The 125,494-nt window shown below is 43.8% G+C and overlaps 2 protein-coding genes across 3 annotated transcripts; both read left to right on the top strand.

Moving 5' to 3' along the window:
* The first annotated feature begins 14,898 nt into the window (after positions 1–14,898).
* Positions 14,899–30,738, top strand: fam83c (family with sequence similarity 83 member C). Of its 2 annotated transcripts, none has more exons than XM_070847447.1 (5): positions 14,899–15,455; positions 18,774–18,941; positions 21,187–21,311; positions 29,315–29,551; positions 29,902–30,738. In XM_070847447.1, the coding sequence occupies exons 1-5, from the start codon at positions 14,946–14,948 to the stop codon at positions 30,716–30,718; spliced, it is 1,857 nt and encodes a 618-aa protein (XP_070703548.1). In that variant the 5' UTR covers positions 14,899–14,945; the 3' UTR covers positions 30,719–30,738. The 2 variants fall into 2 exon arrangements, with proteins under 2 accessions (XP_070703548.1, XP_070703544.1); XM_070847443.1 differs by having other exon boundaries at positions 29,899–30,738.
* A 22,278-nt stretch (positions 30,739–53,016) lies between these two features.
* Positions 53,017–124,701, top strand: mmp24 (matrix metallopeptidase 24). The gene is given in 11 exon segments (XM_070842104.1): positions 53,017–53,168; positions 53,170–53,371; positions 79,235–79,383; positions 80,894–81,010; positions 89,120–89,219; positions 90,079–90,283; positions 100,928–101,089; positions 103,725–103,939; positions 119,641–119,779; positions 122,174–122,440; positions 124,337–124,701. Coding segments are annotated over 11 exon segments (2,073 nt in total).
* The last annotated feature ends 793 nt before the right edge of the window (positions 124,702–125,494 follow it).

The following is a 125,494-nucleotide window of genomic DNA, read 5'->3' as shown; positions in this document are numbered from 1 at the left end:
CAGCGAGGAAACGTTGGCATGTAGCACGTCCAGTCTTCATCTCCCAGCTGTGTTCGTATCAAATAACAATGTAGTGCTTTAAAGAAATCACTAAAGAAATCTGTCAGTCAATCTGCTAATTTGCATCCAGTGCGTCAATTTACATTTAGTTTTATTCTAGAAATGTGATAATACAACTCGGTGGGATCTGAGAGTCTTTAATTCACTGCTGCCGGGACACGTCTGAGCAGCCTGAGCGACCGCATGCTTACGTCGTTCAGAAATCAGTCGGTTTTGCTGCTCCAGCTGACAGATTAGTAGAAACGCTCCACACCCAAAATACACACACACACACACACACACACACACACACACACCACATGCACAAAGGAGTCAGTCTTTCGTAAAGTGGAGAAACGTTGGTCCTTTTCAGTGGATCATGTGGGAAGACTTTTATTCAGACTGAACCTGCAGCAACAAGAATCCTGCAGGTGACATAACACGTCCGTCCGTCTGTCCTTCTCCTATCGTTATCCCTTCTCCTCACGGCTTCCTCTTCTCCTTTTCGTTGTGGCCAGTATTCGTGGTCTCTTAGCTCCAGACCTTTGTTAAACACCACAGGAGAAAGAAAAAGGTTACTGTTAGCAGTAAACATCTCCACAACCACCGGACCGATTGTTATTCAGATTCAGATTCCTTTATTGTCATTGTGAATAAATACGACGAAATTTAAAGCACAAAAGTGAAACGGGACCCATAAAAAGTATAAAAGATATAAAAAAGATAAATTATATTCCATTCATACTCCACACCCACACTACATGCATGCATGTCCCTGAAAATATGCAGTGATCATAAAATAAGTCATTTCTACATAAAATAGTCCCAAATTATTGCACAGGCCTTATGAACTGTGGTTCAGATATTCAAGGTCCTCAGAAGATGAATCCTGCTGTTGCTTTGTCCAATACTTTGGTCTGGTTATAATAAATACCCGCATAGCAGATGTAATTCTTACTTCAGGGGTATGTCGTGGACAAAGAGGCAAAAGGAAACACAGGTTTAAATTATAAAACTGTGTTTATACACCCCCCCCACCACCAAAAAGAATTAAAAAACACATAGAGGACAAATGAAGTTGAGTTACAGACCCTCTAAAGTCTAACAAAATAAGATGTTAACTCAACTAACAGGCCGAACAGACGGAGACATCAGGGCAACATTTATTCTGAAGGATCAAACCAATAAAACACACAGACGGAGAAAATAACTAAAGCTCAGAACAAAGAGCACAGCAGGTAAAATCCTCAGCAGTCACACATTCATATGAGCAGTATAACAAATTGCTAACACACTAAACTAAGATGGTGGCAGATACTGTATATACTGTATGTAAGAATGGGACATCACCCATTGGTTGGTGGACGGCCATTTTGAAGCCTTGACTTTGGCTTTAGGGGCCATCTTGGTTTTTTTTTTTAGAGCCAGAAGTGACGTTCATTCCCTCCTCTGATTATCTGGTTACAAGCTAGTCCCTCCCTAAAGCCCCGAAGACGTTTACTTAGCATTTACGTCTGATCACCTCTGTGTGACTAACAGACGCTTTATACAGGTTTAGGAGGCATAACCTCTTAAGACCTGAGCTCTTGTTTGATATGCATTTTTTATTTCTCCTTGCTATTTGGGCTTATTGGACCCTGATAAGTATAAAACCTAAGCATCATCTTTTTACATGGTGTAGTTTTAGAGAAACATTATGTCCACATATGTGGACAATCGGTGTGCAAAACTCTTTATTTCCACCCTGAACATAGCAGGTTTTTTTTCCTGACTGCTTTTGCATGTATTTATAACACATACAAAACATATTTTGAACATGTTTTGAAAATCACGGTGCAAAAAACAATATGAAATATCAACAATTTTGCCCACATACATGTCCATACGGCCCCAGCTAAGCAGAATGAACTACTATGGTAATATAACCCAAGATGTGATGTCCACGCATGTGTACGCCAGCTCTTTAGAGGATAAGATCGATAAGAATCGATGTTGTCCACACAGCTGTGGTCACTATAGGGTGGCAACAGACCTGTGTCCCAAACGCAGCTCAGAGATCCATATGCAAGAAGTAATTATGTGAACTAAACAGGCGATCGAGCGTCTGCCAAACGCAGCTGTAAAATATTCTACGTCTGTTAAAGATACAGGTTTTTATTTGACGTGACAGCTGTTGGAGCAGCAGTGCTTACAGTCCAATAACTGCTTCGTGTTTTCACACCGCTGGGACAGTTTTTAGCACTTTTCAGAAAGCAGCTCATGACTCAGTCAGAGCAACATCATTTTTTCCACAGAGATCAGATCTGGTGTTCTCTGGTTTTATCCACAGTAAAAAAGTGAGAGAACGATCTTTAGTTCTTCACTTTGCTTCCATTCGTTTGTCTTGGTAGGTCTGATCTAGTTCTTAAAGGCTTTGTTTGATAGGTGTGGTTTGTCTTTGCTCTCTTATTACTTAACACACACACGTTCATGTGGACCAATCCGGTGCCAACGTTCAGAGCCACTGCATGAATTAATGTCTTTTATGTAGTGAGGTGGAGAGGAAGGGTGTGGATGGATTGTGCCTGAATGTCAAGCTGGAGACTTTAAGGGTGAAAATGTTGCTCCACTTCAGTCCAGACTGAAAGATCTGTTGATATATAGTATATAATATAATAATATATATTTTATTCAGAAATATGAATTGAATCCTCACACACCTTGGCGAGAGCAAAAACTAAGGGACTGAGCTAGTTGACCCCTTATCCCTGCGTTCATCACACACTCACACACACACATCTCAGCAGCACCATGATGTAGCACTGGCAATGTATGTATATTTATTTATTTATTATTTTTCTCATTTAATTAGATTTACGTCCTTAGGGTTTTTTTTTTTTTTCTTTCTTGTATGTCTGTCTTCGTCTGTGCAGAGCCTGTTCACTTTGTTCTTCTCTGTTTTGTTCAAAACTGAAAAAAATGAAAATAAAATATTGAAAAAAAAAAAAGAAATATGAATTTAAACAGCCAAACTTCAACAACTTTTCCTCAACAGAACAAATAAATGTAATTACTTTTTTAGTTTTTGTACTGATCCTCCTGTTTTGTCTCATAGTGCCGTCTTTACCTCCGACATCGACGAACAGGTAAAACTCTGCAGAGACAGTCTTCACTTAAGCGTCGCTCTAAAGGCGCTGACGATGCATTGATCCGTGGGATTTGTAGTATGAGAGGTGGGAGTGCTGTTTATGGACGGGCCGTTCTTAATAGTCACATGAAGTTTGACATGTCTGACCTACAGGATGAAGACTTGCTGACCTTCACTGTAGCGCCACCAGCAGGACGTCTCTGTGCAGACATCGATGGTTCCCAGGGGATGTATCTTCGGGGGATCCTCTTGACTTCTCTGACTCTGGCTGAAGTGATTTTTAAGTGTTCATTCGTTGTTTCAGAGTCGTTTCGTTTCCACACGTCAGTTCCCACGAATTCATGAATACAAACTACGCTCAGAGAGTTGGTGCTGTCTCCGTTTGATTCAGCTCCACCTCCGTGTCTGCGTGTCCCAACAACAGATCTTCTGTGAGGTTTATTTTAATTTCAACCTTTTCATTAGTCAGAGAGAACAAATTGTCTTTTGACAATGCTGGAGTGTCGCTCTGTGGCCCGAGCTGTAACCTTTTAGCTGCTGACCAGCGTCGCTTCATCAATGCTGTTCTGTCAGAGTGTCGGAGCTGTGGGTGGAGAGCGGCTGTGAAAGTCTGTTCGTCTGAAGTATTTCAGTATCACAGTACTGAGAGTTAAATGAGATGATTGTCTGTACTGTTGATATGAAGCTACAGCAGGTTAGCTTAGCTTAGTCTGGTCCAAAGATGGAGAACTATCCACCTCTCAGCACCACTAACAAATGAATCTTATTTAATCCACACAGAAAAGAAGTGGAGTCTCCACTGAGAGTCGACCTCACAGAGACGAGAAGACGAGAGAAAGTAGTAAACCTCCCAGCCTCTGTAGTGAAATATCTCAACATACTTGTGTGCAAAAGCGCGTACGTGTGCGAGTGCATGAACATGCGGCACCTGAGGGTCCCAGTTTGGGGGGTTTTGTGCATCCTACGTCGTGCACACGCTCCAAACGCAGCACAGACTTCGTCGTGTCCCTCTTTTGTGGCTGTGGATGGATTTGGATCCTGTTGTTGGGATAAAGCGCCACATGTCGCTCACACTGTGGGTGTTAATAGCTGCTCCCATGTGTGAGAGTGCTTGTGCAAGCCTCCCTTCTGCCCCTGCTGCAGCACTGCCATGCAATTACTGTCAATAGGAGGACTTCCTCATGCAACTTTCCCCAATAAATGAGGGATAAATAATGTTAATTACCGCCTACTGAACCTCCAGAACCTGGAGACCTGCAGGGTCTGAGCTGTTTGTTATTTACAGGTGAAAAATCGAATGTTTGTCCTCGGGGTTTCGCTTCTGCGTCCACCGAATGTTTCTCATGGAAACATTCGAAATGTGGCAGAAAGATTTTGAAAATCTCCCTTCACAGCCGTTTGAGCCGACAAAGAGCCGAGATGAGTGTTTCCTTTATGAAATGCAGCCATTCACAGCGCAGCCGGCGCTCTCATGTTCACACTGAGACACTGAGTCCAACACTGATTATGTAACGGGCTCCATTGACTTTATGGTGACGTATTTGTGCTTCTAGTTGCGCTAAGGTGTGCACAGACCTACATACCTCCTACCAAACACACACACACACACACACACACACACACACACACACACACACACTTTTCCAAAATGCCTGTTTTCTTTTCATGAACACAAACACAATGTGCCCATTTAGCAGCAGAATAGAGTTACACTGAGACAGAGAACGAACAGGAGGCAGAGAGAGTGTGAGAAGAGAGGCTTTGTGTGTGTGTGTGTGTGTGTGTGTGTGTGTGTGTGTGTGGCAGGTTTAACCTGATCTGTCAGTTAGAAGAGGAGGATGCTACAGTATGTCACACAAAGGTGCACATTTGCATCGCTGTACTCTCTTTAACCCTTTAAAACCCACTCGTTCAGAACAATAACTGAATGTGTGCTTTTTTTTTCTCCCACATTCGAGTTCTTTCCCTCAAATTAACACAGTTTCTTTTTTTTTTTTTTTGATTTTCACACAAAACTCTAATTTTACATTGAGGTGATTAAGTAAATAAAATCGAAGCACGAGCAGCTCTTCACAAGACTCAGATCCACTTTGAAACACAAGGACGTCCCGCTAGACTGGATTTAAATGACAGGAGGTAACACCAGCTGTTATTATTGTTGTTGTGGGGGTGAAAAATGACTCACAGTCTGTGGTAATGTTAAGTCAGCCCACCTCCCATCCTCTGAGTGGGCCTTTTGTCTCCATGAATTTTTACAGATGGCTGTATTGTTTCATTATCAGTTGCCATTCTCCGGCTCTTTTGGTGCATCCTGTGCCGTGATTTTGACCCCAGACCAGAGGCAAAGCAGCGCAAAGCAGCGCGTCAGAGAACTCGTCGATGCCTCAGAGGCGCCTGGAAGACATCGAGCAAACTAAAAACCCGGTCGTGCAACACAATGACAAGAACTGCAACATGTTGGATCCACCTGTGTGCTTTAGTCTGAAGATCAGACAGACTGGTGAAGGATCGTGGGACGTGTGACCCCCACTGACCCCGATCGGTCGTGCAGTGGTGTGAACAGCACGGCGGTCCGACGACTTTGAGAGTCAAGTTTTTAGGATGAGCTGCTTTGTTTTCTTAGATTTAAACTCTGCTGTCATTAGGGTTAGGGTTAGGGTTAGGGTTAGGGTTAGGGTTTCACTTCGTCGCACAGGCTGCAGCTGCATCAGCAACTGGAGCTAAACAAGTAAATATGGTGGGATTTCTAGGATTTAAAGAACTTTCTTAGTCAAGAAGATTGATGTTTCCAGTGTTTATGCTAAGCTAAGCTAACCGTCCAGTGGCTGTAGCTTCATAATTATATGAACATGACTGTCTCACACACACACACACACACACTCAGGGAGGATTAGCATCTCTGGCTGGTTTGCCTGCAGCTGCTTGTACTTTGCACACAGAGAAAACATGCTGACGCTGCAGCTTCTGAACTGATTTGAACGCGACGGGACGTGTGCATCCAGTGGAAGAAAAAAACTTGAGCTTCACAAAAAATATCTGAGAATCTCTGCAGCGGGTCCACGTGCACGCTCACAGGAGTCGTGCACCAGGTACTTCAGATTTAGATTCTAATAAACACGGTTCATGTCTGACTGGAAATAACATTTACTAGTCTCAGTTTCCTTTAGCTCCAGGTTTAGATCAGAACAATCACCATTTCTTTGTAACGCTGAAGGGAAAACATGAGTAGCGGCTAACGCAGTCAGACTTTTGGTGACGCAGGGACAGAAAGAGAGAGACACCGAGGTGATGACAGCTCGCAGAGTCTGTTTTCATAGTTTGGCGTGAAGATCGACGGTCGGTATTTTAAGCATTTGACTGATTGCCAAAAGTGGGCGCCGCCTCGCCTGTTACCAGGTTACGTGGTTACATGGACCCAACGAGAGGAGAAGCTCGTGGTTTATGATCATTCGATCTGTGGGTGTCGTCTCTGCAGATATGCAAACACTTTGCTTGTGTTTGCATATTTGTACAAATGTATGAAAGAGTAATGACAAGGAAGGCTTTTGATAAACACTGTTAGTATAAAAGACATAAAGACATAAAAGAACCACCAGGTATGTGCAGCATCACGTCATTTCCTGCACACACCTGGTGAAAACACACACAGACGCTTGCATAAGACGTCCATCAGCGAGCTTGTCTGACTGATCCGCTCCTGCCTGCTGCTGCTGCTGCTGCTAATGCTGTTCTTTGTGTTCTTGTTCATCGGCTCTGTTCGCAGGGTTTTAAGGCTGGAATGACGTTTCCACACAACTGGAAATTCTTCTCTCAGAATGATTTAGAAAACAATGCTGTAACACCGGTCCGCTGCCAGACCGCTGAGCGATGAAGGCCCTTGACTCATCCTCGGAGCATCTACTTGATTTATAGCTGGAACCATTACAGAGCATTTCAACAACAACTAACGATTCCTCTTACTCAGATCCTGCAGATAGAAAAAGCCTGTTCCACTCATTTATCAGGATTTTATCTGCCACTGATGCAGACGATGAAGTATCAGGAAGAAGTGATTGTTTTTTGTTATTGTATTGACTCCTTATCTGCTCATTTGATTAGACAGGAAACAGTTTAAACAGAGTTTTCTTTGTCCAGAATGTTCTCAGGCTGATCTTCGTGGTTTTGGGCTGAAGGCCTCTCACTTTAAATCAAGGGAAAGCTGATTTGTTACAGTTTACGATGATATTTTAGTGTTTAGTGCTTCCGTCCAACACCTTCGGCATCAATCCAGACAAAACAGTCGGAGATTCTCACTTATCAAAACGACACTTTCTCACACCGCCGTCGACTAAACAATAATAAATATTCAACATCTTAGACTTAGACTTTTCTTTATTGAGCCCCCATAGGGGGAAATTCAACATGTTACAGCAGCAACAAGTGATAGAAAAAAAGAATAATAAAAAATAAGCAATAGTAAATAAATATATGTTGTAATGATAAATAAATATTTACACTATGGACTATGAGTGAAATCAGGGCCAATCTCCTGGTTTAAGAGATGATGGTTTGGGTTCAGATGAATGCGTCAGCTACAGGAGTGAAATACGTGATGTAATATTTGACATTAGTTACCTAAAATAACTGAACTTGACTTTTGGTTTCAGACGGGACACAAACCTCAGCGACTGGCCGGTTGACGGTCAGAAGTGAGAAAGTAAGATTGGGTTTGAGTTTCTCTCTCAGGCACCATTTCTGTCTCATTTTATTTTTCCTGTTTGAAAACGTGCCCCATTACTCCCACAATAATAAATCCGCTCCTCTCGGTTCTGAATCAGGTATGAAGGGATGTTTGGACGTCCATGCACTTACAGCAGATAAAATACAGATGATATTTAAAGCTGCATTAACCAATAACACCACAATGAATCATCTCCAGTGTGAAAGGAGATAAACCCAGAAATAAAGGAAACCAGTCCGTCCACTCCTGCTGCTGCTGCCTGTGTTACTGCCTGCAGCATAAACCTGCTCCCACTTGCTTCCTTTTCACTCATTCGTCACTTGGACTCAAGTATTTTGGATTTTTCTTTTTCCCTGCCCCTCTTCCACCAGCGCTCACTGTCGGGTTATTTCAGCCCTGCAGCTCTTACTGTTACACTTCTAGTCCACGTTCGTCCTGCCGACAAAACTAAAACTGTAAACTTCAGAATAACAGCTGCGTTTCTGTTCCCATTGGTGGGGAGGAGGTCCTGCAGCTCGGGTCCCGTTTGGATCCACATTCTTCACATATGTTTTATAATCCACATGAACCAGAACTATTTAAAGCCTCCTGAGGACAATGGTGATTTGTGACACATACTTAGAAAACACACTGTTCCAGGTGAAGCAAACGACTCCCAGACTTTCTGACGTGAGACCTCGTTGCGTCTCGTAAGTTTAGTTTGTGCGTTACTTCCTGTTTTCATCTTCTCCCTCTCGTTTCAGGCCCCTTGTGTGTTTCCCGCTCCTGTGATTGTCGGCCCCGCCCTGACTGTTTAACACCTGTGCCCCCCCCTCCCTGGTGTATATATCGTCTGTGTTTTCCTCCCCATGTGCCAGATCCAGTGTTTCAGGTCGGTAAAGTGTAGGAGCTCCTCTGAACTTCTCCTCTGAATCACTGTTTGTTCATTATACTAATAGGAGACTTCTTGGTTCTCCTACCTTTAGAAAAATGCTCCACAGCAGTGACTCACTGGTTTCAGTCAGCCATTCATTATGTATATGAACCTGGAAGGTGTTTCTGTCATGACAGACGCTGACGATGACTCAAACAGGGCGACTTCCTCGCAGCACAACGTCAGCTGACTCACCTCAAACATGTGACCACGAAAATGTGATTCTTACTCCTGCAAACAGGAAGTGCTGCTGCCTGATTAGGTCGCCTATTTGTCTTTTCGTTAACTTTGGAGCAATAATTGTAAATGTCCCTGTGGTGGAAGTAATAAAAGAATATCTTATTATCTTATCTGATCTTGGTATATACAGTGGATAGTGCAGCCAAAGTTTTTTCCATTGTTAAACTGGTTTCTAAAAGTAAGCGGCTGGTCGGTGTCCTGTTAATCTTTCCTCCAAGAAAAGCACACAGTAGCACGTAAGCTTTGATTGACAGGTGATCTTTAGTCTAGTGTGCAGAACACACACACACACACACACACACGACGTTAACCGTCTGTTTGTCGAGACAATATTAACAACAAGAGCCGCCGGTTTGAGTCTCTCACCAACTTTACACTGAAAGAAAACATTTGAAGAGTTTGGGGCAACGATAAAACAGCTGAAATGATTAAATAAATACTATTTATGGGAAGTGTTTAACCAGAACATACTTCTTCTGTTTCACTTCCATCTAGCTGTGGCCTACATCTACACCAGGGGTGCCCAATACGTCGATCGCGAAGGCAGTGTGGGTAGATCACGTGAGATTAAAAAATAGATTTCAGTCCATCATCTTCATCCCTAACTAGGACTAAGGGGGTTAGAAAATGAATGAAGGAACGTACAGTACAGGCCAAAAGTTTGGACACACCTTCTCATTCAATGCGTTTTCTTTATTCTAACACATGTGGAATTATGTACTTAACAAAAAAGGTGTGAAATAACTGAAAACATGTCTTATATTCTAGTTTCTTCAAAGTAGCCACCCTTTGCTCTGATTTCTGCTCTGCACACTCTTTCATTCTCTTGATGAGCTTCAAGAGGTCGTCACCTGAAATGGTTTTCACTTCACAGCTGTGCCTTGTCAGGGTTACTTAGTGGAATTTCTTGCCTTATTAATGGGGTCGGGACCATCAGAAGTCAGGTTGATACACAGCCGACAGCCCTATTGGACAACTGTTAGAATTCATATTATGGCAAGAACCAATCAGCTAAGTAAAGAGAAACCAGTGGCCATCATTAATTGTAAAAACTCTGAATGTGTCCCCAAGTGCAGTCGCAAAAACCATCAAGCGCTACAACGAAGGGTGGCTACTGTGAAGAAACTAGAATATAAGTTATTTCACACTTTCACACGTTTTGATGCCTTCAGTGAGAATCTACAATGTAAATAGTCGTGAAAATAAAGAAAACTGTGGCCTGTTTATGGCGTTTGTGACTTGATTGACGTACGGGGCTCCAGTCTGAGTCATGAGCGGTCAAACACGCTAGCTACTGCAAAACTCCAGCTTTAGCCTTCCAGTTTATATCTAGTGAAGAAGGGATACTCTGGGATGGGGAACAGGATTCAGTGCAGGTCTTCAGAGGAAGGTAGAGACCATAAATGTATTCAATGTTCCAGTTACTCTTGTTTGCAGTATTATAATATATTATAATATATTGTGTGCATCACTGTTTGTCACCTATGTGCATTACTGCTGTTCATTTCTATGTGTAATACCAAGGGTTACATTAGCTGCAGTTCTGCAGTGTACGCCAACATATATTGTTTATCAAGTATAACATATCAATAAATATATGTTTAGTATTTTTAATGACCTGGTCAAAAGTGTGGGCACCCCTGATCTACAGCGTGCAGGCTCATGTAGGCTCAATAACCGTTATCATACTGTGGATAATGGCTCAGTCAACCTGCCGCTCCACTGTGACTCTGTTTTTCCACCCACAGTAAGTATCAGCCATTGCTCCTGTGCAAAGCAGCCTATTAGCTTATTCAAATACTGCCCCGCAGGGTGATGATGTCAAACAGGAGCTGTGCCGTCGCTCAGGTGTTTGGTCAGAGCTCCTGCACCTCACCCCGCTGGGTAAATACCAAGTCACAAGTCAACACGAGCTCCTCGCGGATGTTTACGGGCTCCGAGAACGGTGAAGTCACACTCACAGAGAACACGTTCTCCTGTCTTTTCTCATCAGGAGTGCTTCCTTAATTGGAAAGCTGTGTGTGTCGAGTATAGTATATTGTGGCTGTTTGACCCCAGTGCTCCCATTTACCACAGAAAAACCATTTAGGACAAGACAAGATCAGACACGTTTCTCTGTTCATCTGTTAAATTTGTCCCGTGGCCCAGGGGAGCAGAGGCACAGATGATGAATCCTTCTGTCTCCTTCAAACGCTCTCCGTTCCTCTGACATCGATACAGGAGACACATTGTACAGTCACACTTTATTAAACGGGTCCCAAACTTTCCCTTGAAGCCCGCTTGAATGGAAACCGACAGTGTTCAACTCTCACGGCACATAATGCAGCTCACGAAGGAAACGGTGGCAGATTTATCATCGAAAATTGTTGTATTTTTCAAAATAAAGGCCCTTTGATTTCAGAATACTTGAAACGACAACTGTAGTTCTCACCCTCACGCTGCAAACATGCTAACAGACTGCACCGTCTTTTAGCTGCGGCCTGTTGACCTGAGTGTGGCTAAAGCTAAAGCTAACAGCACTCAGGTAAAATCAGTCAGAGAGGACGTAGAAATGAAGTCCAAGCATTAAAAGTATGATGAGGAGAAATGTAAGAAATATGTGTGGAAATAACTCCAAGTACACTGTTTGTGTTTCCTCTATAAAAAGTGTAGTTATGGCCTGAAATCTTACAGGAACATACAGGATTGTTTCAGAACCAGACTTGTAGTATGAAGTGTATATGATAACTATACTCTGTCGCACCCTTTCAGTCGTTGTCGTGCATCCTGCTGCCTCTGATCCCATCCCACAGTGGGACCAGGAAGTTAGCTGTCGGTCCGTTTGTTCTGAAACACCTCGACAGCTGCAGGATGTTTCAGCACATCAACTCACAGATGAAACTGTGAACGACCTCAGCGGCCTCCGTGCTTACGCCTGGTGAAGGTGGTTAATCGCACGGCTTTGCACTAAATGATTTCCGCTATCACACCTGCATCCACAGCAGTGGTCTTTTACACAGAAATAACAGACCGTCAGTCAACAAAAAAACAAAAAAACTGGATGTGAGAAATAAATCGTTAGGAAATTGTTAAGACTAATTGTGAAAAGTCGCCATGTTTGATCCCTACAGTACATTTCAGATGAGGATGTGTGTGTGTGTGTGTTTTCTTTTTTGATTTCCAGATTGCACATTATAATGAAATAAAAAGCTTTTACCAGAGCAAACACAGCTGCTTTTATCAGATTCTTCTGGTTCCCAGGCAAAAGAAAAGCTCCCTTCCACACTTTTGATTGGGTCTCATTAATAAAACTGTCATCAACAACTAAAGGCTGCAACTTAACCACCTAACTGAACTTGTGGTTCACTTATTGTTATCTTTAGTGCACGATAAGTGTTAATGATTTACAAAATAAAAGGGCAGTTGTATAAGAAAATATACATGTAAATTCTTCTGCTGTGTCGCAACAGTGTTGGAAAGTAAAGTTATTTCAATCCTTTAGATCGAGTTATGAAGCTGTGATGTGTTTATGGAGATATTTATGGAGAAAATGCTCAGGTGTGGAGCGTCTCTGTAGCTGGATAACATGAACTAATGAGCCCACTGGGGGAGTTTGAGTCTGTTATTGAGCCACAGAACAACTATAATCCAAGTGTAGAGGCAGTAATGTGGCTGTGCCTGGTGGTTACTGGGTCCTTACAGGTGGAGGTGTGTGTGTGTGTGTGTGTGTTTTAGCTGCTGTGACCTCTCACCATCCTCAACATGGTTCTGTGTGATCTTTATAATGGATGAGATGAGGCAGGAGGGAACCGTGCGGGGCTTCGGCGAGCTTTTAGGCGAATTGGGGTTGTAGCCTACATGTAACACGGTACCACAGAGCCGGAGCGTCTCGGGGGAGGACACGGAGGGTTCTCCATTTCACACATCATTTGAGCACGGAGAGCAAGAGAGAGATTGAAAGATACAAACATTTCCTCATCAGAGGTGTGTGTGTGTGTGTGTGTGTGTGTGTGTGTTTCCTGATGTTTTGCCACTGAAAGAGTGTTTTTTTTTTTTAAAAGCAAAGATGTCTGATCATATCTGCAATTAGGAGGAGCTTGTTGTTTTCAGCGTTAAAAGTCCACTGAGGTGTAAATCTTACGTTTCATTCTTGATATTGATATCTGTGATCTTTGGTGATGCACCTCGTGTTGCCGTAGTTTCTGTTTGTTACGAAAAGAATTCCCCGTTGGCCATTTTTCTTCCCTGGTTCATATTACCTTCGATAAAAGTGACTAAATATTAGAGTAAAACAGAATAAAAGTGATGACTGGATGTTTTAGAGGGAGAAAGAAAACACAGTGACAGTGTCAGGAAGGCAAAGCAGTACAGCCTTCAAAATAAAAGCACATAAAAACAGCAGGTGGACCAGCTAAAATGCATTCACCTATTTTATTTATTTATTAGTTCAGGGATGCTGAGTATTAATGAATTTTGCTGCAAAGATGCTGGAATTAACCTCCCTATGAATAAAAGAACAATATCAAAAAGATAAGGCTCATGCAGCAGCTTGTAACAGTACTGTGATAAAATTGGTATGTTAGATTAGCAAATGTTGACGCGGAAATGAGATGAAAATGTTGAATTATTACACAGAACGTGGACAGAGAATATATTCTAATGTTAAAGTGCTTTTTATGGTAAATTAAGTGACAAATGCTGCTTCTGTTTCTGGAGGTTTTTGAAATTTGGATGACCGATAACGTAGCTGAGGTTTTAAGATGTTAGTAGAGACCCCTGATATATCTACTGTTTGTGATTTCACCCTTGAACCTTTTCAGATTTTTAGATTTCCCCTCTGTCTGTACCACTAGACTCGATTCAACAACATCAACAACTATCTAATAATAAAACTATCAATTAACTGAAAGTAGCGCTTTTATTTTGTAGGGCTCAAAAAATTATATATATATACATACATATTAAATACATAAATCACATACTTCATCCCTACATACACATATAAACATCTACTCACATACAACATACATATATATACACATACATAAACACATATTAAGTAAATAAGTGTCACAAATATACATTAAATACACAGGTGTCACAGTTCTTATGTTTCATAGAGTTAATACAGCTGCAGCACCACACAGACCTTTACTGTGTGTGGGGGGGGTCTTTTGGGGGTTGTTGTGAGGCCCTCAGACACAAGAGGAGCAGCTTCACCTCCCAGTTTCTCCTCTGGGGCCAAATGTCTCTCCTGACCTCTTCTCATGGGACTTTTATTTTGAAAAATTCTAACCACACGTATCGTATCTGTTGGGAGCTGGTTGCCCCGGCAACGGAGGAGGAGGAGGGAGGAGGGAGGAGGAGGAGGAGGAGGGAGGAGCCTGTCCACCTTGGAGACCAATGACGGGACAGGTAGCAACAGGTGAGCGGGGAACACACACCTCACACACACACACACACACACACACACACACTCAGAGACACTCCGGGTGTCCGCTGAGCTGCAAAGCCTCCTGGGAGTTCAGATCCTGTGTGACACGAAGGGGAACCAGAGAAGTCAGGACCATTTCAGCGCCTCGGAGGGGAAACTGGATTATAACCTGCAAAACAGCTGAAACATCCCAAAATAAGGACACAGGAGAGTGTGTGTGTGTGTGTGAGAGAGAGAGTGTGTGTGTGTGGCTTCACAGCTGGGAAATATTGATTTTAAAGCGGGGGGGGTGACCTGGTTGCAGATTATTGATCCTCTGTGGACTCTAAACTTCTTCTCTGCAACAATGTTTCTGCAGAACCCTCAGAGCAGGAACTAGTTGGGGCTCCTCAGGGTCCTCTACGGGGCTGCTGCCGGGTTGTGTTCGGTGGGGGGGTTTATAATCCCGGGGATTTGGCTCGTTAATCCCGGGGCTGCTGACTGCACAGGCACCATGATCAGCTCGGAGGGCCTGCGGCCGGCCGCGTCCGGCAGGAAGCCCTTGGGTAAGCTCGCCTCCCGGCTGGAGGAGGTGAAGAACCCGTGGCGGCAGGTCTCCACGCTGGAGCTGAGCCACAACGAGGCGGCCCGGCTGGCCACGGACGCCCTGCTGGAGCTCGGGGAGAAGGAGTACCGCAGGGTCCTGGCCGAGGAGCGGGAGCTCAACTTTCTGTCCCCGCTGGAGGTGCGCTACATCACCCAGCATGCGGCCAAGGCGGGCGGCTCCGACAGCAACGGCACCGGCCCCAACGACCGGGACTTCGGGGACGGGGACGCCGTGTCCGAGCTCACCTCCGGGACTTACTTCCCCATGATGTCCGACGAGGAGCCGCCGATGCTGGAGCTCGGCTGGCCGGACTCCCCGGGGAGATACGGACCGTCGGAGACGCAGATCTACTTCCAGAGGGACAAGTCTCATAACGTGAAGGACCTCATCAGGTCCCTGATCAATAAAGCCAAAAAGGTAAGAATGCACAGAAACATGAAGCATCATAGAGTGTAAAGTTATTGGGGGAAATGGTTTTAATGTTTTATCAGTTTAAAGGAGGAAATGATCCCTGAAATGTGACATATTTGACATTAAATGAACTTATTTAGCAGCCTAATTGTCTTACATAACACACCTAAAAGCTCCTATTGACTGGGCACACTGTGGCCCCTGAATCATCACTGATCAATCAGCTAATTAATGGTAGATAACAGGTCAAGCAGAGGGATGGATGTTTTGTGGTTAACCTGGTTTTCACACTCAGGAAAGAGAAAGAAAACAGGTAGTTGGAGTCACTCAGCAGATATCAGACCAGTCACATGATGCATGAAGATGAGCCCACTCTCCTCTCAGTCACTTTAGGGGATTAAAACTGCTTATTTCCAACATGTTTTTACATTATATATATATTATATTTATATATTTTAGTCCAAATGTAGTAGAATGGCACCGCTGAGCAGAAACAGACGGACCACAGTCTCCCTGCATGATGCTCAGTTTTACTTTATTATGATGTTTGAGACGTGAAAGAGGAAAGTTTCACCTTAAATCTCAGTTTCACGTGTTTGTACGAGGTGATTCTGCCACTTTGAGCTGGAGATTGGATCCTGATTGGCTCCAGACAAATGTGGCGTGGAAGCAGGAAATCAATGGATCACTGACAAGCTGATAATAGCAAATAGAAACAGTGATACAAGAAAAAACAGTTGTGTGGTTTATGTGTCTTTGTGCACGTGAGGATCTTAAACAAGAGCCTTTAGCCTCTGATTATCGATGCTGTAGAGGAGCAGGACATCCAGACCGGTCGAAACACAAAACATGGCCGCGCTGTTTGTTGTCGTTTTGTGTCTCTCTGTGGTAGTTTTGTGTCTTTGTGGTCGTTTCCCACCTTATTATAGCAAAATGAATCTTATAATAGATTTTATTTGGTCTTTGTCTCTGTCTTTGTTTTGTCTCTTTGTTGTTTGTTTTGCATCTTTTTTGTGGTAGTTTTTTGTGTCTTTGTGGTCATTTTGCGTCTCTTTGTAGTTGTTTTGTGTCTCTTTGTGACTGCTTTGTTTCTTTGTAGTTGTTTGGCAACTCTTTGTAGTTGTCTTGTGTCTTTTTGTGGTAGTTCTGTGTCTCTTTGTGACTGTTTAATGTCTCTTTGTGACTGCTGTGTCTCCTTGTAGTTGTTTTGTGTCTCTTTGTGGTAGTTTTGTGTCTCTTTGTGGTAGTTTTTTGTCCTTTTGTGCTCATTTTGCGGCTCTTTGTAGTTGTTTTGCAACTCTTTGTAGTTGTCTTGTGTCTTTTTGTGGTAGTTCTGTGTCTCTTTGTGGTAGTTTTTTTGTCTTTTTGTGCTCATTTTGCGTCTCTTTGTAGTTGTTTTACATGTCTGTAGTTGTTTTGTGTCTCTTTGTGACTGCTTTGTCTCTTTGTAGTTGTTTGGCATCTCTTTGTAGTTGTCTTGTGTCTTTTTGTGGTAGTTCTGTGTCTCTTTGTGACTGCTTTGTGTCTGTTTGTGGTTGTTTTGCATCTCTTTTTCTGGATGTTCTGTGTCCTGACCCCTGACCCTTTGGGCCCCTGAGCCGGTCCCCATTTGGCCCACCCACTAATCCATCCATGGGCGCGACGGCCACGTTGGAAGCTGTAAAAAATCAAACGAAAGCGTCTCAGTTATAACCGCGTTAGTTCATGACTTGTGACTTTAGATTATCGTTTTGTAAATGAATGTTGCCAAGTTGTCTCATGATCCCTCAAATCACCACATAACAGCTAAATAAGAGCACAGTTGGCTCATTGGCAGACAGTCCGGCACACATGAGTCACCCCTCCACAGACACTTCCTTCTTCTCTGAGTGTAAAGAGGCTTGTTTTATATTGCTAATAAAAATAAAAACCGTTGTTAGACCTACAGTGAGAGAAACTTAAAGCTGCAGGAAATATTCTCCAACGTGCAGAAATGCAACAAAGGTGGAGACGCCGCTTTCTCTCTCGACTTCTCAGTGACATTGACCTCTTTCTCACACGTTTGTGCCGAGTCAGCAGGTCCAAGATCAAATGACGCTCTGAGTGCAGCCAAACAGCCAAACGCACATTCGTTCATCTCACAAGATTAGAATATAATCGCTGGTGGTTGAACTGGCTTCATCTAGTTTGTTGTGGATAAACCGAAGCTTGCAGCTCTCACATTATGCTCCACTCATCTTAGTAACTTGATTCATTAAATGTGTATTCTATGTATCAAACAAATTGCTCAGAGAAGAAGATTTCTTTCTGCACACACCAGCTGATCTGCAGCAGCTGGACGGTGCTGTGATACGTATCTGTTTGTGTTACTTGTTCACTGTGTCTGAGGTGCTTTCTAACATTTGAAGTATGTAAGTATTATTTGTTTGCAGGCTGTAGGCACATACCTGTGTGTGTGTGTGTGTGTGCAGTCAAACACATTCGTGCTGTGTGTGTTTTGAATGTTTCATTTGTTTTCAGTGCGTGTAAAGAGTTTATTTATAAAGTTTCCAATTAAATGCCTGTGCAAAACTGTGTTGGAAATGTTCTCCCTGACAGTAAAACATCACCTCTGTTATATAACCTTATAAAGAAGCCTGAACTTTAGCTGTGTTAGTTTACACTCTGCTCACATGATGCAGATAAACCACAAACTATCTGGCACACACAGAAAGCCAGGTGGTACTCCAGTTACAGGAGCGCTGGCTGTGTGTTCTGTGCTGAATATAATGAAGATGCCATCTATGGTGCGCTGCACTAGACGACAACAGGAAATGATCACCACGTGAACCCAGAACAGGTTAATCAGCCGTGGTGTGTTTTAGAGCTATAGTTATCTGACTCTATTAAATTAGAGGCTAATAAATCATTGGTCACATAAATGTTACTCCCAAAAGCCCAGAGGAAATGTTCCCTTTCCAGGACACATTTATGTCCCCATAATCTGGTTTTACTGGACAGAATATTATTGATTAACCAGTTGTTAATATTCTTTTATCAACTGTTTAGTCTTTTAAAATGCCTGTCACAGTTTCCCCAGGTTGACGTCTTCCCCAAACCCCCAAATGTTCAATCAGCGTTGATACTAAACAAAGAAAAAGCAGCAAAACTTCACATTTCTGAGGCTTTAAAAGAAACGTGTTTGACAGCTTTGGTTAAATGTAAAAAAGGTTTGCTTCAGTTTCCACAGGAGCCCACGAAGATTTATGAGCAGTACGACGGCAAAAGTTTTGCTGAAAAGTTTCTGTTAATCAAACCCCGACTGAGTGGAAGCTCACGTCTGTCGTGTCTCACCTGCCGCTCCAGGTGATCGCGCTGGTGATGGACGTGTTTACTGACGTGGACCTGCTGTGTGATCTTATGGAGGCGTCCAACAAGCGCCGGGTCCCCGTCTACATCCTGCTGGACGAGAAAAACCTCAACTACTTCACAGAAATGTGCTCGGCGCTCGATATTCAGAACTCACACCTGAGCGTAAGTACTGAGCACCTTTTTACGCACACACACGTCGGCATGTGGTGAATTTTCTGCCTTGAGGATGATGCTGTGAAGCTTGTGCAGCCAGTTGTCATCCTACTAACCCTCACTGTAGCTGTGCAGCTGACCGTCGCAGAGGCTGAATGTCACCGTCATGAATAATACAGTTTAGCCGTGCTACCGTAGCAGCAAGGCTGCGGGGGTGACGAGGTAACTCGGCACAAGAGTGTGTGTGTGTGTGTGTGTTGCATTAAAAAAAACCATTCTGTGGCCTCAGCAGTGCATCTCAACCTCCACACTCAACGTCTAGAAGTCACACGGGAGTGTTGGAGAGGAAGAATTCAGAGGTTGTAGCGTAACCTGGAGCAGAACAGTAACAGTGTCGGACATGCAGTCGCCTCTTGTTTCCCTGCTCCATCGTTTAGGGGAGAACGGGCTCACTCATCTCACGGGGTTGGTTGTCTCTGTTTTTTTTCATTCATCACGTTGGTATCAAACATTTGCTGTGACCTCAGGCTCATTTCTATCAGGATGTTTTGTGTAAGACTCACAAAACACTGAGGTGAGAAGAAATTCTGTATTTTTTTTTAGTTTCTGTAATAAAGATATTTCATACTCAAGTATTTATTAAAAAAGAGGACATTGTACTTTTCGGTTGCTACCTACAGACAGACAGCTGGAACCTTTGTCAGGAGGTCAGGTGGGGCTGCTTGTCTCACCTGTGACGTCCTGTAGATGTTACGGCCATAAGAGAATAATTCAAACAAGTAATCATGATTCACATTCATGATTTAAACAATCAGACAGATGCAGTGAGTATTATGGAGGTTTATTAATCCTAAAGCTTATTTGGTGTCTCTAGTCTAATCACATTTCTTTAGATTGAAAATGTGTCACAGTTTGTCTCTGATGGTTAATAACTGCTGTTAAGACAAATGATATCAAAGAAAGGGAAACACAGCAGCTTCCCTCCAACGTAGGAACGACTCCTGTGTGACGTGTTGACGAGTCACTCGACAAACTGTGGTGAGCGTCGCCTCGACCTTTGGTGGGTTTTGGTTTTCGTCCTGAGATACAGCGAAACACAAAGCCGACGGTTCGGCTGCTCCGCTGAAGCGGCAAACTGAGTCTGAAGATTCCTTATCGTCGTTTATTATCCTCGTGTTCGGCGACTGAATGACTGAATGACTCCGCTGCTGTTGCCAAGAAATGTATTCTCCCCGTTTGTCTGTGAGGGAGAGAGATCTGAGCTCGTACAGCGTCCTTGAACTCACCGCAAACAGGAGTTTTAATAACATGTCAGGTGATGAATCCTGTCACAGGTGAGTTTGAAGTCTGTTGGTTTTGATAAACATGAACGAAACAGCAGCACAATTTAAAAAAACAAACAAACTTCAAAACTGTCGGCGTGAAAGTGGAAAACAGAATCGCCACCTGTTGTTCTGACCTTCACACGCTCACTTCGCTTTCTTCACACTGCTTCTCCTCTACAAAAATAATCCGTCCACGTCGGATAATTATAAAACTTGTTATGCATGGAGCTCATTTATACATTTATATTTAAATACCATTCAGCAATTCATCTCTCAGCTCTGTGAGGATTAAAGCTTCTAGATGCACATTTACCTGTTTTGCAAGCTGGTGATTTTTACCAGTGATGAGTCAGCCTCCTAATTAGTTTATTCATTAAATCATAAAATGGTAAAAATGCACATGGTGACTTCCCTAAAGCCCAAAATATTCAATTAAATTTGAAATACTTTATTCGTCCCTCAGGTGGCGAACAGTTAACACACAAACAGTTAACACACACGTTAACAACAGGACACACAAGACGCACACGTCAGACAGGAAACATGTAGAAAGTAAAAGTTCTTCTGTTTCATGGCGTAGAAGTAAAAAAGGAAACTAGCAAATATTCATATTTGGAGGCTTTTTGGCTCCTTTACTGTGTTATTTCAGGAGGACGTCCATGTTTCAGTTACTGACGCTGTGAAATGTTTTTATCTGATGGCGTCAGTAGTTTTCTTTGTTTGCTTTGATGTTTTCTCAACAGTGTCCAGAGGAAACATGTTTCTCTACTGTACATCCGACAGCAAACACTTTGAAGGACGCTGTCAATTTGTTCTTATCAGAATCAGGCCTTTTATCTATTTTCAGATTTTCTCATTTCTTTATTATCTTGTGACCTAACTGTGTGTTTCTGACAGTTAAACGTGTGTTTCGTGTGTTTTGTGTGCAGAACATGCGTGTCCGCAGCGTGTGCGGGGACACGTACTGCACCAAGAGCGGCAAGAAATTCACAGGCCAGGTCCTGGAGAAGTTCATGATCATTGACTGTGAAGAGGTCATCGCCGGGTCGTACAGGTTAGCAACACACACACACACACACACACACACGCTAACAATCTCCAAGCATGTACCGAGTTCTCCTCTCCTTTAACAGTAATGTGGACTTTAGTGGATAAAATTAAAAAATTAGAGAGTAGAGCTGGGCTGTTACTGGAGGAACTTTAATAATAATATACAAACACTGCTGGGGAGGTCTAATGAAGCTTGCCATGGCATTGCATTCTGGGAAATGTAGGATCCAGTGTTTTTTGTGTTCTTTTGTTCTAATCAGTGTCGTAACCTTCACATTTTGCTCATTTTTAGGTTCATACCTGTATTTCTGGGTCCTACTTTAATATTTTTACATGCTATAATGTTCAGAAAACACAGACTGCAGGCTGCTCTGCTCTCTTTAAGCCCCCCCCCTCCCATAAACGCCATTCTGCAGAAACAAACTGCAGACCAAAGTGAAACACGGCAAAACTCACAGCTTCAGTCAGAAGTCGAGTCACAGACTTTATCAGACGGTAGAAGGACGCGATGCTGCGCTTTTGCTGCTTTGCTCATAACCATCAACATCTTATTAGTAGAGCCAGCATTTAGCACCAGAGCAGCGGCGGGCAGCGAGGTGTGTTCAGGTTTTCACAAGGCGGGACCGTCAGCCCGCCGAAGAGCCGAAGGAGGTCACGTGATCAACAGATCCCCGTGTGTGACGTCAGAAGTCTAAACCGAGCGTTTTCACACATTTACTGAACGATGGAGCAGGAGATGGTCTCTTCTCAAAGCCTCAGGGGCCTGAAAACACACCAGGAAGACACATTTATGCTTAAGAAGTGTATTTTGCACAACACGTCTCATTTAACTTGCACCACATCTTAAATGGAAGAGCAACACTAAACTGCTGGAGGCACACGGCCACATGGAAGCGGTGTGTGTCAGTGCAGCTGTTCTAATTTGCATAATGTTGCAGTAATTTGAGACAGCCTGGACTTACAAAAAAATAAAAAATAAAGGCGTGTAGGTGGACTCCCACAAATAACGAGACAAAGAGACGCTCAGACTTCTCAGTCGATCCGACAGGCTCAGTATGAGCAGGAAAGTAGGTGTCAGACGGCTCCAGAGCCTGCGGACGGCTCACCATCAGCGGGCTGACATTTACTTTGCTGATAAGCAGGACGACTACAGGAGGAAGCCGGCGGAGCTCAGAGGCCTGTTCAGTGTGTGTGTGTGTGTGTGTGTGTGTGTGTGTGTGTGTGTGTGTGTGTGTGTGTGTGTAGATAAGCTGTGTAACAAAGCTCGTGTTGTGCAACGGTGTGACTGCGCTGCTGCTGGCGAGGAGCTGCTGATGGTATTTGAAACTGTTATGAGAATACCTGAGTAATACCTGCAATTACAGGCTCACAGGAGTGAAAGGGAGCGAACAGCAGAGGAATGTTCAGCGTGTGCAGCTTTTTTTATTTTTATAGATGACAGAACCAAATTATTTCTACTTTTTCTGCACATTGTGCGTCTGATCTCAGCGTCAGGTGTCGTCCAACTAGTGATTCAGTTCACTTTCAGATTATATTTCTTAATGAATCATTCCAGCAGTAAAATGTCCGAATAGTACAAACTGCTTTAATTTGACTTATTGAAGGTTAGTTAGATAGTTTCACACAGAGGTTCGGTCTTTTTATCCAAACAACCCAAAGAGATTCGAACGCAGCTGTTATATCTCTTATTATAAGTATTATCAGCCAATTATTTTCTCCATTAATCAATTGCTCATTTGGTCCCATCTCCAAATGTCCTGTTTTGTTCGATCAACAGTCCAAAACCCCATAAAATATTCCGTTAATTTAACGATATAAAACAGAGAAAAGCAGCCAGGAACGTTTCTGCTGAACCCACAAGAACCTTTTTCTCCTTTAAGTTAAAACAGACTAAAGACTTTTGAGACACTATGGTCACCGGGTCACATGACTGCAGCAGGAAGTTCAGCAGCCGTCACTGAGGGACTTCTGGAGTTCAAGTCAAGGATAAAAGCTGTTAAAGGGACATTTCCACAATGTTTAAAAGCTCCGTAGCACCTATGTCACATAATTATAACTCCGTCCTCACTGAGCAAAACTTACTCCTCATCGTTCCGTCCTAACTTTATGAAAGCAGCTCACACACCAAGTTTATTATTTGACCTTTTAAGGCGCTGGAACCTGTTGCTGTCTGGCTACGTGTGACTGCTAACTGCTTATTAGCATTAAGACTTCATAGATCTGGGAAAACGTTATAGAAATTAGAAAGATATCAGAGGCTGTTTCACTCGGGGTGTTAAATCCCAAAACTGAATTTGTCTTAAACTGTGAATTTAATGAACCTGTACAAGAGATTATACTGTTAGTCTGAGGTCACCTGTTAGTCTGAGGTCACCTGTTAGTCTGAGGTTATTCCCAGTTTCACGTGCACCCACCAATGACATGAGTAGTGGCGTTCTTTGATTCATCAGCCGTGAGCAGAGAGGCTGGTTTACGGGAGGTGATGTTTTAATTTTCTGAACAGTAAAAGAGTGAAAAAGCAGAATGGGAGGATGGACGTCACAGAGAGGAGGGACAGTTTAGATCACCGCAGTCTGAAGACAGCCGGAGAAATCAGGAAACCCTGTTTAGCAGCTCAACAATCACATTTCTTCATCGTATATTTTGAAAGTGTGTGTGTGTGTGTGTGTGTGTGTGTGTGTGTGTGTGTGTGTGGTCGTATTTGAGACACGCTCTGTCAAACGTTCACAGGTGGAAACAAACTGTAGATTTGTGGTTGAAGCGTCTTTGTGTCACAGTTGGACTTTGGATGAAATGATCTCAGACGCTTGGATGCAGCTCTGCGTGAACCGATGTGTGTGTGTGTGTGTATCGTTCAGTCGGTCGACAGATGAAACAGCTGTGACCAGAAATTAAAGACGTTGTGGATGAACTTTGGTGAGAGTTTGTCTAATAATGAGGCTGCAGGAGAGTTTTTCCTTTCTGAGATTGGAGCTTAAAGCCACCGAGCAGCAGTCCGTAGGCTCCTCAGGCGACGCTGGCGTCTCTCTAATCACTAAACCAGCCCACATCTTGATGGCATTTAAGTTCATATTATCACATGCTTTCACCTTTTTGTACCACCAGTCACATGATCCAGGTGCACCTCTTCCCTTTCTCTGCCCTCAGCCACATCCTTTTCTCTTCTCACACTATTTTCTCCCGATCGGCGGTGACCCGGCGGCTGCGGTGGATTGTTTTTGCTCACAGATTGAGTTTGGTGTCAGGTGTGTGGCGAATGACCGGGTCGTGTCAAAAGCATCAAACCGCGCTGCTGACAAAGGAATGAAGGGCGAGGTCCGGACAGGTGCCAAGTGCCTGGAGGCAAATGTTGTCTTATCAGCTCAGCACGCCTCTCCCTCACCTCCCTCCCTCTCTCCCTCCCTCCCACGCTCTCTTCAAACGTAACGCTGATACTAAAACCCATGAAATGCTGCTTCACCTTTGATGCGAGGGCCGGGCCCACTGCTGTATATTTAAAACTGATTAGATTATTAGATTATCAAATAACCAACGCTGATTCACTGACATTCAGTCGACAGTGCCAGCTTTTATCTGCTGATCCCAAAGAAAGAGGCACGACCCCTCACATGCACGGCAGGTGTGCTCTTAGCGTTTAGAAGCTAATGTTGTTGCAAAGAAGATAACTATTACTACTATTACTACTTCCTGAGGGCACGCAGACGTTGAGGATAATGATGATAATAATAATAATGATAATGCAGTTTTGTTTGTGTAACATACACTACTCACTAAAGTTAGGGATACTCGACTTTCAGGTGAAATATATGGAAAATATAAAAAGTGAATGCTACAGTGATATTATATCATGAAAGTAGGACATTTAAGTAGAAGCATGCACTGGTGATTTCTTCATTTTAAACAATTTATTTGAAGAAAATCTAACAACAGTGGTAGGTATACCACAACAAAACATTTTCAGTGTCTCAATAAATTGGGACGTGGCCAAAGGACGTCCACTCCTCTCCTTTCTGTGACTCTTCCAGTCTCTGTATCACTGTTCCAACCTCCTGATGACACTCTGTGACCCTCTAAGCTCAGTGAACACCTCCGTCTGAGGACTTCCTGTTTGAAGCCTCCAGTGTTGAGGTGCTGCTGATCAACTGTTAGGTGTCGTCTTGGTCTCATGATGTCAGAATGTGAACAGCAGGATGAGGAGGACTGTTTAAATACCAATTCTAACTGAAGCAGGAAATGTATTGGTGGATTCATGGATCAAACCTGTTGTGAATGTTGCTGTTAAGCTTCTTGTTAGAGAACAGCAGCTGGTGCAGAAAGTACTGAGACACTGAACAGTTGGACATGTGCATTCAAAGGTTTAGAGAAGGTCACATTAAGTTCACCTGGAAAGGTTAGAATGTATTTTAGGTTCATCCTGAAGTTTCACCTGAAAGCTGAATATCCATAACTTTTAGTGAGGAGTGTATTTCAATAACATGTCAAAATACAATACATGAAACATTAAACTGTGACGAGGTGCAAAAGAAGCCGTCTCTCTAATTTATAATGATAATCAATTAATTTCAACTAGTTTAAAAAGGACAAAATATAAAATCATTGATATGATAAAAGAAAAAGAAAACTAAGTCCAAGTTATGCAAAATGAAAGAAATAAAATATTGTTAAACAACCGCCGGTTACTGTTAAATAAGTAAGTTAAATTCTAGTTATATGGACAATAAGGTGCCGCATAACAGTGAAGCAGCGACGCTGAAAACATTAAAAACAACAGTTAGAGGCTGTAAAAATCAATATAGTGTGCAAGAAAACCTGAACATGATGACACTTGAAAAGCGGCCCAGGGGGGACGCTGGTCCAACCCCCAGGGGGACGCTGGTCCGACCCCCAGGGGGGCGCTGGTCTGACCGCCATCGACACCAACGGTCTGGTCTTTATTGATATCCGATCTGCAGCTGTATCCAAACACCACATCTGTCTGGATATTTTCCCCAAACTCTTAAGAATTATGTCACCAAAATGTTTCTTCGTTGCACCGACCTTCGCCTCACCGCAGTGCGATGATTTGGTCAAGACGTAAGGGTTCATGTACAGCCAGCTCTTTACATACTCCTACTAAAGAACAAAACATTTTATCTCCTCAGCTATCAGAGCGTCGTCCATGTCAATGATCATAACAGACCATCACTGACCAATCAGAGCCGAGTACTCAACAAAAACGATTCCTTCACGGGTTTCCTCACATTATTATGTTAAATCATTCTAAAGTGCTCGTTAATGCTAAATAGACTAGTTCCTTCCTCGTTGCTGTATCTTTATAACGTTTTTAATCGGTGCTGAACGCAGCTTGTTTTAACTACCTACTAACTACGAACTACTTTATCAGGTCATTTAGCGACAGTCCAAGGTCGAAGACATTAACAGCTACTGGGAGCAGCAGGTGACAGTAAACCGGTCGTATCCTGGTAATGTGACCCTGGTATCATTTTATGTCTATATATCTGTGGTTAATGGATCCGAGTATCAAACACAGCCGCTGAAAGACGGCTCTTCTCCTCCTCATGTTGAAAACAAACTTTATGGTTTGCCTGGCCTCTTACCAGGAAAGTAACTGCAGGAGAATCGAGCCCAACATATCTGAGCAGCGACTGATTTACGATCGCAGAAAGCTGCCGTGTGGGTTTTTTTTTTGTTTTTTTTGGCAGCCTCAGAGCGTCTCTACAGCTTCAGCTGTACTTTGTAACTTTGCCTGATTGTGTGTTGGGCAGCGCGTCGTAGCATCAGTGCTGAAATAACTTCATAATCAGGTTGTTTGAAACACTCGGAGGATCAGACATTTGTTTTTTTGACGAATGAAAGTGTGTTGGTTAAACTGGGGACGTCGACCGAAGAAGAAGAAGAAGAAGAAAGCTTCTGAGTGGAGACTCTCTGTCCAGAATCACTCAGTACGGTCGCCATTTTGTTGTAAGAATTATTCTTATCCCTCATCTAGTGGACTCAAAGTGTCCCACAATGCATTTTTAAAAAAGTAGTGCACAACCGACGGCCACCAGCCGAACACTATGTAGAGAAATGGCACAGAGGTGCAGAGAAAACGACCCCAGCAGTGTTTTTTAAATGTATTTTGTGGGTCAGATAACTGCACAGGCGCTCCTACAGGGAACCTCTGAATGATGTTTAACACCAAACTGGCCTGAGATGAAGCTTTTATATGACAAGAGCCAAATCAAGACAACAAAACTATCATCATAACCACCATTTTCAAGCCTAAATAACTCTAATAGTAATGATAATAAGCTTATTATTATTATAGTTATTGATATTTTCCAGTGCTTTTAAATTCCTTCAGTAATGTTTCTAGTCACTGCAGTAAAAACCTTTTCATTGAGATTTGTTGAGACCGAATCAGATTCCCAGTGTGTTTTAATCACACAGCTGAGATCATATTAGCGTTTAGAGGAAGAGGATCTTTCCTGAATATTACAAACTGTGCAGAGCTTCGGCTGAAACTGGACTTCCTGGATTTAAGCCGTTAAAAGTCCAGAAAGCTCAAAGACTATAACCTCCAGACATAATTACTACAGATCAGTTTTCTAAATATGAGTTATTTTACTTCCATCATTATGGGTAATGTGTTGTGTTCACACAAGAGCATTATCCGGCAGATAAGCTGCCGAGTCCCCGCAGTGACTCACCATCACCGAGGCTGATCTGTAGGTTTATCAGCCGGAGGTGGAGGGAAATAATTCACACAAAGACAGCTGATAGTCTGTGTTTCATAATCCTACCTAGTAATCAGTATTATCATTTACAGGTGGGTGTGTCATTTCCTGTTTCCCATCTTGTTGCCTGTTTCCTGCTCAGTTGTTCCTGATGAACATATTTTAGAGAATCCACCAACATTATAAGCACATCAGCTGTTTGCATTAGAAGAACTAATGTATTTTTAAACCTATTTTTACGTATTCTGGGTACGAATTGACTGGTAGGTAGAAAAATCTTTGAATTGAATAGAACAAGCTACAATGGCAGTAATGGAAACCTTCAGGGCAACTGCACCTGATCACAGTAGGTCCACTAAAAGAGCTTGTTTGATCCACTGACAGGCTCAGAGTGTTATTCTAAGTGTGTGACAGCATCATGGAAAGGATCCCTACAGAGAGAGACCTGGAAGATCCTTTTGGTTTAACCACAAACAGCCGTTATGTCGCTCAGTTCAAAGCCACCAGACTCCATTGACAAAAACAGTCATTTTACACAGTAGTAGCTGGTCTACAGCTGTCTCGATTAGTTAGTTTGCTTATGTAAATGTGTGACTTTGGTGTTTTTAATGGCTACACAATAGTTGTGTAACACACAATAGCACAAACAAACTAATCGGTATTTCTAGCAGTAGAGCAGCCACTCCTGTGTTCTGTGAGTTAAAATAACTGTTTTTGGCAATGGAGTTTGGTAGGTTTGAAAAACGCAGTTTGTGGTTAAACCAAAAGGATCTTCCAGGTCTCTCTCTGTAGGGATCCTTTCCATGATGCTGTCACACACTTAGAATAACACTCTGAGCCTGTCAGTGGATCAAACAAGCTCTTTTAGTGGACATTGTTTAATGGCTGGCTGCCTGTGCCCCCAAAATATGTACAAATCGGGAGTGAGGGAGGGACTTTTCCTTTAATGCCCTTTGTAGTAGTTTAATTGTTGTCATAACCTGATTTTGTATTAATTTTTGCACTAATTGTAAGTATCACAGTATGAACTACATACATTATATATGTAAAAGTTACTGTATATTACACATTTAAACTACTTTTTAACCCCTAACCCACTTTCTTTTTCATTTTGAAATAACGAAACAGAACATGACAGGAGAGCAGTGTACAAACAGAAACACTATTGCTGCTCACTCAGGGGCCTCACAGCACTGTTTAGCTGCTTAAATCCAGATCATCCACTGTACAGCACACTGGTTTCACTCTGTTTGTCCTCCTCCTCTTCCTCCTCCCGTCTCCTCTCCAGTTTCACCTGGCTGTCGGCTCAGGTGCACAGCAACATGGTGATGCATTTCTCAGGCCGCATCACCGACAGCTTCGACAGGGAGTTCCGCTGTTTGTACGCCGACTCCCAGATCATCGACTGCTTCTTCAACCCCGAGGAGGAGGGGATGCCTTACTACCCATCGTACCAAGGCATGATGGTCCCCGGCGTGGGCATGGGGCTCGGCCCGGTCATGGGGCTGGATTTACTGTCCGACAGGTACGAAGCTGGAGTCTAATTACTTATAAAGGTTTATTTCTGCTGATATTATGACGATGCACGTTCACTCCTGGTACATGTTTCAGTCAAGAAATGGCTTTTTTACCGATTAACTGATTAATAATTTTCAGGAATTTGTGAAAAATCCCCTTCTGTCTTTTAACAGTCTCACATTTAACAAGCTCTGTTATGTTTATTTACTTATTTCAGTAATTAATCAAATATCAGAACTGGTGCTTAGCGATTTTATGTTGATTGACTAATTAATTCACTAACCTCTCAGTTATCATGTTGTTGTGCCATCGTTAGTGTGATGTTGTGCTAATCTTTGCGTCCCCGTCCTCCAGCAGGCAGAGGGACCGAGTGTGCTCCGAAAACTCCAGCAGCCAATCAAGTAACAGCGTGTCCAGCGTGAAGGCGGCGCCCGGGATGTCCTCCAACCCCGTCTACAAGGTCACTCAAGCTCACGACAAGAAGGAGCCCAACAACAACTCCCACCTCAGCCCCGAGAGGAGGGGTGGAGACCGAGCAGGAGGACAAACCCCGACGCCCCAAGGCCACGTCACCCCGGGATCGCGGGCCTCTGCTAACGGAGGAACCAATCACAGCCCAGCTATGGAGCGCCCGCCGCCGCCCTACGGTCAGGCCGTGGGCATCGAGTGGAAACACAGCCCGGCGGACATCCTGCGGTCAAATATGAGCGGCACCACCTCCAAGTTCCAGGCGCTGGGGTTGTACGACCACAAACCGAGCATGTTCCACAGCTCCGGGCTCGTCCCCGGGACCCCCAACGCAAACCTGAACCCCAAGACCCAGACACCCTCCCCGGTCAACGACGGCAAACTCACCCCCAAGCAGCAGAGGACTTCCTCCAACCAGTTCCTCAACAAACTCACAGACCTCTTCCTGCCCCCCAAAGATACCTACAACTTCCGGAGGTCGCCGTCCCCTCTCGGCACCACGCCCTGGGGGGGGCCGGACCTCTCTCAAACCGAACCGGAGAGCCAGCAGAGCCCGCCGCCCCCGCCCTCTCCGGTCGGTTTGATGAGCCGGCAGGACCAGAAACGAATGACGCTGGGCCACAGCAAGCTGGACCTGGTGAACCACTACAACAAGATGAAATCCAAGCAGGTGTACAGCCGCTTTGAGCTCAAGACCTCCAATTAACGCGGGACTTCAGACTGTTTCAGTCCGACTAAATTCACGTTCTTTCTTTTTTACGTTATTATAGTCCATGAAGACAAAGTCTGCAGGGTTTTTCTAAAAGGGGGGGGTCAGTCCGTCGTCTTCTTCAGTTCTCTGGCTCCGAGGCCGAGTTTTCCTTGTGGTTCTTGAAAAAGACGTTGCCTCTTTTAACATGTAACATGTGGTTGTGACTCTTTTTGGGGTCGTAGTTTACAAAACGCATAGAAAAAAAATCACACATTTTCATTTAATCTGTGAAACTTGCTAACTGAGTCACCACAACAGGCTAAAGTAAGACTTCTGCTTGGCCTTGATGAAAAGTGAAGACTAGCAGTTTAATTCTTTGTCCTCACTGGAGCCTCCCTCTGCCTTTTCTTTCGTACACCAGGAACTTAAATAAGGATTTTTTTTCCGACTCAATTTTATACTTAAAGACAATATGACATCAGAGCTGCATTTTATTTTGAAATTCTGAAATTCTGAAAATGAAAAAATGTAATTCTCCTTTCTATGTAAGGAGATATTGAATACAATGATACTGCAGCTATTGCCTAATTTTCCATGTTTTAAGGGGAAAACTGTCTAAGCTCGAGGCCTCTGGGTGGGTTAAATGGCGTTTTAAGACATCTGTCCCTTTTTATATGTTCAACATTTGCGAGGATGTTCTCAGGTTTGGTTCCCTCAGACAGTGAACCGGCGTTAGCTTGCTAACATTAGCAGTGACTCATGAGACGTTACTGCTGCTTTGGTTCTGCTGGTTTAGCTCGTGAGCTCAATACGACTAAAATAAGAAAGTATTAACTCACCATCGACAGAATAAATTCACTTCAGTGGCAACAACATGCCATAAGATGAGAGTCATAAAGAGACAGAAACAAGATAGAATGAACACATGCAAACGTTCATACCGACTCTTACGGTGACCACGGTAAACACCACCCCATTAGAAAGCACCAATACTTCCTGTTCGCTGCTAGTTTCTCCCAGTGGCCACAAGTGGTACAGAAAAGCAGCAGACAAATCCCCTCAGACGATATATGAAAGTGAATGGGCGCCATCTTTGTAGTCCAGTTTCCTGTAATACATCCATGGCTCAGATGTCCCGTAAGGAGTGTTTAATCAGACAGAAAAATGAATAAAACTTGTAAAAAGTAATTATAATTTTGGCCAAATGTGGTCAACAAGTCAGACTTTAATGTCAAAATCAGCTTTTCTTGTCAGATTTTCACTTTTTTTACGTCATTTTATACAAACGCACAAAAACAAAAAAGTAAAATAAATGTTTTTTCCTCATTTTAACAGCCCAGGAATCTGAAAATATTATTATTATTATTATAATATAAGACAGTGATGTAATGCAGCCCTGAATAGAAAAAGAACCCTCTTCATCCATCGTTTCCATCTTTTCTTTTAGATTGAAACAGTTCTGTTCCCGTAACACTCCTGTATTATAGTGTAAATAATACGTGCCTTGATCATCCTGCCTTAAGGTTTACATTCACATTTTAAACTCGCCGTCGGTGAATTAAGATAAGTGTTAAATGAAACGAGGCCCGTGTGACAACTCGTGGTAAATGGAAGCAGAAGCAGTGCGACAATATGATGATTCTGGATAATTAGGTTGTAAATGTAATGAAGCTCTTTGAGGTGGAACAAAAAAAAAAATGTTCAGCAAGCGAGAGAAGATGCTGTTTAAAGAATCAGCGTTTGTATTTTACAGCGGTGTCAAACCCTTAAAGTGAGTTTCTTTATTAAATTAAGATAATTACAGACGGTTCTTTCCTCATATTGTACTTTTTTTTTTTTACAGTAACCTGTAGATTTGTATATAAATCCTGTTAGTTAACACAAACTGGGTGAAGTTAGTACTAGCTGTGTTGTTTAGGAGATGTTTTGTGCTCGTGTCGGCACCACAGAGCTTTCCAAATAATTCCAGCCGTGCAGCAGATGTGGAAAACCAACTTTTGCTGTTGTCACCAAAGCAATAACGATCAGTGGTGATCAGCGACTTCGATGTATGTGTTTTCATTGTATGTGTGTGTGTCTTTTTTGTCCGGTCCAGTTTGTGCCGTCGTCCGTCTCTGACTAGTGTACATTATGTGTGTGTGTATATAATACATGAACTGACTGTCAGGAGTTTGGGTTATTGCTAAAGACACACTTCTTAAACTGATTTGTTATTTTATTTTTACAATGTTATTTACTGCAGAATGTGAACTTTCTGTTTACGTCGGTCTGAAATTTGTAAGATGAAAACTTGAGGATTTAATAAAAACAAAAAGTGGATGTTGTGTGTAGATGTTTTGTCACAGCAGAGATCATTGTCGTCTGTAAGTGTGGAACATTGGCTGATGTTAAAGGGCTTTTTTCTCACGGTGTCTCTGCGGACGGACGGTCTGTAGAAAACTGAAATATCTCAACACCTGCAGAGATTCATGGTGCCCAGAGGATGATTCAAATCATCATCAAGCACCGACATCTAACGCAGTCTGCTCATTTTCAGGTTCATACTTGTATTTGGGGGTCCGACCAGAATATGTTTACATGCTGTAATGTTCAAAAAGTGCTTTTTTAAGACTCTTTCTAAATGCTCCATCTTAGTTCTTGCCTCTTTAAGACCCCTTAAATTCCAGTCCGCCGTCTCCGAAGGCGGCGAACACATTAGCCGAGCGAACACGCTCGATGCTGAACGCAGTCAGAGGTTTAAAAGATCCCTGTGTGTGTGTGTGTGGGGCCAAAACATATTTATTGACTGATGGAGCAGGAGAAAGAGGGAGAGGATGTTCTTTTCACATCGTCTGAGAGTCTGTAGCTACACAGGGAGCACATATTTATGTTGAAAAGACATTAAACAGTGCATTTTGCTTAATATGTCCAGACTATATACCTGCAAAACTAATAGCATTCACGTCAGCCTCAGCTGTAGTTTGTGTTTACTGCCAATTAGCACATGTTAGCATGCTAACAGGCTAAAATAAGATGGTAGGCGTGACACACGTTCTACCTGCTGAACGTCACCTCGGCATCAACGTGTCCTCATACTGAAACCAGCTATAAGCAGGCAAATAAGTTATTATGTCATTAACGCTGTGAAACGGGCACAGCTTGATTAGCTTTAGGCACCAAAACTACCGGATAAGGTTTAGGAAGAGTGTTTGGGTTCACGTTAGTACGTTAGATGTGCTTTTTAAAAACCTTTATTTAAGCCATACAAAATCAAAAGCCAGATACATGACACACAAATAGAAAATAAACAATAAAACAGAGTGACACCTATTGAAGGATAGTGGTCTCTCAAGAAAAACAGTGACATTCCTCCTTCACTGCATTCTTCATGATACTCTTAAACTCATTGATGGATATATTCACAGAAGACGAGCCGCCGGCCGGCGTGCTGACATCGTCGGTTTGCCTTCTTTGCTTCAGCTCAGCCTCACACAGCCGCTCACAAACTTGTAGACTTGTAGTTTTCTGTCAATGTTCCCACTCAGAGTTTTCATGGAGTGTGTGGATATTATTGCACTTCAGTTTATGGTGTTTGGAATTTGCCCTATAATGAAAGATGCTGACGTCTCCCACGGCGGCTCCGAATGGAAACTATCAACATCCTGATTAGATAGAGCTGAAGCAGTTACTCGTCTTATTAAATATGAATAAATGAGCGATGCCAGCTCCATGTTGTGGTTTCTAGTGGGTCAGTGAAGCGAGGATGTTTGCTCTTTAACATCAGGGATCACCTCTCCCCATGGAGCTACAGTATGGCTTCCTGTCAGGAAGTCCTGCCCAGAGGCTCGGTCACAGGCCACAGCACGAACAATGTGACAGAATAAAAACTCCAAGGACAGAAATATGAACAATGGAGCCTCTAAGAGACGTCCCAGAGCTGGACTGGACAATAAAGTCACATCATTCATCCACACGGATCCTGAGACAGAAAGTGAACAAACACAAAATGGAGGTTTTTAAACTGGTAACTCTTATTAGAAACTCATCCATGCACTTCTTCTGTGGTGAAAAACATCAGGGACCCTCTAGTCCAGTGTTTCCCAAACCTGCTCCCGGCCTTCACCCGGCTTCAGCACACCTGCTTCAAATGAAACTCTGCTTTGGCCCCGCTGCCGCTCAGCTCCCAGAGCAGGTGAGTTATCAGGGGCCACCGTGGATCCCTGATGCTGGGACCAAAATCCCCATCCATTGTTTTCACAGTAGCAGCTTAGATCTTTAGTGAGTAACGAGATCTTCACCCAGCTCGTCTAGAGAGGAATCTCCCAAAGCAACGACACCCTAAACCACAGAGCTAAACATGTGGATAACCTGGTTTCGCCAGACGTGCGTGTCGTTTGACATGTTGCCCTGGTTACGGGATGCCTGGTTGGTTTTGTTGGGTAGTCATGGTTACTGGTTGTTTGTGGGGCAGAAGCAGCCCAGACGTTGTTTTGTCCAAACCTGACTCATGTCTTTGCTCCTAAACTCTGTAGCACTAAATAGATCCAGACTGGCAATGCTGAAGGGTTGATTCTGACTCCCGTTAGTGTTACTGGGCTTTCTAGTGGGTTTCAGCTCATTTATTTATTTATGTTTTAATCTGTCCGACCCACAACTTCACTGCTTTGGTTCACTGTAATAGCAAACAAGCTGTGAAAGCCTACAGTACACTTCCTGTTCAGCAGCAAACAGCCAACAGGCATAGTTGGAGACCAGCTGGTGAACATAGTGGAGCAGCTTAAGTTTTCTCGGGAGTTGGTGGAGACCAAAAATGAGCAAAAAGAGACTTGGTTTTCATCAGGTGGACACGTACGGCTCCAAAATGAATGATCATCTTGCTACATAACTGCTGCATGTGGGACTAAGCAACTGTTTGTTCACCATTTGAATATTGTGTTCCCAACAGGCCAAAAAAATATTTTAGAAAATCAGTTATTGCAGGTTTAACTTGCCCAAAAAAAAGAGAATCTTTAAATGCTAGCTGAACTAAACTCAGTTTTTAAATGTAGCCCCTCTAACTGATGGTCTGAGACAGTGATTCTCAACTGGCAGGTCGCGACCCAAAAGTGGGCCTTTGCCTGGGGGGGAAAAAAAACAATGTTAAGAAAAAAAGTCCTGTGCTTTTATTCTGAAGGGGATTTTTAATGCAGCCCAGTGCCGCCTGTTCACACTCCTCAACAGTAGGAGGCTATAAAGGCCTGTGATGCTAATTGACACCCTCCATTTCACAGGATAGAAGAAGACCTGCAAAGTTTGTTTTCATGCTAATTGAGAAAAACACAAGTAAAACACATGAGATCTGGATTTTCTTCCATTGAGGACAAAGGAGGACAAAAACCTCAGCTTTGTGCAGCCAGGTGTTTCACCTGAGGGTGAAGTGAGTGCTGCTTAACTTTCTACTGAGAAGGTAATCAGAGGGAAAGTTCAGTTTGTGTACTTGAATCCTTTTAAATTGCACTTTTCATTTAATTTATTTAGTTTGTGGATAAAAACTCCTTCTGAACAAACTGAATGTTTCCCACAGTGCCGTGTTGCATCATTCGAGTCTTCTTCAAAACACTATTTTTATTTCCTGTTTGTGCATGAAAGCACTGCTGAGCGTGTTAAAACAGGCCGAAGTGACTGAAGAGTTCTGTATGTAGTAACAGCCTCCGGATCAACGGCTCATGAAGTGCTACTGATTGGATATTATTAATCCAGGGCTGCTCAGTGTGGATCCACTGATGCAGCTTATCACAACCACATTAATATTCTTGAAACCTTGTGTCTCGGCCCACTTGTTGGTTGTGATTAAAAAGCAGCTGACTGAGTGTCTCTCTAGCAGCCACCTGCTGCTCGTTTTGGTTTGGATCATTGAACTTGTTTAGTTGTGTTGGCATCCTGTGATGTTCTGTCTCAGGTTCAGACCGCACCATCTTTTCATTAAATACATCTGAGAAGTTGAAAATGCTCCTCGCTTGTCATGAAGGGACGACGGTGGGTCCTGCACCTCTGGTCTAAGACAGTTAATTGATACACTTGACACACAGAGCACCGCAAACCCCATCTGTGTGTGTCTGTAGGTGGTTTGTAGGGCAGACGAGGTAACACAAGCTCACCTGGTCACGTTTCAGACTTTGACCGCTGCTGCTGGAGTTCCTGATCGGCTGGAGAGGAACTCCACACTGCCCGCCGTCCTCCTCATCAATGTGGCTTAAAAACAGGTAATCCAACACGAACTCTACATGTTTTATCTAAAACACTAATGACTCTTCGCTCACTAGCGGTGAGGAGGATGATGTCAGACCCAGTTCAGTGCTGGTGGTGAATTGTTAATGTTGTCACAGAGGCCGCTGTTTGGTTCACCTCTGAAATCTAAGGCAGATGCTATTCGCTCCTGGGTGTAAATAGCCAATGTGACTATTTTCTAAGTAGTTTTGGTGCCTAAACTTAACCGAACTGACTGAAAAGTGGTGATAATAAAAGAGAAATGAGATGCTTAAGTACATTATAATAGTTTTCCTGTAGGTCTCTCACTTGATTTGAACCCCATTTTCTGGGGTGAAAGTCCAGACGCGCCCAAATCTCTCTGAATAGGAATTTTTATTGTTGAAACCGTGTGACTGGGTGACTCTACTGGGTGTAAACGGCCAAATCGCCGCCGTCTGGCAGTTTTCACAATCTGATATAAACCAATAAAGAGCTCTTTTTATGGCGCCTATAAAGTTAATGTCTTTTCTCCAGATGTGATGTTAACGGCCTCCATCATAGTGTTTGATTACATGTTCCACATTCGATCTCTTCCCCATTTACAGAATATTAGATACGTCTTATTGCTATTTGATTGCAATAGATTGTACAGGTGTACCTTCTAAAGTGGCTGCTGTTCACCGTGTGTGGACATTAGTGTTCATACAACAGTTGCTGTATATACATTTTGGACCGTGCATCAGGTGGAATATGTTCTGTGTGCTTTTATTCTGTCAATCTTTCTTTCTTCGCTGCCTCCTGGACTTATTGGGTTAAAGTCACAGCTAAGTGGCCTGGGAACGTTGAACATGTGTTAAAAAAGGTCACCAAAGGCAGTAAACCTACTGTGTAAAATGATCTTGGCCTGTTCAGCAGGACTTGAGGCCCCGTCACCTTTTGGCGTAACAGATTCTTTGGTCATGAGATTGACACGGGAAAGTTACTAACCAGGTGTGTTTGTGTGTTGATGGACAACTGAGACCTGGAAACTTTCATGTTTATTTCTGTGTCTGTGTTTTATTGGCATTCTTCCCTCTTGTGTGTTTGCAAGACACTGACGAGGGTATAAATTCAAAGAACTGCAGCATAACGCACAGTTTTCACCAGATCAGTAGCGCTGATGTAATTCCTGGCAGTCAAACGTAGATTTATACGACCGAGCCGGCTGCACCGAGCGTCGTCCTCGGATGAAGCAGCAGCAGCATTTCCTGTAGCAACACACTGAGAATCGGACCGTTGTGCATCTTGACGTTATCTTCAGGATGCAGCGATCTTCCTGCCTCCTGGAGCTATTTTCTGCTGACTGGGTGTGTGTTCAAACAGTAGAAGACCCTTGAGTGTGTTTTGTGCTTCTTCTTGGTGCACATGCTTGTGTGCATCTACACTGAATGTCCTTAACAGTCTGTGTTTTGAGTTGAATCCTTGTACATGCTTGTGTGTGCAGCAGGAAGCCTGGTGTATTGTCCCCTCCCAGCAGCCTGGGACACGTTTTATCTCATCTGGATTTAGCTCCAGGCGCTCAGTCGTTTCCGCTTTCCAGTGAATTCAGAAACACAGTTTTTGGACCAATTGTCCACTTTAACAAATTTAACTGGTGCACAGTTGTTTAATCCCTGAAGTGAATTCCCCTGCTGTGGGACTAATGCAGTGCTTCCGCTGACCAGTAAAATTACCACAGGATCATCGTTTTTAATCTTAAATGATTTATCAAATAATATTTTGCATTTCAAGTGCACCACTTCTGTGTTTTTGTCTGTTTATATAATAGCTGAGATGTTGTTTTAATCGGTTTCAAGTTTAAATCAACAGGAAAAAAATATGAAAATTGGGATGGAAGGAGTCGACCATTTCCATCCCCTCTTATCGTTCTATTTTCTTTATTGATGACTTCATGTTACATTTGACTCCCTCTGTATATAGTGAGTAGCTCACCTGGTCAGGCAGCCCTCCAGGTTATAAAACTCTTCTGTCCTTCACCCCGTAAATCTTTTATTTGATCAGCAAATTACAAAAGTTGTTCAGTCTTGTGTTTTCTTTTTTTTTTTTTTTTTATCAGTTGAGGAGCGCTGCAAAAATCAGATCATTTCTTTTCCAGCCGACTTCTAAGAAGGTCATCCATGTTTCAGTTCTCTCTCGGTTTGATTACTAGAACTTGTTATTTTCAGGTTTAAGCTAAAAATCAATGTGAGACCTTCAGCTGGTACCAAATGCAGCAGCTCGGCTTTTAACAAATACAAGAAGATCATATTAGTCCTGTTTTAGCCTGTCTTCACTCTACTGATTACCTGTACATCAGTGACATCTTTTAAATCACTTCTTGTTTTTATTATTGCAACTCTTTCTTATCTCCATTATTGTGTATCTTGCAAAATTATATTCCAAAGTTAGTCCATTTTACAACTATTGGCTTCAGTTTGTTTTACATTTGGTTCAAATATTCACGCTGGAAAGTACAAAATTGCAAACACCTCAGGTTATATATGCATGATTGACAATGAAAACCTTCAGGTGATCATCTGCTCAGGGGTAAACTGTAAATCCCAATTATCATTCAAGCTTGAACAACAACACTTTGGATTTGAACTTGTCAAGATGCTCTGCAGATTATGACAGCAGACATGTTTCTCGTTCTCACAGAAGCTGCAATCTGTCGCAAATATCAAGTTTTTCCCGTTCAACCAGCTGCCAAACGTCACATTTCTAATGATTTTGAAACCCTTTCTTAACCTCTAACAATCTCTCTCCTCCTGTTTTCAGTCTTTGTCACTCTGTTGATTTCACAACAGTCTAAACCGAGGGTTTAACACTGGTATGTCACCTGGGGCAGATCTGTTTCAAACAAACAAAGCCCTTCTGTCTATATTTACTCCCTAAACCTGACCTTGACCCTTAGCGATTACCTGCCAAACCTTAACCTCTAGCCTTTAAAGGAATAGTTCAATATTTGGGAAAACAACTTGACTCACTCATGTCAGCACGTTAAATATGCAGCTATCGCCAGCAGCCAGCTAATGTAGCGTAGCATAAGGACTGGAAACTGGGGGGAGCAGCTCCAACAGTACTCTGCCTGTCCACACCCCCACAGCTCACCGATTAATACACTACTGCTAATTTAATGCATACGAAATGTATGGATCATGTGCAAGACTATATGTTGTCGGACTGGTAACTTCCTCAAGCATGCCCTTCAGCCTTTTTACTGGAATGTGTGATTATCTCAGTCCTTTCAGCACAAGTCATTCTTGCTCTGTGCATTATAACAGGGAGTCGGTAGCTACTGCCAGCAAAGTAGAAGAAGTCATCAGTGGCTGTGATGTTGGTGTGAGACATGAAAGATGTTAAATCTGGTTCTGGATGTTGTTTTTATTGAATCTCAAAGAAGAAAACATATCACAGGTTAGGATACTGGTTTTTACGTTGATCTAAGTCAGATTTTCACCTACACAGCTCTCATCCTAAAGCCTTTTTCTAGTTTGACAACTACAAATACAAGAGAGCTGAATGTCATAAGCGATGCTCCACTGGGCGCGTTCGACCTGGCAGGCTGTGGTTTGGCTTTTTAGTCGCAGTGGAATGTGTTGGAGCTTATTGCAAGTGATCAAAAGCTAAGTAGCGTCTGTCCGAGGCTTTAGTAGCACAACAGGTTCTAAGCAAACAGACTATTAGGGGAAGGCAGCAACAGCAGCACTGACGGGTATATACATTCTTACTTTATTCGTATGCGTCTTTGTGGTGGAAAACAATAAAGCATGTTGTTGTGTTTGTGCCTTTTCATGGATACAACTGTGCGATTTTTGACCGATGACATAGTTCTGTTTCCTCGTGACCTTCAGCGTGAGCCGGATCATTTGAAGCCAGGCGTGAAACTCTTTTGAGGCAAATCTTGCTTCATGGTCTCGTTCACAAGTCCAGAAGTGGTGCATTGCAGTGATTTCTGCTTCCCAAAGACTTCGCTGTAGAACACGCTCTTTAAAATTGTTTTTGTTTTGAGCCCAACTTCACCAGATACCAAGCCGAGGATGTGGAGCCTAGAGATACCTCTGTAGCTGAAGAGAAGCTAGTTTGGGCTATGAGTCAGAAATGTTTGAGGCAACAGTGTTGCTGTGACACAGGTTGTCCAGCAGAGTACATTTAAGCACAGTTAATCTGAACGGTAAAAGGCATTAGGGTGAAGGTTATTAAGGTATTAAAGCTTACAGCCTCGACCTGCATGTGCCAGCAAAGAGATGCACACAAATATGCAGTTTGGTGGCCGTGGAGTGTTTGTTTCTTTCATTTGGTATCGTGCATATTACACACATGACTCATATCAGAGTATGTCACAACATTTAATTTTCCACAGCTGTGAATAACAATGACCCATGAAGGCTGCGTCTGTTGTTTGTCTTCACTGTGCTGTCATGCATGTGTCTCTCTGTCTGCGCCCGTCACGTGTTTCTTCTTTTCCTCTCGTGGCTGCTTTTCATCAATCTGTCGATTTTTATCTGTGTTTTGGTTCGGTGACGCAGATGGTGTCTGAGTATATAATGACATTTAATAACTTGAATTATTCTTGTAGTCTCATCTTTTTGTATGAAATATTTTCACATTTTCTGTAAATCATTTTGTTATTTCTATCCACCTTGTCAGCGGTGGAGGAAATATTCAGATCTGTTACTTAAAAGTAGTGAAAAAATACTTGTTTCTTAAAAGCAAAATGGAAACTTTTACAGTTATTTTTTTATCAAATGTTAGAAATTTAAGTAAAAGTAGTTTCTTGATGTGGAGCTCATATTGAACTCTTTAATCTCCTCTTTAATCTCCTAACTATTTAAGATCATTGAAAGGTGAAGCAGCAAATCCTCACATTTGAGAAACTGCAACTATGGACTGTTTTTGCTTTAAATCACTAAATTATCTAATCACTTTAGCGCTGCGCTGCCAGGTTTTGTGTGCAAAATGTTTGTCAAGTAACTGGAAACTAAAGCTGTCAAATTAAATGTAGGAAAGTTTAAAAGTACAATGTTTCCCCTTTGAATTGTAATGGAGTAGTTTTTTCAGATTGCTTTGTCATTGCCTCATTGTTTTCTGTTTAAAGATGACGGGTGTACTTAAATTACAGGCAATGAGGTGGAGCTGGGAAAAAAAGTGTCCGTCTCCAACTACGGTATTTGGAAAAAGCACAAACAGAATATTTGTAAGAAATAAACAAACATTCCTAAAAACCCACTAAGTATTATTTGCACACAGGTCTCTGGGGTTCAAACCCTCCTTTCAGTGGTTTCCTGAAAAATACTTTAATGTGCTCCAACTAGAAGTGAAGTAAAAACAGCACTATTACACTAACCTCCACTATTTTAATACAAGAAATACAGACACAAAAACAAATCTCGCTGAACATCTCTTCTCTCTACATCTGGACAATAAAGAGCCTTCTTGTAAAAGTAGGTCTTGAGCAGTGATTTTAAAAGAAGGTACTGAGTTTTGTAAAGTGTTCAAAATGCTCTGATATACAGGGAGAGGCTTTATATGGTGTAATTTGTCTTTTGTTGAGGAAAATATTTGCTTTTAGCTCTAAACTCCTGGACCTTGGACCCACTGGGACAGAGGATCAACCAACAGGCTTAACTTTTCTGATGATATCTAACTTTGTGGGACAAAATAAAAAGGTGCAAACAGGAGACCACTGCACGGGAAGCATTTATGGCAACCCCGGTTAAAGTGACTCAGATTTAAAGTATAAAAACACTTTATTACTTTATATGAAATTACACCCATGTGTTGTTCCTCCTTCAGAACAGTTCGCTCCATCTGTCGGTCTCTGAATAAGTCGACCTCCACAGAAGAGAATGAAGATTAAACAAATAATATGATTATTTTCATGTCATGCACACACTGTGTCCAACCTTCATGGGTTTACAAGAAAAAAGTTCCCTTCCTAAGACATAACGTGTGTCTTCATAAGCCGGACAGGCGAACAAAACAAAGAAGAAGTGAATATTAACATAAATTAGGAAAGTAATCCAGTCCATATTATTAATAATTAGTATAATAATCATATGTTGCTTCTCCCCACGGAGGAAAGCGACACAGTTATTTTCTTCTCTGAGCTGCAGTTTATTGACACTGTTGCCCGTCGACGTTTATCGAACTTCAGACGTAGTTAGTTTCTCCCTTTTGTCAGGCACAAAGTCGCAGAACGAGGCCTGGAAGTGGCTGCCAAGGTAGCAGGACATTCAGCTATGTTTGACAGCCTGGAGAGAGTCGAGCCGCCAGCTGGCACGACAGCTTAGCGCTACTGATATATGCTGACATCCGACTTGGAGAAGAGAGAGTTCACCAGATTGCAGCTCCCACAGTTCACTGTCATGGTGCTTTATTTTTCTCCTCTGACCAGAAGGACGGTTCTGCTTCATCAGAGTTGTTAACATTGAAGCTCACCTTGACACAAGGTGGCAGCAGGGCCCTAAAACAAGTTGCACAGAGGGGGTGCAGGGCCGCGACACAAGTGAAGTCCGTCTCAGCGGGTGCCATCAGCGCCCCAATCAGCTGCCACCACCTGTAACGCTGCACGCTGGGAAAAGACACGGGGCAGAGCAAACAGCACCACCTTCAGGTAGGGAGGAAACACGGCAGAAACACAGCTGCATCCAAATACATTTTATGACCTGGGTCGTAACTGTTCTAGATTTCTTTTCTGGATCTGCATCAATTACATGGGTCACGTTTCCAGGTCTTCCCTGATCCTTCTGACCCATCTGACCCTAGAGTTGGCTTGTGGGTATAGTTATGGATAGAAGTATTTTACAGCATCTTAAATCATACAGAATGGTGAAAAAGAGTGGGTGTTCGTTCTTTTTTTAGCCTTGAGTTCATCCCTTTTACATTTCTGGACCTTGGATCCTCCTCGCCTGCCTTTCCAGAGGTCTGTTTGGTTAGCAGCGGGGTGGACCTGGACATGTATGCCAGAGCTGACTGGACTTCACTCCACTCTCATACAGTCTGAGTTGAGGTACATTTGCACTTGATCCTCACAGCTCGAGCGGTGAAACATGGGCTCTGAACTCTCACAAGAGGCCCTTGAGAAGTCCTCTCTTGATTTACTTGAAACTGCCTCAAGGAACCCATGCATCCTACCAGACTTGGGCATCGACGACTCTCTGATGAAATACTCTGGCGTTAACTCCAACGCCGTGCTGCAGGACTACTCGAACAAGCTGCTCGCCACTGTGCCAGGCTTCGTCAGCAGTTTGGGGTCCAGTGTGGGTGAGATGACTTCAGTTCCAAATGCCGTTGGACTTGGAGCTTTGGTGATTTCCATGATCATGGAGCTCGTCATGAAGAGCATCACTGAAACAAATGACGATTCATACAGCATGCTCCGAAGTGTGTTCGGTGAAGAGAAGGCCTCGGCCGTCCGGGACACCATGTCAGAATATCTTACACGCCATCAAACATTCATCAATAACGACCAGCGATTACGGGAGGACCTACGGAGACTAGAGCAGCAGCTGAGCAACCATCTCACCATCCTCAGAAACTCCTTGCTGCTCGACGGACAGATGAACACCCGAGGGTTCAAAATCTGGCTTAATGGAGCCGCCTTCCGAATCCAGATGTTGATCCACGAGGCTCGACTGAATATCCACACAGGATCAGGCCACGCTACCTCGATCAGAACTGCCATCGATTTGTATTCGAAGGATCTGGACAAGTTGCTGGAGAAATACAAGGCTCTCCAGCCCAGAATTAGAATACATCTGCAGACAAATTGTTATATCGACACATGCCTCAGCACAGACTGTATTATAGAAAGTGATTATTGTAAAATATCACATGACATGAAAGCCGGCGGTTACTACTGTGGAGGCTCCGAGCTGCTTGAGCTTTTCATGAAGCAGGTTTTCTCAAAATACGAACCAATCTCAGGCTTGAAGAGTTATTTTTCCAACATCAAGAGCAACGTCGGCACTCTAATCAACCAGCATGATTCATTCGTCCTGCCAGCAAGAGTCTGAGATCAATTCATCAGGTTACTTTAGCGATATTCACGGCGAATGAAAGAACCAATCGTACATGTATAAGCATCATCTGATGTTACTGATGTTACTACAGTGAGATTAGTCCTTGTGGAACTCTCTGTAGAAGGAGAAATTGACTTAAAGTGATTGAAACATTTGCATGGAAGCTTCATAAACAACTGATTTACTGATCTACATGAACACTTGTCTGCACAGTGTGCTGTGCACAGCAGAGTGACCCTCGGTGAACCACATCAGTGCTGCCATCTTGTGGTACAAATACTCACTCGCATGACGCAGCCTTAAAAACACAGACGGTGAGGAAACACACCGCTGCTCCCTTTTTCAGAGGACTCAAACGCCTCATACTTTATATGCAGGATCCTCCTGCAATAAATGATCTGAGATTCTGTCTCATAAGTTCGGTTTTATTTTTTGTTTGTGACCTTTCACCTTCTGTTTCATGGGAACACGTTGTAGTAGAAAGTGTTTTGTGTCCCGTGTTATCCAGCTCTGCTCTTATTGGTCCAGTCTGGGAGAAGATTAACTCTCAATCATAACTGCGTTTGAGTCTTTATTCACTGTATGTGGCTTGTTAAGATTCTCTGTCGGATCAAAGCGTTGCTCTGTTGAATAAAATATAACCACCATCAGTCGTGCGCTGAACTGAACTTCTGTCTGACTTTTGCCTTCACTTTGTCCTTTGATCCAGGGCATATACAGTTTTTCTTTTTTTGGGGGGGGGAGGGAGGTACATGCTCCACGCTCTGTTAATTACTGACAGAAGCACAACACACACTAACACACTCGCATGTTCAGCAGCATCCTCAACCTCTGCAGATCCAGAGATTGTTTTTTCTCCCGTTTGCTGTAAATAGAAGATTTGGTTCAGCAGGCCAAATCACAGCGGGAGTCTGCCCGTCGATCTGTCGATGTCAGCTTACTGCGCTAACTTTAGACTCCAAAGCATTTCAGAAGAGGAAGAGCACAGATTTTTATTTTATTTTTTCATGTTGCTGCTGTGTGTGTGTGTGTGTGTGTGTTTACTACACACTCGCACATTACGTGATGACACATTTTCTTTTCTCGGGTTCAGAGCAGGAAGCTGGTGAAGCAGAGCTGAGCGTGATTCACAGAACCAGACGCAGAGTTAAAACTTTCCTTCTCACTTCTCTAACCTCTCGGCCCTCAGGAAACGTTTTATCTGCTCGTTGAAACCAGACGGCGAGAGAGAACAGTAACACAAGAGATCAGCTACATCTGTGAGGTTTTTGGTGAAACTTACAAACATCAACGCTTTACCAGTTGGGGGACACAGCTTCTGTCCCCAGTTGCCCAAGCTGTCTCCAGTAAACTGGTCTGAGGTCTGGTGTGTGTCCCTGAAAGTGATTTACGTCTCACACACACACACACTGACCTTTCTTAGCCATTAGGAAACAGGACAGACGACAGCAGTCAGTCACTCTGATTAGCCACGCTGTCTGTCCATTAATGAGTGTGAGTGTGATTGGCTGACACCCCCGCTGCTGCCGCCATAGCGACCGTTAGCCCTCCAAGGGTTTGCACGCACAAACACACACACAACACACACCTATACACACCTTCAGAAATCTGAGCATCCTCTCAGATGAACCTGTAGACATACAACACTGTTATAAAAACACATTGTGTGTGTGTACGTCTACCTTTGTGAGGGCAAATCTGAGTTTAAATGAGGACTCTTTTTTTGCAAAGTGACATTTTTGGACGTCCTACCTTTGGTGCAAACCTTCAAAGGGCTCTTTGATGGGTTCAGTTTGATCTTCAGGTTGATTAAGAATGACTCTGACCCCCATTTGGGGTTTTTGTGACAGACAGCCTGCAGGACAACCAGCTGTCCTCACAACACCGACATATTGTCACCTTTTTAATTGACATATAGCAAACAGCAGTTACTAAGCAACATCAGTGTTCATCCAGAGTTGTGTTTGATTAATTCAAGTCCAATATTCCCTCTCTTTCAGCTCTGGTTTTGGTCTCACAAACTCCTGACGGGGAATAGGACTTTAGCTCTGAAGCCGCTAAATGCTCCAGTATGTTCACCAGCTGCTCTCTAACTGCGTCTGTCAGCTGTTTGGCGCCAAGCAGGTAGTGTGCAGTCAATGTTTAAAGCCTTTTCGCTGAAAGCAGCTGCCTGCTGGGACTGGCAACGACGCTACGAGAGCTGTGACAGTGAACCAAAAGAGTAAACGGCGAGTGAACAACGAGCTGAAAGTCACCTTTTTAAGCGGCGGCGGCGCCGAGGGGAGCTGCAGGTTCGACAGTGCGAGCGACCCCCTTTCATGTTGTATTCACACTAGATGGATTATTATGTAATATTCAAACTGCTTTAATACTCAGTCTGCATGTAGATTTATTGGATACACGCGCTAACTCGAGAGTTACATCACGTCCTGAGTGCTGGTAAATGTCTGTTGACACTAAAGGCTGCAGAACAGAAGGACTCTCAGTACTGGACCAGAACAGAACATGTCAGCTGCTGGGAAAAGTAGGTCACAACCCAGAAATGAGAAGCTGTTATAGCTGAACAGGAGGGAGAGGGAGGTGTGAATTGGCTGATCTGACTGGCAGGGAGAAAACAAGAGATGGGAGAAGTGAAATCAAAGAGTGAGGAGGAGTGTGAGCGCTAAATGAGAGAGGAGGGAAAAGGGAGGTTGAGGGGTGTCGAAGGGCGGACGTGTTTAGGAGAGGACGGGTTCAGAGGAGAGACGGAGAGGAGAGGGAAGTGTGAGACGCCTTCTGGCTGACGGGTGATGGCGGAGAGTGGGAAGGACGTGTTGGGGGAAGGTGAACAGCTGACTAGCCGGTGCGAGGAAGAGAGGAAGAGGGGGAGTCGAGAGGGCAGAGGAGGAGGGATGAGCGAAGAAACAGAGGAGAAGACTCCTAATAGATGATGATGATGAGAGCAGGGAGATGGATTTGAGGCGCTGTTGGCTGTTCTCCTCTCAGATGGTGTTTATTCACACACTGGCTGTGAGTGGCGAAGGAGGATTGTGGGTAAGGACTTATGGGTCAGTGTGTGGCGGAGGGAAAGCCAGTTCTTGTGCACAGCACGCTTGGATTTTAACCCTTTGACCTCTATTTTTTTAAAACGTATTCATAAAGGCCACAATCACAAATGTGTCTCAAAGGGCTTTTTCCGATCCGTCCGGCGTACGACGTCCTGTGAAGACTCACAACAGGAACTAGAGGTCTTGTGTACTACGTAAAGCGACGTAACAGATTAGAAACATCACCAAATGGACTCTGTGTTTGTGTTTCACAGATGTAGTAACTAGTTACCTCTCAGATTAAGAGACAACAGAGCAGTGAAACAGGTGAATATTGGAGAAAAGCTTCCAAAAACTGTAAAACAGATTTGTGTTTCAGAACTTAGTTTTTTCTTCTGTCCTCTCTGATGAATCACCTCGTGACCCTTGTGGGGGCCCCGACCCTTAGCTTGGGAACCACTGGACTAAACTAACACATTAACCTACTCACAAAAAGTTAGGGATATTCCACTTTCAGGTGAAATATATGGAAAATGTAAAAAGTGAATGCTACAGTGATATTATATCATGAAAGTAGGGCATTTAAGTAGAAGCATGCACTGGTGATTTTATTCATCTTAAACAGTTTATTGAAAGAAAATCTACCAACAGTGGTAGGTATACCACAACAAAACATGTTCAGTGTCTCAATAAATTGGGACGTGGCCAAAGGACGTCCACTCCTCTCCTTTCTGTGACTCTTCCAGTCTCTGTATCACTGTTCCAACCTCCTGATGACACTCTGTGACCCTCTAAGCTCAGTGAACACCTCCGTCTGAGGACTTCCTGTTTGAAGCCTCCAGTGTTGAGGTGCTGCTGATCAACTGTTAGGTGTCGTCTTGGTCTCATGATGTCAGAATGTGAACAGCAGGATGAGGAGGACTGTTTAAATACCAATTCTACCTGAAGCAGGAAATGTATTGGTGGATTCATGGATCAAACCTGTTGTGAATGTTGCTGTTAAGCTTCTTGTTAGAGAACAGCAGCTGGTGCAGAAAGTACTGAGACACTGAACAGTTGGACATGTGCATTCAAAGGTTTAGAGAAGGTCACATTAAGTTCACCTGGAAAGGTGAGAATGCATTTTAGGTTCATCCTGAAATTTCACCTGAAAGCTGAATATCCTTCGACACAAGACTGCAAACAGACAAGGGAGGGGGGCACAGGTGGAAACAATCAGGGGGAGTATCTGTCTGATTGATTTGCCATAATGTCGTCTTATTATTCTATGTTCTTGCTGGCTACACGGCAGTGTGGTAAAAAAGGCGTGTTGGCGCCAAAGTGTTGAGGTGAGACGGTTGTTATGGTTCCGCTCGGCTCAGATAAAATGGGTCACGGGGGGGAAAAGACGAGGTGGAGGTCATGATGGATGGGTGGAGGAGAAGAACAGGAGGATTGTGTTCAGATCTCATTGGGTCAATAATGTCCCTTTTTTATTATCTTTTGACGGCACGGCTGTAACCACGACAACAATCACAGGAGCAGGAAACCTACAAGCCATCCTGCAACAGCCGCAGACACCTGATTTATTATTTTATTTTTTTCTCTTTTAGCAAAATGTTTAATTTATTGACTTCTGTCAGAGAATTTCAACCAAACAGCACTTTTTTTTTTTTTTTTTTAAACGAAGTTGCACAAACCCTTCCTTTTCATGTTGGCCTGCTGAGTGACGGTAAAGAAGAGAGAAAGAGATGGAGATGATATAAAAAAAAAAAAGAGGAATGAGCTGCCAGAGTGTGAAAGTAAAGGGGGGAGATGAGTGGGAGGAGAACGAGAGAGGGAGAAGAGGAGGTGTTGAAGACCAGAGTGTCTCTCAGCCTGCGCCTCCTCCGCTCTGTCTTTATTTATCTCCAGGGTTCATGCATGTTACTGATGGCGGCCTTTTCACTTTCATATAAAACAACTCGGATTCAGGAATATTTGAAAACCTTTAAAAAATGAAATGTCCTCTCCACTCAGGTCTCCTCTGTTTGAGTTTTTATTGAGTTTCTAAAGAGTCCTAATGATTTTGGTGATCCTCTTACTTTTCCTTCTGCACCAACACGACGTTTAAAGTTTCTCTACAACTGCATCAAACTCTGGTTTAAACATTCGTGTCGGTTTGTAAAGTATTCAGGTTTCTGTCCATACTGATGATCATGTTAGCACAGTGATGTTAGCGTTTAGCCCAACGCAAGGCAAGTGTGTTTGTGTAGCACCTCTTTACATAAGACGTGACCAAGATACATAAGACGATATAAAATTACCTGTATAAACAGAGTAAAACAAAACAAAAGAGTGAAAGAAGTCAAATTGGAATAAAACTGGGGAATTTAAAGTGAAACAGTTGGTAGGTAATGGCCTCATAGACCATAATTCCAGTGTTTTTTAAATCTGGCACTGATTTCTTTTACATATTTTGTGTTTGAAATCACTGGCAGGTACAAAAACCTTTGGAATTAGTCCAGTAGATTACCAATAGATTACCAGTAGATTACTGACAGCCGAAAAACGGCGGGATCACAGTAGGTCCACTAAAAGAGCTTGTTTGATCCACTGACAGGCTCAGAGTGTTATTCTAAGTGTGTGACAGCATCATGGAAAGGATCCCTACAGAGAGAGACCTGGAAGATCCTTTTGGTTTAACCACAAACAGCCGTTATATCTCTCTCTGCACACACACCAGACTACATTCACTAAAACAGCGATTTTACCTTACAGGACACAGGAGCTGCTGGTCTGCTGCTGCTTTGATTTAATAGTTTATTTGTGTTATTGTGTGTGTAAACAAACTGCTGATTTAAAAAGGTCAATTCAGGTGCAACACAAAGTCACACAATTACACAAACAAACCAACCAATGAAGACCAGCAGCTATGGAGTAAAATGACTGTTTCTGTCAATGAAGGCTGGTGGCTGTGGACTAAGTGGTATGACTGCTACCTCTAGTCAAACAAAAAGGATCTTACAGGTCTACTTTTGCCATGATCCTTTCTGTAATGTTGTCAGACATTTTGAATAATGATCATTGAGCACTTTGGTGGACGTACTTGGATTAAATCTCAAGGTTTCTGGATTCTGGGGACCAGTCCCAGACCATGTGAGAGGTCTGGACGGTTCAAACGGTAGCAGGAGAGCTTTCTTTTTTTTTTTTTTTTTTTTGTTTCATGCTAAAATCTCTGAGCGCGTTGTTTGCTTTATTTTCAGCTGTCTTGTTGTGTTTGCTCATTCCCCCCCGTCTCTGCTTTTTCATCACTTCTCCTGTTCTTTTTTTCTGTCCGGTTCATTTTTCTCGCTGTCTCGTACCGAGTAACAGCGAAAACAACAAGGCATCTCTTCCCCTGCAGCAAGAGAGATGTGTTTCTCCACATATAACTTAGTCCTATGGGGGCACCTGAGGACGGATGCATTATGAATCAGTACTCACTCGTTCATAATTCAAGAGCCTGTGGAAGCAGGTGAAGGAAAACTGGACTGACGTAAACAGCGACTGCTAAAAATTTCTGATTCTACATTTCTGAAACGTGTTTAAATGTTAGACTGTCATTATATTGATTTCCTATATGTGTCTCTGTCTCACCCTTCATCTTCTGAATCTGTTTATTGAAGTAAAGCACGACAGAGCTGCAGTCAAAGACTCTTCTTTAAGTCTTCAGATCAGTTTCTTCTCGTCTGCTAAACAGCAGCCCTTTTAAGAGCAGGGTGGCCGAGAGCTTAAAGACCCCATCAGTCACATTAAAGGTCACGCCGGCGCAGGTTCGACCCTCGCAGCGGCCCGTGCACCTTTTTTATTACCCTGAGCTGCTCACAGTGTGTTTGGCATCAGTGTAAAGCACAGACTGGATAAAAGAAGTGAAGCCTCAATGCTGAAGAGCCTTAAAGCTGCATCCTCTCTAGTGTCCAGCAGGGGGCGACTCCGCTGGCTCCAAACAGAAGGCTATGAGAAAATGAGGCAACTTCTTACATGATTTCTAACCTCAGTAAACATTTTCCTGTTAAACACGTGGTCTTCAAGGCTTCTTCAATACAGAATGATGCTCATTTATGGTCCTGCTTTAGAGGAAAATGGGCTAAGATAAAGCAGGGCATGCTTTAAGGTCTGCAAAATGAACACTTGTGGCTTCCAAAAAAAAAAAAAAAATGGCGACACCCATAAAGCCACACTCCAGGCTTCAAAATGGCGGTCCACAAATCAGTAGGTGAGGTCATGGCGGCCTCCCCTCTACACTCCATGGTGTAAAGGAAGAAAACGGACTGTTGTTTGTCCTGATGGGAATAAATGAATCTGTTTTTGAGATGCTCTTTGTTTAGGATGACGCCTTCAGGTGCGTTGAGACGTTGAGCCGCTGCGACGACCGTCCGGTATATTGAGTTTAGTTCGCTGTCTGAAAGCTCCTTTCGTTCGTCGCCGTGGCAAATCGAGTGTGAACTTGTATAAACCTCCCTTCTGAGGATCTTTCTCACACTAAACTCAGACAGCACTTCTCACAAGAGTGCCACTAAATGCATGACATTACCAGTTATGAAAAGAAACCTGTTCTCCTTTTTTTTTTAGATGTAGTGAGTGATGCACGTTTTATGGTCTGCAGCGTGTTTGTGCACGTTTCCCAAAATGTTGCAATGCTCCTTTTAAGTTGCCCCTCAGAAGTGGGGCAGTAGACACACACACACACAGAGTGGTGGTCTGTCTGTGGGAATACACAGTAATAATTCATGTCTGGTATTGATTTAAATGTGATTCTTGTTTCATTCATTCAGCTCTGCTTTTATTTAGGGGGGTGGGGGGGAGTTCTCTCTGCATCTGCAGCGCTCCTGGTGTCGGCAAAGTGCTACTGCAACAACATCCATCACATCTCTTCCCCCCCCCCCACACACACACACACACTCTCTCTCTCCCTCCCTCCCTCTCCGTCCCTCCCCCTTCACCTCCTCAATGATACCCGAGCGGACCAACCTGCATCCTTGCTCTCCTGTAGCCAGGCTTCCCCAGCTGTTCCGCTCGGCCCTGGTGAGTCTGCGCAATGGGCACTCGTCAAGTGTAGGAAACCAATAGCGCGCAGGCACTGGGAGAGAGTGAGAGACAACACAGAGAGAGAGAGAGAGGGAGAGAGGGGGAGAGACGGGATGAAGCAGGAGCACACGGACTGTTTCCTCCGGTAAACAAGCGGAGCAGGAGCCTGGAAATCACCGGCGGAGAGCGGAGGGGGGGATTTCGGGGACACAGCCATGGCGACGGGTGGAGGAGGAGGCGGAGGAGGAGGAGTGAGGCGGAGGAGGAAAGCGGTGCTCCCGGGATTCTGCTGGAAAACCTGCTACTTTCCCATTTTGTTCTGGGTCGTCTCCGTCTGCGGGGAGGAGAAGACGCTGATCGTGGAGGTACAGGCGACACCCAAACACCCAAACACGGCCATTCACAGCAAAGTGGGGAACGTCAGGGCTGTTTATGTGTCTTTAATCTCCATCCTACTACTCTCTCTTCCCCCCCCTCGGGTGTACAGGACCGAAACCCCCCTCCCTCCCTCCCATCCCTGCTTTGCTCTATCGCTTCCATTCCGCTCCGTCTTGACGCGCGCAGCTTGGAGCGCAGCGCTGCGCTCCTCGGGATGTTTTCATGTGCGTTTCCACGCGCGGCTCCTCTCCTCCCCTCTCCTCTCCTCTCTTCCTCTCTCCTCTCCACCGTGCTGCCTTCCTGCCACGAAATTGACACCTCACCCTTCCCGTGAGGAGGGACGGGGGGGAAATAAAAGATTCACGAGTTGGTGAGCTGAATTACTGAAGGCGGATCAAAGAGGATCCTGCTCTGCTCTTCTGTCCACTGAATGAACTAGTCAGGACCAAAGGTGGCTCAGTGGTCCATTAGTTGGTATTGTTCCCGTGTCTTTGTGGGCTTCTCCCCCCTCTGGTTTGGGGTCTTGGCGGAGGAGGGACTCGGTCCAAGATGGTGAGGTGCCGGGGACTGTGTCAGACCCCCCCCCCCCTCCACCCCCCCCTTAACAGCGGCCTTAACACACATTTCAGGGCTCTCTGCTAATAATGCTGCTTATTAATTGCATTTGGAGCAACACAGCAGACAGGGAGGGCTGATATGCAATAATATGCACGTGATTATGATTATGAGTGTGTGTGTGTGTGTGTGTGTGTGTGTGTGTGTGATGAGCTCTCAGCCCATGTTGTCAATAATTCGCCATCAGCATGCAGAGAGCATTGAAGTGAACCTGAATGAGTGTGCTGCTTTCATGTGTGCTGAACAAAGCATCTCCAGACCCCCCCCCTCTCACACACACACACACACACACCTCTCTCTCCCTTCTGTGAGTCCAAATATAGCCTCCCTCCATAATTTATGGAAATGGTAGAGAGTTGGAGGAAAGAAGAAGAAAAGAGAAGAGATGGAAAAGAGGTGCAGACAGATGTGTTTTTAAAATATTCCTCTGCTCAGGAGGGCCGGCCATGTCTCACACACACACACACACACACACACACACACACACACACACACACACACACACACGCTGAGAGAAAGTTCTTTGTTGATGTGAGCGCAGATGAAACGTGAAGCTGGGACTGTTGTGCTGATGAAACGATCCTCCCAGTGATCTCACTGTGTGCTTGTCAGAGCAGATGTTGTGATGCACTGTTTGCTGAATATGCACGACACCTTGAAATTTGGGTCATGCATTATGAAATCGAACGCTCGCAGTAGTGATCAGTGGGGTTGTTATTCAGCGATGCCTGCGTTGCTAGTGACACTTTCATTCAGACAAAGGAAGCGCCTGTGGCAGCGCTGAGCGTGGCTGCTAACAACAGCAGCAGCAGCAGCAGCAGTGTGTCACGCTGCCGTACAAAGGATGAGATGTTTTCACTGAGCCAGGTTCTCCCCGAGACATCACCATCCTGCCAAAGCTATTGTTGTCGCCATGCCAGTGCAGCCTCGCACCAGTGTGCCGTACAGCTTTTGAGGTTTAATGTCGCAGAACACGTACAGCGGAGAACGTGCCGCCTGAATTCCCTCAGGCAACGTTTCAGCTTAATCGATCGTTCGTCCCACTGAAACAGAAAACATGACCGGCTCGTCTGAGGATGGCGGAGAAATATTCCCAACTGCCACTAATGGTTATTTTCATCATGATTAATCTGCTGATTATCTTCTTGATTCAATCAGAACGATGTAACAAGGTGACGTCTTCAAGCAGCTTCTTTGTCTGACAGTCCACAACCAACATCACTTTACTGTCACATGACACAAAGAGAATCAGAATTAGAAGCCAAATCGAGGTCGTGTTCTGATTTTCTGGCTTGAAAAACGGTGAATCAGTCATCAACATTGTTGATTATCTCTCTCAGCTTAATGGCTTGACCTTTATTCACACCAGTGGTCGTCTTTTAAGACACGGCAGTCTTCAGATTGGTGGATCTGCTCCTGCACATGAACAGAAATCTAGTAAACATGGCTTCACGCACCGAATGTTGTCAGCAAGCGTTTATTTCGAAGCTCGTGTTTTGTCTTTTTCAGTGCAAAGTGAAATAAATAAATGTCTCCGGCGATAAAATTGGTATAAAAGTTGTTCCATCTCTTCCAAACAAATGATCCCGTGTGATGTTTTTTCCTGTGAAGTCACAGCGAACCAATCAAAAACCCTCTCAGCCGCGGGTCCTCACAGCGCTGAGGTTTCTTTGTGTTGCACGGTGACTGACGCCGCTCACGAGAGGATGTTTGCTCCTCTCACCTGAATTTAAGGTTCAGTGCAACAACAGAAACTTTGATAACATGCCTGAAACGGTAGATTCAGCGAGGACGAGGGCTCCCTGCTGCAGGTCTTAGTTGATGCCAATCATTGTATGGTTGTAATGTAAAGGTTTGGTTTACAGTTGGCCTGCTTTGCTTTGCTTTGCTTTGCTTTGCTGATACGAGGCTCAATCACACTTTGTTCACACGGAGGTTTTAGAAAGCAGGGATGCTGTAAACATGGACTGAAGTTGTGTTCTTGTGTTTCCTCATATGTGTCTGTGTGTTTTGGCTCTTCGCTGGACTGATTATTTAACACATGCGCTCATGTCGAGATCTCTCCATGGCGGCCGGTCTGCGGCGGAGGTTTGCTCGCGTCTTTGGTTCCAGAGAATCCCGTCTGTTTTTGATGTTTCCCGTGAAGCTGCATGAAAACCCGTTTTTGATCACGTCTAAAAGCGAGGAGTCTGTTTATTTACTCGCTCCACTCGGTGCTGCCACATCGTGTCGACGCGTGAGACGAGCTTTGATGCTGGCGTGTAATGAGGTGTGTAGCTCAAAGTTGTGTTCTACGGTTTCTGAGAGTAAACTTATGTTTGCCATGTCTGCAGAGCCACACACACACACACACACACACACACACACACACACACACACACACACACGGTCACGTCCATTTCAAACACACTGTTTGTGTTGTGTGGCCAAAGTCGGTCATTGTTATAGATAAAAAAAACCCACTGTAGTGATGTTGGATGATGTGCAGCAGCAGGAGCTGACAGGACTGTGCTAATGTGACTCCTGGTATCAGCACCAGTCCGTCAGTGTGCGGCCGCAAACTGGATATAAAGATGGCCGACGCAACACCTCGATCACCGGCATGTTTTGCGGATGAGATAAGATATTAAAACCACAGAAACAATCGTTGGGTACTTGGCGTTTACTTTAAGTAGTTCCTGTCGTGCTGACGTATGTTCAGATGTTAACTTTCTGATAAGTTTGGGTTTAATTCGTGATTTGATGTCATTAAGAGAGGAGCTGTGATGTCATGATCGACAGCGAATGATGATGGAGGGTGCACTGAGAACGCGGCTCCACCCCCAGTTTGGCTCAATATGGCGGCACCCGTATTCAGGATGTTTTAGCTTCAGTTTACTACAAGAAGATCATGGAACAGTGGACATTTTTATGGTAGTGATATACAGCTAAATGCTAACATTAGCATGCTAACATGTTGTACTATAAAGTTTACTGTGTGTGGGCTTTAGTGTGTTAGCATGCTAACATTTGCTAATTAGCACTTAACACAAAGTACAGCCGAGGCTCATGGGAATAAGTTTGGCCATAAACTTAAAGTGTTTATATGCATGAAGGTTATCACAGGCCATCCTCAGGGGAACATGAACGCCTGAACCATGTCATGGCAAACCAATAGTTGTAAAGACATGTTGCCAAAAGCTAAAAATGTCAACCTCATGGTGGCGCTACGGGAAAAGTCACCAGTGTCGTGAAGATCTATCATCTGGGAGCAATGAAGACCAATCTGTGGTGGAAATGTTGAGAGATTTCAGTCCTGCTAGCATCAGACAGAGCAAACATGTCAGTACAGTACAGATATAAATGTAATGAAAGGTCTTTTATAGCCGCATCCATCATGTGTCATCATCAGCTCTACAGTCTAGATATATAGATATATAGATAATCCGTCTGCTACTTCAGCACCACGGACAGCGTCATGGCCTCCCTCCCCCCCGCCACTCTTCCTCAAAGCAGCAGAAACGAGCCTCAGTTTAATTTTCTCGTTAACGTGGAATGACCCCAGCTCTGATTAGACGGCCTGAACGCTACACCTTCTCCGCCCCACCTCACCTTCGGGTTGTTGCCTCGACCAAAACACGCAGCTTTTGCCTCCTCAGCCGTGATCACGGAGGGAAGGAGCAGGTGAAAACACAGATGGTTGGTTAGCAGACGAAGGGAGAAGGAGGCGTCGGGCTCTTTGTCTGACTCACCGGTCCGCGCTCCTTTTGTCTGTTTGCCTGTTTACACAATAGGTCACATTTCTGTGCTCGGAACCTGCTGGTGGTTGTGTGCTGTGGAAAGAGTATTTCTGACTAGAGGGGTTAGTCAACTGTCGTGTGGGCTGTAGCTGTTGTTGTGGTGCCGAGCGGCCTTTCGGTGTTTTAACCCAATGCTGTTAATTATCGATTGATTTATTGGTTGATAAGCAAAGGATGACGGTGTGTGTGTTATATGTCTTATGGTACATATTTGTGTGTGTGTGTGTGGAACTTTAGTGGCTGTGTGAATAAATTAATACTTTTTTAATTGTTAACTGTTTGAAGCAACTCGTGATTGTAATGATTTTTATTTTCCTCTCTGGAATGAGTGTGTGTGTGTGTGTTTATGATGAAGCTGATGAAGCTGTATAACACGTTTGTGGGCTACTAAGCTAAAAGCGACGCCTCTCACGTCAAAAATACTGATTAGAATTAGGGCCCCTGTGGGGATCTAGTGGGGGGGGGGGGCTCAGCAGTGCGGTTAATTGCATCACTGGCATTAATTTGTGTTTTATGAAGAAGTGTTGGGATGTTTTTATGACCCGACGGTTGTATTTGCATGTTTACACACATGGTTTGTGTAATATCATCAACACGTGTCAGTTTTGTTGTTGTTCAGGGAGGAGCCCCCCCCCTCTGAAGCATCCCTCAAACATATATTGGGGGGCTGAAGATACTTTTCTTTGTCCTCTTGTACTTCTTTCGAACGACCACAGTCTCTCTTGACACAGAAAGTCATTTTCTTAATGTCGGAGTGGCTTTAAAGGAGAGCGAGCAGAGTGGTGTTTAAGCCACTGCTCTGAGCAGCAGATCTGTATTTGGTATAATAAAGAAAACGGAAGGAGAAAGGCTGGATTTGGTGGATTTGATGCTAAGCCGTAGTGTTGTTTTTTTTGTCCCACCACTCTTTCTCGGTGCGGCGTCGTTCACCGACGTGACATTTTTCTGGTGACAAGAAACCTTCTCAAAATGGCTGCATGAGCCTGATGATGGTGATGATGGTGACTGTCGGACGAGTGATGACAGACAATCACGTCAATAATAAAAGTCATAGTGGGGACGAAATATGAAAAAAATGACAAAGACAGAGAAAGTTAAAGATCAGCGTGGTGATGATGGAGCTGATGACAGCACGGGCGGAGAAGTTGATGGTTTTATGAGATGAAAGTGCGTTTCCAAACCTCTCTGGGCTTTTTTTTTTTTTTTTTTCTGTCTGTTTTTCTCCTCAATCCCAAGAGGAGAGGAGCTCGGGGGAGAAAGGCTGGTCCCTTGGGTGTTGTAAACACTACATTACACTTGAGAAATGGGCTAAATGAGCCTGCAATGCTGCACTTATCAGAGTGTGTGTGTGTGTGTGTGTAACCGTGTAGGCGGGTGTGAATTCACGGCTGTTACTAGTCGTCTTAATCTTTGTCCTGATTTGCCGTCACACACATGCAGCTCCATGTTCACGTCTATTCTCACGACCGCCTCCCGCTGCGCGCTCTGAACATTTTGGCTTTTTGATGGACAGCCCCCTTTGTTTTACGGCCCGTCCTCTCCCTCTTCATTCAGCCGTCTCCCTCCGTCTCAAGTTTTCTTTTTTCTCTCTCTCCCCCGCTTCCCTCCTCTCCAGCCATTGTCTTCCTCGCCCACCCACATGCTCTTTAACGCACCCTCAGTGCAAGCTGCAGCTGTAAATAAGAGGAGTTGTCACTGTGCGTTTGATGAGGGTGGTGCACTGTTTGGACGCAGCGAGCCACAGACTAACTGCATTTGAAAAGTAGTTTGAAGTGCTCAGAAGCGGGAATGCGGCGGACGGTCGGCTCAGATGAACTCAGTCAACCCACCGTTTTGAATAATTAACATCCTTTTCCAAACTACTATGATATAAAGTCATTATATGCATCGCTGCCTGTTATGTCGTTTCTATTTCGGCTCCTGCATCTGTGCACCGGAGGAGTCTGCAGATACAAACTTTACAGCGAGCAGATCACCTGTTCTTGTTTTCTTATTGACTTTTATCACCTTTCATCTAACAAACAATCATGATTAGATACTGACCTCCTCATGATGGGCCTGATGAGGAAATGGTCTGTTTGGAAGTAGTAATTAATGACTTTATTACATCCTCTGGTCTGCTGGTTGGTCGATTAGTACAACCAACCTCTCACTGGTTGAACAATCACTGTCGCTACTTTCATTAGGAGGAACGCCTTCTTAATCTTTTTTTATTTTCACATATTTATTATTATTATTTATATTAATTCACCACTAGTGGAGGACTGCTGCTGGACTGAAACTGTCCATGCAGTGAATGAATTAGCGTACTGGTAGAATTGATCATCCATCTTTTTCCCATCGACCAGTTGAAGAGAAGGTGGAATTTCAGCCAACCAGGACTTTCTTTGGTTGACGTTAGACCTTATTAGTAGTTAATAAACATTTATTAATGTTTTACAGATGAGTTCTAACCCATTAATAACAAGCACAACTCACCAATGAGGACGTGAAAAATATCTTTTTGCAAAGTTGGCAATTAATGGTGACGTCTGTAATGATCATTAATGTCTCACTTCTGAAAAATTCATCATGTCTGCAGTCAGCGCAGTACACGTAATTAAGTCATTAATAATAAACGGTGGTAATGCATTTAAGAAGAAAAACGTTGCACCAGGCTTTGAGGCCTAACAGCTGCAGTTAGAGCAACAAATGCATGAATGAACTTCTACATTACACTGTTCAAACTATATACGAGTAGTGTGTGTCCTGTTTTATTTGATCTGCTATACGTACAGATGGACAAATGGTAGATTTTGAGGCGTTTACCTGCTGAACTAAAGAGCTAAAAACAAAGTGTGTCCTGTTAACAGAGCATCAACTCAAGTCACATTTCTTCTTTTGTTGAATTTTGGCTTTTAACTGCGTTATAAGACGTCTGTATTTGGTTTATTAACCATTAATAAACCCCTTAGTTAGTCATGTTTTTTAGAAAGTGGTTGCACAAACTTTGAGTTAAATGAAGTAGGAAGCTTCTGGCTGCTTGTCTGTTTCTTTCGAACCAGAATATGAAAAGAGACCAGAACCTGAGCCTGAGTGAAAGGGACTAATGAACGATCTCACATACAGTGTCAGCGACTGCTGTGGCTTTTCTTGTGCTCGTATACTAAAACCCAGGTTTTGTCTTAGAACAGGTCATAAACTGGTGCAGTGCTGCGTTTTTAATGTCGCTTTATTCACATTTATTCTCTGTTTGCTTTGTGGTGATGTTCCCTGCTGAGTCACTTACAGCCCCCCTTTTTTTTTTTTTTTACCATAATGTCACTGGTTTTAAGATCAGCCTTATCTGCATAAAGCCCCGTGAAAGGAGGAAAGAGGGCGAGTTGTGTAATACTGCAGAATGAGCCAGAAAGACGGTGAAGGTAGAGAGACAGAAGGTGCTGAGCGAGGAGAGAAGGGCAAGAGAAGGAGCAGCACAGGTCTTAGGAAGGCAAAGAAAGAGATTAACTTAACCGAAGAATTAGATAAAAGCGGGAAGAAGTGGAGGCAGGAAGGGAGGTATGACGTCCACAGTCCCCCCCACATTTAAAGATTTAATACACACATGTTGTCATCCTTTTATATCATAGGTATGGTTTTGATGAATGAAATGTGTGTGGATGATTGGATCTATGACGATCTACCTGCCAGTGGACAACAGCAAAACATCTCGTCTTTGTACGCTCTAAACTAAATCCATATCATCTGCACAGACAGACCCTGCAGATTAATTCTGTGTTTTTTTCCTTCTGCTTCACTTTGTCTTAAAAAAGGAAAGAAGAGCTTTACCAACACAGAAATCCCGCATGAGTCAGTCTAGTGTCAACAAGGTCACGGCTTTTCACAAATTACTCAGTTCCCTCTCGCCGTGATTTGGAGCTGCCACCATGGAGATATTTCACAGCAAGGGTTCACTTCATTTCTTCACGGTTAATGTTTTATTCATATCAGCAAAAACAGGAGACGTGCAGTGGGAAAAGTGCTCATGTTGCATAATCACAGGCGCAAAAACAGCAAAGCAAATTGTGCAGGACGCACAACAGTTACTGGACCCTGCAGATCACTTTTACCATGTGCCACAAACGCTGCGCTCTTGCAGGAGGTCCAGCTGTAGGTTGCAGCTCTGGATGATGAGAGCTCAGCGGTGGAGCCTCGTGACACGAGACACTGAGCAGGACGGAAACGCAGTTCTAATTAAAAATGAATATCAGCCATGGCTCTGTCTATTAGGAGAAAAGCATCTTTCCTGTCTATGAGCTGCCTGGGTGCAGCGCAGAAGGACATGGAGCCTAGAATGAGGTTTGATCACTGTGGTGCACAGGAAGAGGAAACAATTTCACACCGAGATGTAAATTTAATTAAACTACGTGCCTGCAGCTAGCACAGATCATCCCGGTGTAGCGCCGTAGTGTTCATCACTGATCATACAGTAATTGAATGGTTTGTTAGCTTTGTTAAACCCAAATAGATCTGTTTTTTTTTTCCAGAACTTTAAATTAAAACAGGACTCACTAATTAAAAGGTGGAAACGCCCCCTGCCTCCCATCAGAGAGCTCCTGGGTCCTGGGAACCTTAAAGACCAGGACCTAGATGGAGGACCTACACCTAACACCTACTGTATGGCAGCAAAAATCACCAATATACTGCAGTTCACATGCTTTGATTTTAGGGTTATATGAAAAACTGTGGTGTAAAATGTAGACGAGGAAAACCCTGCGACCCACGGGGGGCCTGGGCTTGGCCTCAGAGAGCTGCTGCTCCGTCACGTCAAAAGGAGCAGGTTAAAGAAGTTTGGGCACCTGGTCAGGATCCCCTTGGAGGTCTTTCAGGGTCCTCTGGGTTTTTTTCGCTTCCTGGGGCAGACCCAGAACTCGCTGGGGGGGATTATAAATATCTCGTCTGGCCTGGGAACGCCTCGGGATCCTCCAGGAGGAGCTGGAAAGCGTTGCTGTGGAGAAGGATGTCTGGAGTGCCCTGCTTAGCCTGCTGCCGCCACGACCCGACCGCGGAGAGACGATGGATGGATAGATGACTTTTGCTGTAGTGGAAACAAGCTGTAAACATGACTCTTAAGTACATAAAGTGTATGTATAGAAGTTGATACAACTCTTTCACACTGGTACTCGTTCTTTTGGATTTCGAAGCCCAGCTCCAAGAGGATGATTACCGGCGTCAAATCCTCTTCTTCTTTTAGCTCTGTTTTCATCTCCACTGAACTGGAGTGTAAAATCCTAAATGCACCAAGACGTTCACCAGCTAGTCTCTAACCAAGTCTGTCTGCTGCGAGGTGCTGAGCAGGTAGCGCATCAGAGCTCAGACCAGCTGCCTGACACATCTGGAAACAACGGTGAAGGAGAGCTGTGAGAGTAAAACGGTAACAGTGAGCGACACCTTTCCCGTTATACAGTCATTTGATCAGCTGTAGGAATAAAAACATTGATCACAGCAGCTTTGGAAGACGGGGTCGGAGGCGTTCTCCTGATGACTCCGCTGTGCTGCAACCCAAAACAGCTGTAAGCTGCTGTGTGATTAACGGCGTGTCCCGACCGAACTTCAAAGAGCAGTGAAAGAATTAAGGAGATGACGGGAGCAGGAGAAGAAGGAGGAGTGCTTCCCACGTCCTTCCATCCTCCTCCTCTCTCCTTCTCCTGCTCTGTCCAGCCGTCAAATCTCCATCGATCTGTTGATGGATCTGTTCATCCACCTGTCCGTCGCTCCACACTGAGCGCGTGCTTCACAGCCGCCGCTGTAATCGAGCCTTTGTGCTTCTGGAGCAGTTTTACCTCGATGTGACGATCTGGCAGCAGCTCCGATGCCGTGCTGACGTTGTTTCAGAGGCCAATCGAAGTGGTGTTTTTGCTTTAGGACTTAAAAAATGGCACATCGGTAAATATTGTTTCTCGTTTAGGACTTTTCGGCGAGTGAATGAACTCGATTTACAATAAAAGCACAAAATATGTAAAGAATCGAAAAGCCAATGAAGAAATGTTTGACTTTTTAAGGATAATATTTTACTGGAATGAAACTCGTTTTTTTTTTTTTTTTTTGCCTCGTAACAATAATAATATAATAATAAACGGTGTGAAACCTCTGAGTCACACAGACGAGCTGCCACTAGTGTATCAGAGAGCAGCACAGTGAATGCTGACATATGGTGCAAAGACCTGTGTGTGTTCGAGCGTCGAGCATAATTCCCTCCGAGTGTGAAGGCCGAAGGCTGCAGGTGAGGAGGAGGAGGAGGAGTTTTTATTTGAATCAAATGATGTGACAGCAGGTATGAGCTCTGCAGGCTCTGATGTAAACCTGAAGTGCTTTTTTTTTTTTTTTGAATAATTGAGAATGCACTGAAGGTAAAACTCCCCCGTCGCTGGAGCCCGAATGTCTTCCCTTGTTTAAGTTACGTGAAGACGTGCCGCTGCATGTTGAGCACAAACGTTTTTTTCCCTCGAGGCTTCCTGCCGAGAACAGATTGCAATCCAGACCTCTGATCTTCTTCATCAATGTATGAAACAAGAAGAAAGCCATCACAGGTTGGAGCTCTTTACCGAATCACGTTATCAAAATTAAGTCCGGAGTCGCTTTCAAGAAAACAGTAAGAGCATTTAATACATTGAACCACCTGTCCCGCTCGCTCATTCTCTTCTGCGTGCTGCCTAATGATTTAATGATGGGTCTTTGGAAGTAATGAGTTCTCTGATTGTACGTGATTTGATAATTTAGATAATTAAAAACAGCTTAGTTTGAATAATTTGCTGTAATTAATCGCATGTTTTTTGTTTTTTTTTTGTTTTTTTTTCCCCCCCGAGACTGAAGCTGGATATTTAAAGGTAAAATCACAGACACATTAATACAGAATCAGCCCAATGGAAGTATATTTAAATTAAAATACAGTCGTTTAATAGCATCTTTGAGCCGGTGGGCTTCAGGTTCCCACTGAAACCAAAACTTCCAAAACTGAGCGCCAGCTTGAAAGGCAGATTTCTTCTATGGAGAAATTATAAAGTGTCAGATGAATTTCAAAACCATCAAGGCCATTAAAATTAGTTTGTCATGTCTCATACGCACTAAAAACACAACACCTCCACAGCATATGGCGCCCAGAGACAGACGGAGGCAAACCACTGCCCACGAAACAGAACAAGATGAACGTGTTAATTCTGAAATCACTAATACAGTCCGTTAACATGTGTGACTTGGTGTGAGCTAATGGGGATCCTAGCGTTGCAGATTCCACTGTTTGAGTTCTGTCTAGTATTATTTATTTGTCCACCAAGGCGGCTACAAGTGGGTCGCTCGCTAATCGGAGGATGGCGGTTCGACCCCCTGCTCCTCCGGTGTCCTTGAGGTTTTCAGCGGGCGGGGGGGAACAGTCCGGAGGAGGTCATGTGATCGACAGATGACGTCGTAAAAGGAGCCAAATCTGAACGGCGTGCTTTCAGACACGTTTAGTAAAAGATGGAGCAGGAAGAAAAGATAGATGATGGTCCTCTCTCAGAGTCTGGTGCTGTCGAAAAGACATTATAAAGTGACTTTTAATGGCGTGATGGTGTTTTAGTGCATCTGACCTTAATGCAGGACTCTTCCCCTAACAGAGCTGCTGTGTTATAGTGATTACCTTTTTATGAACTGTAACTGTAACGCTCAGACACGAAGTAAGAAGTGAGAATCTTAACCACGTTGTCGTTGAAAGGACTGCTGGAGTTTCCCACAATCCATATCGACCCTCCTGTCTGTCAATAGGGGTTGGTATTAATTAGTTCAGTGTAATAAATAAAAATGACTTTAACAGTAAAATCGTTCACGTTTCTGAAATGTCATTTTTAATATCAGCCAATTAATCAGTGGATCAAACTGTCTGATTCTTAGTGGCCTCACATCATTTATGTCCTGGCAGCCATTGATCTGACTGTGTGTGTGTGTGTGTGTGTGTGTGTGTGTGTGTGTGTGTGTGTGTGTGTGTGTGTGTGTGTGTAGAGTGTTATATGACACCACAGACATGAGGTCATACCTGTGCGCCTATCGGTCCCTTAGCGTTCTTCAAAAGGGTATCACATTACATAAACCTGTGTGTGTGTGTGTGTCCAGTTTGAGTCCGTCCGTCCATTTTCCTCCTTTTATCTGCAGTCAGGTCCCATTTTCTCCGGTTGTGATGATTCACAGGCGAGTTCTGTTCTAAAGAGCTTTCTATGATTTATGGACGTCCTAAAAATATGTTGTGTGTCACGTCCATTCGGCAGCTCTCAAAAAAAACTGCTTCTGTTTCTGACGTAGTTTTAATTAAATCATTTCTTTCTACAACTTTTTACCATCCGACGCTGTGAATGCTGTTTTTGCACCTGACGTCATTTCTGTCTGTTTTAAACAGTGAAAAATGTCCATCACAGCAATCGACGATCCAAACACCCACAGACTCCTGGTTTATTAAACTCTTCAAACCCATGGGACAAACTTCCAAACTGCATTGTCATCAAGCTAAAAACTGCTGTTATTTTTGGTTTCTGAAAAAGTTTGACGTTTTCAAGACAGAGAATCTTCACCCGACGGCAACAATATGCCATTTGGCAGAAGCTTTTATCCAAAGTGCCTCACGGCAACACGACTGCATACATTTGAAGCTTGGATTTCCCCGGTGGCTGTTGAACCTTTAACCCTCGGTGCGTTAGTGCTCTGTTACTACAGTTCATCGTCAGGATTCCTCCGGGCTCAGATTCTGCTTTTAGTCTCAAATATGAGATCTTCAGCTCAGCTGTCTGTGAAGAAGAAATGATAATTTGATAGAAAAAAAAACAATTGGATCGTCGCAGCCTCTTTTAATGAGGATGTATTTCTAAGAAGACGTGGAGAAAATGACATTTTTCAAAACACCACAATCTGCATATACCTGCTTCGAGTCAGGAAGCCAAAATTCAAGCCACCGGTCGTCCCTTGTACCATCTCTCCAGATATCCTCCGAGTCGCACGGCTCGCGTTCGGCTGACAGACGAGAGGCAGTCACAGTAGGCAGCGTGCGAGGGAGAAAAGCTCCTCTGAACACTTGTGACAACCGCATCCCGGGCGGTGAGAGCCTGTTGTCGTGTAGATGGAGACAGAGAGGGATGTAGAAGGTGGAAGGTGACATGCGAGTGTGTGTTTGGGCAACAGAGGCACTTTGGTTCTTTGCTGGAAAACAAATAAAATGCGTCGTTGGGGAACGTTTAATTGATGTGCACGGGCCTGCTGGATGAGACAATTTACATTTTACTCATTATGTTGATATTAAAAGTAATCTGAGCAGCATTACATTTCCCTAAACATATTTCCTGTCTTGAATTATCCTTCCTGCCATCAATTATTTATATCCACGTATCCTTTGAAGCGTAGGATGGGTGCTGGAGCCCATCCAGCCTGTCCTAATGGTGAGAGGCGGGTACACAGCACCCTGGACAGGCCACCAGTCTGTCACTGGGCTGTCTGCACGTATTCCTGTCAGGCTGCATGCAGCTCTAACAACTTTCACGACTAAGGTTGGCCTGCATGACATCTGAAAAGCTCAAAAAAAACAACAGTGCTGTGGTGTTAAAGTAAGAAAAGCCCATTCAAAATCCCATTGACTTTTGTGGCAACATTAGGGAATGAAGCTCCAGCCGTGAAGCTTTAATCTTACTCAGCTGCATGTTGTGTTGTTCACTCGATATGTTTAAAGACATATAATGTTTTTGCTTATTCAATATATCATTACCCATAAGCCCCTGAACACAAGTTAGAAAGTCGTCTCTGACTGACATGACTGAGAAGACGGGTGAGGTGGAAATGAAGGGTTTGCACGAAAACCAAGTTTTGTCACGTGGGCAAACTTTCCGAAAGTTGCAAAGGCTCCAGTTTGTCACAATAAGTGGAATCTGATCGGTTGGAGAATAATAAACGTCGGGAACTGCTTCATTTGTCCAGAAAGACAAATTGAGGAAATTCTCCGCTGACATGTCAAACTCAAGGCCCGATATCATTTCATGTGACTAGTAAGAACGGCCCGTCGGTAAACAGCACTCCCACCTCTAATACTACAAATCCCATAATGCACTGGACAGCTGCCGCCATAGTCAAGACCCGTGCAGCAGCCCCTCCTCCTGCAGGTATAATAACACACAGATCAGCAAATAAATGTTTCGTTAGCGCTTTTATAGCGACACTTTAAGCTAGCCCCCCCGAAATAAATGGCTAAAGGGAAAAAAAAGGAGAAGAGTTTTACCTGTTTGTCTATCGGAGGTAAACCTGCGTGTCTTGTTTGTGGAGCTGATGTAGCCGTGATTAAAGAATATAAATATAAGACGACCCCATGAGACAAAACATGAGGATCAGTGCAAAAAAGAAAAAAAAGTTATTAAAAACTGAATTTATTTTGTTGAGGGGAAAGTTGTTGAAGTTTGGCTGTTTAGATATTTATTATTATATTATATACTACTACTACTAATAATAATAATAATAAAATACTCTTCACTAAATGCTGAGCCCGTTTGGCCCGCGACTTAGACCGTGTTTTAAATTTTGGCCCCTTCTTTGATTGAGTTTGACCCCCTGATCTAGTTAGTCTAGACAGGAAGTGACATAATGACTTCAGGTGTTTTATAGAGAGGTGAAGTCCCGCCCCTCCCAGTGTATTTATTTATATATCATATATCCAATACCACCAGACTTCGTACCTCTACTGCTGTTAGTGCACAGTGATAACTGAAGGCGACTTCTGATCACTGTCTCAACATCGTTATCAGTATTATCGTGTTCTGAGAGATTCCTTTTTATGAAAACATAAAACGTCTGAAGCTCGTTCACATTCACTTGTTGTGGTAAATATGTGTTCGCCTGCACAAAAAGGGAAACCCAGAGTTTACACCAGCTGATGAGTTTGGTCACGTCAGGTTGTGTCTGCGTCGTCTTCTCTCTCCTCCCAGTGTACAAATGATGGGAATGAATTTCATTACCAAACATCTACAAATCTGCCCTCTTCATTCCCCGTCCGCCGCTGACGAGGGAATCCTCCCCGACAAAACGATGCCGACTCCTTTTCATTTTCCGTGCAAATATATAAAACGGCGGCTGCTGCAGCGAACAGTGATTTCATTCATTAATCACCAGGCTGTGTTGACTTTTGATTTCTTCAGCGGATTCTTATTATTGTGCGTGATGTTTGCAGGAACAGGGAGAAGTGAGGTGAGTGCACACAGTGATTCACTTCCCTTTTCTGTCGCCTCTCACAAAAGATCCTCTGAAGTTGCACGTAGGACTTTTTATTCTGCTGTGGACTGAACCTCAGTTATATTTCATCACTGGGGAAAAAGTACTTAGTACATTAATGTAAATTTAAGGTACTTGTACGTGAGTATTTCCATTCGGTGTTAGTTTATAGTCGGTGGCAGCCTGAGGCCTCGGAGAGCTTGTTTCTCACACACACACACACACACACACTCTTCTGGTAGGCCTGCACCTGATAATAACTTGCCGTTTGATAAAGAGTACAGTGCTGCAGAGAGCTTGTGTGTGTGTGTGTGTGTGCAGCCCGTTATCACTGAGTAGTAGTTTGATTGTTTCTTCATTGCTTCCAGTGTCTCAAATAAGCTTCATTACCTGTTCAACCATCATTTGATGGAACTCAGCGAGCGACTCCATCAGACCCACAAAACTCAGTTCCCATTATTTGAGTCATGTAGGCGGAAAGCGAGGTTTGGTTCTGTGAGGTTACTAAACTATGGCCACGAAACTTTTCATGATGTCCTTTCAGTATTTCTGTGCTGTGCCTGTTTCCGGGTATCCGTGTTAAATCCATGCACGGATGCACCATGCGCATCAAGTCCGCATCAAGCAAAAGTACATGTGCTCTCGCTCCGCCCATTTGTCCCAGGATGCATCAGGTGGTGACTTCTGACAGCCACGTATCCCAGAGTGCTTTTCCTACCGACCAGCGGCAACAGCAGACAAAGCACATGTTCAGTTTTAATTTTGGAAACACTACTGTTATGTAGCGAGATGTCGTTTTTTAGACTTTCATGCGAGTAAATAAATAGTAAATCATTTAAAAAAATGTTTAAATGTTAGTGTGGTTTTTAAAATGGAAACGAGGCTGGGTTGTGTTTAATATTATATTTAGTTTTATTGTAAATGTATATTATAATGACGATACTTGGTATTGAGAAAGGCCTGACGTGATAATGACACTCACCGGAGTGGAGGAGGAGGATCATGGGTGCTTTCACTTTTCATAATTTCATATTGCTTCTTTTTACTTAAGTAAATTAATGAATTAACACTTGCACAGAAACCTCTGATTTCCATCATTGTTTTCAATCTTTTGAGCTTCTTTTTATTCCACTTATTCTTTGATCAGGTATTTCATGACCTGAGTCGTGCTCGAGCTTTGCCTGAATAACATAGACAACATGAACTACTGCTGCATTGAACGGTTTAGCTCGGTTTGTTGAACTGAAAGAAACAAAAACGTGTGATGTGTTGAGCGATATTCCCCCAAATTTAAGGTGTCAAAATAAGCACCATTATGATATCTTTGATTAAAATCAGGTATCATATTGTTTCTCTGACACGGACACACCTGGGAACATTTCTAGTAACGGCGGCACACGACAAGAGGAGCAAGTTATAAAGGCGATAACTCTAAAAATAAAAAGGAATGATGGTAATTACTTGTTCTTGAAGGATGCAGGCAGAAATGGAGGGTTCAGGAAAGCTCTATATTACTCATCGGGAGCGTTTTAAAGGTGCGCTCGCTTGCCTCCAGGTGCTGCTGCTGTTTTTTGTTTCTTTTTTTCCCCGTCTGACACTGACGTAATGTGTGATGCAGCCAACGTTGAGGCATATTCAATTTAGGGCACCCAGGGGAGCGTGATTATGTGCACTGTGTCTGTAATGTAAGGTGCACAGTTTGGTACCGGCCCTAAAGCAGCCGCTGAAAATAACAGGCTGACACACTCGGGGTGTGTGTGTGTGTGTGTGTGTGTGGTTGGCAGCAGGGGTGAGATGTTTATGAGGAGTGCAGCATTTTCCTGCTTCTTGCATTAATGTCACTCTTGTTTTTCAGCTTATTTTTCTCACATTTGATATAAAATACAAACTAAGAGAATTTCTTTGCAACATATTTGATAATTGATTGATAATTTCCACGCAGAAATGACAAAACTTTGCTGGTTCCAGCTTCTGAAATGTGACCATTTCCCACTTTTTTTTTTACCGTATATGATATTAAGCGCAACATCTTTGGGTTTTAAACTGTCAGACAAGCAGTTCTCATCAACCTCTGACTGATAACAGAAGACTCAGACTCCTCCTGTATGAGTGATACAGTGGTACAGACCATTTACCATCTACCATTTAAGATGCACACGCGTCTCAGTTCTTTTGTGACTCAGAGATTTGACATTCAAGCTGTATTTAGTATTTTATTGTACTCTACTTGTGAGTCAGTATTTTGTGGATGTTTTCTCAGTGACGCCCAGAAACCAGTGCAACACCTTGATGTTAGAGGAACACAGTATTAGAGGAAGCATTCAGTATGATTAACAGCCCACTTATCGGACCATACGCTCAGTTTGGACAGGGGAAGTGCCCGGCAGGCTGCACTCAAGCTGAGAGACGGTAAATAGTTTAGCAGGGGGAGATAAGGTCTATTTTTATCCCAGTAGACAGACGGAGGAGGCACACTGGCAGGCTGATGCACAGGTTGAGGCATCAGGGAGAGAGAGAGAGAGAGAGAGAGAGAGAGAGAGACGGCCAAACCGGCTCAGAGACAGACAGACAGCCAATCAGGCTGACAGACAGGCAGGTGGACATAGATGCGAACAGACAGCCTGGCAGAAAGACTCCCAGAGAGAAAACAGGGCTGCAGCTCCAAACGTGCGAGCTGGAACTTTCTGGCTGTGTGAGAGATGATTGACTGGAGACGCTCTCTCTGCTCCTCTGTTGAGAAATCGTCTTGTCAGGTCGCTCCTGTCCCGGTTGTGCTGTGAAACAAATCAAACTGTACTAATAAACCCGCCTTAACGCACTAACGGCGCTTCAGTGCTTGTGGTATTTCTCTGGCTGCAGTGTTGGACTGCACTTTTGGTCTCCACATGCTTCCTACTGTAGTCCGTTCATCATGAATAATTCTGCACCTCAGTGGATTTACATTTAGATGAATGCAGAAATATAGATACAGCTTTAGTTTGGGACAAGAAGTAGAAAAGGAACATTTAAGTGTCCATGTTTCTGAAAGGTTTCATGTTCTTTCCAATACAAACAAAACACTGCATCAGGTTTTGGAGCTGCGGTGAAAATGTTGTTTTTTGCAGAGCAGAATTTGGATTTCGGGGGGGCGGCAGTTTTGTTTGTTGCTGATGTTTTAATGACATTTATTTAACTGAGTAGAGGTTTACGGGTTTAAGATGATGCATTGACACACATTACTCACTCATGAGTGTTCTTGACCCGGAGTGATGATGCTGACAGTAAATATGACCTCAACCTGCAACCTGATCCTGTTATTATAAGGGGAGGAATGTAGTACTGTACTTAAGTAGAGTACAAGTACCTCAATATTGTACTGGAGTATTTACATTTATTGCTAGGTTATGCTTCTCCGTGTTGTACTTTCTGTTCTATGTTTTTGCTACAAATTGATTCCCAGCAGTAAAACTGAGCTCCACCTTTACCAGCTGCAACATTAAAGTGATATGAACACATGAATGCATCACTTATTAAACTCCAATGAGTCATTCAGCACAGTTATTACTTCTACTTTTGGTATATTTTGATGCTAAAATGTTTGTAGTTTTACTTTTTTTGTGTGTGTTTGTCTTCCGTTGCTGATTATTTCTGGGACTGATTCATGTTCAACATGAGCTTAATTTCATTTACACACTCAGACCTACCATTCAGACCTGAGAGCCGCTCAGGGCCGACCAAACAGACCATTTGTCACTGTTTTTAAAGTAACGCGCATCTGATTGGGTGTAGTGCTTTCTGAAATTAAAGCTGTAGTAATGAAGGTTTCCTACAATATTCTGTTGTGTGTTTTGTAGTAATTTGTCATCTCGATCTCTTGTGGCAGAAAGGATTTCAACCAACAGCAGCACTTAAAAACTGTGGTGTTGCCAGAAGTGATGACTAATTAGACAGACGACTAAAGTACGTTTTTACCATGCTGGCGTCACAGAACTAGTGTTTAGCTGAGATAACGGTGTGGGTGCTTTCAGATTATGCAGAAAAATGTAACTGTGTGTGTGTTGCTGTGCTCGTTTTTCTGCTAAATCACAAATGCATCACGTGCAGTGAAAAGCACAAGGCAAAGATGTTGTGGGCCTTTTGTTCGGATCATGATGCAACAGTTGCAGCAGCCCTCTAATAAATTTGAATGAACTATTAGGCCCGTTCATCAGTTCATCTCTGAAATCACGTTTCCTGTTATGGATTTTATGGTCTTTTCCAGGGGAGATCGGAAGCCCGTCCAATAAGTTTCCTGTTGCTACGAAGCAGGATGGGACTCAGACAATGATCCTCAGTATCAATGTCAGACATTTTTCATTCTCAACCATCCAAACCAAACTCTTTTTGCAGCATCATAACATCGACTTCTGTTTCCTCCCTCGCTTCTCAAAGACGGTCGTTGTTCGCACGACCACAAGAGGTTCCTTGTCCAGAGAGTGCAGACGTGCGTCATTTTAAGCTTCTAAACACATTACCAACGCTGCTGTTCAGACGATAGCAGTCTCTGTTGGATACATCAGAGCAGTAGTGGAGCAGAGTGAGGGCGTTTGACAGGAGAGAGAGAGAGAGAGAGAGAGAGAGAGAGAGAGAGAGAGAGAGCGTTATTCCTTCCTCATTTTGCTCCCAGCAGGGCCAACATCTCAAAGCGGTAATCATTCAGTCAGGCCTCATCTCTGTTCTCCTTCTCTTCTTTAGCCATGATTGGATTTTAAAGTGAAAAGTGAGTCACCTTATATGAAAGAGACAACTTAGGCTTCATCTCTTTGGGAGGATGTCATCACGTCAGCACAGTATGAGTAATCTAAAGGTGACGGCTGGTCCTTCAACATCTACTGATGCTGCTTCAGGCTCAATAAGTGGAAATCTAGCAAAAATGCCGGCGCCATGAGCAGCAAAATAACTAAATGAAGAGGATAAGATAAGATAAACCTTTATTCGTCCCACATTGGGGGAATTTTGCAAATTTACGGCAGCAAAGAACAAACACCGTGCAAAGATAAGTTCAACAACAGGTGCCTGTATAAGTAGAATATAATATAAATAGAATAAAAAAGCTTTGCAGTATATAGTAGAATAGATGAAGTGATGACTTATTGCACCAGTCAGAAGAACAGTATTGCACAGCCTTGATGTAGCTTATATAATGAGCCCTTTTCTGGTATGCTTTTTATTTTGATGTATATTTTGTTCACTGTCGCCTTCAGAGACGACGAATGCTGCGCCCCTCCAGCAGAAATATTGAAGGTGGCTCCAGCAGCGAAGCTTGAATCATCAGCGTTCGCAGCCGTCGTGCAAGTAAAATGTGATTTAAATCATTAAAGCGTCATTAAATATTTAAATGAAAACACTTCTGTTATTGTGCTGCACCCCCTTATTGTCTTTTCTCTTCATTTGCTGTGATATTTACGGCCTTGTCATCTGCATCCTTGTTTCTTTCTGTCCCACGCCTGTGAGCGTCTTTGTTTGGATAATAAACAACTCAGCACACGTATAAACCTTTTATTGGCATCATGTCAGTACAGCAGCAGCATCACAGGTACAGCTGGTATCAGATGACTGGTCACAGCAACCAAAAGTTAAACAAGAGAAGTTCTGTCTCAACTTTTCTGCCTCTGCATGAAAACACATCTGTGGGAAGGAACCTACTTAACCTACTGTGTCAAAAAAAAGGCTGAACTGTCCCTTTATCGTCTTGATTTAAAACGTGATGCGTCGTCGTCGTGTGGCTGTCCAGCCATATGTCTGTGGCTCTCCAGCTTTCGGCACAGATGTCGAGCTTTGAAAGCCGGCGAAGCACTGATTGATTGATTGATTGATTGATTGATTGATTGGTTTTCTTGATCAATCCTGTGAACGTCCTCAAGACACATTTTGTCCTACAGGGCAGTGAAACTCTCATCGTTCTGAGCAAAGCATTACTTACATGGAGGCTGTAAGTGTGCAGCCTTTTGTGCACTGCTGGATATTTGTGTGTGTGTGTGTGTGTGTGTGTGTGTGTGTGTGTGTGTGTGTGTGTGTGTGTGTAGGTGTGTGTAGGTGTGTGTAGGTGTGTGTAGGTGTGTGTAGGTGTGTGTGTGTGTGTGTGTAGGTGTGTGTGTGTGTGTGTCTCCGAGGTTTCTGAAAGTCCCAGAACGTGTCATGAATCGGTGCCCACCAGCTAAAAGAAACTATTTTTTCCAAGTCAGATAAGAATGTTAATTAAATATGCAGTTTGTGTAACATAAATCACTGGTTTTAATCTCGCCTGTGATTTATGTTACTGTACTCATGGTGTGTGATAAACCTGTGTGTGTGTGTGTGTGTGTGTGTGTGTGTGCAGAGCTTTGATGGCACTGTAGTAATTGTTGTGTAATGGCAGTTGGTAAATTATTTAATTCAGACTTCTTCCTCTGAGCCAACAGCAGCTGGCCCCCTCGTCAGCAGAGTACACACACACACTGACATGCGCGCACATACACACACACACACACACACACACACACACTGACATGCACACACCAAGGGGTGCAAGGATGCAAACACATTCAGTGACACGTGACACACAAACACACACACAAACATACCGACTAATGCAGCATTGTAGTCTTTAGAGACTTCATTGCAGAGTGTGTGTGCGTGTGTGTGTGTGTGTGCGTGTGTGTGTGTGTAAATATGAGAACACATTTTGCTTGTTCTTTACAACTTCAAAGCACCATTTCAGGGTCAAAACTTGGTCTTCAGGTGAAGGTTAGTATTTGGTTAACGTCAGGCTGAGGCTGTAGGCAAAGCATTATGTGTGTGTGTGTCTTCACACAGATAGAAAGAGAAGAGTGTGTGTGTGTGTGTGTTTTACAGTAAGGAGGTTCTTCAGGCTTTAGTTCTCTGGAAGCCTTTTTCTCTTCCTTTATGTTGTCGGGGATCCCAAAATGAAATATTGACACATGGGCACTTGTGAAATGAAGAAACCGGAGACCCCAGCGACCTCATTTACCGCCTGATGAAATCTCTGCGCTCGTTGGGATGACACCGTCTAGTTTATTCCTTATGAAGTAAACAGAGCCAATCATTGCTTTTGTCTTTTCCAAATAGAGGTCTTGTATCTTGACGATTTGTTTAGTTGATTCCCGCCTGGAGCTCCGTTTTAATCAGTGTCTGGATGGAACAGAATTCAATTACAGGAATCAGATTGAGATGTTTTGTTAGAGGACAGCGCCGATGTCATCACCACAGATTTTTAATTGGATTGTAAGCAGTCGGTTTCCTTTCGGCTCACGGACCACGCGGCACATTGTGTTCACATTTACGCTTGGGATTAAAAGCAGATTAGGATCACAATCTAAATAAGAGAGCTAAACACAGGCGTTGGAGACCAGCGCTAACGTAGCTCCAGACCTCCTGCTTCCTCTTTCTGTACAGCAGCTACCTGTGATGGGAATAAATGTGTCGAGCTTAAAAAACACAACAATCAGTTGGTTCGGTGCGGCCTACATACGCTGTCGACTGCCGACAAACATGAAGTGACATGCTGACGGAGAAATCAGAGGCGTTTATGCTCTCTGTGTGTGAATGTGGATTGCAGCTGATTATATGGCCCTGAACCAAACCTTAACCGCAGCGTTGTCACATCATAAAACTCACTCAATCTGTCGACGTTAATCAGACAGACAGACACAGATGGACAGATCTTTATTGTCATTATGCTCAAAGAACAACGGAAGTCTGCTTAGCGACCCCCTCGGTGTGCTACGAGTTCAAATAAAAGACAATAAAGAATCAAAAGACGGTGTAATAAAAACACACATTAGCCAAAGAGACCTGAACAGCACAGTGGTGGTCGGTCGGCAGCCGAGAGGAGGCTTGAGTGTGTGTGGCGTCATTTAATTTGCAGGACTTGTTGTTTTATTTGATCTCATCAACAGCAAAAGAAAACCGATCCTTCCTTAAATATCACAGTTTGGTGATATTTACTTATATGAAACAATAAACAGCCCGTTACACGTTTTATTTTGAAATCATATTTTGGAATGAAAGAACAGAGCTGTTCGGTGGACGGCTGCGCTCAGACGGGGGAACTATTTCTCGGACAGACTGGATCCTTGGGCGCTGGTAACCTCCCCGCGTCCGTCATGGTGGTTAAGCAGACGCTCATGTTGGAGCTGAGTGCTGGCTGCTGGGCTCGGGCTGGCTGCGAGAGGCTGGCACACACTTTGAAATATTAATGACCTACTGTAGAGAAGGGCTCAACCTCCCCCTCGTTATCTCTCCCAACCCTCCTCACCCTTCCTCCTTCCTCTCATCTGTCTCTCTGCTGCTCTTTCTCTCTTTCAGCTCCCCTCGCTCTCTCTTTCTCCGCCGTTCTTTCCTCCTCTTTATTTACCTCTCCTTCCTCCCCCTTCTTCATCTTCCTCTCCCCCCCCCCCCATCTCTTTCTCTCAGGAGGGTTGTGAGATCGTGTTATGTCATATTAAAGAGACAGACATGCTGCAAAGCGAAAAATACAGCGTAATAAGAGTCAACCGTGGAAACTTGTGGATTCAGCATCGATTTTGGATCAGTGTGAATCAAAATTTCAGGGGGAACTTTTCTGGAGGAATAGCTCCTTCCTCATCCTTTCATCTTCCTCTCTCAGCTTCTCTCTGACATATTCGATACATCTCCCTCTTGTGTGCTCTCTCTTTTCCCCAGCCTGAGTCTGTTTTCATCCTCTTCCACTTTGTCACCGCACCCTTTACTCCCTCCTTTCTCTTCTGCTTCGCCACATCAGAGGAGGACTCCACTAACGAAAGACATGTGTAGTGTGAGACACCGTCACTGTGGGGGGAACTCTTACTTTATATTTTTGGTTGTCGGTCGACTTCAGTGTTTGTGCCCATATTGCTGTTTGCTGTAACTGAGACTGTGACTGAGCACCCCCAACAACCTCCATTATCCCCTCTAACCTTTGGAATGACGGTTCCCATAATTCAGCGTTTATATAGTTGTATTTTGTTTACCTGAGGAGTGTATCACTGTAATCTCAAGCAGGTGAACAAGAGGTGCATTTAATCTCTCACGTTATGTCTGACAGTGTCCAGTTTACACATTTACACATGCTCCAAAAGTGTTACGTGAAGGTTAAAGGTCCCATCTTCTGCTCATTTTCAAGCTCATACTGGTGTTAGGAGGTCCTACTAGAAGGGGTTTCCATGGTGTAATGGTTTTTCTCGTACTGGACATAGTTGCTGCGGCTGTTTTCAGAAGAACAGAGCAATTTATGTGCTTTGTTCTCAGCCTCGACATCTTTGTGTTAATGAGGGGAAAAAACAATGGCGGGCAGCCAGGTGGGAACAGTCGGCCTGCTGAAGGGCTGGAGGACTGGAGGTCACATTATCAACAGATGAGCCAAATTTAAACACATTTACTGAAAAACTGAGCAAGAGAGAAAAAAGAGATGATGAAAGAGAGAGAGAGAGATGTTGTCTCTGGTTGTCTGGAGACCCGCGGACACACCGGAGATGCATTTATGCTGGAAAGACATCAAAACATAAAAATCGTGCAGAATATGGGACCTTTAAGATTGTCATTGTTTATATAGATGTGACCCAGACGCCCGCTCAGACGCACTGCGTGTAGAATCCCATTTATCTCATTAGATGCATGTCTGAAAGGAGATTTTTGATTAATGTAACACATCTGAACCTCAGCCTGTAACCAATACATGAAACTTTCCTCTAAACACTAAGGTTGGTTCATTCTTGGGGGGGGGGGGCTCTCCCCTGATACAGAGCCAATAATGTATTTTATGTGTTGATCCAAACAGAAGAAATCCCAGAGAGGTATCAAGAGCAGAAATACTGTTGTTTGAATATAAATTCAGTTCTGTTTATTCAACACATCAATGTTTCATTTTTAATTTTGTTGGTAGAGTTGCTTTCTGCTTCCAGCTGATGAGTCATTTAATTATCATTTTTATGGAGAGTGAACTTGTTGCCATTAGATCTTACTGGAAAATGACATCTGTATCATCACAATAATATTCACAAACATGCTCAGGCCTTCACTATTTGAAGAGGTCCCTTTGTTTGCAGACGATAGTCTGCTTTATCAACTTATTGATTAGTCAAACAATTGTTTCTTGGTTAAACTGAATTTTGAGGTAAAGACAGCGCCTCAACAGTTGTAACAGATTCTAACTGTCATGTTTATCCTACTCATTCTCCACGCCTGTTGTTTTTATCTCTTTGTCTCTCTCAGACGTGGCTGAAGACTTACGGCTACCTGCTGCCTCACGATGTCCGTACATCAGACCTGCGGCAGGAGAAAGCGATGCAGTCCGCTGTGGCCGCCATGCAACGCTTCTATGGCATTCCTGTGACAGGAATACTGGACGAGACGACAATAGAGTGAGTAACTCAATAGTTTGAGGGGACTTGTGTTTGCACAATATAAACCAAAGATAAGCCTTTAACCGATTTTTAGTTTTTAGTTTAGACTTAGTTTAGTTTAGAAACTATCCAACAACCCCTTTACTAAACAAAACGTAATTTGGAGAGCAAGAACAGAAAATAAACGATGTTATTTTGGGGAGATGTAGATGTCATGACCATGGATGTCATGATTTCTCCAATATGGATGTTGTTGTGTGGCGATAGGTTTGTTTTAAATCATACTTTGCTTCAGTATGTTACACCAGACCGAGGTCATACATGCCTTCATTTTTTGGCCACTTATTAGTGAGCAGTTGCCTATTCACACCTCTCGCAAACTAACTTGCAGCTTACAGTTAGAGTTGTATTTCTGGCCACCTGACAAATTTAAGTGTAATATTTACTCTCCTTTGAATCTGTTTGGTCTCCGGTAACTCCTGAGAGAAATCTTCACTATGATGACTGCGTCTGTGTGCTGTGTGAGGCCGAAGACAAGATGTTTAACAGAGCTTTTTGGCTGAATGATTACCTACTGTTGCCAACGATGCCATGAGAGCAGTGAGACTGAACCAAAACAGCAAACGTTTCCAAAATAGTGCCTTTCAATACACCGTTACAATGTGCTTTACAGACAAGACAATTAAAACCATAAAAAATACGCACATTGTAAAACAAGAAAAGTAATAAAGTAAACAGCAGGCAGCTCAAGTAGACGCTGACTCAGACAGCCTAATGTCCTCAGGCAGGTCAGTCCAGGTCCTGCTGGCAAAGCTTCTGTCCCCTTTAGTTTTCAGCCTGGACTCTGAAAAGACAGAGGAGCTCTGCCCGAGGATCTCGCACTGTGCAAATGATCATGAGGAACTACAAGGTCTCAAAATCAATCCTAAAACAAAAAACAGAGGCGAAGAAGCAAGTGACCCTCTTCACGTTACACGTAGTCATTTCATCCGTTACAAATATTGATCATCGCTGCTTTAAATTTGAATTCAATGCTGTGCCAGTAACGTTATTTTATGGTAGCTATGAAACCTTTTGAGGTTGTGATTGAAGGCGATACAGATGCACTAAAACTGACTCCAGGTGACATATTTAGCCGGAGTGTGCTGCTGAATCTGGCTGAGTGAACTCCAGTTTGTGTTGCTGATGGTCTAAACAGGGATGTTTAACTTAACACTGCTCTCAGTCATCGTCCTCGGTGGTAAACTGGTTATCCTCTTATACATCATACTGCCCACCTCCAAGATCTGAACTCCATCAACACCTGTCATGTAAAGGACAACATTACTGTGACACTGGTGTGTTTCAGCTTAGTTTACACTCCAGCCAAACTGTCTTCCTGTCGTCTAAACTCCAGTTATGACTGCATGAAAAGCATTTCAACCACATTTTCATGATGAATACTGTGATTTTGAGGAACCGGCTGTAACAGTGCTGCTCCTTTAGTGTGACGTGAGCAGTGAAATTTAAAATGTCTCGTTGTGTTCAGGTGGATGAGGAGACCTCGCTGTGGCGTCCCAGATCATCCGCACACCAGCCGCCGGCAGAGGAATAAACGCTACGCCCTGACGGGGCAGAAATGGAGGGATAAAAAGATCTCCTACAGGTTACCTATCTATCAGTTCTTCTGTCCATTCATCCACCCATCCATCTGTCTACATCCGTCCACCATCTATCGAACATCCATACATCTGTCTTCATGCATCCATCCATCCATCTATCTGTCTTCATGCATCCATCCACCCATCCATCTGTCTACATCCGTCCACCATCTATCAAACATCCGTCCATCTGTCTTCATGCATCCATCCATCCATCCATCTTCATGCATCCATCCATCCATCTATCTGTCTTCATGCATCCATCTGTCCAACTATCTATCTCCATCCATCCATCCACATTCATCCATCCATCCATCCATCTGTCTTCATCCATCCATCCATCTGTCTTCATTCATCCATCTCTTTGCTCTCTCTTGCTCTGTGTCACTATTATTTTCCTGCTCTGTCTTCCTTTCACTCTTTTCACACATTTTCTTCTATTTTTCTATCTCCATCCTTCTCCTCTTCCCCTTCCTCTCTGATTGTTAGTTGCCTTCTCTCTCTCCTCTCCCAGTCTGAACTTGGCGAGGCCTAATGTAAATTAGCTCCGTCCCACAGGACCCTGAATGCATCTCGTATCCCTGCATTACATCCACCCACTCGTCTCTCCATCTTTCTCTTCTTTCCTCCTCTCTATCCACCTTATTCTATTGTCCTTTACTGTCTGCATACAGTGAAATCCTCCACTGTATGTAATATAGGTTTAACGCAGATTAAAGCCGTCCCACGAGACATTGAACACATCCCAACTGCCGTCGTTCCCACTGCCCACTTCATCCTCTCTCTCTTTCTCTGCCCCTATTTGGTTCTCCCACTCTGTCTCTCTCATTCAAAACAAGCTTGATTGTCATGAATTAAATAGAAACAATGCTCCATGTATTTGGGCAGTTCCTCACTGAAAGTAACTCAAACTAAAGTAATCGTTTCCCCCCCAGCACATTGCTGCCCATGGCGCCTTGTTTCCATCTTCTCTCTGTCTGCCATTATTGATGAACAATTAAGTCCAGCTGCAGTTTCAAATAACAACGTTCATGATCAAATATTTCTCCGTGAGCTCTCGGCGGCCTTCGCTGCTGTTAAAACGAAACAATACAACTAAACAATCCTTAACTTAAAGAAGTGTTTCATAAAACTGGGCTGTCTATGCAGCAGAAAGGTGCAAATCTTTTATCAAATCGATGCTACATGATCAGAGAAAACAGAGAGAGGACTGCGTGCTTTAAAAGACAGAAAGCCTACAACTACCAGAATGCATTGTGCTGTTCTCCTCACTCCTGGCTGTTGGTGTTTGGCTCTCAGCTGTGGCGGCCTCCGCCTCCTCCCTACACCGAAATCCCTATTCGTTAATTCCCAAGTGTCTGATTCCAGCATTAAACTGTTAAAATGGTTTTCTTATGGGGGGCAGATAGGAAATCTGTAGGAGGAAAGATTAACGTCGTCTATGTTGCATAATGATGCAAAGTCAGGAGAAAATCTGCAGAATTACCCTCCTTTAAGTTGCTGAACCTAAGGTGCGAGTTCCAGGTCTTCTCAGCTGGAAAAACAGACCAGCTCAACAATCAATAGCATAAGCTGGGTGTGTGTTTAGAGAAAAGGGCTGTGATGGAGAGCGTTTCAATACAGGTTACAGACCATTTTCTGATTATCCATCGTGTGTTCGTCTCATCTGTAGACTGTTTGCATGGTGTCGAGTGTGTTGCGCAGCATCCTGTGGTCTTAAGTTTAGTCCATGTGTTTTGTATTTCCTGTTTTATTTTGGCGTTCAACCCCTCCCTCTCGTTTCAGATTTGACTTCCTGCACTTGTGTGTTTCCTGCTCCTGTGGTTATCTGTCCTGTGCCCCCCCCCCTCCCTGGTGTACATATCGTCTATGTTTGTCCTGAGCCAGATCGTCTTGTGCCCGTGTGTGTAGTGTTTGTATCTGGTAGAGAGTTTTTCAGTCTAGTCAGGTTAGTATTCGTAGTAAATACTTTTGAACTGCACCTTTTTACCATCTGTCTGGATCCGTCTTCGTAACACTCGCATGTAAACATGAGAGAGAACCAACATTAGTGCCACTTTTCCCGTTGATAAGTTCCTGTTATTTGTGACCATCAGAGACCCTGATTCCTAAATCTTCCGTTCAGATACAGCTAATTTGCTTGTGCAAATATTTTCGAGGAGATATAAAATGCTAATTATTGAGCTTTAGAGGTGCTGGAAGGTGGATTTTGCTGCTTTTTCACGATGTGCCGGAAAAAACTAAACTAATCTTCTAAGAAGCGAATAAGCTTATTTCCATAAATGTCAAACTATTCCTTAAATTTTGGGGTTTGAATATCTGTCTCATTCTGTCCTTCGTTTTCCTTCCTCTATTTCTGTCTCTGCTCTCTTTTTCTTCATCTCCCTTTTTGGTTAGTTTTTAAATTGTAATGTATTTTTGATGACTTGTCCTTTCGCTGCTACTATGACGAGTTTCCTCGGTTAGAAATTTGAATCCCTTTCCACTCTCCTCTCTTTCTCTCACTCCTTTCATCCCTCTCTCTCCTCCACACCTCCCCACTCCGAGCTTTGTAGGTCTAATGTAAATTACTCCACTCCCAAGAGACACTGAAGGCATCCCAGTTCTCCTGCATTACGGCTACCCACTCTATAGCGTTACATAAAACCCACAGTGTGAGATCACAGTCCTATCTGGTTACCCCTTACTGTATTTGTCTCCTCAGCCCTCCTCCTTATGTTTCACCTGCTATCAGCTGTCACATTCCTGCAGTGCAGCTCAGTCAGTCTTCGGCCCGGCTGCCGTTGTTCCAGCTGCATTTTTAACCTAATTGTTCTTCTTAGGCGCCGAACCATGTCTACCGCCAGCCCTGCCTCCTATGAATCACACTGATGTGATTCAGGAGACGTGAAGAAGCTGCTCCTGGATCACATTATTTACAGATTCACATTTTGTTACAGTGCTTTGAGGTTGATGTTCGTCTCCGTGTTGCTGGTAACTTGAATGAATCGCAGGTGTGACCTCCGCTATCACCGTGCAGGATCACATTAAAGGGGATGTGATCACTGCAGGGGGGGGGGAGGTGTAGAAACACCAACCAAATCATCCTTGGCACCCCTGGTCTTCCATAAACGTGACGATGGGGTTAGTTTAGCTACAGAAGAGTTCATGTTTGAATGGCCTGAGGCGTAAAGACGGTGCCTGTATACCTATTTATGCCTAGAATATGTTTTTAGTGGTGGTATTTAAATGTATTGAAGTATTAAAACATCATCAGGAGCTTCTCAAAATACTCCTGCTGCTGCATAATCGACGTCTCCACAGTCTATCTGGGTGCTCGGTGTGTTGCAAACCCAAAATACAGCCAAATCCGCTGTGTGCAGAGTGTAAATGCACCACACAGAAATATCATATTCCACCATATTTTATTCTCTACACACACACAACCCACATCCAACCTCGCGTTCTACATGGAAACAATGAGGAAGTTAATTCTGGTTGTGCTCACTGTGTGCGGATATTGAAGAAACCAGTGATATTTAGAGAATATTGATGAGCGCAGTCGGGATGATTTTCCTCCCGGCTCTGAGGAGCAGTTTTGGAGCAGCTGGAGCGGCGCGCTGACGTGACACTGACAGCAATGCAGAGAGACACATTTGGAGGAATTTTTAGGGCTGCTGGCAACGGGAAATTATCACCCGCTGCTAGATGCTGTAGCTGCAGGATTATGCAACTGTGTATCTCTAAATGAAAATTTCCACTGATGCCTCAGGACCGTGAAAAAAAAATAGCTGGGAGAGTAAAAGACAAGGCATCAAAAAAAAAAAAAAAAAGAAGAGAGACGGCGATCGCAGGAAAGATGCTTAACTTTGATGTCGATGCTTCGGCTGCATTGTTCTTAACTTTCCTGCAAACAAAGCAGGTTTGATTGAGACGGAGAAGCAGAAAGAGAAAGAGAGCATCTGCATCTTTGGCTGTTCTGTGTGTGTGTGTGTGTGTGTGTGTGTGTGTGTGTGTGTGTGAGAATCTCAAACAATCATAGATTTCTTTCATCTAATTTTAGCCACGCTGTTAGCTCGGTTTGAGGGATGGCCGTGTCTGCTGGTCCAGGCTGAAATATATATCTTAACTAGCAGATGATTCGCCGCAAACTCTCTACAGACATTCATGTTCCCCAGAGGATGAATCCCTCTGGCTTTGTAGAAATTGACAGTTTTTTATTTTTGAGTAAAATATCTTGTATCTTGTTATACTCCCGATACCCAAAGGATAAACTCTCTGGACTTTAACGGTGATTTATCTCAGCATCTACTGGGTGGACTGGCTTAAACGTTTTTACAGACATTCACGGTTCCCAGATGATGCATCCTATGAATCGTCTCACTTTCCCTCGAGCACCACGATGAGGTTGATATTTATGGCTCTGGGTGACGTATTTCCACAACTATTGGATGGATTGTGATTTAATTTGAGATTCATGTTCCCCCTCAGCTTTTGGTGACCCTCCTCGTTTCATCCTGCCGATGTTTTGATTCCTGTATGTGTGTGTGTAAATGTCAGCATGCTAGCAGGCTACCCTAAGATGGTGAACATGATAAACCTGCTGAGCGTTACGTTACAGACTCTTAAACTCTCTTCTCCTTTACTATCACCATTCATCTTAGTTAGGAATCTCTTTAATTCTACTCACCTGAGCTGCTGTGATACAGGGACACCTTCGATGATGCATGATTTTAACTTCAGGCGTCCGTTCACTCGTACTCACCTGTTCCCTCCATCGTTTTCATTCCCAGCAGCACATTTTGTCATTTAAATGCATGGGGTGTGTGTGTGTGGCTGCTGTCCCTGCATATCTAACTGAAGTGTGAGACGTGTGTGTGTGTGTGTGTGTGTGTGTGTGTGTGTGTGTGTGTGAGACAGTATGCCATCTGTGTGTTTTGGCCACAGGTCATTTGGCCAGCTTCACTGCCGTAACGTTCCACACCATTTACTCAAATCAGACAACTGCTACCTAGCTGTCTGCCTGGCGCACACACACACACACACACACACACACACACTCAATCATCAATCGTTGGACTTCAGGGTGGAAACTTGGATTTATAAATAAACTTTATAAGGGGATTTGCATGCAGGCAGCTATGAAATGCAGTAAAAACTCAGGCGTAAAGGTGCTCCATCAGGGTTTTCATAGCAGATCGCTGATCGCTGGAGGTGGCACGGATCACTGATCACAGGGATCTATTTGAATCCTCAATCCTGTAGCATTATTTATTTAACTCTTCTTGACAATGTTTTATGTTAAGTATTAAAATGAAGCGATGAGAAAGTATCATGAACTGACAAATTGGTTCCTGGGAGCAGCTTAGTTACTAACAAATCTAACTTTACTGTGGAATGAAATAAATAAAGAGCATTTTATAAAATTAGAATAGAAGCTAAATGAGGACAATACACCAAGTTATTATAGTGCTGCCGATAACGCCGGGTCGCCGATTGATCGGAGCACCTTCACATATGACCGAACGTCTGTCAGATTTGGACGTTATCTTTCTACAAATATATGATGCATGACGTTGTCGAAAGAAGCTTGAGTTCATTTTCCCACACAGTTCAGCTGCTTCACGTAAAGTCACAATGAGTTGTTTACAGAGCGATTCGGTGCACCATGCTGCAGCAAACAGCCTGTCAGAAAAGTCAAATATAAAGGCTTGAATTTGCTTAACTGGAAGAGTCAGTGCGGCTCTTCAAGATTAGCTGAGACAGCGCAGACTCTGTCCAAACACACTAGCAACCGTTAAGATATATTCCCCCTGACTCCACAACAGCCTCTTTATTTTTCAAGTCATGTTTTATATCCGCAGTCGCTCTGATTTCCTTCCCATGGCCATTCAAAGGAATGATCAAACAGAAATCCTATAAAGGAGGAAAACTGTGTAAATTAAGTTATTTCTTCTCCCCCCTTTTTAACTTTAATGTTGCGTTCAGGGTCCTGGAGATCCCAGAACCTCTTTACCAGCTCTAAAGACATGCGGATCGATCTTTCATTAACCTGATGCTTCATGGCGTCTCCTGGTTTTATGATGATTATTATTATGATGATGAACTGATGACATTTTCCAGAAGTATGACACATTTAAGTATGAGATCTACTTTTTGTCAACAAAAGCAGCACTTGTTTATTCATGTTTCGATTGATATGATTCTGGAATATTTGAAGAGAAGTTAAATTTTTTTTCCCTAAATCTCTGTAAAGATGTGGGCACAAACAGTCTGATAGCTAGCTTAGCTTAGCTTAGCTTAGCTCTGGTCCGGCTTCCTCTCTCACTGTGAGGCGTTTAATTCAAATGTGTAATATCTATTTCAGCAGTAAAGGTGGAAATATTAACCGATGATAAAACAACAATTTGAATAATCGTCAAATAGCTCGCAGTGACTATCGACTGTCACCTTCATGAGATGAGCGTGGTGACCAGTCCGATACTGTCCAACACAGGGTGTTTTTTTTTTTTTTTTTTAGATAATGTCAGAAGGAGAGAGAGAGAGAGATGTTTGCAGTTATTACGGGATCATCACTGAGGTCTGCTGCACCTCCAACAGAGCGAGATTAACCACTGGCTGCAGAAAACGCTCCAACTAGACACTTCTTCCTTTGTGCATCTCATTTGAGACTCAATTTGCATCATCTGATCATTCGGATGATGTTTTATAGTCACTCCATCACGACAAGAACACATCCGCTCCCAGCATGACGACTCCCCGACTACTTGTAAACTCCGGAAAGTGCGATAAACATTACTGTGTCTTTGCCAGATGGACTTATTCATTCGCATCAGGAAGCTGTTGTGTGTCCATGTGTGACTGTTCAGTTATTGCATCTGTGTAATGTTCTGATATTGATTTCCATAATGTATTTTTGTGGTTGGGAACAAAGCGTTCGCCCCCCGTCGAGAGACGGATTGTCTGAAATGAACTCAGCCTCTCGCTTTGCTGTCGTTTTCTTTCATTTATTTATTCTTTCACTTCGTTCTCTTGTCTTGTCTTTTCTTTTACGCCCCATCGCTCCATCTGTCCTTCAACACTCTGCCCCCCCCCACCTCCCTTGTATCTCTCATGTATTCTCTCTGGTCAGAAAATCATATGAAAGGTTCAGAAGGGGTTTATCACGGTGAAGTGATAAAACATGTAATCATATACCTTCCCTTCTATCACGGGGAAATAGACATGGATGGCACGTCTCGGCTCCTGCAATTACTCTGTAATGGCCTTTCTGCCTCGTTTGTCTCTTATTGCTGCGCTTTCACAGAGAAACGGCCTCAACTGTGCTGCTGCTGCTGCTGTAGAGCTTCAGCAGTACAGTAAACTAAATAATTAGGTTTGATAGGGTTATTGATCACTGAAAATAAACTGATGTACTTTACGTTCTGATTCTGGTTTCTGCACCAGGTGTAAAGCCTCCTCGGTCCATACAGCACCAACACAGCACTAATGTGTTAAGGCCCAGTATTATTAGAGCACATTTATTTACATTAATGTTATGCAACAACCACACAGCAGGTGTGTTTTTTACCTTAAAACTGCCTCAAATGTTTTGCTGGTTACACAAAATATTGTGCGTATGACACTCGAACCTGCAAAGAGTTCATGTATTAACAGATGATGACAAACTGTAACGTGTACGTTTGAAAAAAGAGATCTGTGAATGTCACCGTGCGCCTGGATGAGACTGCTGAACCCAAAAAGCTGTGGTTTGATCTGAGTGTGTGAGTGATCACCTATTCCATGGCAACCTGCCATCGTTGTGCGAATGATGTGTTGAATTTCAGTGTTGGAGCACTTTGAGGCCAGAAAGGAACCCATACAAGTACCGTCCATTTGTTGTGAATATATAAACATGCCACACGCTTTGGGACGGTCTCTTCATGGCTTTGTACGTACGTAAAGTGAAACAAATAGTCGTCTAATGAATGAAAAGAGGAGCTTGAGAGAGACGTCCTTATCGGACGCGGTCAGTCCCGGCCGTTCGATCGTCCGACGTGCACTTCTGCTGGAGTCTGCCGACCCCTGAGGTCTTGCTCGTGTGCTCTGTGCAGTCGTAGCCAACGCTTAATGATGTTTTTCTTGTTTTCCTGCAGTATATCCAACTTCACCCCCAAAGTGGGAGAGAAGGACACCCAGAGAGCGATCCGACAAGCCTTCAACGTGTGGCAGACTGTCACTCCGCTCTCCTTCCAGGTCAGAGGAAACCGCAGGAGGCAAATATTTCTGCTGCTGCTGAAACAAATACTAGATACACGTGATGGATACTAGTGATGCTCCCTTCTGTTACAGTTTCATGTGTCGGCGCCTCGTGCTTTTGTAAATGCCCCGCTGATTTAGTTTATTCCTACATCATGCATCAAATAGAATGAAATTAAAAGAATGATAAATGGTCCTTTTCTAACTCTGAACTTTGCCTTAAGAACAGGCGATTAAAAAGGTTTTGCCAAGATAATGTGTTTAAGTTTCTCATTTTTTATATCATCTGTGAATCTTTCTTTGACAATCACATTAGAATATGGCTCGTTTTTCTGGATGTTTGTTTTTATAGTATTATTTTCGGCCACATTATTGTGTCTTGGCTTTTAACTTCTTTATTTTATCACATCCAATCATCTTTAGAACTGACTATTACAACCGAGAACACTGATAAAGGTGAGCCTGAAATATGCAAAACACAAAAAATATATAGTCACAGATGGGAAGAAATGAGAAACACATAAAGATTACTCTGGCAAAACCTTTTATTATCACCTGCTCTTATGAATGAATGAACACAGGAAGGTATTTAGTTGAGACTTCTCAGACCTTCACCTTAATAAAAGTGGGGATGAAAAGCTGAGGGAGCCTTGAGGAACATGCAGAACCAAACTACTTAAGTATAAAATAACTATAAACCTATAAAAGAATGGAATAGACTTTTATAATCATGACGAAACATCTTGTTACAATCAGGAAAATGAGTTGTTGATGTGAGATGAAGTGTTTTTATTATCGGCCTCCTTCCTCTGGTGTCACTTCTCACTCCACTCTGCTCCTCTGGTGTCCCGTCCAGGAGGTGCCGTACTCGGAGATCAAGAACGAGGGGAAGGAGGCTGACATCATGATCTTCTTCGCCTCCGGTTTCCACGGTGACAGCTCTCCATTCGACGGAGAGGGGGGTTTCCTGGCCCACGCCTACTTCCCCGGCGCCGGCATCGGAGGAGACACACACTTTGACTCCGACGAGCCCTGGACGCTGGGCAACGCCAACCACGACGGTGAGACGTTTAAAGAGCTTCTGCGGTTTCCCTTTTTTTTTTTTTTTTTTTTTTTTTGACCTGCACTGCTCAGTGAGTTTAATCCTGCTCAGTGCTTAATGATACAGTGATAGTCATGATTACAACCCTGATAACCTTCTGTTTGCCTGCGAATCATCTGGTCCCTCTAGAATTCAGATTAGTGCCGAAGCTAAATGTCGGCATACTAACATGCTCACAGTGATGGCGCTAACATCCTTAGCTTAGCATATTAGCATTTGCTCGTTAGCACGATGAAGCCAAAGTATTGGAAAAGTGAGCTGATGATGAGTTATTGTGATTCGTGTGAGTTCATAGCTGCAAGGAAATTCATAGATATGGAAGTACTAATGGAGAATAATATAAACTTTCTTCTTTATCTTTGAAATAACCACAATTTTGTTTTATTGTTTTACTGTTATTGCTGGATGACCTTGGTTTACACGGACATTTCTTATTCATTAAGCTGCCTGAATCGAGTTAATTGCAGCCAGTGAAAACACAGTGATTGACAGTTAAGAAATACCAACTGATTCAATTATTTATTTTTTCAATTATTGATAAATAGCAATTGCAACCGAAGCGCCTCATGTGTGAAGATGTCCTCAGACGCTGCTCCGCTATCTTTGAGCAGCACACTGTTTAGTCATTGGATGAAAAAAAACTCTTCACTTTGTAGTTTTTCTTTTTCCCCCTTTCTTCTATCTCAGTTTGACAAATGACTTATGCCAGATTCCCTCTGCCTGAATAAATAATGTGTGGGGGGAGAGAGAGAGTGAGAGTGATTGGGGGTGGGGGGGGGTGTTCTGGTTTGAGAGATTAGCGGAAAAGAGAATTAGCTTTGACAGAGAAGCTCTAAATTTGCCACACCACATTAGAACAAGTGTTTAAGTCTTGTTCCAGTATGAGCTGTCCCAGGACACAGTCACATTTCTCAGGGTTCAGTCATTAAAGCAGCCGGAACAGCAGTAACATATACTTCACATAGACTACTCACAAAAAGTTTGGGATACTCGACTTTCAGGTGAAATTTATGGAAAATGTAAAAAGTGAATGCTACAGTGATATTATATCATGAAAGTAGGACATTTAAGTAGAAGCATGCACTGGTGATTTCTTCATCTTAAACAGTTTATTGAAAGAAAATCTACCAACAGTGGTAGGTAAACCACAACAAAATATGTCAGTGTCTCAATAAATTGGGATGTGGCCAAAGGACGTCCACTCCTCTCCTTTCTGTGACTCTTCCAGTCTCTGTATCACTGTTCCAACCTCCTGATGACACTCTGTGACCCTCTAAGCTCAGTGAACACCTCCGTCTGAGGACTTCCTGTTTGAAGCCTCCAGTGTTGAGGTGCTGCTGATCAACTGTTAGGTGTCGTCTTGGTCTCATGATGTCAGAATGTGAACAGCAGGATGAGGAGGACTGTTTAAATACCAATTCTAACTGAAGCAGGAAATGTATTGGTGGATTCATGGATCAAACCTGTTGTGAATGTTGCTGTTAAGCTTCTTGTTAGAGAACAGCAGCTGGTGCAGAAAGTACTGAGACACTGAACAGTTGGACATGTGCATTCAAAGGTTTAGAGAAGGTCACATTAAGTTCACCTGGAAAGGTTATCAGGTTCATAGGTTTCACCCGAAAGCCGAATATCCCTAACTTTTTGTGAGTTGTGTATACGTGCATTCTTAAACTGGTCCTCTTGTTAAACTGCTGGTTTGCTTTGCATCAAGTAAAGTACATACACGTGTGTGTGTGTGTGTGTGTGTGTGTGTGTGTGCACAGTCACCCAGGTGATCTCACAAACCACTCTTTATCTCTAAAATCCCTCCACACACACACACACACACACACACACACACACACACACACAGAGTAATTGAAAGATTAGAAACAAGATAGTGAGAAGTTCTCAGACGCTGCGAAAACTAATTCACGGTTTCGGCTTCAGAAGGACGTCGTGAGGACAAACGGCCCTCATTTTCACTTTGGCTTGCCTGGTTTATTTCTTCTTTTTGCCGCCGCTGAGGGACGGCATTAGTGGGATTAACCTGTTAACACCTGGAGGACAGAAGCGAGAAAAGTGTCCACATCGGAGACACAAGCTGCCGAAACTGCAAACGATTTGCCTCCTGTTCTGCCGTCGGTACTTCAGAACGACGTTCACGTTGGTGGAACATGAAGCGCTTAGATTTACATCCCTTCCCTTATTTTCAGAGCTAATACATGAACTGTTGATCCAGTGTTTCCCATCTTCCCTGAAGCTTTACCGTACCATGCTTGGCTAGTCTAGTTTAGTTTGTTACATTTATCTTCCAAATTCAACTTTGAATGTTTTCACGCATACGTCTGCAAAAGTCTACTAAGGTTCAGCTCCAATGAAACGACTGGACGGCCGACCTGTCTGTCTATCTGCACACCTGTCTACCTGTCCACCTGTCTACCTTATGTTACGTCTGTGGTGGCTGTTTTGCTTGGGTTTATTCTGAAGGGATCATTTCGGTTCGGATGCTTTAAAAAAAACCGGCTGCTCCTGTTAGATCCTGACTTCAGTGCAGACGAGACGGATATCTTAAAATCCATTTTTTCGCCTGATGTTAAAGAACGGAAAGTCTGCATGTTTTGAAACTGTCAGGATGCTTCCACTCTTTGATGGTACAGCGTCTTTATGGGTTTCACACTCCGCACTGGCACTTGTCCTTGAAGCTGTGATCATTCGCTTGTACGAGTCTTTTCAGAGGCGTAAAGGTTAAGGCCACGCAGGAATGGATATCTGTAGGAAATGTCTTTGGCTCACAACATTTTGCCACATCTGCACTTTAGACAGAGTCGACAACTTGTCTCTGTATGATCTGTGCGAGTGTAAAAAAAAAAAAAAAAAAAAAAGGACCATAATCCTCTAGAAAGGCAGAGACACACACACACAAAAGTGGTGGAGACGGAAACATTAGCCGAACAATAAGTGCTTAAAATCTGAAATTACCACTGCGACTCTCAATGTGATTATATAACATTTCAGTTCTTTTAAAGTAGCGTGAGTCTCTGCCTGTTTTCAGATTTTCACCCTGAGCTCAGTTTAACTAATATAAACTCTTCATTTTTAGGGCCTGAGCACCAAGCGGTGCGAGGACCCTATTGAAACTGCGTGGGGGAAAAACGTGCAAGGGAGGAAACGTGCCAGTACCCAGAAACCAAGAGGTGTACGGACCTCATACTCCCCGAGCACGAAGGGGATGAAAAAATACATCAAATGGAAAAAAAAACAGGCAACCAGGGGGCCAAAAACATAGTTGAAATGCAAGGAATTATTATTATTCTTCTTCTCCGAAATGAAATGCTAATTTGGGGACCTGATCATGCACGAAAACTCACCAAAATTTGCACAAAATTCAGACATGGCGAAAAATTACGTATTTTAAAGGTTTTGCAAATGGCCGTGGCAAAATGGCTCTGTAGCGCCACCTAAACTCAGCCCCGGAACTTTTATGTACATGTACGAAATTCGGTGGGTTCGTGTATCTCTTCAAGACGGAAAAAAAAGTCTCTTGGAGCGATGACCTCAACCCAACAGGAAGTCGGCCATATTGGATTTTTCATGCATTTTTGGCGATTTACAGGGGACGTAAATGAACGAACTAGTCCGAGGGGGTTCAAGCAATCGACTTCAAATTTGGTCAGCTGGTAGAGAAGGCATCAACGATGAAAAGTTATCAAAGGTCTCTACAAAACTTTAACGGTTTGGGCGTGGCGAGCTGGCAAAGTTCAGTGTCTCGCCATGACTCGCCATCAAACAGGACATTTTTAATAACTTGACTGTACGTGATCCAATATGCACCAAACTTCACATGTCTGATGAGAGTCACATAGGGGACACAGGAAGTGACATGTAACTCCTTCATGCACTGTCCAACATACATGGAAATTCTGAACCGCGTGGAAGGGTCAGAGTCCAGCAACGGGACGAAACCGCCGCACGCCCCGACGCGTACGGAGGTGCGAGGGCCCTCCAACGCTGCTTGCAGCTTTAATTCCTTTTATTTTTCATGATTTGCACACTTGATCCTTTGTATAAGCGACGGAGCGAGTGTTGAATAAATCTGCTCTTGTCTGCTAATTGAAATAAATATTTCACAGTGGACCTGCTTCCAGACAGAAATGAATTGAAAGATGGAGGTGATTTGTCAGGAGTCTTCCCGTTCAAAATGATCTCTGGCATGCAAACTCCTCTCTGCCGCAAACGATCGTCTCTGCAGGAGAGCAGCTCGGGTTGAACAAAGCAGCTCTGTGGACACGTCAAACCGTGGATTACTTGAGAGACAGGTTTCATCGCAGTAATATCAAACATCGTCTTTATCGCAGACAACTGCGGCGGCAAACGCGATAGAGGAAGCCGTTATCGTCACCGCGGGGCGCCGAAGCAGCCTGTAGACCAACCACAAGGGGATGGGGAGAGAGACGCATAGAGAGAGAGAGAGCCCACTGGGAGTTCCCTCAAGCTGTCGTGCATAAAGTGCACGTCTTGTGCTGTAAAATCATCTTTATCTTTGCTGCGACAAGGAAGAATGAGAGGTATAGGGAGCGGAGAGATAAAGGGAGGAGGAGGAGGAGGAGAGCTTATAAGAAGGCAGAGGAGAGGGATGAAAGCAGTATACAGAGATCAGAGGTGCAGAGCGACCTGTGAGAAAAGTAGAACATCATCAGCAAACAACAGGGAAGTACAGAGTAAAATATGTATATTAACCCAGTCTTCTTTACTTTACTGGCCACACTGTGTTGATCCTCCACTTTGTTCCAGACTGAAATATCTCAACATCTACTCGACTGTTATGACAGTTTGTTCCCCAGAGGATGAATCCTAATGACTTTGATGACCATGTGATTTACCTTGAGGTTTTTAGTGAAATTACTAAACAATTGGATGGATTATCGTGACATTTGATTGTGACCACACATTTAGCGGTGGGGTTTTCCCGACCTCAGGCAGCAGCAACCTGATGATGCGGAGGAGGAGGAGGAGGAGGAGGAGGATGAACCTTCATGGAGGGACAAGCCGGCCTGTACGGCCTGTACCACCGACAAAGATATCAAGAAATCCCACCAGTGGCTTGAAAAGGCTGCGTCAAAAGACGGCACAGAGGGTCTACCACACCAGACAGGACCACAGAGGGTCGACCACACCAGACAGGACCACAGAGGGTCTACCACACCAGACAGGACCACAGAGGGTCTACCACGCCAGACAGGACCACAGAGGGTCTACCACGCCAGACAGGACCACAGAGGGTCTACCACGCCAGACAGGACCACAGAGGGTCTACCACTCTAGACAGGACCACAGAGGGTCGACCACACCAGACAGGACCACAGAGGGTCGACCACGGAGGGTCGACCACGCCGGAAGGACCACGGAGGGTCGACCACGCCGGACAGGACCACGGAGGGTCGACCACGCCGGAAGGACCACGGAGGGTCGACCACGCCAGACAGGACCACGGAGGGTCTACCACGCCGGACAGGACCACGGAGGGTCGACCACGCCGGACAGACCACGGAGGGTCTACCACCGGACAGGACCACGGAGGGTCGACCACGCCGGACAGGACCACGGAGGGTCGACCACGCCAGACAGGACCACGGAGGGTCGACCACACCAGACAGGACCACGGAGGGTCTACCGCCAGACAGGACCACGGAGGGTCTACCACGCCGGACAGGACCACGGAGGGTCTACCACGCCGGACAGGACCACGGAGGGTCGACCACGCCGGAAGGACCACGGAGGGTCTACCACGCCGGACAGGACCACGGAGGGTCTACCACGCCGGACAGGACCACGGAGGGTCGACCACGCCGGAAGGACCACGGAGGGTCGACCACGCCGGACAGGACCACGGAGGGTCGACCACGCCGGAAGGACCACGGAGGGTCGACCACGCCGGACAGGACCACGGAGGGTCTACCACGCCGGACAGGACCACGGAGGGTCGACCACGCCGGACAGACCACGGAGGGTCGACCACGCCGGACAGGACCACGGAGGGTCGACCACGCCGGACAGGACCACGGAGGGTCGACCACGCCGGACGGACCACGGAGGGTCGACCACGCCGGACAGGACCACGGAGGGTCGACCACGCCGGACAGGACCACGGAGGGTCGACCACGGAGGGTCGACCACGCCAGACAGGACCACGGAGGGTCTACCACGCCGGACAGGACCACGGAGGGTCGACCACGCCGGAAGGACCACGGAGGGTCTACCACGCCGGACAGGACCACGGAGGGTCTACCACGCCGGACAGGACCACGGAGGGTCGACCACGCCGGAAGGACCACGGAGGGTCGACCACGCCGGACAGGACCACGGAGGGTCGACCACGCCGGAAGGACCACGGAGGGTCGACCACGCCGGACAGGACCACGGAGGGTCTACCACGCCGGACAGGACCACGGAGGGTCGACCACGCCGGACAGACCACGGAGGGTCGACCACGCCGGACAGGACCACGGAGGGTCGACCACGCCGGACGGACCACGGAGGGTCGACCACGCCGGACAGGACCACGGAGGGTCGACCACGCCGGACAGGACCACGGAGGGTCGACCACGGAGGGTCGACCACGCCAGACAGGACCACAGAGGGTCTACCACACCGGACAGGACCACGGAGGGTCGACCACGCCAGACAGGACCACAGAGGGTCGACCACACCGGACAGGACCACAGAGGGTCGACCACGCCGGACAGGATGCTCCTGAAACAATCCAGATCGCAGGGTGTGAGATGCAGGCAGGAGCAGCGAACATGCGACACCATACCCACGTGGCTGGCATAGTGTCCAGGAACATCTGCATCGAGCGTGGGCAGGAAGTCCCACGGTCAGGATGGAAGAAGTGGTTGAGAATGACCGAGCTAAGATCCTGTGGGGCTTCCAGATGCAGACTGGCATTGTGCTGACGGATGCAACAATCCTGAGCGACAGCAACGTCAGAAAGAAGGAACATGAGAAGCTGAAAAAGATGTGGGCAGTGAAGGCAACAGTGGTGCCAGTGGTGATGGGGTCCAGCTTCAACATCTGAGGAGCACAATCATAGGAACAGTTCCTAGGATTTGTTTCATATATATTCATATAATTTGTCAAAATATTCCCTGACCTCTGTGTTTCAACCCCAGATTTCACCCTTGGCAGCATGAAAAAGCCTCTAAAGACAACATGTGTTGCATCATGGGATATTAAAACCTTAAATTTAGCTGCTTCTTATGGCTGTGCAGTCCAACACGCTTTATTTTTAAGAAAACTCTTCTTAATTGGGGCTTTTGAAGAATTACACCACTTTCACACACTATAGTTCCCTCAATCAATTTGGACTGATTGTTTGTTTGTTTTTTTTAATCTTTTCTCAGAATTATCGGTAGAAATGTAGAAAAGAAAGGATATTGAGTGTAAATAAAGGCTTTATTGAATGCAAACTTTAGACTACATGCAGGCCATTCTGTCTCGGTGACAACAGGGAAAACAGAGGGAAAAGTATTGATTGTACATCTGTTTGCATTTGAAAGAGCAACAGGAAAAGAACATTAACGAAAAAAAGAGCTGAAAGAAACTTCCAACCATCCTTACAGTTACATCAGCTGCCGGCCACCGACGCTGTAATCTTCAAACACACCAGCCGGGGTAAAGAAAAAAAAAAAAGATAATTATATTCTGTAATTAGGTTCAAACAGAGTCAAACCAATTACTGAGCCGATGAAATGTATTAATTTGAGCTCTGCATTCAGACCGTAAGAAGTCATTAAGTGTGTGACAGCAGCTCAGAATCTCAGCTCTTAAGATTGTGACAGAGAGCCCGGTTTTAACAAACCCCACAGGAAAACATGACATTCGAGAAAACACAGCCCGCTATTCTTGCTATTTTTGATTAGTTGTAACAGGACTACAAGTAGCAGTGTGAATGGTAGACGTGGGGTCTTTTTTTTTTTTTTTTTTTACTGCTATGGGGCGCTTCAGCTAATCATCCCTTTTTAAGGAATAATCCAAATCCTCCATTTTTGCCTGAATCGTTCCTCCTCCTCCTGTTTTTTCATCATCTGTCATCATCTCTGTCGTCTCTAAGAACATCCTTCAGCATTTACACATTTTAGGCCCACTTGTCATTTCAAGTGTCTCTCATATCAGGATTAAAATCCAGATTTGATTTAAATTTAGCCACATATATGTGTGTGTGTGTGTGTGTGATCGTGTCCTGGGATCTGATGTTACAGTTGTGCCAACATCAAATAATGAAGGGACGGAGACGTAGTCGTCTGCTGTACATGAGGAGACGTTTATTGCACCGATAAAGATCTAAATACAATCTAACGCAGCCTCCTTTTATAAGGGAAGCGCTCGCCTAACCAGTGAGCTCATCCATCATCATCTCTGCCTCAGCCAGATCACGTCCCCCTTTGTCCATACCAAAAACAATTTAGGAAACACATTTTTCCTCTTGAGAACCGTCATGGTTGAAAAGAGGAACTGGTATAACAGCCGAGTCCATGTTCCCGTCCCCTGAGCCTGATCCAAGCATGGCTACAAAAACAAGTTCTTCATATCACTGTCGGGCCTGTTTGTGTGTCTTTAGCTCACACAGTCATCACAGTCCTGGAAAGTTGCTCTCAGTCTTTTACCATATCGATATAAAATATATAGAACATCATGAAATATGGGATAAACATGCTTTTACATCAGTCAAGAGTGGTCGTAATACACCTAATGACAGAAGAAGAATGAGTTTTAGCAGTTTAGTTGAAACAATAACAGCAGTGATTAGTCAATTAATTAATCAAAAAAAGTGATCTGTAACCTTTTTAAGAAAGAAAATCAATATGTATCTTTGGGTTTTGGACAGTTGGTCGGATAAAACAAGAACATGTTTCTTAGAGATTAGATTTATTACTAGTTGTTTAATACACACAAATATTTTTGAGTGAGAACTTTGAGGGGATGGGGGGACGGAGGGGGTTTAGATTAGAGCAACAAAACCATTTTTATTGTGGTTGGCAAAAGATTTGTTAGATGTTAACAACCAGATTACTGTTTTTTTTTTTTTCTGTATTAAACTAAGACAGCAACCTTTCTCTAAAAGTGCTGCCGGCGCCTAAACGTCACCTTAAAGATGTTTAATAATGCTGTAGTTGATATAGATGTGTGATGCCAGATTGGATATTTGGACAGAAAATAAATTAAATGCTGTCAGGGAACATTTTACTGATGAGTTCAGTGTCGACATGTTAGCTTTAGTTATCTAGCTAACTAACAGATTTATGAATGACAAGTTCATCATCTCCAAACGGTCTCATTCATGTGCATCGCTCCCACAGATCATTCATCAGACATCAGATAAACGCTGCAGCAGCTCGGTGCATCGAGACCGAGAGAACAGCGGCTCATTTCTCGTTTCCACAGACTTCTTACTGACTCAGTTCCACTTGAGAGGAGTAAAGATTATTTATAAAGTCACACACTTTCGTCTTATACCATCGAGAATGCGTCTTTGACTCATTTACACGAGGCTCCTCCGGTGTAACTCTCTAATCCAGCGGGGTCCAAGTGTGAACGGGGCCTAGTTTAGTTGAATCTGTTGCAACAGACTTCAAACTTTTCAAAAAACATTTAATGTGAAAGTCAGCTCTTCGCACGTCTCATGGACGGCAGTGGGTCAGAGGTTGAGCAAGTCGTCCTCCAATCAGAAGATCAACGATTTGATCACCGGCTCCTCGTGTCCCAAAACGAAGCTCTGTGGGGTGAATGCACAAAGCTGGCGGTTGCAGTGCATGAATGGTGTATGAACAGATGTATCGTACGTAAAAGACTAGAAATGTGATCTTTTGTGAGCAGAAACGTTCAAATAATAACACACACGATTGTTGAGTGAATACAATTGGATGTTTTCATGTCCCAAATTCAACATATTTTCTCGAGCAGCAGCACATCACTTATACATTCACAGATTATAAGTTTAAAATCTCATCTTGTGTAAGTGTGAATTTGTGGATTTTGCTTGATGTGGCACTAAACAGTTCGCCCGACTCTTAAGTAATCCCCATCAAGCAGCAGCAGCAGCAGCAGCGTTTGAAGAAGTGGCTCATGCTGGACTTTAGAAAATGGGAGCTTCGGATTCACAAGCTGACAGTCGCCTCCATTTCTCACAGATTTTTCTTTTGATGTGAGATTCATAATACAGTGCTGATGAGTCAACAGCATCACAGACCAACTTTAGCTCACTTTTGCAGAGCGTTTGAGACGCTGTGTCTTTGGTCTTCTCTGTTGTGTTTACACTGGGGAGGCTTTGTTCCCTTCAAGGCAGGAGGGAGATGTTGAGGGTTTTTTGGTAACTTTTTACTGAATAAAAACCAGCGGAAAGGCCTGCCAGCGGCACAAAGCGATTCTTGTGATGTTGAAAGTGGTTTCTCACTCTGGCTTTCTTTTTATCTCATAGTTTTTCCACTCCTGTTCCCTTTTCATGTCCCATATTTTCACTGTCTGACTGCCTTTCCTGATTTTCTCCGTAAATCTGACTCTTGTTTCTCTTTCTCTCTCCGTCGTATCCTCCCCTGCTTCCTTCCTTCCCTCCCTCCCTCTCCAGGTAATGATTTGTTCCTGGTGGCGGTCCATGAGTTGGGTCATGCGTTGGGTTTGGAGCACTCAAACGATCCCAGTGCCATCATGGCTCCTTTCTATCAGTACATGGACACACACAACTTCAAACTGCCTCTGGACGACCTGCAGGGCATACAGAAAATCTACGGTAAGTCGTCCTTTTATTCATCACGGAGCTTTGTTGCCAGGGTTTTAATCATTTAAGATTATCTTGTTGTTCTTTTCTTTGTCTGTTGACCAAGATTTTGCTAATTAGTCAAGATGACCTGGTCCAAGAGTCCTGGTGCATTTCCAACCAGATCTTTTATGCACAGTTTCAACATGAGCACTTCATTAAGAGAAAAAAATGCCGAAAAAGGGTTTTCAGTTTTCCGCTGCAGTTGAGGACCTTTGTAATGTGACACCATTTTGACAAATACGAACATCACAGGGTCCGTGTGGCTCACAGGTGAGAGAGCTGTGATGTTAGTGCTGCTTGATTAATTAAATAATCTTCATCAGCCGGAGTTTATTCACAGAGAAATATTCTTGCAAACTTGCACATTTTATTTTGCCCAAATTTTTTTAAATTTACAAAAAACACAAAGCGCAAACGTCTAATTGAAACTGTACTGTTTTATTTATTCTTTGGAGATTGATGGAAAAAGATTTTAGTCCTGATTTTGGATAATCTGTGGTTACCAGGGTAACAGCAAGTGCACCTTAATACTACAGCAAACACTCATTGAGGAGCTACTGTGTCAGAAATACAACTGAAGAGCATCTGGTGTGTCTGTTTACAGTGCAGCCAAACAAACTGCGGGTGCTATAATAAAGAAGTCGGTCAATAATAATTACAACCTCCAACTGGCTTCATGCTGCACACACAGCAGCAGGAGGTGGAGTAAGTAAAAGGAGGTGGAGGTGTGCAGCCTGTCGTCTAACGGCTCACTGCCGGTGCTCCTTACTCCTCCATTACTCCCCGACAGATTTACAGTTCATCCACTGACAGCAAATTGAACTTAAAGGACCTTTGTCTTGTTTTGAGGACAAATGTTTGATTAACAATCACGGCCATCATTAACCCGAGTGATGCATAGTATCTCCTGTGAGTGTTTCACAATAAAAGCCTCTTGTGTTTCACTGTTTGACATCTTTAATTGTGAAGCGGCTGCAGAGGGAAGAGTTGTGTTAGCATTAGCAGTAACTTAATCCAGCTCTGACATGGCTGTAGGAGAGTGAACAGGGAGGAGGATATCGATGAAACACTGGATTACATGCTGCATTGTTTCCAGTGAACTCCATGTGTGTGTGAATGCAATTTGAATCCAGCACGGCAATGGCGGACTCCGCCACTAGTAATACAACCTATAGTTTATAGAGAGAGAGGTAATTACATCCAAATACACTGAATGTCTATGGCAGAAGTAATGCCAGCTGTGAGCAGTATCAAAAATGGGTTTGATTTCATGAAAATTTGAAGGACTTCCACTTTCAGTCCGAGACTTGAAGTGAAAATACACTTGGCTTCACTTGAGACCTAAAAGCAAAAACTTGCAAAAGCAGCACACCTAGGACATTAATTATTCATCCCAAAGCCCAGTGTGTGGCTGAGTTATGAAGAAGTCTTGTCCAGCGGCCAACAGCCGAGCGCCGCTCTGGCTGAATATATATGACTGTAAAGCAGGGTCAGGCTGATAAACAATATACAGTGCTGGTCTTTGCCTGAAAAGAGAAAAATGTAGAAAACAAAATGCTTGACTTTGTGTCTTTTCCTTTGTGTTTACACCGGGGACTCTTTGTTCCTTTTCAGAGAAGATGCCTCACATTTCAGTAAACTCTTTTCTTTTTCTTTTTTTTTTTTTTTTGTGAGTGAACAAAGAACAGCGAAGGCTCGTCAGGAGCTGACACATTTCCTGACATGCTTTCTGTCTACCCTGAAATAATTCTGACAGCTTCTGTTGTAATGTAGCGTAACATTTGTCTCTGATAAAGACGCAAAGGAGCAGGAAAAAAAGAAACGCAAAGTAACACGTTTGCAAGGTCAGAAATAATGTGATGGAGAAGAATATTTCCATCTACTTGACATTTTAAGACCTTAAGTATTTAATATTTTATTAGTATTTACAAATGCCCAACCTAAACCTGCAGAGTATCGATGACATTTATTCATCCAATTGTTTTGTGCTTTAGTTTCATTGCTCTGGTTTCCTTTAAGCTTCAAAGCAGGAAGGTTATCTTCTTCCTTCAGAACAAAAAACTGATCTTAACATTAAAGGTCATAATACACGGGTGACATTTTGAGTCAGTGTTGAAGGGAAATACCGGCCAAAACAGTGCGCTCAACGGTCTTTTTCCACTGCACTTGTGTTCAGTGTGGATAACAAAGCCTGTTATTGTGTCTGCTGAGAGTTTATCCTATTTGCCCCGCTGCTCTGTCGCTCCAGCACCTGAAAATACCAACCATCCACTCTCGTGAAGGGCTTTATTTCAAAATGAGGCTGTTGGTGTGCAAGTGCAGTTAATTGTAGAATATGGCTCCTCTTCAGCCGACAAAGTAGTCACGTTTTGAACAATAGATGCATTGTTTTTCTTGAAATTTGACATTGTGAATATTGAGGAGTAATTGTCTTTCAGATTTTGATTAGAATCGGAAAAATAGCCGCTTTCTGCAAATGGAAAAATAATAAATCGTTGTGCATCTTTGTATTTCTGTGATCGGAAAAGTTCTGCATTGTCCCATAAACCTCATAAACAATATTTGAACTGGAGTAATTCCCGTTCTTGTCGATGTTTTGAACCAGGCATCCCCACAGCCATGCTGGAGCCCACCAGGCCGTTACCCACCTTACCTTCCAGACGGACGCACTCCACCTCCGAACGCAAGCATGACCGTCACTCCCGTCCGCCGCGGCCTCCCGGCGACCGGCCTGCCCTGCCTGGAAACGGCAAACCCAACATCTGTGACGGCAACTTCAACACTGTGGCCTTCTTCAGACGCGAGATGTTTGTCTTCAAGGTGACGTAACAAAAACATGGTGAATGTGCAGCTGTGTCGGCGAAGTGTAAAGCTTTGTCTGGAGATTTGTGTGTGTTTGTGGTGGAGGCTTGCAGCGCCTGTTGCAGCAAACTGCTTCACAGACATGGTGTGAACTCTTTCTGACGAGTTTCCGTAAACCCAAGATAACCTGATCTATGTTTTTGGTTGGTGCTGCTGCTTTTTACCTGTGATACATGAGCATCAGTTCACCGTGTTATAATTTCTCTTCTGATCCTAGTGATCTTATGGAAATCCCACCTCTGATCTGAATCAATGAGCTCTCTTTCGCGGCCAGAGTTCAGTACCAGGATCAGTCCAGGAGCTGACTGCATAATGAGCTGCGGTCTGTGGTCGCAAACTCAATGAAAACCCCAGTGCACATTTGCACAATGTATTTTCTTATTAAAACTGACCCTCAGTATAGAAACCTTTTTACTGGTGTATAAGAAAACTTATATGCCGTTAATGCCCATTTGCCACAGATTCCAGAAATGCAGAATGCAGGAAAATATGTAAAATACTTCTGATTTTAGAAATTAAATATCACAAAAATGAATCATAATTCTCAGAAAGCTTGTCTCAGGGTGCACGTCTCTTCCAAAGGTGCACAACAGTGTATTGTGATGCAGACACACACATACTCAGAGGATGCTGTCTGTGTAATTAATGGGTGTTAGTTGTTACAGAGGGGGAGTCATGCGGCTGTGGGCTGCTATATAAAACAGGGCGTCACTGGGGGATTTAGATAAAACTTAATTGAACATTAAGCGCGGAGCAGGCGGGACCCAAGCGGCCGCGAGTGAGTTAAGGTCTCCTCTGTAGCTCAGAAAGTAATAATTGCTCCAACACTGGCAATGTTACGGGTTCGATTCCCACTGGGGCCGGCCGTGCTAAAAATGTGTGCTCTCATACTACAGCAAAGCTCTTCAGATGAAAGAGTCGGCACACCAGCATATGGTGCTACCTAGCCTCCGGTCGTTAGCGGCAGACACGTGCTTCCAGGTTGTCAATGATGAACGCAGCTCTGTTATTCCTTTCAGACAGCGGCCGTTTATTTTTGTCAACATAAATATGCACAGTATGGATCATATGTTAATGTTAAACTGGCTCATGTCCAACAGAGAGATGAGAGACAACGCTGTGTTTGAAATATTAGTGTGTGTGTGTGTGTGTGTGTGTGTGTGTGTGTGTGTGTGTGTGTGACCAGCGTAGAAGAGGAAGAAAAATCCATTTTGATGTCTCTGATCTTTAAACTGAATGTTAGAAAAGGTCACAGACCCGTCTCGCTCTCTCCGTCTGTCCGCCTTCCTCCCTGTCGATGTGCGTCTCTCTCTTTTCCATCTGCTCACCTGTCCGTACCTGTCTGTCTCCTCTCTGCTGGATTCCTGTCTGTCTGTCTGTCTGCCTGCCAAACAGCCTCATTTCCCCGTCTGTCTGTCGCTGACTTGGGTCATGTTAAAGTAAAAGCTTTGTCAGTCCAGATTAAGGGAGCTGGTACACAGAAAAGTGTCTTTAGCCTTAATCCCTTTGGCTCCACAGCACCGGCAGCCTGACGCACTAATAGTGTTTGTGTGTGAGTCGGTAGTTTGATCCCTGGTTCCTTTGGTCCACGTGTCCGTGAGCGAGACCCTGAACCCCAGACCAGCTCCTTGCATGGTCTCGCTGGCGATTGATGTGTGATTTTACAGAAACATCTTGGCGTTCGGTCTACAAATGTTAAATCTCCAGACAGAAACCAGGCCGTATGCCATTCGGTCACGTTTTTATCAACTGAGAAACATCCCAAAAATCTGGACTCTTCTCTCTCAGCCTGATGCGCTTTTATATTATCTTGTCATTCTATCAAGACCAGATCTTATCAGCGCTGTTTCAGCCTCTCTACTGGTTACCACTGTGCTGATTTAACTTATTTCAGAAAGACTGTGTGTCAGGTGTGTTTAAATTTTAAGTGGTTTGGTTCATGGAGGCAGGTGAGAAAAGTTCAGTCTGAGTTTTTCCTGCTACTTCTGCCTTTGTCACTGAGCAGAAACTCATGTTGGAAAAGAAGAACCAAGCTCTGCTGTTTTTCTGGGGGGGAGGGGGCAAATCACGAGGACACTTGTTAAGAAAATGTAAGCACAGCTGGATTTAAAGCTGGAGAGCAGCACTTTTACATGGACGTGATCGTCGGTTGCATTCCAGCCCTCAAGAAACGAGTTCACACAGTGCTGATTAAGCCCATCGCTGCCAGGTACATTTTTCTATTTCGAAGTATGCAGCAGTTTCAGACCCGGTGTCTGTGGCGACGCTTCCACGCTGGTGCACCGGTAGTGAAGCATTTTACGTCAGCCAGCAGCGTTTGGCTCACCAGAGCTGATGGGGGGGGGGGCAGCAAGCGTAGTGATGGAGGAGGCTACAGCAGAGAAACCTCAGAAGCATTCAAGGAAAGAAAACTTCAGAGGAAGGATTTCAGTCAAAAATAGAAAGCTATCAGTGGCGAGGACAAACACGAATGACCATTGGTGTTGTAGGCATCTGTCATAGGCATAAAGTTAGCATAATCCAGTGTTGGTGTGGAGTTACTGGAGTTACTAACTCCCACAGAGGGAAGACAAAAGTTCAAACTACGGGTTTTTTTTCCTGGTGTGAACAGTCTCTTGTCATTGAATGTGATGAGAACCGCTGCTCATCTCAATCTGCACAGGACTGCTTTTTGTTTTAAATCCCGCTCCTGCAGGATTTCTGACCATTACTGTCCGTAACCACGGCAAAGCTGCGACCTGCAGTCCTCTAATGCACGCGGCACTCTCCTCCTCTGCATTTCAACACTTTGATTCAGACATTTGGCTAAACGATTGTCCCGTTTGGGTCATTATGAGCCGCCATACCGTGTGTGTGTATCCATGGCAACGTCTGCGAAATATGCTCAGGGTCAGAGCGCCTCATTCGCAGCCATGTAAGAGCACTTGTTTGATTGATTCACGTGGCGTTTGTTCATTGACTCACGCATAAAGGAACTCAGTGCTATAATATTCATCCTGCAAAAATCCCTTCTCTTATTTTTTTGACCGCGCTCAGCAGACCGCTCCCAATGCAGCCCTCTGGTCTACATGTAAGTAAGACTGTGATGCAGCCACTTGCAGTTTGCTGCGTAAATGTTTAACAAGGGAATATGGTGTGCTGGCTGCAAAAAACTGAATCTTAATCATCCATTCAGCATGTTTCCATAGATGTTGAGAGGCTTAGTGATAAACTCCTTTAATTACTTCACACACACAAAAAAACCCTTCTCTGCACAGGTTACATCACCAGATGGTAGAGAATAAGATGAGCATGTGTTGCAGGTGATCAACTTTTAGTTTTTGTCCCCATTGTCGTCTGGTACACGTCTGCTCTGCATTGTAATCTGTGAAAATTGAACTGAATAAAAAGCCACCGCAGAAGCAGACCATTGTTTTAACTCCGGTCACCTCAGATGTCAGCGTTTAGCGATCGCAGCTGTAGGAACATTAACTAAGTGGATCATTATAACCGAACACTGTCGTACTGGGAGAAGCGAGCAGCTGCTGCAGTTGCGATGAGCCTGACTGAGATATAGGTGGAGATATTTTAGGCCCAGGTGTACAATATATGTCTACTGCATATACGTTTTATGAGGATCAGCTCTTTCAAACTGGGTCAGTACCTGTTAGTTGCATGCAGGTGTGTGTTTCAGTGTTGTTCAGGAATGTCTCGTGGGGTCTGTAGGTTCAAGCACCTCCCACTGCCTCCCTAAAATTATAAATGCTACAAATTAACAAGAAATTAGCTGTTTAAGATGTTTCTGAACAATATTTTATTAGATTTTAAATAACAGAACAAAATAAGGAACCAGTCAGCACAAGATCCATCCAATCAAATATACAGATTGCAATAAAGAGAGACAAGGACTACAATCAGCGCACAAGGTCATCACATACCAACACATGGATTACATTATTATCATCTATACTTCCTCCCTTTCCTTCCCTGATAACAAGATACACAGCAAACGAATATCATTACAAAGCTTGTCGTTTACTCGTAAAAACAAAGGAAGGACGTCCCTTTTGTAGCAGACCAGGAAGGTCATCAGGAAGATAATTAAGAAATGGTTGCCAAATTTGATAAAAAACATTATCATTCCCCTTCAAGGAGGCACTGAGGTGTTCCATGGGAAAAACTTGGAAAGTCTCTTTGTACCATTGAGTAACTGAGGGAGGCTTCTCCTTTATCCACTGTAAAAGAACACAGTGTCTTGCTAGGAGCAAAAGTTTTTCCAGTAAGGTCAGCTGTGCAGCGGTTAAAGGTAACCGCCTCATAGGGATATTCAGAAGGAATAGGCCTGGATCTGTCTTTATTGTTTTGAGTCGTATTGAACTTCTTCTTCTTGAAGTTCTTTTGCGACATTTTTCCAGAATCTCTATTTAAGATGTTTAAAGTAAAATTGACAGCTCATAAAGATCAGCATTTTGGAAAATTGCCCGTTACTTATGTTATTTAAATTTAAAATGAATGAATGGCTTTCCCTTTATTCCATTCCTGTTTACACAACAATTGAAATATCCAGTATCCAGATTAGTATCCAGAAGTTTTTCTTAAAATGAAGTTTTTCCTAAAGTCTTGTGTGGAGCTACATCCAGAAGACGCCTCTGACGTCTAATGATTTGCACTGTGATCATCTATTTGCTTTGCCAGAGTCGAGCCGATCCCTCTGCGGTGTGGTGACAACAGGTATTTAATGAACTTTATAGACATTGTTAACAATTATCACTCATTAATCTACACAGCCAGCGCTGCCTTAATCTAGCCCTCCATCACCAGGCCAATTCCCATATGTAAATTCGTCTTGAACCTCTCCGTTAATTTTCGATTTCCAAAGACGTTGATTAACGGGCAGTGACCAAAACGCCTCTGGGCACAACTGGATGAACCTACAACCGATGAGAGCAGCGACTTGTGATCAAATCCTGTCAAACACATCTTTCTCATCAACAAAAGCTTTACGTGGATGCGAAAGTGGTCTCAACCGAATGTTTTTCACGTCAGCAGCAGCCATCTGAGCCGTTTACAAAGATGCTTCAGTGGCACTCATCTGCACAGTGGTCACATCGAGCCCGTCCCTTATTAGATAAATGGTGTGACTGGCCAGATCTGCTGGACGTCTGTTTGAACAGGAGGGAGAACAGACGCACCTGCCACAGCAAAAGTCTCAATCACGTTAAAGGCTGCACTGAGGCGCAGGCTTAAATGTGAAAAGTGAAAAATAGGGTTAATGTGCTTAAAAGGAGTTTGTAATGTTTGTGAAAGTGCATAAATTGTCTATAATCAATATGTTTTTTTAATTATAACGTATAGAATAACGAGCTGGTGAATGTAGTGCAGCGTTTAGCAGCTAAAGAGCCACATACCCGCCTGAGGAGATGGTGGAGACCAAAATTGGAGCTAAAAGGGAGTGAAGATTTGACCGCTGCTCCAAGGAGTGTGAAATTAAAAAAATCTGTTATTGCAGGTTCTCAATAAAAGCTTTGAAATGTGCACTTGCTTTGCGATCATAGTTTGAAAGGGTGGAAATGCAGTTTTATGCCAGAATGGGAAAAACAATTTGACCTGAGGACAATTTAGGAGACAATAACTTTAATCGCATTATTTTACCGGCCAGTGCAGAAGTGTGTTACAGCAGAGGACGAGCGCTCTGCTGCGGCCTCATTCAGATAAAAAACGGCGCTGTGTTTTTTTTTTTTGTTTTGTTGTGCTCTTATCTGTCTGAACACGGCCTTGGAGTGGCTGACAGGCAGATAAAAAAACAGGCAGATACAATACCGCTTCACGAGAGCCTTTAGTTTGATTTTCCAAACGATTCTTCAGAGGGGTGGAGTGATGGTACGTCAGACTTCTACAGCGGAGGACAGAAACACCTGAAAGAAACAAAAGCGTTTCTGAAACTTTAAAAATGCATCATCGTTGGCATCGATCAGCAAAACAAGGCCACATTTCTTTCCCATTTAACTCTAGGACAGGGGCATATTAAGGCATAAAGAGCACTGAGAGCCAGTGGGCGTTTGAGAGGAGACGCTCATTATGGGATGTTTCCTCGGTGAGAAACACTCATGGTTTCTTTTGCTGGATGTGAAGTATTGATTTACTTTTTTTTTCTGTTTGGGTTCACACAGAAAAGCATTAGCTGTGTGTGTGTGTGTGTGTGTGTGTGTGTGTGTGTGTGTGTGTGTGTGTGTGTGTGTGTGTGTGTGTGTGTGTGTGTGTGTGTGTGTGTGTGTGTGTGTGTGTGTGTGTGTGTGTGTGTGTGTGTGTGTGTGTGTGTGTGGGGAACTCAGTGGGGACTGTGCTTTGCTGTATCCTAGATTCACCGAAGCCAAATGGTAATGAGCAAAGATTGATGCTCGCCGCCTTCTCTTCCTCCTTCTCTCTCTTCTTTGCCTTTTCCTCTCTTCTTCTTTTTGCTTCCTCTCTTCTCTTTCCTCCAGGCCTCCTGTTCCTTTACGCTTTACTCCAGTTACCTCACTTTATCTTACCTCCGTCTTCTCTCTCTCTCTGGTTAATCCGTCTCATCCGTCTCCTTCCTTCTTTTATCCACCTTATTGTGGACGTAACTTCCGGTTATTTATTTCACTGAAGCGGAACATACAGGTGATATTAACCCAACTCACACTGTAGCTGCTGGTCATTGAATGAGTCCACGATTCATACTGATGTCCACAAGGTTTAATCTTGACTGAAGGAAGAACACTTGGTGGTACACCGTGAAAACTATAACCACAAACATGACAAAATCACATTTGAATCTTGAAATGGCAATAAACAAATACCTTTATCTCTCGCTTCTTTCTATACAAAGTATACAGTTCATTGACATTTATTGTAATTGATAATTACCGTGTTCGCCTGGATGACCAACAGAAAACAACTTAGAACAGACGGGATGTAAAATTAGCTGCTTAACCCGCCCGATTTCTCTCTCTCTCCCGCGCTGCACCTTGCGTCTGTGCCGTACGTCATATGACATTTAATGCAACTTTATCAACCAGAACGAACAATAAACAAAAACTAGACTAAAACAATTATTTTATGAGGTGACAATGACCAAAAGTACACCAAATAAATATTCCAACATTGCTTTAAGAAAGTAAATTTACTTGGTGATCGTAAAATTCATAGCTTGCTTTGTTGTCATGGCAACCTAAGGACGCTCAATCAGCATCAGCTACACTCCCACCAAATTACCTTTGATCAGTGAATAATCAAACACATACAACGGTAACCTTACATAACATGTTACACTCTCCATGACTTAAATCAAAGGTGATTTCTAAGTAACTTGCTAAAGCCCTCAGAAAACATTAGAAACAAGACAATGTGATTGATAAAGGTTTATAACTTTACCTTTGAAACTAACTTGTATAATTACATTTACCAACAGGTAAACTTTAGACTGTTCCTTGCAAAAGAGATAAATAATTACCTTCCTATCTCAATCTAGAGAGGCATTAGTTATTAATGACCTAAGATCTCAGTCTTATGTAGAATTTCTAGCTGCTTTCTACAAGAACAACTAACTTCTGAATGGGTCTTTCTAGGATAGAGGGTTTGCTAAGGTGTTCACCACTTTTTCTTAACTTCCGCTCTCCCAACTGTATCGTTGCTCTTCGTACCAGTCCATCATCATCTTCATGCACTCCAAGAACCCTGGCAAGCTTCCACTCATTTCGAGGGAGCTCCTCGTCTTTAACAATGACGATATCACTGACTTTCACATTTCGTTTTGGAGTGAGCCACTTTTGCCTTAGATTGATATTGACAAGATACTCCTTTCTCCATCTGCTCCAAAACTGCTCCGACAGATATTGCACTCTTTTCCAACGCTTTCTAGCATACAAATCCTCTTTGATAAATTTGCCTGGTGGAGGCAGTGGGACTGAGGATTTCATTGTCAGGAGATGGTTGGGGGTCAAAGGTTCCAAGCTTTTTGGGTCAGTGATAGTGTCCACTGTAAGTGGACGGTTGTTAATAATGGACATGGCTTCATAAAGGAACGTCCTTAAAGAAGCGTCATCCAATCTTCCAGAACTGCTTGCAAGGACAGAGCTGAGTACGCTTCTTACTGTCCTAATCTGCCTTTCCCATATGCCTCCAGCATGACTTGCACTTGGGGCATTCATGCGAAAGTCACGCTGCCTGTCTGCCAGAAATGCAGCGATTCTGTCTTTGTCCATTTCGTTCAGAGCCCTTTCCATTTCATTTCTTGCTCCGACAATGTTGGTTCCCTGATCTGATCTTATATGTCTTACAGCTCCACGGATGGCTATAAAACAACGTAAAGCGTTCATCAGTGCATCCGTTGTCATGTCTTCCAACATCTCTACATGGACTGCTCTGGAGCATAGGCACGTGAAGAGGAGACCATACCGTTTGTTCACCTTGCGACCTTGTTTTGTATAAAATGGGCCAAAGCAGTCCATACCGCAGTAGGTGAACGGTGGTGAGGGGTCAACTCGGTCACTGGGTAGATCTGCCATCTGCTGTTCCTCTGATGGCCTGCGAGCTCTTCTGCAGGGAACACACTGTCTTATGTACTGGGCTACTGCCTTACTGCCACCGATAATCCAGTAACCATTGGCCCTAAGTTCATTTAGGGTTTGTCCTCTGCCTTGATGTTGTGTCTTTTCATGGTAGTGTGTGAGAATGAGGCGTGTAACGACACTGTCTTGTGGAAGGACTATTGGTTGTCTGAAATCATGAGGTGCAGATGCTCTTTTCAGTCTTCCACCCACCCTCATTATGTCATCTTCGAGGTGTGGTTCAAGCTGGTAGAGTTTATGGTTAGGAGGCAATTTTCCAGATTTCTGGCCAAGTATGTGTAACTCTTCTTTAAATGCATCTTGCTGAGCAAGCCTGACAAGAGCAAGTGAAGCTCTTCTTCTTTCTTCAACACTTAGAGGTTCTGTTTGCTTTACCCTCTTTGCTAGCCGCTGGATTCGAGCGATCACCTTGACAGCAATAGTCCATTTTGAGAACCGCGACAGTTGCTCTTGAAAACTGACATGCCTTGTAGCCTCAGTTCTCAGCACTTGGGTTGCTTTTACCTCAGGATCTCCCACCAACAGCTCTCCAGTTCTTTGGGTTACAACAATTTCTGCTTCCCATAGGAACTTTGGGCCAGTAAACCAGTTTGAACTGATTAATTCTGCCACCTTGAGGCCCCTTGAGGCATGATCAGCAGGGTTTTCTTTAGTGTCAACATAGAACCACTGTCCTGGCTCTGTGGTTTCTCGTATCCGCTGGACGCGGTTTGCGACAAAGACATGAAACCGCTTGGCTTCATTATTGATATAACCTAGGACAACTCGCGAGTCTGTCCAGAAAAACTCTCTATCAACTCTAAGCTCAAGTTCTTCCTTTAGCACATTGCTCACGGCTGCCGAAACTGCTGCTGCAGTCAGCTCTAACCTTGGTATAGTGACTATTTTTGTGGGCGCAACTCTTGACTTGCCCATGATCAAGGAACAGTGCACCTTATCTTCTCCTACCAGCCTGATATATGAACACTGACCGTAGCCCTGACTGCTCGCATCTGAAAAGTGATGCAGTTCTACTTTCAGGACCCTTCTAAAGTTCTCTGGAATGAAGCATCTTGGGATCTGAATTTTGTCAAGATTATTTATGTCCTTCACCCAACTTTCCCATCTTGTCTCCAACTCATGTGGCAGCGGTTCATCCCAGGCTACCCCCTTTTGACACATCTCTTGAAGGATTTGCTTTCCTGATAAGATAAATGGGGCTAAGAATCCTAGCGGATCGTACACAGATGCCACCACTGAAAGTATTCCACGTCGTGTAGCTGGTTTCTCATCAGGCAAGACTTTGAAACTGAAAGTGTCATTTTCTGCATTCCACCTTACTCCTAGCACTGTCTGCATCGGGAGATCATCATGGATGAGATTCACATTCTTCACCTCAGCAGCACGTTCAGTGGCGCAGACCGACTCCAGAACCTCTCGGTTGTTGGAGATGAATTTATGAAGATGTAGTTTTCCTTTAGCACACACCATTTGGGCTTCTTTCACCAGCTTAACTGCCGCATCCACAGATTCTACACTTATGAGGCCGTCATCTACGTAGAAGTGCTTCCTGATGAAGCTAGCTGCCGATGGATGCTCACTCTCATTCTCGCTGACAAGATGTTTCAAACCATAGTTAGCACAGCCTGGTGACGACGACGCTCCGAAGAGGTGGACCTTCATACGGTACTCTCTGGGTTCTGAGTCTGTGTCACCATTGTCCCACCACAGGAAGCGGAGGAAATCTCTGTCCCTTTCACTGACATGGAACCTGTGGAACATTTTCTCCACATCACATGTGATTGCGATGGGATGTTTACGGAACCGGCAGAGCACTCCACTGAGCCCATTTGTAAGATCAGGCCCTGTTAGCAGGTGATCGTTTAAAGAAGTGCCTTCATACTTTGCTGAGCAGTCAAAGACCACCCTGATCTTATCTGGCTTTCTGGGGTGGTAAACCCCTTGGTGAGGGATGTACCACGCCTGACCTGGCCCTGGAGGCTTGTCTGCTCTTTCAGCATCGCCATCTTTGAAGATGCCTTCCATAAAATGCACATAATCGCTTTTGAATTTGGGATCTCTGTCAAGCCTTCTTTTAAGGTGCTTTAGCCTGGTCAAGGCAAGCCCTTTGTTGTCCGGGAGATGAGGACGAGCTTTGAAGGGAAGGGGCATCTCAAGGTGACCACACTCATTCTGCTGGATGCTTCCTTTTAAGATCTGCAAGAACTGAATATCTTCCTGAGAGATGCTCTTTTCACCTGGTCTGGTGTCTGCAAAGTCTAACTCAAGCACCTTTATAACAGCAGCTGGTGAGACAGGTGGAAGCTCCTTGACAGATACACGGTGACATAGACCAGTTACATCTTGTGAATTGACTTTGTGTGGTGCACTTCCCACGATGCTCCAACCTAAGTCTGTCTTGACTGCGTAGGGCTCGTAGTCACCACCAGTGATGACCTTTCGAGGTGCGAGCGCTTTGGAGCAGTCGTAACCGATCAGAAGCCCTACCTCACAACTCATCAGCGAAGGCATTTCAGAAGCTATGACCTTAAGGTGTTTCCATTTACTGGCTGTCTCACGAGTGGGGATGTGTGCACGTTCGAAGGGAATGAAATCTCTTGTATAGGCAGGAGGTAAGTTGATAAAGTTATCAGAATTGAAGCCTTTTACTTTAAGTCCACTTACTCTCTGACTCCTCACAATTGAGTCCTTTGCCATCATGGTGGAGAGCTTTAGTTTAACTGGCTCCATCACAGTCCTTAGTTTCTCACATACTTCTTTGTCGACAAATGTATGACTGCTTTGGGTGTCCAGTAGGGCATACACCAGGATTTCAGAGTCTGGGGTATTAGGTGATGAGATCCATACTGGCACGATCATTGATGTGCTTCCACCTTCATCTCCAGTGACACAGCATGATAATGAGGAGGTATTTTCTCCACCTTGGGGGACACTTTGTATAGAAGACTTGTCTGCGGGCGGACGGTCTTCATGCAGCGGAGTTGGATGGTTCCTTTTGCATATGCCACACATGGCTTTGTTTCTGCAGTCTTTCGAGATGTGTCCCTTTCTTAGGCATGCAAAGCACAGTTTACTGTCCTGAACAAACTTTCTCCTTTCTTCCAAAGAATTTTCCATAAGTTTTTGACATTTATGTATTGAGTGGTTTTCTCCACAACATATACACTTAAATGGATTTGGACTGTGTGCTGATGTGCTCAGTTTCTTTGGTTTGTTTGAATCTTTTGACTTGTCATCAAAATTGATGGCTTTGGTTGTGTGACTTGCATCTGAGGCTTTTACATTAGTGGCAAAGGTGTTTGCTTTTGGTCTCTTCATTTCTCTAAAGAACTTTTCTTCAGAAGGCTTTAATGCATGCAGTGATGACACTGGATTGCATGCTATGCGAGCTTCCTTGGAGATGAATGAAGCAAACTCTCTAAAGCATGGATAGTCTTTGGCTTTGTCTAATTGCTCTGTGACGTAGCGATTCCATCTAGATGTAACCCAATCAGGGAGTTTCACAAGCAGCTTCTGATTCTCTTCGCAGTCGTTCAGAACCTGAAGACCCTTGACATAAGGCATGGCGTCGCTACATGTTTGGAGGAAATCGCTAAACTCTCTTAGCTTGACATACTCTTTTGCACTAATCCTTGGCCATTTGTTAAGCTTGTCCCTGTAGGCACGTTGCACTACAAAGGAGTGACCATACCTGGCGTTTAGTTTGTCCCAAGCTTGTTGATAGGCTTCTTCGTCCTTTCTGTAGAAGCTGCCTTCCAGAGCTGATCTTGCCTCTCCATCAACATACCTTTGTAAGTAGAACAACCTGTCTGCAGAATTTGAGCAGCGTCTCTCAATGAGGGCTTTAAAGCTTGTGCTCCATTCTGTAAAGTTAATTGGGTCACCGTGGAAGACAGCAGGTTCTGGGACGGGCAGTCGAGTTAGGGCCATTGACTCCTGTAGTGTCTGCACTAAGGTTGCTTCATGTTCTGAGACTTGTCCTTCTTTACATCCTGTAGGATTAAGCAGCCTAGCATACTTTGCTTCGCTGCGTGGGGAGCTATTGTTCTCACTTTTGACTTTTAACTCCTCTTCATTGTACACCCTGAGCTTTGCCTCAATGACTCCAATGTCTCTTTGGTTTTCCAGTTTTTTGAGCTGTTGACGCTGAGCATCAATTGCAGCTTCCATTTCAATTTCAGCTTTCTTTGCTGCTAACTGTGCAGCTGTCTCTGCTCTTTTAGTCGAAATACTGGGAGTCTCTGAGGAGCGGCTGGAGGAGTGGCTGATTGAAGCAGCTTTGGAAACTGCAGTTCCATATATGGACTTAGCATATTCATTGTCTAGCAGCATGCATAACCTTGCTTTCTCTGCCTCTGCATCAAACTCCTCTCCCTCTTCGGATAGCCTTACTTTCATTAGCCCCATTAGATCTGTTGTTACAGCTGTGCATGCATCTATTTTCCGTCTGATCTCTTGGCTAGGTGTCATTTGGAGTCTTATGTTGTTGTATAGCTCTTTCAGTTCAGACTCTGGTTTTTCGACTGCATCCATCATATCACATAAATCAATCTCGGAGCATTCATGCCTTAATTTTGTACGAACCTCTTTGGCTACTGTTTTCCATTTTTCATATGCTAATTTGAACTTCTTTTCTCTCTGAGCTGATTCTTGCTCTTTAAGCTCCAGCATTTTTGGGGTTAAACGTCGCTCACGGGAAGATTTTCTTAATTTATCTGCATTTGCTTCAGCTACACTAAGCTCTGTTGGCATTGTTTCAGTTTTCTCAGTTTTATAATGCTCATTTTTTGTGACATCCTCTGTAGCATCATTCTCAGAGTTTAGTAGCCTTTGCCTTTCTGACTGGGAATCATCCCGCTCAGTTAACTCACCACATTCACTCTGAACTGACATTTTTTTTTTGCCTTTTAAAGTAGAAAATGAGAAAACCTGATAGCAATAGAAAATGAAACACTTTGTTCAAGTTAGCTTAAAATACCCTCAAACTTAATTTCCAAATCCTTTCAACAGAAATTACCGATTTAAGCATGAATTCAACCAAAACGTACTAGTTTCTATACGTTACAGCCTTATAGCAAATGGATGAAAAACTTAACCACTTTCAACAGGAACATAAATTATTCATCCCTTTTAAATCAGTCTCTTACATGTAGTCCCGAGCTCCTTTAACTTCTTACGTTGCAATATTTTGTTTCTTTTTACCTTGTTGTGGAACCGTCCATCAGTTACTGGAGGTATAATTTTAATCGGCGCAGTCCGACCTGAAGACGCACACTTAAACCTTTAGTCCACCGCAGGAGATTCAGCATACCACAGGATGACGCAGAGCTGCCCGTTGAACCTGAAGTCCGCTGCCGAGGATGGAGCAAGTCTGCACGCTGAGACCAACAGTTCACCACAGGATGAAGCAGAGCTGCACGTTGAAACAGTAATCCACTGCTGTAGAAGATGCAGAACTGTACGCTGAAACCTGGAGTTCACCGAAGGAGATGAAGCAGAGCCGCCCGCTAGCATCGAAGTTCACCGCAGAAGACGATACACCTCCAGAGGATGGATTAGGCCACGTTTTCACTGTAGCTGCTGGTCATTGAATGAGTCCACGATTCATACTGATGTCCACAAGGTTTAATCTTGACTGAAGGAAGAACACTTGGTGGTACACCGTGAAAACTATAACCACAAACATGACAAAATCACATTTGAATCTTGAAATGGCAATAAACAAATACCTTTATCTCTCGCTTCTTTCTATACAAAGTATACAGTTCATTGACATTTATTGTAATTGATAATTACCGTGTTCGCCTGGATGACCAACAGAAAACAACTTAGAACAGACGGGATGTAAAATTAGCTGCTTAACCCGCCCGATTTCTCTCTCTCTCCCGCGCTGCACCTTGCGTCTGTGCCGTACGTCATATGACATTTAATGCAACTTTATCAACCAGAACGAACAATAAACAAAAACTAGACTAAAACAATTATTTTATGAGGTGACAATGACCAAAAGTACACCAAATAAATATTCCAACATTGCTTTAAGAAAGTAAATTTACTTGGTGATCGTAAAATTCATAGCTTGCTTTGTTGTCATGGCAACCTAAGGACGCTCAATCAGCATCAGCTACACACACTCTCTCACCTCATTGGTTTGGAGTCTGTTAACGCCTTGTTTCAAATGAAGTGCTCACGTCTTAACACGGCTTATTTACAGCTATGTTAATCGTGAGTTATCGTCGTGGCGGCTGAGGACTCGGCTGTTTACCTCTTTTGTGCTGCTTGGTTTGGCCAAGTCAGTATTCAGCACTGTGCAGAAGTCTTAGGCAGGTTTGCTGTTTTGAGGGTAAAGGGTGTTTTTTTTTATTAATTAAAAAAAAAGAAATTATTAATCGCATTTCTTCACACCTGCCTAAAGCTTTTGTACAGGACTGTGTGTGTTCCCCTGTTGTTGTGTTGTGTCAGTCTGTTCACTTAACACTTTGTAGTTATAGTTATCGTTATATTCTTTTATTGGCATAGTTACCAGATTGTTGGTTTATCATGGTTTTGCTCCTGGGTGGTTCCCATAAAAAGCAGTCGCACTCTTCTTCATCAGAGGTGGGAGGGGGTTAGTCTTCATGCTTGATGTCTTTTAAACTTTTTAAAACCTAAATATATGGTTCAAACCACCTCAGACAGACCGTAAATCTCACCTTTTCTGTGAGATTTTTTTCACGAGTGGTATCTACTTCGCCTCATTGTGGTGCTTCAAATGTACGTCTGGTGAACGGCTTCCCTCTCTCTGTTAAGTGAGACTGACGGGTCGAATGAGCGGAGCACGCACGAGTGTTGGTGTGGAGCTTTAGGCAACAGAAGCGTGCAGGCACACAGGCTTTATGATTCACAGAACTGTTTCACATATGAATATGTGAGATACTTAGACGGACTGCGGCTCAGCAAAACGTGCAAATGATCAAGAAAGTCCTTAAAACCACTTGCCAGGCTTTTGTTTAATAACGCCAATGGAGTTGCGGTCGGTGTAGAAAGTTTCTGAAGGTTTAGCATAACTGTGCCCACTGACGTTGAATTTTTAAACTTGTGTTGCAGGACCGGTGGTTTTGGCGTCTGAGGAACAACAAGGTACAGGAGGGGTATCCCATGCAGATCGATCAGTTCTGGAAGGGCCTGCCACCTCGCATCGACGCCGCCTACGAGAGATCTGATGGCAAATTTGTCTTCTTCAAAGGTACGAGAGGAAGTTACCAAGATGTGTACAAACATTTGCCCCTCGACGTCAGCGTATCACAGCTCTGCCTGCAACTAGGCCTTTAGTCTCATGGGTGCAGACATATATACACAGGTACGGTGAAGTCTTATGTTCGTGCACCAGTTTATACTTTTTTTCTTTTCATCTCAGTTGCTTAATTTTCCAAACTGTAAATATGACTAAGTAGTCTCACTGTGCAGCTAACAGTGTGCTAACAGATGGAGGAAGGTGTTAACAGTGACTAACTGGCGTCACACCCTTTTGGCTATATGTTGCTTGAGGAGACATTGCAGTGTACCACAGAAATCTCACGTCAGCTCTCCACCAGATGTTTAGTTTGAGTGTATCTCCGCTCGCTCACTTGCGTTCCTCATTAGCTAGCGTCCCCTGTTGTGAAAGTGTTTTTGTCTTTTGTGGGCTCCTGCAAGCCTCCGCAGCGCCGTCACAGAGCTGTCCGAGGTTAATTGGTGATAAATTATTTGGTATACCATTTTTTTTTTAAAAAGCAGGTCATTGCATTTTACAGCTTTAAGTTTGGATTGGAGTTTTTTTTTTTTCCTGTCAAGCTGCTCTGAATTCAGATGATTTTGTTCACAATCTTCAGCAGAGAAACCTAAAATCTCTGTCTGCCATCTGCTCCGGTGTTATTGGACTGTCCTGCTGTCTACAAGCCCTCTTCCTCCTGGAAATATATTTAATAAAGTGTGAAATAGAGAATGGCAAGGCAGCGGGGAGCACCCAGCCTAAAGTAATAGAATTTCAGTCTATGTATGAAACTTCCCTCATCCCCTGCCTGCTGACGGTGGAGTCGCTCATTTCCATCACGCTCTCTCTCCTCACTCTTTCTCACTTTCTCTGCAACTCACACACACACACACACACACACACACACACACACACACACACACACACACACACACACACACACACACACACACCAACATCTTCTGACAGAGTGTCCTGCTATCGCGGCCAGCCAGGAGCAGATATTAATAGCTTTGCTCTCTCAGCTGCAGACTCTCTCTCTCAATCACACACACACACCCATACAGTGGTATACGCAGATGCTCTGTAATGCGCCTTGCACACGTTTGGACTGAACACACACACACACACACACACACACAGAATTAGGAGGATTTGTTGTTTGCCAGTGTGTGTGTGGGTGTTTGTGCGTGTTTGCAGGTAATACTGACAAAGGGTTACATAAGGCTCCAGAAAAAAATACACTTTCAGTAGCTTTTCTGGTTCATTTTCAAATCTTTTCACAGCTTGGACGATGTAGAAGCTGGTGTTTGGGTCGACACGCAGCACAAAAAGCAGCATCAGCCAAGAATCCTGAGACTTTAAGGCACAGTAGAGGTTAATTTTACCTCCTGACAGTGACGGGAAGTGACTAAGAACTTTCACGCTGAAGCACAATGTTTGGGTACATTTCATTGAACTTTAACTCTTTAAATTTAGGAGGAAATATTGTGCTTTTTGCAGCACTATGTTTATCTGACCTTCCTAAGATCAAGAGTGAACTCTGTATTCTCAGCATATGAAGTCCCCGCTCACCCAAAATGTGGTTTCCTGTGGCGAGACCCTGATCTCTGTCGGTCAGAGTCAACAAGTCACACTTGAAACAAACTCCTGGAAATACAAAAAATAAAAAATCTGAGAAAACTGGGGGGGAAACACAAATGAGCTTATCTATCAGTAACATGTTCCACTTATTTAAAATGGTTCCATCTGCCTCAAGTGCCTGGAGGGAAAACTACGAGTGTCTGAAAATGACAGAATTAGGATTCATTATCTTTGTGTGCATTCAGTTCCCATATGTTATCATTTTTATTCCAGATGATGAAAAGGAGTTGTCGTCAAGTCGGGCGAATTTGATGAAGCTCAGTAAAAGAGCTTTTAGAAAATGGATCTGTGATCTTCTAAACACAGTTTTTTTAATTTTCTTTTGTATTTTCCCACAGCTGTGACTCTTCTGAGAAACAACTGTGAATTTAAAGAAGCTACGAAACAGCTATTTAATCTCCGTCGTTTTCTCAGAGTAGAGGCTGTGTTTAACCACGACTGGGACTTTTCTAGTATTCATTTCCCAAAACAACTAGCAGTAGATTTATGTCTGAAGATTATGTTTCACTGAGCAGGAAAACTTCTGAAAACAGAGAACAATCGTTTAGATTTTGGTGGTGATCTGGATCTAGAATGTCAGCCATTAAATAATGATTTATGAATATTAAACTAAGGGGGAAAAACATTTGATTCAAAAGTCTGGGGGTTTGTTTGGAAGGTGAAGAAGTTGATTTAACTCAGTTCTGTCTAAAACTAGCCCATAAACTTGGGATAACAACACTCGTCTTTTCCCGCATCCTCCAGGCGATAAATACTGGGTCTTTAAGGAAGTGACGGCTGAGCCGGGCTACCCTCACAGCCTGGTGGAGCTGGGCAGCTGCCTCCCCAAAGACGGCATCGACACGGCGCTGCGCTGGGAGCCGGTCGGAAAAACCTATTTCTTCAAAGGGGACCAGTACTGGCGCTACAATGAGGAGAAGCACACGGCCGACCCCGGATACCCCAAATCCATCACTGTGTGGAAGGGAGTACCGGACGCTCCGCAGGGGGCCTTCATCAGCAGGGAGGGATGTGAGTGCTGCATTGGTTTCACTGCATTATCAAACGTTACTCACTCATACACAGGGCTTTACAGACATTTAAACTTTAAAAGACACCTGAAACAAATGTTATAAGACTGAAGAAAAGAACGTGTGTGCATGAGTCGGGACACGTCGTAGATCCTCTGGTCATTTGTGAGTTGTCTGACCAAATTCATGCATCCGTCCACACACCATTCATCCAGCTGTGGAGGAGGTGAGTTCATTCACACACATTCACACTCCAACGCTCAGCTCCAGGAGCAGTTTGGGGTTCAGCGTGTTGCCCAAGGACACTTGGACAAACTCAGAGTTCTGCTTTTCTTCCTTAGTTCATGTGCGGTGTCTGTTGTTGTTCCCTTCGTTAACACAAAATGGAGGAAACCAATAATAATTAGAACACTAATTATGACACCGAGAGTTTTCAGGGCCGAGATGAGAAGTTAAACACACCGAGGGTTCAGCTTCAGTTTGCCGAGGAACACAAGAGACGGGCTGCTTGTGGTGAAGAAGTCACCGTACATGTGTGGTCCTAACTAACAAAGACCAAGTAACACGTTGGAGCAGTTTGGATTCGATGCGACACTTGAACGCATCGTTTCTAAACACAACTGTCTGCAGTAAAATGTCAGTGAGGGTGAGAGAGCGACAGAGACAACGGCAAATCTACAGCATTCGGCAGGATTAACCTGTGAGTGTTGTATTTGAATTGGTTGAGACAAATCACAGATAGAATAATTGTCATGATATCATGTGGAGAAACTGATGAAGGGAGCGAGTCAAAGCCGCCAGTCAGTCGCTCTGCTGATAATTCAGCTCATTCACATCAATTCTTTCCTCCTCCAGAAGCACAAAATGCCTCAAGCGGATGAATGCCGTCCGTCATCACTTCCTCTTGTCCAGTTGTGACCTCATGACCTCATGGGTGCCTCAGAGGGTGTGTGTGTGTGTGTGTGTGTGTGTGTGGGTGATCAGAGGCTGTGACATGGTCAGTCAGGCATGGTGTCTTGGTGTTAGATCAGAAGTTGTCCTACAGGGAGTGTGTGTGTGTGTGTGTGTGTGTGTGTGTGTGTGTGTGTGTGTGTGTGTGTGTGTGTGCGCATATATTATGTTGTCGGGACATAAATCTGTTTATATATGTCACATTGTGGGGACTCACCTTCCTTATGGGGCCCAGAACGCATGCACTTATTTAAGCTTTCTTATCACATGTGCCCTGCTCCCTCCATCTCCGTCTCTCTCACATACCATCCCTTTTCAGTCCGTCTCATAGGTATTGCATAATATTGCCCTCCAATAAAAACAACCACCGCTGGGACTAAAATACTGTAGCTGCCTATAACCGCTGTGTCACAATAGAAATGTTGCTGCCTCTAATGAGATCCTACACCACAGGGATATACCAGAGCTGAGGACACTGATGGATGTCTTTCAGTTTAAGACAAAGCTTTTGTTAAAGAATGAAGGGCAGCACTTGTCACTATTGTGCATGTAAGTGTACGTCTCCTGAGAATGAGCTTTTCAGGAATTAAGGAAACATGGGGGAGTTTTTCTCTGGTGCTAGACACATTATATTTGGGTTGTGTAAGCACAGGTGCATCGCCACCTCACCTGTGAAGAAGTCATAAAGACCATCAGATCAATGTTTAATGTAACTGTGCTCCAAAACGTAAAACAAAACTCATTTTCTCAGGTTTTTTTTGACAGAAATTTGTAAGATAGTAACATATATATTTATATTGTCAAAATACGATTACGCTGAAAGCTGATAAATGATGTTATTGATAATTATGCCACATTTAGATTGTTTCAGCTGGATTTAATGTCACTTTTGTGCTCTCTGTCTTTTACCTCCCATCTTCCCGCCCGTCCATCCTCCTCCCTTCAGACTACACGTACTTCTACAAGGGAAAGGAGTACTGGAAGTTTGACAACCAGAAGCTGACAGTGGAACCCGGGTACCCAAAGTCCATCTTGCGCGACTGGATGGGCTGCGACCAGTCTGACATGGAGCGCTCCGGCAGCAAGGGTAACCGTGGCGACCGCCAGCTACCCCTCGACGACGTGGACATCATGGTGACCATCAACGACGTCCCGACGACAGTCAATGCCATCGCTGTGGTCATCCCCTGCATTCTGTCGCTGTGCATCCTGGTGCTGGTGTATACGATTTTTCAGTTTAAAAACAAAGGAGTGCAGCAGAACACCATGACGCAGCACTACTACAAATACCCCGTTCAGGAGTGGGTATGACAGGCAACTTTCCTTTGAAGAGGTCAAAGTTCATGGATTGAAGAGGGTCATGCAGTTGTCTTATCGTTAGCTAGCTTATGCTGGCTAATGTCCACGAACGCCAGCAAGTCAATGCTGAAAGACGCTAATTGTACTCGCTAGTGATACAGGGGCACACACTGAAAATGCTCTGCTGGAGTAGATTTAGACGCTGGCTCAGAGTGTGTTTGAGTGTGAGAGACTCGTGTCTCGTGACCCAAGCATTTCAATGTAAGAGAGCAAAGATAGTGATTTGTCTTTTCCCGTCCCTCACCGTGCAAGGACACTTACAACAAACACAGCTGAGGAAGGTGGGAACAAGTCCACAAAGACCCCAAGAGCATCTGATTGGCTAAGGAGGTGATACACACATTTTCTCTGGCTCAGTGAAATGGGGCTTTGTGAGCGATCCTGAACTTTGACTACTTCTTCTGGGACCTACAACACAACTCTCCTTCTCAGCGAAACGAAAAAAGAAAAAGGATTTAGGGCAGAAAGAATTCGCCCCTTAAAGCCAGACACCACCTCCAAGTTTGTAACAACAACAGCGTGTACACGTGAACTACTTCAACTATTAAGTCAAATGAAATTAAATGAGAAAAAAAAAAAGTCAAATGAAATTAAATGAGAAAAAAAAAAGAATAGAAATGGTTTAAAAATATCAAACTTGAAGATTAACTTTAGGTAGAAAGGCCATAACAAAAAGAAAAACAAGGATCTTCTGTTGATCCGTGAATTTTGTTTAATTTGATTTAGTTATATGAAGATGTAAAAA

This window comes from Pempheris klunzingeri, chromosome 2 (genome assembly GCF_042242105.1).
Source record: "Pempheris klunzingeri isolate RE-2024b chromosome 2, fPemKlu1.hap1, whole genome shotgun sequence".
Classification (NCBI taxonomy): domain Eukaryota; kingdom Metazoa; phylum Chordata; class Actinopteri; order Acropomatiformes; family Pempheridae; genus Pempheris; species Pempheris klunzingeri.
This window is presented reverse-complemented; position numbering and strand designations above follow the sequence as displayed.

Excerpts from the sequence above, each read along its gene's own strand:
- fam83c (XM_070847443.1), top strand. The coding sequence starts at position 14,946 with ATGATCAGCTCGGAGGGCCTGCGGCCGGCCGCGTCCGGCAGGAAGCCC. Across the intron at positions 15,456-18,773 it reads TGATCAATAAAGCCAAAAAG|GTGATCGCGCTGGTGATGGA; the intron begins GTAAGAATGCAC and ends CTGCCGCTCCAG. Across the intron at positions 21,312-29,314 it reads GTCATCGCCGGGTCGTACAG|TTTCACCTGGCTGTCGGCTC; the intron begins GTTAGCAACACA and ends TCTCCTCTCCAG.